Source organism: Tursiops truncatus, chromosome 5, assembly GCF_011762595.2.
Source record: "Tursiops truncatus isolate mTurTru1 chromosome 5, mTurTru1.mat.Y, whole genome shotgun sequence".
Taxonomy (NCBI): Eukaryota; Metazoa; Chordata; class Mammalia; order Artiodactyla; family Delphinidae; genus Tursiops; species Tursiops truncatus.
This window is the reverse complement of record NC_047038.1, coordinates 51,895,232-52,039,410: the sequence shown is the minus strand read 5'-3', so window position 1 is coordinate 52,039,410 and position 144,179 is coordinate 51,895,232. Positions and strand designations below refer to the sequence as shown.

At 44.8% G+C, this 144,179-nt stretch overlaps 1 protein-coding gene across 9 annotated transcripts; it reads left to right on the top strand.

Annotated features, from left to right (window-relative positions):
* Nucleotides 1-42,320: 42,320 nt before the first annotated feature.
* On the top strand, nucleotides 42,321-139,621 carry SEL1L3 (SEL1L family member 3). Of its 9 annotated transcripts, none has more exons than XM_073805132.1 (24): nucleotides 42,323-42,641; nucleotides 54,237-54,807; nucleotides 64,996-65,122; nucleotides 66,761-66,882; nucleotides 67,236-67,351; nucleotides 70,487-70,545; nucleotides 77,505-77,637; nucleotides 79,547-79,679; nucleotides 81,181-81,321; nucleotides 91,338-91,549; nucleotides 93,236-93,415; nucleotides 101,734-101,853; nucleotides 103,955-104,095; nucleotides 107,769-107,831; nucleotides 111,073-111,249; nucleotides 113,626-113,753; nucleotides 115,288-115,371; nucleotides 123,042-123,132; nucleotides 123,265-123,349; nucleotides 124,464-124,573; nucleotides 129,044-129,171; nucleotides 130,009-130,111; nucleotides 130,194-130,266; nucleotides 130,358-138,448. In XM_073805132.1, the coding sequence occupies exons 1-24, from the start codon at nucleotides 42,474-42,476 to the stop codon at nucleotides 130,411-130,413; spliced, it is 3,321 nt and encodes a 1,106-aa protein (XP_073661233.1). In that variant the 5' UTR covers nucleotides 42,323-42,473; the 3' UTR covers nucleotides 130,414-138,448. The 9 variants fall into 9 exon arrangements, 6 of the variants coding, with proteins under 6 accessions (XP_019783942.2, XP_073661234.1, XP_073661233.1 ...); XM_073805131.1 differs by having other exon boundaries at nucleotides 130,339-138,448; XM_019928378.3 differs by lacking the exon at nucleotides 130,358-138,448 and adding an exon at nucleotides 138,470-139,621 and having other exon boundaries at nucleotides 42,325-42,641.
* Nucleotides 139,622-144,179: the final 4,558 nt, after the last annotated feature.

Below are 144,179 nucleotides of genomic sequence, written 5' to 3'. Positions count from 1 at the left end.
AGAGAGCTCAAGGGACGTAGGGAGACAGGACGCAAACCAAATATGTCAGGAGTCCTAGGGTGCACATTTTCATCTCAGTCACTGAGAGAAAAGTTGCTTTGGGCTCCTATCCGGCACTTCCTCCCTCTTGCCTTGGATGTGAAGATTGAATGCTTGCGGGAAGCAGACCACCAGCGGTGTCTTGCAGAGTTCAGACAGACCTCAAAGTTAATCCGCTCTCTGATCTAAGCAAAATGTGATGAGGGTTTCCTGGGACAGCAGCTCCACTAATTGTGGCACTGCAGCCCAGCTGCTGTATTTTTAGACTATTGTAGATTCCCAAGAAGTATCATTACCTTCTGCGGGAAAACAGACTAGAAACTTGGGGTTTGGAGTGGGGCGAGATCTAATACAGGACCCTCTGGACCTGTGCTTTTGAGAATATGAGAGTAAGCTGGGGAAATGCTTCCCTATTTTTCTTGGGCTCTGTGACTCTCTGAGTCCCTACCCATCTGTATAAATATTTCCAATTTAGATTACTTGTCAAGTTTTTCTTCTTTGATCTGTTTTTTACAGCTAAGAGATCTCCCCACATGTCCATGTTGGCTTATCTCTTGCCACACCATCCAGCCTACAGTTTTAAGTGGTATCTTTATGATTTCCAGGTGTCCAGACGCAGCCTTTCTGCTAAACTCCAGCCTCATGGGCCTGACGGCCATCTTCAGGTCCAAGACCCACATGTTTCTGCTCCCTCCTTCTCATTTTCAAGGTCACTGGCTTGGTTTGAGGCTTCATCTGCTCACTTGGCCATGGCGGCCCAACCTGCATGCGTCATCTTCTTCAGTCACTAACTGTCGCCGAAGTTATTTTCTGAAACCATAGATCTGGCCAATCACTGCTCTTCTCAGAAGCCTTCAGTATCTCTCTAAAGGATGAATTATTCATCCTGGACCCCAGGCTCTGGTCAACAGGCCATTAAAGGCCACTGCTGCATCCATGGGCTTCTGCTGCATGAAAGTAGTGCTCTATGTCCTGGTTGCCATGCTCTGTGCCCATGGCCATGACTGATTGAATCAGCAGGTATGTAAGACCCAGAACATAGTCAGAGGCCCCAAATCTCTGCCTAAATGGGGAATGGGCTGACCCAGTCAGACTCTCTGCCTCTGGAATTTCAGCTGGAAGGTCAGAGAGAGTTGGAAGGTCGGCAGAGAGAGCAGAGGTTGGACAGATGCACAGGGGGAGGCGGTAGCAACACGAGAGGATCTGTGAGTAAGCCATGGTGATGAGTTAGCAGAAGCTGTGAGAGAAAAGCTGAGTAGATGGGGAAGGAATTGCCTGGGAATAACAAGAAGTGGAGCACAGTGGAGGAGAGTGAAAACCAAGATTCACAAATCCCTGCTGCTGAGAAGTAACGAGGTACCTTAAGCCCGCGGACTGCCTGGGATTCATTTATTCATTCATTGATTTCTACCAGTTTTATGGAGCACCTGTTATATGCCAGACACTATTCTAAGCTTTAGACAAAGTCCTTGCCTTCATGGTGCTTGTATTCTAGCTGGGGAGGTAAGTAATAAATAGATTTAAAAAAATAAATGGGGGATTCCCTGGTGGCGCAGTGGTTGAGAGTCCGCCTGCCGATGCAGGGGACACAGGTCCATGCCCTGGTCTGGGAAGATCCCACATGCCGCGGAGCGGCTGGGCCTGTGAGCCATGGCCGCTGAGCCTGTGCGTCCGGAGCCTGTGCTCTGCAATGGGAGAGGCCACAACCGTGAGAGGCCCGTGAACAGCCCCCCAACAAAAAAATAAATAAATGGGGACAGTTTGACAATTTCTTACAAAACTAAACATACTCTTCCCATAAAATCCCAAAGGAGTCTCCTCTTAAAAACCTGCACATGGATGTTTGTAGCAGCTTTGTTCAAAATTGCTAAAACTTGGAAGCAACCGATATGCCCTTCGGTAGGTGAATGGATAAATAAACTGTGGAACATCCAGACAATGGAAGGTTATTCAGCACCAAAACGAAGGAGCTATCAGGACATGAAAAGACATGGAGGAGCCTAAGTGAAAGAGGCCAATCTGAGGTCTACAAGCTATATGATTCCCACTACATGACTTTCTGGAAAAGGCAAAACTATGGAGACAGTGAAAAGATCAGTGTTTGCCAGGGGCTAGGGCACAGAGAGGGATGAACAGGCAGAACCCAGAGGATTTTAAGGGCAGGGAAAATACTTTGTATAATACCATAATAATGGACTCCTGTCATTATACATTTGTCCCATCCCACAGAGTATGCAACACCAAGAGTGAATCATAACTCTGGACTTATGGACTTTGGATGATAACAATGTGTCAATGTACGTTTATGGTTTGTAACACATGTTCCACTCTGGGGGAGGGTGTTGATAGTGGGGGAGGGTATGTGTATATGGGGGCAGAGGGTATATGGGAACTCCCTGTACTCTCGGCTCAGTTTTGCTGGGAACCTAAAACTGCTCTACCAAATAAAGTCTATGCAAAAACAAAGTCCTCTTCCCCCACCCCCAAAAGTAGAAGAGGTTTTAGTAAGCTCTGGCATCATGGAGCCACAGGAGGAAGGAATGGATTCTGAGGAGGGAAAAAATCTATTTCGTAACAAAACACTGTGGGAAGGGGCTACTCCAGATGAAAAGAAACTAAAGGGATGAGCATAACTAACTACCTAGAAAGATAGATAAATAAATAAACAAATAAATAGAGTAGTAAGTGCTGGAAAGAAAAGCAGAGCCAGCAAGAGGACTGGGGGCCAGGTGGGGGACAACTGTTTTTATTTAGGTGTCAAGGAAGCTGTCTCCGAGAAGACAGCAGACCCCTGAATGAACAGAAGGAGGGGCCCATGTGAATATCTGGGGGATGAGCCGTCCATGCGGAGGGACCTACCAGTGCAAAAGTGCTGAGCCCACGATGTGCTTGCTCTTCCAAGAGCAGCAAGGAGGTGGTGTGGCTGGAGCTGAGGGAGTGGAGGGGACATGGATGCGGCTGGGGCAAGAGCACCGTGCCCGGGACCTTGGAGGCTGTGCAGCGCTCGGGATGTCACTGTGCGTGCGATTGGGGTCGGGGGTGGGGCAGTGGAGAGCCACTGGGGGATCCGGAGCAACCTTCCAGTGCCAGGGTCTCTGGGGGAAGTCCACCTGCTCTGCAGTTTGCATTCTTCCCGCAGACGCCTGTCTCCCTGACCCATGGGGCCCCGTTGTTTCCCACAAAGCCCCTTTACTCAGAAGAGCAGGGACAAGTTTTCCTTCCTGGAGAAGAGTGACAAAGTGAGCACATTCCCATGATATGACCCTGAACGACGCTCTGGATTTCTCTTTCTCCGTCTCACCCGTCTGTCCCAGGGCCTCACTCCAGTGGCGGATCTGTTTGCCAGGTGCTAAATACAGCCCGCCTTTGCCTGCCTCCAAGCTTTGCTTTAACTCTTCCCTGTCTCTGGATGACTTTCTCTCCAGAGCCTCTTGTCGCAGTCCTTCTCTCCTAGGACGTTCTCCAATCCCACGTCTTCTAGGAAACCTTCTAGACCACTTGACTGGAAATGGACTCTTCTCTCCTAAACTCCCATGGGTATTATTTTTGGCTGCATAACTAATGACCCAAAACTTAGTGCTTAAGAATTAAAAGAACAATTTACTATCTCTTGAAATGCTGTGACTCTACTAGGTGTTCTTGCGCATCACAGGTGTGGCTGGGCGCTGGTACAGCTGAAGTCGCCTGGGAGCCTAGCTAGACTGGACCATCTAAGGTGACTCATGCCCATGGCTGACAGCTGATGCTTAGCCGGGGCCGATGGGAGCACCCATAGGTGACATTTCTCAGATGGAGACTCCGTTGCAAGAGGGAGCATCCCAAGGAAATCCGGAGGGGGCCACAAGACTTCTGATGGTTTAGACTTGGAAGGCATCTGGAGTCATTTCAGCTACGTTTTATTGGTCAAAGGTCATGGCTGGACCAGTTTTAAGGGGTTGGGGGGTGGGGCATGGGATGGGGGCTAGCCCCTAGCTCTGCAGTTATTTTTAATCCACCATAGCTCGCATGGTGATTTTCCCACATACTGATGAGAATGTTCATCTCCTTTTGCCTATATTTAAATTATTTAAGTGTCTTTTACCTCACATACTAGATTTTAAGTCGCTGCTGAGAGATTACATCTTATTTAACCCAATTCTTTCAATGTAATAACCACAATAGCAACAACAGATGTTAAGTGCCTGCTACGTACTTGATCTCATCTAAATAAAGATATAATCTCATCTAATCTCTACTCAGATATGGTAGACGTTACCTCCATTTTACAGATGGGGAAACTGAGGCACAGAGAAATTCAGCCTTGCTCAAAGCCACCTAGTTGGTAAGTGGCAGAGCCACGATTTGAACCCACTGAAGAATCTGTGTTCTCATTCTCTGTTCTATTGTCACCTTACAGTTTTGGCACCAAGGAAACGTGCTCGAGTCAATCATCTGTGTTGGCATTACAGAAGTGTCGCTGGGCAGAAGAACAAAAGGAACGAAGAAAGGAAGCAATACAGAAAGTGAATGGTGGCATGGAATTGTCATCAAGTGCTCCAGGTGGCTCCAGTCCATACACGGTCCAGGAGTCCAGTGCTGAGAGTCCTTTGCAGCCTGGTAGACGGAGTGCAGAGCGTTTGGGATCTCAGCAAGAAGTGGGAGTATTTATTTGGTCTGAGCACCTGATGCAAAACTTTCCTACCAAATCCCAATTTTCTATCTGCCAAGATAAGTGATGGAGGTTTGTGGTTCCCATTCTAGCACATCCACCCAGCCCAGGGACCTACAATTCTGAATTTCTGGCCTGCTTCCTTCTAGCTAGAAGTGAATCTAGATTTACTTCCCATCAGGAACAAGACAACCTCCGTGCTCCATGAGATCCTAGTTTTCTGTGGGTTTTTTTTGGGGGGGGTACACGGGCCTCTCACTGTTGTGGCCTCTCCCGTTGCGGAGCAACAGGCTCCGGACGCGCAGGCTCAGTGGCCACGGCTCACGGGCCCAGCCGCTCCGCGGCATGTGGGATCTTCCCGGACCAGGGCACGAACCCGTGTCCCCTGCATCGGCAGGCAGGTGCCACCAGGGAAGCCCAGATCCTAGTTTTAGAAGACTCCACTTTTATCCTGGGGACATCAATCTATGTGTAGAAGGCCCCTCTCTGTGGAAGAAGAGACACTGAAACAAAAAATAAGTGGAAACTTCATATCCAGGGAGATGACAAATAAAATTTCAATATTTCTTACATTAAACCACCTCTTACACCTCTGTTCTTTATGAACATAAGGGCATCGATGGGCCAAAAGTCCAGAAAACAGCCTTAGTTCCTGTCTTGGTGCATTCAGGCTACTGTAACAAAATACCATAGACTGGGTAGTTTATAAACAACAAGCATTTATTTCTCACAGGTCTGGAGACTGAAAGGCCAAGATCATGGTGCCAGCATGGTTGGTATGGGCCCTAATTCTGTATAAGTTGGGTCCTTCTTGCTGTGTCCTCATGTGGTGGAAGCGGGGAGGGATCTCTCTGAACCCTCTTTTTTTTAAGGCACTAATCCCATTCATGAAGGCTCCACTCTCATGACTTAAACACCTCCCAAAGCCCCCACCTCCTAATACCATCACCTTTGAGGGTTAGGATTTCAAAAAATGAATGTTAGGGGACACAAACATTCAGACAATAGCAGTTCCTCAATGAGAATGTGAACAGTCAGTGCAGAGAACAGAGACAGATTTTTTTAGCCTCTCTCTCCTGTCAATCCCACATTCATAGGGGCTGATGGTCCCCTGCCCACAGGCTCACCATGCCGGAAGAACATTGCATTGAAAAGTTCTTGGACATCACAATGCAGGTGTGTCCGTACTACTTCAAGGACACAGTCATGCAGCCTCTATGTACCTTGGAAATGAAAAAAGAATTTCACTGGTTGGCCCGGTCAGCCGACATTCTTAATCCTTTACAGTCAATTCTCCTTGTTCCAGGTCCACCCCGGAGCCCCGAGAAGGATAAAAGGGTAGGTCAGCTTATAAAAATAATACCTTAAGACCCTAGAAAGTCTGAAATGATGGAACTCTGCCAAACAACAGAGGAAATTCGTCCTGAAAATACCAACTAGTTGTGTAGGAAAGTCAATAGAAAATTGGGCTCTATCAGAGGCAATATGATCTAACATGGACTGTTGGTCCCATTGAATATTTTTGTCCCCTTTATCCCTGCCAGTCACCCGCATAACCATTCTTCACCTATAAGCCAGAGCTAACTTTGACAAAGTGAAATCAGATTGTATGACCTCTTGCGAAAATACCCACAAGTCTTCCCAATCACTTAGAATAGTATCCAAACATCTTACCATGTCCTTAGAATGTTCTAGATCATTTGCCCCTGCCTACCTCTTCCAATCTCATCTCCCTCCATTCACCCTCCATTCATCTCCTTGCTCTGTTTTCTACAGCACCCTCAACCTACCTGTTTACACATTCACCATCGCCCCTTACTCTAGAATGTAAGCATCATGAGTGCAGAAATGTTGTCTACTTCCCCACTGCATCTCTAGCACCTTCCAGAATACTTGGCACATAGTAGATGCTCAATAAATATTTGTCGAATGACTGAAGATATCTGTTTTCTTTGTTCTCCAGGCATTTTAGAAAAACTCTTGTACAGGGAAGATAGTTGGAAATTTAACCTCTCTTGGGAAGGCAGGGAAAGCTTTGCTTCTCATTAATTATTTAATTACCTTCAAAGCTTGGGATTTCAGGAAGATTAAAAATCCTCCCTATTCCACTTATCACAGCTACATGCTCTCAGGCCTAATCATAGCACCTGTGACTCTTATACTGCTTGGTGGTGTCTGGTCTCCTGAAAGGATTAGTACATCAAGAAAGCGTCTGCAGACTGTTACCATTGGCACCTTTTGAGATTTTAATTAATGGAGTATTTTTTTTTCTTTCTCATTCATGGTCAGGATTTTGATTATACTGTGACTCTATACTGCTTGGTGGTGTCCGGTTTCCTGAAAGGATTAGTACAGCAAGAAAGCGTCTGCAGACTGTTACCATTGGCATCTTTTGAGATTTTAATTAATGGAATATTTTTTTTTCTTTCTCATTCATGGTCAGGATTTTGATTACCTTGTAAGTGGGAGCTTTTCATTTAGAGGTGTCTGGAGGTGGGTGCTTAGGGCTGATGAGAGATGCCAGGGCTGCCCTTAGCTGCTGGTGAAGGAATTGGCATGTTCTAGCTGCTTCCACCCCGTATCCACGTGGTCCACACCCCATGTGGGAGGATGGACACGCACACGATTGTTGGCTGCAGTGGGTGGTTGGACTTGCCGGGACCTCTCTGCTGATCAGACATTTCTTTCTGTCTACAGCATCTTTGTGGACGTGGGGGTCCCCAAGTTTTCGGCCAGTGAGACCAGCAGGAAGCAGCTCACTCTGACGCTTTGTCATTTGGGCACCTTCGTCTCAGTGTTTGGACCTCCATCTAGGCTGCCTCAGCACTTCTGAATGAGCAATGTCTGGAAATAGTTCATCCACAGACCCGGCTCTGCAGGTGAAGGCTTCTCAGTGGAGCATGGGGTAAATCTGACCACTCCCGACTCTGGCCTGTTCTGTATCTGGATGAGCTTTGCAGTGAGATAGATCTGGGTTTGCAACTTACCAATTTTATTTAAACTCCTAAGCTTCAATTTCTTCATCTGTCAAATGAGGATGATAACTATAACGTACCACACGATTTTTTAAAGAGGGTTAAATGAGACACTGCATGCAATTGTTTAGAATAGTAAAGGTCAGCTGATATTATTTGGGTTCAAGTCTGTGTATGGCACCTTAACAAGCTAATTCACGTCTCTGGACCTCAGTTTCCTCATCTATAAAATGGGGATAATGTGATTGTGTGAGGATGAAATAAGAATGCAGGATAAATAGTCAAAAGCACTGTACAAATCCTAGCTAATTTCGTCAATGAGTCATCTGCATCTACCCCTGGCCATTAAGTTAAGTTGACTTTCTCATGAAACCCTAAACATGGACATGCTGTCTCTCTTACTCAGTTTTTTAAAATGTAGAAATATAAAATGGGGAGGGCTGTATGCAAACACTGCTGAAAAATTAAAAAAAAAAAAAAGAAAAAGAAAAAAGAAAATAGCATTTAAATGATTATTGCATGAGTGACCAGACTATCGTCCCTCAGGGGGAAATATTTCCCAGTTTGCTTAGAGCAGCAAAAAGAGGAGAAAAAAAACGATTTGATTGTTATTTCAAAATCTGTCTCCCCCAGGGAAATTAAACCTGAGTTATGGGGTATTTTGCATAAAGCAAAGTCTAGTATAAAACTAACAAGTTAAAAAAACACTGTGAGGTAAACCTAAGTGGATTCAGACAGGGCTTTCCCAAGCACACAGGCACTCCTGCCACAGAACCTCCTCTTATTCTCACCCCACCCCACGTCCTCAGCCTGGGAAGACGTCGGTGTATCCATAAGGAGTTGCCTCACCTGGCTGTGGTCCAGTCTCCCTAGCAGGGACATCCTAATGTTAACAGCTGATACGTTGATAGGCCCTCTCACCCTATGTCACTCCCAGCAGCCCTCCTTACCCCAGCAGTAACTGATGTGCTATGAGGACCACAAAGGCAGTAGTTTTATATTGAAGCAGCAAGTTATTATATCTAAGCTATGGTTTCTGTTTTTATTTTTTTCAAAAACTACACCGGATACTTTTCCAGAAGCCTGATGGTTTTTAGCCTCATTTAAAATTTTCTGTTCTATGGGCAATTTTAAGGATCAGGAGCATTTCATATTCAAATCTTTTCAGCATCTCTTTCTGTAACAGAACCATTGTTTCTGTAGGGACTCCATTTCAAAGGAGTCTGGAACTGCCCAGTTCACATATCCTATGCTCTTGGCTAACTAACCAGTCATTAGACTGGTTCCGACAGGCACATGATCTAAATCAAGCAAATTGGGATCTTTTCTGGATCTTTTCTGATGCTGCAATCAGGAAAGGCCATGTCTTTCCCCTGGGGTTGTTAGGCTGGGAGGATTTCAGTCTGAGGTTCCGCTAGCCACAGAACGAGGGCCTCTTGGAGAAACAGGAGATCCCTGATTGCATTGTTTGCTCTCTGGATCAAGCCTTGCCTGAAGCCAAACAGTAGGGCATTATGTGAGCTAATAAATACCTTCCGTGCTGCTTTTTGAATGGAGTTTGAATGAGTTTCTGCCAGTTCCCACTGAAAGCATCCTGAAAAATACAGTTAGATTAGCCTGTATAGTAGGCTTTTTGAAAATCTTGAAGAATTGATACAATGGAATGAATGTAGTGGAAAGAAATGTGAACTAGAGGGTAGGCTGTAGGGTTAAGTTTGGAATTTCCTTTAAAAATAGTGTCTCCCATTTACTGAACACTTACTACGTGCCAGCTCTTTTATATACTCTCTCTTTTGGCTTCTCACCACCATCCTGCATGCTATACTCATTCTAGAAAGGAGAAAATCGAGGCTCCGGGGAGCTAAGAGACTTGCCAAAGACCATTCAGGTAGAAGGTAATGGAGCCAGGATTTTACACTCAGAATCGGGGCCAGATACGCCATATCACACAGATCCGTCTAAGATTATCGCTAATTCATTCATTTAGCACTAATCAGATATTAGGTATTTGCTGGGTGGTCCTAGGCACTGGGGATATGAAATAAATAAAATAGTGCACATCCTCCAGCTGCTTACAGTCCGTTGGGGGCCCTTCATTAGGGTCTTCATTGGTTTGAACTGTCTCCCCACAAAAGATGATCTTGAAGCCCTAACCCCCAGTGTCTGTGAATGTGACCTTCTTTGGGAATAGGGTCTGTGCAGATGTAATCAAGTTAAAATGAGCTCACTAGTAGGGCAGGCCCTCATCCGGTATGGCTGGTGTCCTTGAGAGAGGGAAATTTAGACTCAGAGCCACACAGGGAGAAGACCCTGTGAAGATGGAGGCCTTCTTCAAGGCCTCCATCTTGGAGTGATGCATCTCCAAGCGGAGGAACAATAAAGGTTGCCTGCTGTCACCGGAAGTTGCGAGAGAGGCGTGGAACAGATTGTCCCTATGAGCTCTCAGAGGGAACCAACCTTGCCAACACCTCGATTTAGGACTTCTAGCCTCCAGAACTGTGAGACAAGAATTTTCCATCATTTCGAGCCACTCAGTTTTTAAGTTTTTGGTACTTTGTTACAGCGGCCCCAGGAAACACATACAGTCACCCAGGGTCCTGTCTCCAGCAACCTACATTTATTTGAATCTCACCTAAGATTGCTCTGCCTGTGGCCCCCCCAGATCCCACCACCACCAGGGACAGGTCTCTGCAGCCAGGGAGTCCCACCTTGTCCTTCCATCACACCTTGCAGGTGGGCTCCTCTTAGCCACAGCTCCCTGCCCTCTCTACCACAGGTGTGTGAAGCCACCAGGTCGTGGAGTGCCCATCTCCAGGACCCAACCTGTGTGGCAGCTCTTCCCTCCCCTGTCCTCTGAACACACTCTCTCCCCAGTGGCTGCCTGGGACCCCACTGTTTGCTCTGGATGGGCAAGTGCCTGGAGGCAGCAGACAGCTAATACCAGGGTGTTGCCCTTCCTTTATATTCCAAGACTGTTCCGTTTCCAGGATACGGTCTCGTGATTCCTCCTTCGTGATGAATGTTGAAGCCATGTCTTGATGTACTGTCTTAATAACTTGGTGAAGGCACACAGCCTTTGGTTGGCAAATGTGGCAGCGCTTTTATCTGACCAGCCCTCACCCCCGCCCATTCCTGCAAGGCAGGTAAGCAGCACAGATGTGGAAGAAGATGCAAGATGAGGGGAAATGAAGTCTGAATTAATCAACGATTTGCCTAGGGTAGTGATGAGCAACAATTTGGACCTTCTGCCTAGCATTTTAAGCAATGGCCAACTTCCTCGAGTTGCCAAATGTCTCGCAGTGCCCACAGAACTCTTCTAATAAAAAGCATTCAACTGCTGATATGTTTGGAGGGCAAAATGCCAACTCATTAAAAATAGTGATGCTTCTAGTAACTAAAGCTTTCCCTGTGGGTGAACTTAAACTTTCCATACTCCAGAAGAAGGGGGCGATGGCAGTCATAATTACTCCCAAATAGGTGTTCTGTCACTAGATCATCAATACCTCAAGGCCAAGGCCCCATCTTGCTTTTTTTCTGGTATCTTTAAGAACATCTAACAGAGTGGGTGCTTCTGGCCTGCTGGTAGGCCTGATTAAGTACAGAGATTTAATTTGGGCCATGGTATCCCCAGTATGCTTTTTTCGGGTATGGTGGTTAAGAATTTGGGATTTGGGGCTTGGCAGTCAGACTGCCTGTATTAGAATGCTAGCTGGCTGTGCAACTTTGGGAAAGTTTGTTAACCTCTCTGAGCTTCAGCCTCTCATCTGTTAAATAAACTGTTAGAATGAGTCAATGAGATATGTACCTGAAGTGCTTAGCATTCAAGAAAATGACAGCCATTATTACTATTATTAACTAGTGACTGACAGAGCTGGGACTTACCCAGGCTTGTCTGGCTCCAGAGTCCCTGCCATTGCCCATTTTGGGGACTCAGTGTGACTTCTACTGGATTGCTCTCCACCACAGGTTGGCAGTCATAACGACGGAGGACCAGCAGCCTCTTGCTGTAAGAGCCACGCTGGTCGCTGGTCATTGCTAGATCCCTTCCACAGATGGCTGGGCACTTATGTCCCCCACCAACTCATGACCGAGAACCCGCATCCTCCCACCCCATTTGGTGATCCAGAAATCTAGGGAATGTCCTTGCCTCTTTGGGGGGAAATAGTAGCTTTCCAGGCTCCTTTAGGTCTCTCTCTCTCCCAGGGCTTGTCAAAGGCCCATGGTGTAAGGACAGGAGCTCAAGGAGAGAAGACCACTTTAAGGTCCTGCTTAGCTCCCTGCCTCCCCAGATGGGCAGGTGCCCATGGTCTCTCGGATGCGGAAACAAGGTTGACAGTTATCCATCAGTATTAATCCCCTAGGACTGCTGTAATGTGGTACCCAAAGCTAGATGGCTTAAAGGAGAAATTTACTGTCTCACAGTTCTGGAGGCTAGAGTCCAGCACTGAGGTGCTGGCAGAGCCATGGTGATGACTCCAGCGGAGAACCCTTTCCTGCCTCTTCGAGCTCCTGCCGTTTGCCAACACTCCCTGGCCTCCTTTGCCTTGTAAATGCACCACTTCAGTCACATGATGTCTCCTCCCTGGGTGTCCTCATGTGGTCTTTCCTCTGTGCATATCTGGCCATGTGTCCAAATTTCCCATTTTTACAAGGACATCAGTGCTATTGGATCAGGGCCCACCCCAAAGATCCATTTTAACTGAATTACCTCTGTAAAGCCCCTGTTTCCAAATAAGGTCACATCCTGTGATACTGGAGGTTAGGACTTCAGCATATCTTTTTTTTTGGGCGATTCAATTCAACTCATAACACCATCTGTGATGGTTAATTGTGTGTGTCAACTTGGTTAGGCCACGGTACCCAGATATCTGATCCAACATTATTCTAGATGTTTCTGTGAAGTTATTTTTCCAGATGAGATGAACACTTAAATCAGGAGATTTTGAGTAAAGCAGATTACCATCCATCTGATCAGCTGAAGCCTTAATAGAAACAGACTGATCTCCCTGGAAGAAGAGGATATTCTGCCAGCAGACCACCTCTGGACTCCAGCTGAAATCTTTCCCTGGATCTCCAGCCTTCCAGCCTACCCTGCAGATTTTGGACTAGCTGAGCCTCCACAATCACGTGAGTGAATTTCTTAAAACAAATTCTCTCTCTCTCTCTCTTGCACACCCAGTCCATATAGATATAGACATAGATAGAAACATATTTATACATGGTCTCTTTCTTCAAAGAGTCCTGACTAATGTACCGTCCAAGGGTCCTCGTCCCCAGACCCCTTCCTCCTTTGGCCTCAGGATCTTGGCAGGGCTGGCAATGCCTCACCTAGACCGAGCTGAACACCTGAGGCTGCCTTTCAACCCACTTCACCGTAAACAAACTATCGGTCACCCACTGAACAAGCATTTCTGAGCCTTTAATTTTTATTATTCCCTTGACAAAGGAAGGTTGAACAGTTCAGTCTCAGTGTGAATTGCTGTAAGAGATGATGGGGAAGAAGCGAGAAGAAATTCCTTCGCTTCACAAGTTGATACAGTTCTAGAAGCTGCTGTTCTGTACAAGGAGTTAGAGCAGAATCACTCTTTTAAAACAATGCATGGAATTTTAAAGTCTGTTACATGGTTCATGGTCTGGTGACCTATTGCTGTATAACAAACCATTGAGAGGCTTAAAATTGTGCCTCTTTTATTTGTTCAGGACTCTGAGGGTCAGCAGTTTGTGCTGGGCTCAATGAGGAGGTCTTCTGGAGTCCCTGAGGCAGCTTCCGTCACCCGGCAGCATGACTGCGTTCAGGCTGCTGTAACAAAAATGTCATAGACTTTGTGGCTTAAACAACAGAAATCTGTTCCTCACCATTCTGAAGTCTAGGAAGTCCAATATTAAGGTACCAGATGATTCAGTTCCTGGTGAGGACTCTCTGACTGGTTTGCAGGGGATGTCATCTCCCTGTGTCCTCTCATGATAGAGACAGAGACCATCCCTCTCATGTCTCTTCTTATACGGTTATTAATCCCATTCATGAGGGCTCCACCCTCATGACCTAAATACCTTCCAAAGGTCACACCTTCAAATACCATCGCATTGGGGATTATGGCTTCAACATGTGAATTTGGAGGGACACAACTCCATAGCACTGGGAATAGATGGTCCAAGATGACCTCATTCACACATCTGACAATTGGTATTGGCTGTTGGCTATACAATCGAAGTTCTCATCTTCAAGATGGCTAGCTGGGTCTTCCTTACATGGTGGTCCTGGGTTCTAAGAAGGTGAGAGCAGAAGCTGCAAAGCCCTTTAAGGCCTAGGCTCAGGAGTCAACAAAACATCATTTCCATTGTATTCCTTTGGTCAAAGCAAGTTACAAAGCCTTCCTACGTTCAGGGCAAGGAGGAATAGACCCCACCATTCAACAGGAGATGGTTCAAAGTGACATTGCAAAGGGATGTGCATGCACTGATGTGAGGATTTATTGCAACCAATTTTGCAAACAATCTACAATGTTCACTGAGCAAATTAAGCTAGTGAATGTAAAGGGCAAGTTCTTTCTGGAGGTAACAGCATGATACCGATCAGAGCCAGGGATCAGAGGGCCATCTCGGACATGCGAGGGCACGGCTGTTTATTATGCCATTTGATTGAGAATGCGGCACGGAAGGTTTCTGGACTCTGCCTGATTCAAAGTCTAGTCTATAAATTTTTTTCCTGTGAAATTAGATATTGGCCTCATCTCTGTTACAGCACAGCCAGAGGCATCTGGTTGGGTCAGCTAACGTATGTTCTTAGATTTTCCTTTGCAGAAATTAATTTTTTTTCTTAAGAATTTTTTTTTCTTTCTCCAAGGCTGAGTCTTCGGGTTAATACCAGGGATCCACAATTCATAAATTTGTTCCTCGTGGTTCATTGTTTCAAAATGAGACTTTTAATAGATTCCAAAGACTTAATAAGACTGCTGCCTAGTCACATAATGAAGTTACGGTGCACATGGCTGACAGGTAGTAATTTATTATTATCCTTGTCCCTGATAAGAGTCGTGCCATGCACAGTGAGTACCTAATAAATATTAGCTATAACAACGTAAGTAATGGAAAAAGTTTGTCCCTTTGTGTTTCAACCAACCATTCACAATGCATTCTTCCATTACCATGGTGTGTATTTTCTGTTAATTTTATCAGTTCTATGTAGAGGGGAACCAGAGCTGTGTGTCTTTATTACTGTTAGCTTAAATGTCCTAATTTATCCTGTCGCCGTGTTTTCACTTAGCATAGCAAGTCACAATATTTTTCTGTCCCTGCAGTGAAAGACTGCAGTAAGTTGATCTTGCTAACAGGAGGTAATTATTAGCTTCCTCAGGAATGTTAGTGTATATGCATTGCTAAGCATTCCAGGAGGATTAATATTTCTGTGAATTTTGGACAAGACGAGGCAGCAGCACAGAGCAGTAGGGCTGTTTGAATAGTCTTACTTTCTCCATTTGCCTCTCCATCACTGGTAATTTGTTAATGCTGCTTGTGTTTCGTCTGAGGTCATGCTGAGAATTAATGCACCTCTACTGACTAATACACCCAGTGCCAAAGAGAGAATGAGGCAAGTCAGAACCTTGGACGATCCCAGCAGTCACAAGGTTTGCATTCAAGAGCAACTTCTTCGCAGGGTGATGCTTTTCTGAAAAGTCGGCCGTGAAATGGCAGTTTAAAATCATGGTTCATTGATGTTCAAGGGTTTCTTCCTCAGATGAGCAGAGCTATTCTGGCGCTTGGAATTGTGCACTTTTTTGGCTTTTTTTTCTTATTTGTTTGTTTTTGTTGTTGTTGGGAGCAGACAGGAAGGCAAGGGGGTTTAAAATTCAGCAGAGGACCACTGAGAGTTAGAGACTGGTGGGACTGGGAAATCTTTGATTGTCAAGCTCAGGGTCCAAAAGAAATGGAAACCTTCTGAAATATCTGGGCCTAGTCATCCCTTGATTATATTAGATACCCTAACCAGACTGCATATGTGTGTGTGTATTGAAGACATTGCATCCTTTTAATACATTTCCAGTGAATTCTTCTATCTAGGAAAACTTTAGATAAACCACAAGTAGGCAATGTTGACATATCAACTTGAAATGGGAGTTTGGCTCTCACTAGTAAACTTTTATGAACTATCTAGTTCAATCATGCATTGGTTCATTTAGTCAATCAACAAACAGTTATTGAAAGTCTCATGTGGGCCAGATGCATGGTGGGCTTTGGGAATACTGGAGGGGTTTGCGTTCTAGAGGAGGAGAAAGACAGCAGGCAGGCAGTTCCAATATGAGGGGATTTATGGGAGGCGTCAGCCCAGAGGGCTGTGTAGACACACACAGAGATGTCTCAGGCCCAATAGAGGCGGGTCTGGGTGGGCCCATCTGGAGGAAGTGACCTCTCCGGTGAGGCAGAAGGTGTGATGAGAAGTGAGGCAGGAGAGATAAACAGCACCACGTCTGTGGGATTTAGACCCATGCGACGGAGTTTGGCCAATGGGAGGCATGGACAGTTTTAAGAAAAGAAGTGACAAGATCAAGCTGAGGTTCTGAATACTATTCTGCTTGCAGTGGGGAGGGTGGCATAGAGAGGCGTCCTAGGTTGGGATGCCAAAGAGCTGAGCCTGAGACTGGCTTTCTGGGCCAGCAGTTTCTTGGGGGTTTGCTTTCAGGTGAAACCCGACAAGATGTGCGGGAAGCACGAATAGGGCAGGCGGAGACGTGGTCTAGCCCCAGCCTGATCCCATGGGGAGCTCTGGGACGTGAGGGCCTTGTGCCCCGTTATCAGGCCATCCTGGCCGTGGGCTGTCCCCAGAGGGGACACAAAACCTCCCAGGCATTTCCAGCGGAAAATGCCTGGTGCTTTTCTCCCAGGGCAAGTCTCAGGAGAAGGGAGCAGCTGTGAGCTATTAGCAGCTCCCGGTCAGGGGGACATGGGTCGGGTACCAAGAGCATCTACTCCCAGAGGGAAGGAAGAGCCCGAGAGGGGGTCTTGACTTCTTCCAAGGGGGTAGATTTCGGCTTGTTGTTGCTGGAAAGGAAAGGGCAAATTGGTTCCACTAATGGAAAATGCATTAGGCTTTCTAGAAGGAGCTGCTAAGCGAGGGGTGAGAACAGTGAGAGATTACCAGTGGTTTGTCTAAGAGCAAGACCAAAGAAGTGTACCATCAACCAGGAAGAAAAGAGACCCACAGTCCAGAATTAATCAGAGGTAAGGGGAGTGGGGTTTGAGTAGCATTGTGGTACGTGTCAGGCAAGGCAGTGACGGGGCTATGCCAACATTCTAAAAACAAATAATTCTCTCCTGTTTCTATCCGAGGTGCTCAAGGTAATTTGCAAACATTTACAGGCAAGTTTTCACCAGGCTGAACTGAAGGCAAAGCTCCCGTTGACGTCACAGGGAGCTCCCAGGGGGACAGGCAGCAAGGTGAGGCTTCAGTTCTGGGTAATTAAGACTTATAGCACCCTTGTTAGTGATGAAATCCCTGTGCGCGTCATTGAAATGCAGTAGGCTCTGAAGCCCTATGACCCCTCGCCGGCTGTGGCCATCAGAAGCCCACTGGAACCATCATTAATTTTGCTCTCCTTCACTTCCTGAAATCAAAGGAGGACATCACTTTGATTAAGAGGAACAGTCACGTTACAGACAATCAGTGGAGTCAGCCTGCGTTGGTCAGTGTCCTTAGAGCCACTTACTGATGGTGGGGTTGGTGCTCCCAAGGGGAATATGAGTTCTGCGAGATAAGCTGAGAGCCCACCGTCACCTTCTGAGCAGGCAAAATTCTCCCCAGACCCCATCTGCACTCCTTCCTTAGTTTATTATTTTCTGTTTCCCTTCCTATCGCCATCTCTGAGACACAAAGGTCCTCATTGGTGGTCAAGCCTGGATAAGAGGAAATGTCTCTAGAACACTCCTCTGGATCAGGGTGGAGGAGGGATGGGTAAATGAATGAGCAAGTGTCTACGGAGCTTCACTTCATGCAGGGTGCTGTGCTGGTAGCTAGGAAAGATACAAAGAATTCTGGAACACGATCCTGACCCTCGAAGAGCCTACAGTCTTGCAGAAGGGGTACATCTCTACCAGCCAGGGTTAGCAGCACAGCTTGGGAGGCAGACAACTTGGTTTTGAATCCTGGCTCTGCCACATGGGCTGTGTGACCTTAGGCAAGTTATACAACCTCTAAAGCCTCAGTTTTCTCATCTGTAAGATGGGGATAACAATAGTACCTACCTTGTAGGGTCATTGTGAGGAATAAACATATTAACAAAAGGACTTAAACCATGAACATTACTCAATAAATGTGAACAAAGCAACAGACATTTGTAGAGTATTCAGTGTGCTGAGCTTTATATGCTCTATCTATCTCATCTAATCTGCAAACAGCATGTGAGATGAGTACCACTGTCATCCCCGTTTTACCAACAAGGAAGTGGAGGCTCAGAGAAGTTAAGTGACTTGTACAAAGCTACAAAGCGAGGAAGTGATGGAGGTGGAATTTGTACCCAGAGCCAAGGGTCCCTATAAGAAAATCCATGAGGGCTTTAGGTATGCAGAGAAGGAAGAGCTCCCTGGGAACTGGGGCAGTCAAGGAAGGTTTCTGCTGAGTCTCGCATTTGCATGGAGGAGGTTCATTTATTTATTCAGCCAATATTTGTTGAACACATAATATGACTGGGCCCAGAGCTGGGGATCTCTTGAGTAACGCATGGTTTCTATTCACAGTTTAAAGGGGAGGAAGTACACCATTAAATGCTACAACGGCAAGGAGGGGGATCTGTAAAGGGTGCCTCTGAGCAGGACCTTGACGGGGGGAGAGGGATGGAAAGACATGGAAGAAGGGAGAGGAACAGGAAAGGATTCCTAAGGAGGTGAAGGCTTATGAGCAAAGGCTCAGAGGGATGAAACAGCTCAAGGAACCCCAAGTATTTACATGACTAAAGCCAAGGGTGAATGTGAATAGGAAGATAAGAAATAATTACAGTAACCGACATCCTTTGAATACTTGTAGTGTGTTAAGTACTTTGCACTATCTCTTATTCTTTCCCTGAAGTATTTAGAAGAACTATGGGCCAAATCTTGTCCACCACCTGTTTTTTGTTTAGCCCACGAGCTAAGCATGAGTTTTCACAGATGAATATTTGCAAAGATTTTGATGATAGGGAACCCTAACTCTGAACCTAATTAAGCAAAATGCTATCTTTCCCCCCCAATAGAATTCCATTGTTCTCCGTATTATTAAAATAGCAGATCTATATTATTTTTAAAAAGTCCTCAATTATTATTATATTTTGAATTTTGCCAGTAGAATATGTTGTGGAAATTTATTCTCTCTCTAGTTATATAAGTACCTATATGGTAGCCTTAATTTTGCATCTTCACCAACAAAACCGGAAATACTACCTGAGCCCTTTATGGGAAAAGCCTGCCAACCCCTGTCTTTCCAAATGCCCACGGGGCATCACTCTAATTTAAGGAGGCCTAGGGAAGAAGCAAAGGACCTGAGCCAGAGCCAGGGGAGAAGGAATGGAGAGGCTAAAACTGCCTGGATGTGGAGACAAGCAGGAAGGAGGAGACTCCCCTGGCTATCCTGATGCGTGTGGACCTGGGCTCAGGGCTGGGACACAGTAGGAATAAGGCTTGTTTACCAGAAAAGAATTCCTGGCCAGAGGCATGGCATTTCCTGCTTGGATGACTGGGCATACTCCCAGCGCTGCAGGAAATGCCAGAGGAAGTGCATGTCTGGTGGGCTGATGGTGGGACACACAGGTGGAGCTGGAGATGCCTGGGGATAAATATGTGGGGATGTCCAGGAGAAGAGTGGGTCTCAGGAGCCAAAGGTAGAGTTGGGAGTCACTAGCAATGGAGGATGAAGCCTCAGAGAGTCAGAATCCATGCATTAAGGGAAGAAATTATTTCTTCTGTCAAAAGGAGTTAAAAGGTTCTCAGAATGGGAGCGGGGACAGAGCACTTATGCATCTTGAAGCTCTGGGCTGGAGGGGAGTGTGGCCAAGTTCCTGGGTTCAGTGGATCTGGGAAAAGGAATCAAGGCTATTTTTGAAATGGGTTATCCATGTCGGTATATGATATCTCTTCTCTCTCTCTCTCTCTCTCTCTCTCTCTCTCTCTCTCTCTCACACACACACACACACACACACACTCCAAAGGATCATAAAGGATATATTTTTAAAACTCCAGTGTGTGCATTAATTTACCCAGAATTATCTGATTAGCTTCAGAGGCTGTTGACTTGAAGATGTCCAAGTAAAAGCAGAGGAGAAATGCTCAGTGTGATCGAGAACGCAAGGGGAATTTCCTTCCAGTGAAGTTTCAGGAAAACAAAAGGAGTAGCAGCCTCTGATTACATAATTCCAACTTGGGAAAGTAAAAATCTTTGATCATCTATTTATGCTCTGCCAAACTCAGAGCCCAGAGGAAATCAGGCAAGCCGAAAAGAAGCTGATTTCCACCACTTTTCCTTTTCCTCTCTCTCGTTTCGTGGCCTCTGTAACCTTGCAGAGCTGGGCTGCGCGGGCTTCAGGCTGCCGTGGGGCTCCGGGCAGGGTGGATTCTTCACTGCAGCCAGAGCGGCCGGTGAGGGAGAGACTGGGATGAAGGGAGAGAGGTGAGGATGCCACCGCCTAACCGGGGGCAGGACCAAGTCAACCTTGTCAGCTGCGGGGATTCTCATAGACCTACTGTTTCCCTAAGAATTCTTGGGGCAGATAAGGGGAAAAATGTGAGGCTGTCTGAAGTTTTATGGGAAGTGAGGGTTTATTGAAGTTTGGGGTATGCTCAGTCTTTGGAATTTTTGCCTTGGGTTTCCTTGGGGCCAGTCCTGGTCCATAAGGTGCCTGTGTGTAAGTTATGAAAAGATGACCCCCTGCCCCTGGCCCCCCAACCCTGGGCAGCCCAAAGCTGGGACTAACGTCAGGGCAGCGTGAATAGCCACCCACTTGCCCTCTTGGATGAGCCTGGGGGCAGAACACACCTGTACAACTGCCCTACCTCCACCCCCAGTCCTGTGTGCCCTATTCATTAATTTGCAGAAAAAGCAGCATCTGGAAAGTGGGTGCTGCAGAAAACCTGATGACGTGGCAGGGTTCAACTAAGTACTTAATGCGTGTCCATCTCAAATACCGATTTGTCTTTCCCTTGGACAAATAATGTAACAGTAGGCCTGGGGACACCTGGCATTTTATGGTCTCTCTTCTCCCCTGGATTTAACCCTATGAGGGATCATCCAGGAGGCACTTTGAGAAATTGCAGCCACACTTTGAGCTGCTAGGATTCCCCTGAATAAATGATCATTTTAGTGTTCTAAATGGAACTGGAGAGCAAATCAACAAGATCTAGGAAATCCATTAAAAGAAGAAAAAAATGCAACATGGTCCCATATCTAATACGAGAATGAGATTTTCATGAGATGTCTTGCAAAGAGAAAAATGCATGTGCAGAAACACACAACAGCTGTATAAACTCAAATAATCATCTTTCCTGATTTGAAGGGAGCGTATAATGTAGGTGGAGGAGAGATTCATATATTTACCTCCGAACCTGACTTGATTTTCATGTCATTCTGTCATTTATGAACAGTTCCCAAGTGCCTTGTCAAAAAGAGTTGCTTATTAAGCCACTGAAAGTATAAAAATACAGACAATCTAAACTGTGAATCATTTCACAAACAGCTGGTGGCCCAGACTGGATTCCGCACTGAGTTAAACAGTTGTGCAAACACGAACTCACCTTCCTTTGCATGGCAGATCCACTCCTAACTCCAGGTGAAGGAAGTTTCACAAGGCAACACCGTGTCTGAAAGTGTTCACAACTTAGTGGGGAAGAAGCGAACAGATTTTAAAAATACTATACAAGACAAGGTTAAGCCATTAGAAATCAATTAGAAGGGATCACTCTGAAGTTGCACTGAAGAATAGATTATGTATAGAGTGTGCCGGGAACATAAAAGAGGTGGAAATTAACCCAACCTAGTGGGGCTGGGGAAATGTCAAGACAGAGACATTTGAACTGTGTCTTGAAGGATGAATAAGAGTTTGCAAATGGCACGGGAAGTCTTCTCCACAGAGTAACAGCATGGGCAAAGGTTGGGGGATGTGACTCTGCCCAGCTAATGAGGGATCAGGAAAGAGGTCTCCATGGCTGGACGGCGTGGTGTATGTGAAAATGATGAAGGATGAAGCTGGAAAAGAAGGCGGAAGCTGGAAAAGGGCGGCTGGGCCAGGCTCTGTGTGAATATGAGCCCTGAAGATTTTCAGGCTGAGAAAGGCACAAACAGATTGGTGTTTTTTTGTTTTGTTTTGTTTTTTTGCGGTACGCGTGCCTCTCACCGCTGCGGCCTCTCCCGTCGCGGAGCACAGCCTCTGGACGCGCAGGCTCAGCGGCCATGGCTCACGGGCCCAGCCGCTCCACGGCATGTGGGATCTTCACGGACCGGGGCACGAACCCGCGTCCCCTGCATCGGCAGGTGAACTCTCAACCACTGCGCCACTAGGGAAGCCCCAGATTGGTGTTTTAGATGGTTTCTTCTGATGGCCTTTGATCTGCAGAGCCTCTCAATGAGATCTGCCTTAAGGTGATGCACAGTGTTGTTTTTTTCACTGATTCAGAAAATTAACCCACTTCCTAAAGTCCTTTTTTATTTCCAGGGGGGTGTTTATACCCTAGAACAGGGGTCTACAAACTATGGCCCACCAGCCATATCTGGCCCACCACCTGTTTTTGTAAATAAAGTTTTATTAGAACACAGCCTCGTCATTTCATTCAGTGCTCTCTATGGCTGTTTTCCCACTATGGTTGATTTCAAAGCAGAGTTGAGTAGTTGCAACAGAGACTGTATGATTTGCAAGGTCTAAAATATTCATGATTTGGTGCTTTACAGAAAAAGTGTGCTGACCCCTGCCTTTGGTTCTCCAAAGACTTTGCCAAATTTCCCATCAGACCAGGAACTTCAGAGATCACCATGAAGGTTTGCCTCATTACCTTGTGTACTGCTTACCTCCGCCTTTATCAAGTGGCCAAGTTTGACTGTGCTCTTCAAGTCAGTAGCGGGAAACAGAGTGGAGAGTCACATACAAAAGAGGCAGCCAAACACTGAGCACCAGGAAGCAGGCAAGTCTGGTCAAACCACTCCATGTCTTCTCATCAGGAGTCCCCGAGTATGAGATCAGCAGCCTGCTAAGTATATTGATTGAATCAGAGTTCAAAAACCTCCCACCGTGTCCTTATAGATAGGGCAGAACTGATTAGGTGGCTATGTTGATGGTCAAACAATGGCCCCCAAAACACACAGATGAAAAGGCTGACGTCAGTCGTGGAGATCTCTAACAGGTACACGCAAGACTTCGGACCCAACTCCTGTCCTGCTCAGCATTTTTACTGGCACGAATAAATCAGAAGCCGTGTTATCAATGTGAAGCTTGCCCACAGCTGGGGGATGGGGAACAGCTAATAACTGGCATTGATATGTTGGCATCACTGTTCCAAACAATTCTTGATAAGCTAGAGCAGTGACCAAAATGTGCTTTCCTAAGGGAGAAATGTGAAGCTCCTAAGGGTCCACCCCTAGCATTCCAGGGCCCTGGGGTGAGAGTACAAATGAAGACCAGCTTACCATATATCCAAATATTTAGAAGTTAGAAATCAGTCTAACAAGCTTCTAGACAAAATATGTTCCATCTTCCTACCTTAACACCACCTAGAAGCCTAGATTCAAATTCAGATTCTCTGAGTCCTCAGAGTCTTAATGCTGGAACATGGCAGCATGGGAGAGCCAGCCCTAGTCCCCCAGGTCCCAGCTGTTAACCCACCTTTCTATTTTCTGATCTCACCTAAACTCCTCAGCAACTTCTCTCCAGTTGTTTCCTCTTTACTGTCTCATTTGTTATATCTGTCATTTGGTGCCATTTATCTGGCTCTACCCTCTGACTTCTATACTTAAACCCAATTCTTCTTGCATTGTGGATTAATCTGTTTCCACTCTTTTCAGGTAACCCTGGTCTAGGGCTTACATTTGGCAGTCCCCAGGTGACAGTGTCCCTGATGGACTTCCCCCTAAGGCTAGGAAACAGAATCTGGCCAACTCCCACCTACCTTCCAGCTCCCAGGTCTTCTACGATAACCCCTCTCCCTTGCCAATACCTCTTGAACTTAATCACAAAGGATGAACACATACTTCAGCAAATTGGAGGCCCTGGGGGTGGGAGGTAGTCCCACCCACAAGCAATATATTTCTCTGAAAGCTAGTGTTTTTATTTTCAAAGGGTCACATGCTTTAAGAAAAAAGTTTTAATCATTGGAGTATGATTAAATTAAATATGTATAACATGCATTCCAGAAAGTACACAAAACATAAATAGACAGCTTAATGAGGTATCACAAGGTGTATGACCACCAGGTAAACAAATGCCCCCAGAAGCCCCCCTACCCCTTTGTGCCTCACTATCTTCACCCCAAAGGAAACCAACTACTGTTGTTGGTTTTGCCTATTTGGGAATTTTATGTAAATGGAATGGAACGCTCTTTATTCCTTTGTATGTGGCTTTTTCACTCAACGTGAGATTCATCTACGATGCTCTGTGTGGTTCTAGTTCACGCACTTTCATTGCCATGTGTGCGTTATGTGAATATTCCACAATGTATCTATATATGTCATCGTTGATACGTTGGTTATTATGACTAATACTTCCGTGAACATTCTTGTAAATATCTGTCGGTGCACCTGAGCACGAATTTGGGATTGTATATATCTGGAAATGGACTTCTGGTTGGTGAGTTTTGCATATTTCAACTTAGTCAATACTCCCAAACAGTTTTCCAGAGTGACTGAACCCATCTGTACGCCCACCTTCAGTCTGTGAGAGTTCTTGTGACTCCACATTTTCATAGGTTTTTTAAAAAAAATTATTCCTCATGATATAGCCATGTTTGTTTCCATGTTGAAAAATGGTATACCTTTTTTGCCAAAAAGGGAAAATGACCCTTCCGGAAGATGTACCAAGTTAATTCTGTGGCTTCACCTGTCCCAAAGTGGAGGAGCTCAACCAAGCTGACCTCCTGGAGATTCTTTACCCAGAGTCATGACCTTCTAGCCTTTCACCAAACTGTTTCATATTCAGGGACCAGCTTCCCTCCTCTGTCAGTGAAGAGGATCCACTGCTGACCTTTAGTTTATTTTTCCAAGACAGTACTTATCTGAATAATCTTATTTCGATCACATGTTCATCCGTTTGTCACTTCGATTCGCCTCTAAGTCCTTTCAAGGAAACGGACCATATACTTCCTTAATATATACCTCTGTTACCTGCAAGAATTCTTGGGACCCCATGGGGAGCAGTCAGGATCTGCTAATGGACTGCCTGGCTCAATGTAGCTTAAATTCCATCTTTATTTTTATATGATAGTTTAAGTGATTTAATGAGTGGCTGTCACTGACAAGGCATTTGGGGACTGTGCATAAAATGACACAATAATTTAAAAATAAAGCTTTGCTCAGAGACTAATACACAGAACTGCCTTCCATGTACACCTCACTCTTTATCCCAGAGGAAACAATTCTTTCTTTGGTCAAGTGCCGTCTCTTTTCATTGATAAAAATAAGTAAATCCACATTCCCTTCTCCTGCCTTGTTTGAATGCTTACAAAATCAGGAATCATATATAATATTCATTTCAGCAATGAATATGCAGAAAGTTCTGCATCTCTTTATTTAGGGATTTTAAACATTGCAGTCATATTCATCATGGTGACTGTAGGCTTTTATATCTAAGACAGACTCATTTCTCAAAGTTGTATTTAAATATCTCACATGGTACTGTTGGCCTCTTGGGTATTGAACAACATACAGCTGAAGAAGGAAGGTTAACAAAGCAAAAAAGAAAAAAGAAAAAAGTAAAGTAATGGTGCAGCTACGGATATTTCACTTTTAGGAAGCAGCAGGATCAGGGAAGAGAAGAGGAGAATTCTAGGGGAGCCAACTTTGCAATGAGAATCTGGATGTTGGCTTCATTTTAAAGCACAGTGTGGGAGTTGTTCTCTAACTCAATGACGCTCTAAGTGAGGTATACAATTTTTTCTCAGTTGTTTTGTAGGCAAGTTTTCTCTTCTGCTTCTTGCAATAACCTAAATACCAAATACTGACAATCCAGATGGTTACCTGGACCTAAGTACACACACAGTTTCACACCTGTGGCTTTGCTGCTGATTGTACATTTTAGGATAGTCTCATTCATTCATTCATTTGTTGTTTCATTCATTTGTCCATTTGTTTAATTAAATAGTCAGGCAACAAATACTTCCCCAGCATCTATGATATGCCAAGTGTTGTGCTTGGTGCTCAGAGTACAATGATATGTCCTAGCCAGACATTATTCCAATAATTACACAAAGAGTTGTAAAACTGCAACAGTGAGAAATCTGAAGGAAGAGCAAGGTACGGTGGAAATGTGTGTTAGAGGGATTTGACTTACGGAGGTCTGGGAAGAGTTCTTACAGAGTGATAGGCTGAGCTGATGTCGGTTAAAGGAGCAAGTAAATTAACTAAGTAAAGGGGGGGAGCGGAGGGGAGCTTGAGGAAATGAGAACACCTTGTGCAAAGGCCCTGTGGTGGGACAGTACGCCTTATATGAGGATTAGAATGAAGGCCAGTGTGGCAGGAGTGGAGAGAGCAAAGGGTGTGGGTAGGACCTTGTGGGCTCTAAAGGAGTTTTGTCCTTATCTTTTTTAAAAAATTAATTAATTAATTTTTGTCTGCGTTGGGTCTTCGTTGCTGCGTGTGGGCTTTCTCTAGTTGCGGCAAGCAGGGTCTACTCTTTGTTGCGGTGCACAGACTTCTCATGGCGGTGGTTTCTCTTGTTGCAGAGCAGCGGCTCTAGGCGCGCGGGCTTCAGTAGTTGTGGCACGCAGACTTCAGTAGTTGTGGCTCGTGGGCTCTAGAGCGCAGGCTCAGTAGTTGTGGCTCACGGGCTTTGTTGCTCTGCAGCATGTGGGATCTTCCCGGACCAGGGCTCGAACCCATGTCCCCTGCATTGGCAGGCGGATTCTTAACCACTGCGCCACCAGGGAAGTCCCCTTTGTCCTTATCTTAAGAGCAAAGTTGACACATGGAGAAGAATAGGCGGAGGACAGGAAGAGATTCGATTTCACAGTGTGAGTTGTGGGACTCAGAGGCGTGCGAGGAAGAGGGTTTTTGAACTTCTTGTTCTTGCCTTACACAGTCCCTGGGCATCAACCTGACTCAATTGCAGGTGTCCCCTGACAGCTGTTAGCTGTCGGGCAGGCTGGTCTCCCAGGTCTGAGCGGATAATAGGGAGGATGCTCAGTCGTGGTGGAGGGCCATGCTCCAGTGGTCCGGATCTGCTCCCTCTACGCACAAGGAGCCATTTGGGCAGGAAGCCTGTGCTTACTGCTGGAAGATCGGAACCTGTTGAGCTGTAACAGTCTGACAGGGAAGCCCAGTTTCAACTTGAATAGAACACGAGGCACCCAACCAACTGATATAATCTCTCCCCTGAAAGGTAATGTGTGGCCTTTGTGTGCTGAAGCTTCCATTTACAACTGAGATTAAATGCAGACAAATTCAAAATATAAACGTTCTTGACCCCATTTATAATGCTAATCATAATTTACACCATAAATGGCATTTTCAGACTCCAGTATTCGACATTTGGAGAAGCAAAAGATCTGGAAAAGTATTCTAAAGCACAGCACGCTAAGACACAATAATAACAATAAGAATTCAGGCAGAATTCTGGGCGGGGGAGGAAAGGGGAGGGGCACCTACTTCCTGAATGTTGAATGTGATTGTCAAAAAGTAGAGTTTCTCAACCACGGCGCTGTTGACATTTGGGGCTGGATCACACTTTGCTGTGGGGCTGTCCTGTGCACTGTCACATGTTTGCTAGCACCCCTGGCCTCCACCCACTAGATGCCAACAGCAAAACATCCCCCTGTCCCGGGTTGTGATAAGCTAAGTTGTCTCCAGACACTGCCGTATGTCCCCTGGGAGGTAAAGTCCACCCACCGTCCCCACTTTTGAACCACTCTACTAGAGGACCCATAATTAATACACTGGTATAGAGGCTTTTGTGAGATAAGAATATTCATTGCCAATAATCTGAAGATTTTTTCATATAACAATGTTTACACTTTTCTGTAGACTGTGGCCAGAAGATTTTCAACGTGAAATCAGTTTTACTTCTCAAACAATTTAGACACATAGCACGTATATGAAAATGACTGTACTTGAAACTCCCAGCTAAGGGGCAAACGCCTTTCCATTCATTGAGGGAAGTCGAGCTTTTGATTCTGCAAGTCCACTTTTTAATTTTAAGTCGGGAGTACAAAAACACCTGTGCCATTTCTTCCTTTGTAGAGGAACAACAACAACAAAGAAGAACCAGTTGTTCACTTTCTGTGCTCTTGAAACTTTAAATATTTCTCCCCATCTCAGTTTTGGTGGGAGATGGGAGAATATTAAACGCTGTGATACCATCATTTGGATGTTTACCCATAGTCTGGAGGAACTGGAAAAGCTTTGTAAAATTTCCCAAGAGAGTGAAGTGCCCTGACAGGGGTGCAGCGCTCCCCGTCCTTTGCTGGAACAGACATCACGGTCCAGCTGGGACTGCTGCAACCAGGAAGACTGAAGATGTTTGGTTTTCAGCCTCTTTACCGCGCTGTACGTGAGTGACCTTGAAAATTGGCTAAATCTCCTTGGATCTCCACTGTCCTTTTTCCGAGAATAAAAATAAAAGCAGTGACTGAATTCCTCATCCCAGTGTTGTGAGCTGTAATGAGATCACAGTTGGGGGATCTGGCATTATCATTTAAGGAATGTTACTTCCCACCTTGATGCTGCCCGGGCTTTCCCCTTGTTTTGCCAATTTTTTTAAATCGGTTATGTAGGCAGATGTTTCTTTTATATAACTGGAGATGCAGGATTTAGAAATGTCATGGAAGTACCTGTCAACCACCCGAAATTTAAATCTGGTGAGTTGAGATTAGATATAGACAAATATAAACTTATTTCATGTATTTATAAAATACATAGATTATATAAACATATATACGAAAGAAGTTTAAATTTGTCTCTAATATATAGTGGTTTGTTTTCTATATGTAATATACAAAATAGATTCAAACTGTATTATGTATATAGCAAATATCCTTGAATAGATTCCTAGTGTAAATGATAATAAAATATTACCTAAAATATTAATAATGCCTTAATAATACATCTTAATTATACCTTAATGGCTTACATGATTTGAAAAGGCTTTGGTGCTTTAGATTAGAAGTTATAAGGTATATCTACGGAAAATGTGACTAGAGTTAGTAAAACTTAGTTGGTCTGAATATCAGAAAGCCCTAGACAAAAGTCACCCCAGGCGGGCTTCGCGTTTATCTTGGGGAAGAAGAATTTATCTACAGCCCCTGAAAGAATACGGAGACAGGGCTTGTTTGGTTTGGTTCTGTGGTCTGTGCTGCTGGAAGGAGGAGGGTTAGGCAGGAAGATGTTGGTCCATTTATGTAAAGGCTGAAGACTGCTCCCTGAGGTTGAAATTCACCACATAAACTAGGGTGAGTCCAGGGGGAAAGCAAGTCATAAAAATGAGACCAACATTGGGACTTCTCTGGTGGCACAGTGGTTATGAATCCGCCTGCCAATGCAGGGCACACGGGTTCGAGCCCTGGTCGGGGAAGATCCCACATGCCGCGGAGCAACTAAGCCCGTGCTCCACAGCTACTGAGCCTGCGCTCTAAAGCCCGCGAGCCACAACTATTGAGCCCGTGTGCCACAACTACTGAAGCCCGTGTGCCTAGAGCTGGTGCTCCGCAACAAGAGAAGCCACCGCAGTGAGAAGGCCGCGCACCGCAACAATGAGTAGCCCCTGCTCGCCGGAACTAGAGAAAGCCCGTGCGCAGCAACGAAGACCCAACGCAGCCGTAAATAAATAATAAAATAAAATTCTTAAAAACGAAAAAAGTGAGACCAACATCTTTGAAACCGGACCATGATGTTGGAACATGCCAGGGGCAGCAGCACGGGATGTTGGTCTAAGGAAGAGGGTGGGAGGGAGAGACCTGGGAGGTTTTTATTCCTGACGCTCAGAAGTGTGTGCCCTGAACAGTAGACTTCATCTCTGTCCAAAATGATACAAATAACCCCATATTTGTGTAGTTTGCAAAGCACTTCTCAGCCACCATTTCATTTACCCCTCAGAACAATCCTGAGAGTGCCTGGCATCATTTTCAATGAATAAAGCCTGTTCAGAAGGGTGAAGGGACTTGCTCAAAGGTCCTTGAGTGGGAATTGGGGGAGAACAAATTCTATCCCACACACCAAGGAAAATAAATCCCCTTTTTAAAAAAGGTAAAATAAAATAAAAATTGAAAGCAGTCAGGATTCCAGGTGGAGTTGGGGATCAAGAGGATGGTTGTCTTTGTTTTTTAAAACGTTTCTTCCCTTCCAACTCACCACGCTACTCTTTTTTATTTTAAATTCCTGCTAGTGGGCTTGGGGTAAGGTCATCTTTCATTTTAAGAAGGTATGAAGGGACTTCCCTGGTGGCACAGGGGTTAAGAATCCGCCTGCCAATGCAGGGGACACAGGTTCGAGCCCTGGTCCAGGAAGATCCCACATGCAGCGGAGAAACTAAGCCCATGCGCCACAACTACTGAGTCTGTGCTCTAGAGCCCGTGAGCCACAACTACTGAGCCCGCGCACCTAGAGCCCGTGCTCTGCAACAAGAGAAGCCACCACAATGAGAAACCTGCGCACCGCAACAAAGAGTAGCCCCCGCTCGCCGCAACTAGAGAAAGCCCACATGCAGCAACGAAGACCCAACGCAGCCAAAAATAAACAAATAAATTAAAAAAAAAAAAAAAAAAGAAGGTATGAAAACCTGTCTTGTTCATCACTATCTATCTCCTCCACACTGAAACTTCTGGTAGGTTAGCCGGCCAAATCTCAACATTAGCTGTTAGGCACTGTGTTGCCCAGCGGTAGTTACGTGAATGATTACATGTTGTGATTTTAATCACCATGATCTCTCTAAAGACCATGCCTGTCCTCCTATGTGTGTGGATTCCAATTTACCAGTTTTAAGATGCCGTGAACAGAATCTGTTCCTGTAATTGACCAAGAGGTGTTAGCCCACGAAGGCATGTGTCTGCCCTATTCACTCTGCAGTCATGCTCATTGCATCCACCCAGCTGCCACTTTCACTTCTCAGTTTTGTTTGTTTTTTTTAATTTCCTAAGTTTTTTGTTTGTTTTTGCCCTCCACTGATTTGGCGAATACATTTTTACTTCTCTGGACACGCAGGCTCAGCGGCCATGGCTCACAGTCCCAGCCGCTCCGCGGCATGTGGGATCTTCCCGGCCCAGGGCACGAACCCGTGTCCCCTGCAACGGCAGGCGGACTCTAAACCACTGCGCCACCAGGGAAGCCCTAGAGGTATATTTTTTAGTGTGTGTCCTGTCAACAGTACAGTGAGGATGCAATTTTAGGAACTCAAAATATGTTTAAACACAACCTAGTAAATGTTATGGCTCATCATTTGGTGTTTGGCCTTTGCAGTTTCATTTTATTTAATGCCATATTCGATGTTCTTGATTTGAAATACTTCCTTTTATTTTCGTTTTGAAAGCAGTATTTTTTTAATGTTCTCCATTTAACTTTCTTCTAGTAACAGCCTCTCCCAAAATATACTGGATTTCTATAGTAATTTATGTCTATTTATGTGTCTGCCTGTCTGTCTGTCCTTCTAGCATCATTTATCTACATAAACAAAAGCTGCTTAATCTGGAAGGTGCTAGGACAGACCACCAGAGTAACAGCCCCCAGAAGAAGTCTTGTGTCCTGTGGCCTCTGCTGAGTACCACGTGGATTTGCCTTTTCAAAGCGAGACATCTGGCCATCACTCACCAACCCGCTTGGCCTTTCCTGGAGTAATTTTGCTGTCTCTCCACTTCACTCAGATTTGAGAGAGTTAATTATTTAATGTGTTTGCAAAGCACATTGGGTTCCCTAGAGAAAGTGTGCCACATAAATATATATAAATGAATAATTAAAGTTTAAGCAGATTACTCGGTGAGTTCTTCCTTAACTGCCCCATTTTTCTAATGAGGTATTTTGAATTTCCAGTCTGGGTTTGGTTTCTTGACCCTCCTCCTTCCCGGCACCTTCTCTTTCTCCTCTTCTTAATTTCCTTCTGTTTAATTCTTTTTCCCTTCTGCCAGTTCTATCAGTGCCTACCAGATTTTGCGGGCACTCAAGTCAATCACAATGATTTAGCGCCTGATCTATAGGTAAAAGCCTTCGTTAACTTCAGCGGGAGTCATAAGCTCCTCAGAACTCTAGGGTGAGATTAATAATTAGGTAATGATTCTAAGGCACTGTGAAAATGAGAAACCAGCCTCCTGAAGTGCTGTGCACGGCGCGGCGATCAGTACTCGAGAAAACCTTGTTTACTGACCCCCTTTCCCTGATCCGTTTCAAGTAAAACAAGAGATCCCTGATACTCTAAAAATTAATATAAATCAAATCAAATCCTTCCTACAGCCTCTGCTCCTCTCAGGGACTAGAACAAAACGAGGAGATTGCAATTTAAGAGCACAGTTTGGCGGTTCGCTGGATTCTCTTTGAGGGAACAATGGACTAATTTAGATGGGGTCTGAAGGGGCGACATAATTGCTTATTGAATGTTGATGTCCAAATCCTAGTTATTCTTTTACCAGAGATTAAAAGGAATTAGGGAACAGTTCACATCCATCCTGCTAAACCTGACCCAGTTTATTTACAGTGTAATCTTACTTCAGAGCACGAGAGGTAAAATGAGCTCTCTTATCAATTAATAGATGAAGAAAAATTTAGATTTCAAGTTCAATGTAAGAGCTATTTATTCCAAAGCACTACAGAAATGAAGAGGTGCTCTTTGTTATGCTGCGGGGTGGTGGGAGAGGAAGTGCTGAAGAGAGTTTTTTTCTATCCCTCTCGACAGTATGAATTACTGTGCAATCTTGGATTTTCTAGTGACCTGTGTTAAAGCCCTGGGGCTAAAACAGACCTATAATGGATCTATTTCTGAATTGTTCAGCAGTATTGGAGTTTAAAACAGCAGTCATGGTACATGCGTGTAATGAGGCCGGTGCTTCCTTCTGCATCCAGGAGGGCACTGGTCACAGCACTGCACGGCCTCTCAAAGTACGGAGGAGACCCAGCTGTTCCTCAGCCCACTTCCAGAACTCTCCAAGGCAGCCAGCCTTATCCTGAGCAGACACAGAAGTTGCTTTAGGGATATAAGATAAAGGATCGCAAAAGACTCTGTCCTTGGACTCTGCCCTTGCCCTCAAATCTCCCCGCCCTACTTGGCCTACACCGCCCCCATCCCACATCTCACGCTCAGAAATTCCCTTCTCTGGGTGAAGGCATTGTTCCACATTCAAATACCTCTGGGAAGTATAACGCATTCTCTTTACCAGTCATTAATAATTTAGTGTTCATTCGACAAACATTAGTTGTTTGTTGAAGTTACTCACAACATGATTTAATCAGAGTCGGGGAATGCAAAGATGTGGTGGAGTCCAAGGCTGCCTTTCTGCCGGTGGCAAGACCCCTCTGAACCTTAGCGGGCACACCTGGAAAACCAGGAAGATGGATCAGGAGATCTCCCAAGTCACTTCCAGTGCCAGCACTGTCTACCTCTCAGCCAGCTGTGGGAACAGGCACACACCCTGTGGGTGGGGGGTGGCTGAGAGAGCCTGAGACACACGGGAATGCGCGTGGGGATTCATCAGACGTCTCGAGGGCTCTGATTTGCTCTGTATTAACCTATAGCTTTGTGTCTGGGTTCCAGAGCTCAGCACAGAGCCTGGTTCACAGTAGGGACCCCATGACATTGGATTAAAAAAATAAGAAAAATGATAACACCTGTATGTTAGTTTTCTAGGGCTGCCGGAACATGTCACAAACTGGGTGGCTTGAAACAACAGACATTTATTGTCTTACTGTTCCGGAAGGTAGAAGTCCAAAATCGGGGTACTGGCAAAGCCCTGCTCCCTCTGAAGCCTCTAGACAAGGGTCTTTCCTTGCCTCTTCCAGTTTCTGGTAGTCCCAGCCCTTCCTTTGCTCATGGCAGAAAAACTCCAGTCTCTGCCTCTGTCTTCACATGGCCATCTTCCCTCTGTGTCTTCACGTTGTCATCCCTCTGTGCATGGCTATGTCCAAATTTCCATCTTCTTGTAAAGACAGCTGTCATGTTGGATTAGGGCCCATCCTATGATCTCACCTTAACTTGATTATATCTGCAAAGACCTTCTTTTCAAATAAACTCATATCGGCAAGTACCAGGGATTAGGATTCCAGCCTATGTTTTCAGAGGACACAGTTCAACCCATAACCACTTACTCCACAGGATTGTTGACGCAATGAACTGAAACACATGTATGAAATGTCTTAATGATTAGAAAGTGCATATGCAAATGTAGGATAAGGACCTCAGCTGTGATTTGAGTCTGGCCCCTTCTCCCAACCATTAGGCTATCCACAAAGAGTTTCAACATAAGGACGCTGAAATCCAACTGTGAAGACAAATGAAGGGGAAGAGTATAGAAAACGAGGTCAAGGGCCCAAAAGCCAAGATTCACTACCTTACAGGGCTGCCTGGGCCTAGTTCAGGTCCCAAGTGAGTGAGGTCACTTCAAATACCCCACCTGCTAACCCAGACTTCCCAGAATGTTCCGGGCATTGATTGCCTGCTGGTCCCATTTGTCAAGTCCACACTGGAGAGAATGGAAATCACTGATTCACACTCATCTCAGGTCTTTTATTATCATAGACTTGGAAGGTCACTCAATGAAGAAAAGCTTTAATAAGCACCAGTAAGGCATTAAACACCGCACTATTCAGAGCACAGGTTCTAAAGGACACAAGGCGCAAGCACATGTATATATTTTATTTTATTTTTTTCCTTCCCTTTTTGGAGGGTTAGCACCAGGGAAGCACTGCATTCTAGCTGATTAGGAACCACAAATCTAAATTTCAATTCTGGGCTGAATAGTAATTTTTCCTGAAGGTTTGAATAAATCATAGAATCTTCTTCGGTTTCAACTATTTTCAGCATTTCTATTTTCATCATTAATTGTGGCTGCTTAGGACCCCCGGAGTCACCGATCCCGTTTGTGACTTAATTTGGGATGGGAATGAGGCAGGAGGCAGAAGATGCACTGAGAATCAACCGGGAGAAAATGGGCTTGAGTTCCATCCGGAAAGATTGGGGCCAGATGCAAGGGACAGTTTTTCGTTAATGACAATTGCAATTCTTCTGTCTGCTCTAGCAAGGCAGATCATAGAATTTGCACAACTGTAATTTTGGTACAGGTAGGAGAGATTCTCGTGTAAGGAAGACAGTTTAATTTTCATTATGATTTGACTGCAAGGAGATGGGTCAGATGAACTATCCATTCAAGTAAATCATAGTACCTCAAGACAATTAGAAGTGCGTATAATCCACCCTGCTCCCTTTTTGCTTTGAATGCCAGGAAGCTCAAAGCCAACTCTACTGTTCAGTTAAAACATTAGAATTAGCCTAGGACACTGCTTTAGTTATCTATTGCTGTGAACAAACAACCCCCAAACTTAGTGACTCAAAACTATTTTTATCTTTCATGGTTCAGTGAGTTGACAGGACTCAGCTGGGCAGCTCTTGCTTGGAGATGCTTATGCAGTTTCAGCCTGATGGTGGCTGGAGTTGGAGTAATCTAAAAGCTCAACTGGGGTAAGCATGCAAGATGGTTTGCTCATTCACAGGTGTGTCACTTGGGCTGAGAGGGCTGAAATGGCTGGAGGCTGGCTGTCTCCCTCCAGATGGCTAGCTTGGGCTTTCTCACATCATGCCAGTGGTCATAGTTCACACGTGGCCACTGGCTTCCTCCAGAGGTCATACTGGGGGGATTTATTCCTCCCCTGCAAGGTTATAGCGGGAGATGTGGTCCCTGGGTAGGGTCATCTTTGGAGGCATGTTACCACAGCTATTTATTAACCTTTTATTATTTTTCATGGTCTTATCAGGGATGTATCTTTCTTTGCGAGCCTTTTTTTTTTTTTTTTGAAGTAGGCGAGCATGAATAATATCTATATGATGCTTTACTCTGGTCTAGGGCTTGGTAATTGACAATGCACCCACCTGTGCTATATTACCTGGCCTTCACGAAACCATGTAAATGGGCAGATCCAGTGACTGTATCCTTATTTTTACAGATGTGGAGGTGGTTTCAAAAAGGATTAGTGATTTGCCCAACATCACACAGCTGGAAGTGGTGGGACAGCACCGCTGGACAGTGGTGTCTGAGATGTCAATCTATGTCCTCAAGCACTGGGTGAAGCCCAGACAGAGCCCTAAGCCTAAAACTCAGGTGTGACTCCCCAACACCTGCTTGCCTCTCCGTCACCCATTCCCAGCAGGAATTTAGTGCAGTGGTGCGAGCATGAGTCCTTGAGCAAAACTGAATCCAAACTGGCTCTGCTGCTTCCTAGCTGTGGAGCTGGGATCTTCCAGACGACTCAGCTTCTTCATCTGTAAAATGAGGTTGTTGATGACACTGGTGCTAATTCCCTCTCAGGGTTGTCATGAGGATTAAATGAATTAATGCATCAAAGTCATACTTGATAAGAACTTTGAAAAGAAATCTCTCAGTGAAAAGCTGTAGAGATAAGTAGCTATTAAGAGGACTCTGGTCTAGTTTTCTCTTCTTTATGTTTTTCTTGATTTTATATGGACCATACTAAGCGCCCCAGCTGATACTGACATTTTACTTTGCTGGATATTGCATATTATCGGATAGACTAAAAGCCCTAAGTCAATGTTATTGCCTGACTATCACGATTTCAGCTGCAAGATGTAGTTATAAAATATTGTCAGGACTTGTCGACACAAGCTGTTTTCCCCAAGCTTTAGTGTGCACTCACTCTCCCTCTGCAGTTATTTACACTGACATTCTCTCCTTTGGTGCCCAGTGGCTCTCTCCTTTCACTCTCCATCCCAAGCAGATCTGCACATGCACATCCAGCTTCTCTCCACTCCGCTGCTTTCAACACGCACGTTCTTCTCAACACACTCAGCCGAAGACATCCTTGTACCTATGGACCTTCTGCATCCCAGGGCGCCTTCCTTCCTCAGACCCCCAGTGTACAAATACTTCTGTGCTCACTGAGCCTGAAATGTCCCCTCCGTCCCAGGTTCCCCCAGGGATATGCTGGAGAAGATTTGCAGCCATACCACACAGGGCGGGATGCAGAGTGTATGAGTGAGGAGGCTCTGGACACTTGGCTGCACCTGCCCAGGGATGTTGGGCTCACACAGCTCTTCATCAGTGGCCAGAGAGTGGATTTCCCTACTGCCCACCTGGACACTGCACAGACATACTGGGCGCAGTCCAGAGAGTAGACGACAGCTGCTGCTTAAGGGGACAAGTGTTCCCGACCCAGGAGGGAGGAGGCTTGGCTAAGGGAAGCTGCCTGTTTTTCCTAGCTCAGGGTTGGGGGAATATTGAGCTGAATATGCACCTATTCAGAAGGGCAAAGAGCCAAAAATAACTAGGAGCAACAGCATTTCATCTGACAGGCCCAGAAATAGAGCTCATTTCAGAGCTACAGACCGAGCGATTCCAAGACCTTCACCATCCCCATAGAAATACACCTTCAAATTCCCACAGAAAAATTCTGAGGTGACACACGAACTACCATCCCCTCTTCACTACAGCTTCTCAGAGTGAGGGCTCTGGGGCCCATAGGAAGAGAGTCTGCAGAGTCAAAGACCTGAGGTTCGAAAGACAAGGTCTGGGGACCAGGACATGAGGATGTTATCTGGTGGAATGTTCTAAGGAAGGAAGAAGTAGGAAGTAATTGATCAATATGGAGATTGCAGAACAGGAAGAACATGGGCTTCCCTGGTGGCGCAGTGGTTGAGAGTCCACCTGCCGATGCTGGGGACACGGGTTCGTGCCCCGGTCCGGGAAGATCCCACATGCCGCGGAGCGGCTGGGCCCGTGAGCCATGGCCGCTGAGCCTGCGCTTCTGGAGCCTGTGCTCCGCAACGGGAGAGGCCACAGCAGTAAGAGGCCCACATACCACACACACACACACACACACACACACACACAAAAACAACAACAGGAAGAACAGAGATAGAAAAGGGATGTAGGGAAGGTAAAGAATAGGTGTTATGAGAAAAACAGAAGTACTGAACATTAAGAACAGTGTGCAGTGGACTTCCCCGGCAGTCCAGTGGTTAAGACTCCACCTTCCAATGCAGGGGGCGCGGGTTCAACCCCTGGTTGAGGAATTAAGATCCCACGTGTCTCGCGGTGTGGCCATAAATTTAAAAAACAGCAACAACAACAGCAACAACAAAACAAAACAAAAACCCAAAACGGTGTGCAGGATTTAGCTGAATCTTGAAGGTCACCCTTGGCAGAAAAAAAAGCCATGGTCTTCCAATCAGAATGGGAGTATGTTGCCTTCTATTTTTGTTTTCTTCTCTTCTATTTTGATGTAAAAGGCAAATGTTGCAGTTCAGTCTATATTCTGAATATCAGAAATTGCAGGAAGGAAGTTGGGGATGGAAGAGAGGAGAGGCTGCAGGGTTCCAGAGACCCCTGATTGTGGGGAAAAACTGTGTTCTTTTGGAAGAAGATGGGGGAAGAGTAATGAATAAGAAAGGAAAAGGAGGAAGGAAGATAAAAAGGGACAGGAAAGGGAGGATGGAAGAAAAATTGAAAGAGGAAGATGAGGGGTTCAATTTTATTTAGTGAATTTGTCAAGGAACTTTCTATACAAGGCATGAAGGCATTACACAGAGCTGATTAAGACACAACCCATTTGCAAGGAGCTTATAGTCTATCTGAGGAGGAGAACTGGCCAGCAAACCAGCTACAAAATAAATAAAGCAGGATTAAATGGCTACAGGCAATGCTTGGTGGGACAGAGAGAAACGACCAATTGAGTTTTTCTTTTTCATATGTATATAGTTCTATTTAGTGGCTTTTTAAAATTGAAGTATAGTTGATTTACAGTATTGTGTTCGTTTCAGGTATACAGCAAAGTGATTCAGTTATATATATATATATATTTTTCAGATTATTTTCCATTAAAGATTATCACAAGATATTGAAGTTTGTAATTGAGGTCATGAGGGGAGCTCCCTGGAGCTGGGGGCCCTAGGTTTGTGCAGGGCCTCCTGCAGGGCCTCTCCGCCACCTCTGTAACCCCTAGGTCAGCTCTCTCTGTAAGAGCAGATCTCTTGACCCTACACATCCTTAATATTTAGAAATGTGGTCTCCAAGCGCCCAGCAAAGGGCCGCACTGGTCTGAAGGTAAGTTGCTACTCGTCCACAGCAAAATAAGACCAAGACAAGTTAGGAGTTTTTCACAAGCAAATGATATTCAATTTAAAGGACTGTCTTTTATTATGATATTAGGTCTTTCCCAACTTTTTGCTGGTAAAAATGCCCTGTCTTTTTAATGAAATAATGCTGATAGAAGATCGTGTATTGGGGGGTTGTTTTTCGTTGGTTGGTTTGGCTTCAATATTTTTACTTGGCAAGTTAATAGTTGGCCAACTGCATTGGTCCCTGAAATTTTTCTGATCTCTAACCATTGCAGAGTCTGAGAACTACTGGATGTTATTCAGCGCCCAGCCAGGCAAGCAGACTCTCCCCAGCCCCTTTCCCTCCAGGTCCTGGATGCTCATCCACGGAGCTCGGATAAGCGAGGCTGCCATCCTCCTTCCAGACTCCGTTGCCTTTGTCCTTTCCCGTGTTCAGGTGTGGCGTCATTTACCTTCCACTGTCTCTGTAGAGGGCACGTGATGAACTGACATACTTCAGCAGTAATGAGCAATACCAGATTAAGACACTCTCCCCAGGGGCCTTCACATTTCAGTGAAGTATTAAAACTTAATTCAAACCAATGAATTGTAATAGTGGAATTTTAAGCCCTTCCACAGGACAATGGAAAAGGGGGCTGTTTTGAAATTAAAAAGGTCCTCTGAAATCAGACCACACCCTTCAAATTACCGACACAAACATCTAGAGAGAAGGCAAGGGCAATAACGGATTCTGTCTTCTGGATAAAAATTTCACACTCCACTGTGAGTAGAAATTCTGACCTTCTCTTCCTCTACCCCTCTGCAATACAGAATTAGTCAATCCCATCAGTCCCTGCCCTGGGCCACAGAGCAAGGTGAAAGTCACTTTTAAAGGATGGAATTGTGTTTTGGTGAGTTTTCTGCATGACCGATGCTCCTTAGGATTCCCAGGGCCTGGGGTGGTGTCAGACACACAGTAGGAACACAGTAGAAGATGAGTAAGTGAGACGTTGGCTATACCAGGTTAAAAACAGCCCAGGCCCCTAGTGGTACCTCCACATTGACTATAGTTAGGTAAATTCAAACTCTTAAAGCTCACAGGCTTGAAAACTCCAATTCCATAAATCCTGAATACCAACAACCTGAGGGACTCAGTTCTCTGAAGACCAGCCCAAACCAGGTGCAGTGAAGGAGGAGAGAAAATCCAGAGGAAGGCCCAGGAAGACAGGTGGAAACCCCAGAAACACTGTGAAGTCCTGTTCTCCTGAACTGGAACAGTTTTCCTTTCACACACGTTAAAAAGTATAGTCTACCATACTGATAGAAAAAATATGGACACGATCTAGGACAAAGCCACCCGATCTTTTATCCCCTTGGACACTCAGTAGAATAAATGGAATGGTTTTCTATACCACACAGGAGAATTTTAAGAGCGTCGGGTCTGTGGAAGTGGGACAAGGCATTGTCAAAGAAACCCTCAGACTCTTTAATGTGGTGGCCTGTGGATGAGAGAGGAGCAGAGTGACCCTTTCTTATCAGCCAGTGGCTCTGGAAATGGGGTCTCTGGGTTGGCAGCAGCATCACCTCCCAGCTTGTTAGCAAGGCAGCTTCTCTAGCCCCACCCAGGACCAACTGAAGCTGCAATTCCAGCCCAGCAACGTGTGTTTTAACACGCCCTCCTGGTGACGGGGATGCACGCTGAAGTTTGAGAACAGTTGACATAAGTCATGACTTTGCAATAAGTGACTTGGAGCCAGGAGCCTGACCCAGGGCCACAGGCCTTAGGTGACCTAGAAAAAGTAAGGGATGACTCAGCTGAGGTGCTGAGTGTGGCCAGGGCTGTACTGAGATGGCTGAGGGCATATCCAGGCACGGGCGATTCCAAAGCTGTTCTAACCCCACCCTGGGCATCCTATCTTCACCACCAGCCTCTCCTGACGCCTGTCGGGACTTGACCTGCTATGGTGACACCTCCACTGGGAAAGGGTTGTATCCTCTCAGACTCCCAATCTTTTATTAGTCCCAATCCGCACAAATCCACCATTGCCAAAGGGAAGCTTCTGAGAACTTTCGAAGGTGGGTTAACTGGTTCAGAGCAGCCGCGGGCCCAAGCAATTACCAGAGTCGCTAGACACAGCCACTCTCTTTCTAGAGCACCAGGGCTGGCGCGAGCTGGGGATCCCTCTGTCCAGCCGGGCCCCTCGGCCTGGCAGCAGAATTTGGGTCGCCGAGCAGCCAGTTCCAACCTGTGTCCCCAAGGCCGAGGATGTGCCTGAGTTTTTTTTTTTTTTTAAAGCTGTTTGTACACTTCAAGAGCCTCACCCCTTTCACTTGGGGCTTGAGCACAACTGAATTGGCCTAATTAATTCATTTTCTTTTCGGTCCAAAGTGGAAGCCGGGGCACAGGGATGCAAATCAAATACAAACGCGATTTGGGCGCCGATACTCTGGACAATTAAAACAAAGAGCTCGGCGGCAGTGGCGCCGGCCCGGCACAAAACCCTCGGGAAGCATCCAGAACATGCCGCGAACCAGCCGGCAGGGTGCGGCGCACCTCGGGCTAAAACGGTGCCCGCAGGGAGGAGGCCCCGCGCCTGCAGGTGGACAGGTGGAGGTCGGTAGGGGTCAAAATCCACCCTTAAAGACTGGAAGCTGGGCCACTGCGTGGCGCGACTCCACGGGGGCACACTCGCACTGTGCCCGACGGGAATGGCGCCCTTGCCAAAAAAGCAACCAAACAAAAACCCATTGCACGGGCGGGAACTAGGCTGCAGGACCCGCCAAAGGAGTGGGTGGGAGAGAGAGGATGCGCAAGAGAGGAATAGAATGAGAAAAGGAGGGAGTGGAGAGAGGAAACGGATTGAGAGTGAAGGAAGCAAGTGAAAAAAGAAAAAAGAGGGGGTTAGGAAGAGAGGTGAGAGAGAATTGTAGAGAAGGAAAAAAGGGAAGCGGAGGGCGGGGAGAGGGATCGCGGAGAGAAAGAGCGCGGAAGGGGGGTGGGGAAGGAGAAGGAAAGGAAAGAAAGGGAAAGGGGGTCTGGCCGGGAGCGGGGGGGGGCGGCGGCCAGGGGGCGGGGCCCGGGTCAGTCCCCACCTGCGTGGGCGCCTGCTGCCGGCCGGGGTGGAAGCCTGGGGGCCGGAGGGAGCGGCCGGGAGGCGGGCTGGGCCGGGAGCGGAGGGGAGGGAGGGGAGGGGGACTGGGAGGCTGGGAGGAGCTGGCGCTCGGCTGGGGCTGCGGGGGCGGCGACGGCGGGAGCGGCAGTGGAGGCGGCGGCGGGTCCGGCGGCGGCGGCGGCGGCGGCGGCGGCAGGTGGCCCCGCGCGCAGCGGCCGGCCCGGCCGGGGGCGGGCGGAAAGGTGGCGCCTCGGGCGGGGGCCGGTCCCTGCACCAGGTGACCTGTTCCGGCCCGGATCCGGGCGGCCTCGCCATGCAGCGGCGCGGCGCGGGGCTCGAGTGGCCACGGCGGCAGCAGCAGCAACAACCCCTGCCGCTCGCGGCCGGCCCCCGGGCCGCAGCCATGGCCCCCCCGACTGGCGGCGTCCCCCCGGGCCTCGGCGGGCGCCCTGCCTGCGCGCTGCTTCTGCTCTGCTACCTGGTGAGCGCCGGACCCTGCCCGGGTCCTCCCCTCCGCGCGGGGCCCCGGGGACGCGGGTGGGGGCGGCCGGGGACCTCTACCTCGCGGGCGGGTGCGGCACGGCTAGTTTTGTCTCTTCCTCGCCGCCGCACCCTTGGCGCTCCCGGCACCTGGGACGGGTACCCGGGGCGCGGAGAGCGGTGCGTGGACCCGGGGCGCGGAGAGCGGTGCGTGGACCGGGTCTCCCTCCGAGACCCGTTCCAGACCCGGGTCAGGTTCCCCTCGACACCCAGTCCTGTTCCCCACTCCACCTGGGAGCCTCGCCACCCCGCGTTTCCTCCCTCCCCGCTGCGCACGGCTCTCCAGCTCCCTCCCTGCCGGTCCTGGGCGTCCCTCACAATCTTCTCGAGGTTCCTTTCCTTCCCTTGCCCAACTTCGCCTCTTTCTCTCTGCGAATGCCACCCGCCTCGCCCCTCCTCTTAGTTTCCACCCGGTCCTCATGGCCCGGACCGTTTTGTGAGGACGCACCCGGCGATGAACCTCGTATTTCCAGCGCTCTTCAACTCCTCCATGGTCACTCCAGCCAAGTTGCGGCTGCCAGCAAGAAATCTAGTTCTTTGTAACACGCTTACCGCCAGAGTGGGGACTTTAGCTGCGTCTTGAACATTGTCATTTCAGAGAACACGTTTGGCTCATGCGTGTCCGTTTACAATTTGCACACTTCCTGGCTTTTGTTTTAGTCATCAACTAAATGGCAGTAATCTGTTTTTCAAAACCAACTCATTTAAAATACCAGAGTAATTTAGACCCTCGGAACAAGGTGGGGGAATATTCCCCAATTCCTTTGCCGGCTTGCTCTCTTCTGCTTTGAATTCTCCTAAACAACAGTAAATTTACAGGAGGTGACACCATTTCTGTCCAGCCTACCTTATGTTCCAGGATCCTGCAGAAACCTTGGGTTATTTCGCCATATATTACTGTAAATAAATGAAATGGAAAATGCTGAATCATGAAACTGATGTAATAGGAAATTCACAGAATGCTGAAAAAGAAAAGAAAAGAAAAAAAATTGAGTAGTGTCATTGTCCAGAATTCTTTTCATTTATGTGGCATTGCCATTATTTGGAGACTTTCTTCTTGGAGGCAAAAAACTGCTTAGGAGACATTGGCAGGATTTAGAATTTGATTCCAAAGAAAGTTGCCGCTCAGCCCAAGTTTCTTTTGATACCCTTTACTTGTTGAATGTTTCATTTCTTGAAGCAAGAGGATGTAAAAATGCAAATTGTAATTCTGCCTCTTCATCTACCTGTTGAGCAATCCATGCTTTTCCTCATATTGTAAAATAAGCCAGTACCATATTTTGTGGTTGGCTTTAGTTCATATTTTTATAAGAAGTTGTCAGTTAACATGAATGGTTTTTTTCACCCAGGAGATATTATTATTTAACATTTATGCCACAGGGTTACAGCACACAGGCTCATAAATAAAACTGCCATAACAGATGACAGGGTTGCAGTTTAAACAGATGATTCCCATCCACAATGCACTGGTTACCCACAGAGGCAGAAATGAGGTAGTAGAGCAGTGTTTGAAACAATGTACAAGTGGTCAGGAAAGTTCCATGTGGAAATACCAAGACCTGGCAAGCAGAGCCTGCTTCTTGACTGTTACAAGAAATCAGAGAAACAAGAGCAATAAAGGCCGAAGTCGTCCACAGGAGCAAAGACAGATGATGGAGCAAGTATAAAAGTGCTGTATGGGGTTTCCCTGGTGGCGCAGTGGTTAAAAATCCGCCTGCCAAGGCAGGGAACGCGGATTTGAGCCCTAGTCCGGGAGGATCCCACATGCCGCGGAGCAACTGGGCCGGTGAGCCACAGCTGCTGAGCCTGCGCTCTAGAGCCCACGTGCCACAACTACTGAAGCCCGCGCGCCTAGAGCCCATGCTCCGCAACAAGAGAAGCCACCGCAATGAGAAGCCCGCACACCGCAGCGAAAAGTAGCTCCCGCTCACTGCAACTGGAGAGAGCCTGCGCGCAGCAATGAGGACCCAACGCAGTCAAAAGTAAACTAAATAAAATTAAAAAAAATTTATAACATTTCTGTATGGACCAAGGGGGATTTGAGACAACAGATCACAGAGAGGAGAAAAATGATGCTATGGACAGACTGTGGTGAGTTAGTGAAGTGGTGAGGTAGGGCTCCAAAAAGAGAGATTATAGAAAATACTGTAATGTGGAAAATAACTAGAGCATGGATGAATGTCTTGGCAGACAAGGAAGGGATGGATTTTAGAACTACCATGGAGAGGGAAATGTCAGTGCTTCCTGAGTATGTGTGTTTCCTTCAGTTGGGCTTCAGATATGCCACTGTTAAAAAAAAAAAAACTTGAATAAACAAGAAAACCATTTTTCAACTGAATGAGAAAGTTTTGCAAAACCCAGGGAAGCAAAAGTGTGACTTGGAAGGTGGGCTTCACCCTTTGTTCTAAAGGTCTAGCCATTGGTAGGGATTTTGCTCGAGAGGTATGTGCTACCAGAGAAACTGCTGAAAGGTAAGCCTTCTTGACCTTGGAGAAATTCAGCTGCAAATTGGGGAAGATGTAAAACAGCTGCATGAACACATGAAAAACATAAACTACTGAGAAAAATGCATGAGTGTGTGTCTTGTACATCAAGGAATACTTCCTAGATAAAGTGCTTGGTCAGGGCAGGGGGGTGGACAGATGGAGGGTGGAAGTTGAGCAGAATAGCTAAGCAGGACCTCAGGAATAGGTAGACACTAGAGGAAGAAAGCTATCCCATAATTTGGAAACCTAAATAATAATAGTAGTAGTAGTAATAATAGTTTGCATTGCGCTAGGTTATTTATATGCATTATCCAATATTAATCTTAACAATAACCTTGTGAGGTAGGAGCTAGTATGATCCCCATTCAGATGAGTTAACTGAGGCTCAGAGAGGTTAAGTTAGTTGTACTAGGCCACACAGGTAGTCCAGGTTTGAAACCCAAGTCTATCTCCTTCCAGAGCCCCAGTTCTAGCCATTCATTGCCTTCTGGATTTTGCTGCTTGTAACCCGTTCCCCTTATGCATAGATGTATGGGCCATTAGCAAAGTTCTCAAAATTAGCAGCTTCTGTGAAATTGACCAGGATGTGAGGTCATGTCTAAAGTAGCCTAAAATATACAAAGCAGGAAGCCCAGGCCACAGAGTAGAAGCAGGATGTTAAAGAGGGGGAAAAAGAAACCAAAAGTAAAGCCAGAAGATATTTGCCATCACAATGGAGAGGCAAAGGATGGGGCCCTTGTATAATCCAGAGGCAGCTGGCAGAGTTTAGTACTTGAGTTTGTATGAACATGTGTCCAAGAGTATAGCCAAGTGTGCCTTGGAATGTATTACAAAGACAAATTGTCTGTGATTTGGGGACTGACTCCTGTTTTGTGTCATCCCTACCTATTTGCTGGTTCGCAAGGGCTGGAGGTTGAGAGAGGCCTTCTAGACAGATGCCTTCAAGCCCCTGCCACCCTGATGGAGAACAGGGTCCTGAGGTGATGAGCACATTCCTCCTCCATTGGCTGGGACAGAATAACCTTCAGTAGCAGCCCAAGAACAGTACTGTGACTGTAGCTAGGATACTGCCAAAGCATGAATAATTGTGATGAGGCCTGAAAGATAAGTCACGGAACGATGCCAAGCAGATTTCTGAAAAGATGATCCCTGGTTCCGGCAGCTGCCCCCCAAATTCTGAGGTCACCAAAGGTCAAGATGCAGAGAGCCTCCTCAGAGAGGATGGCGCCTTGAAAGCAAAAGGTCACGGAAACCGCTTCCACTGAGGTTACGGGTGCTGACTGGTGCGGTCCATGATGGTCTTTCTTTGCCTCAGAGACCCCCTAGCCATTCTCGTCCATCATTAACTCTTACCTTCCACCAGACTTGGCTAGAACAGCCTGAGACTGCCCAGCCCCATTTGTGACAATGGCACTTGGAGAAGGCAATTCTGTCTCTTTGGAACTCTGGTCTCGAAGTATAGTTTTTTCCTAAAATGAGAAAACAAATCTCACAATGGCTGGTATTGGTGTCAGCTGTAGAGCTGAAATATTCCGAGTGGACATTTGCACTTGTGAGACAACCAGAAGACAAAGAAACGAGAGGGCGTTAGCGGCACAGATGTATGTGGGGCTCATTGGCAGGCAGTGGCTGTGACAGAGTCTTGTACAGAATTCTCTGTAAGCGACCACAGACCATCAGTTATCCCTCCAGAAGTGTTTATTAACTCCTTGCTTTGTGTAACACAGGACCTAGGAACTTCAAAACGAGGTATAGAGACCTTCAATTATCCACTTTGTGCAAGAATGATTATGGAGACCCATCCTCTAACTTCACATCAGCCAATAGCTTCCACATTCATTCCAACCAGAGTCCCTAAAATCTCCCAACTGGCGGTGTTTGCCTCTTGCCTTCTCTTCTTTCCAGCTGCCTGTTGGCAAAAGTGTGGGAGCCACCAATTGGCTGAACGGAGCAGCTGGAGGGCAGGTAGAAGAGAAGGCGTAAAGAGGCCAGGCAATTCACGGAGAAGTCGGGTAGCCTGGAGTAGACCATAAATAGCCTGAAGGGAATTCAGTGACCCTGTCTATTGGCTCATCCCATTCCCTGGAGGAAGGAGCGGAGGGGGCACGAGGGCGTGCGGCATGTGAGGAACTGCTGAGGAGCTTCTGCTCTGGTGGCTTGTCGTTTGCCTCCCAGCCTCACCCGAAGAAGGGCTGAACCAAGCTGGGGAGTCGGTTCAGTGCAGCGTGTGTGTTTGTAAGATAACATCTACCCTCCCCAGACGTAATGCATGGTGATCTGTTGTGATTTTAGCCCCTCACCCCACACTTTCAAGACGGGAGTGAGCAAAATCCCAAGATTCCCCCACCTGTAACCAGAAGGTGGTGACGGGTGTAGAAGTGGATGAGTTGAGGGCATCATTTTGGGTGTTTCTGGAAGGCAGCAGGCACACCATCGCCAGCTTTGGAGTCAGCAGCTATGGGTTTGAATTTTGGTTCTGCTTTTTAGTAGCTGGGTGATCTTGCGCAAGTTACTCACCCTCTCTGAATCCATTTCATTTCCTCAGCCGTTAACTGGAATGCTGTGTCCCTCAGAGAGCTGTTGTGAGGTTAGAGGGGAGAAGTTCTATGAAATTCATTGTGAGAGGATGAGGTTAGAAGTGAATGAGAAGACTTACTGCGTTTGTCCCCGTGCCTAGCACATAGTAGGTACTCAATGAAATTAAACGGCACCAAACTTGGTTACCCTCTCATAATTTGTGTCAGCAAGAAATAGCATATCAAACAGTATTAAAAGGGAGAGAGGATCCAACACAGCAGGGAGTGTTGATCATTATTGCAATGGCGTTTCTCTAGCCAGCTCTCAGGTTTGGGAAGGCACACGGGTTGGCTGGGAAATGTTTCCCAAGGCTCATCTTGACCTCGAAGTCCATATTGATGTCATCGCTCATTCTGCTTAATTGCATGCTTTGTTGACATAAACAGAATTTTTGCTTATTTCTAGTTGGCAGAAATCGGAAACGTAGGCGTCTTAAGCCAAGACAATTACCTTTTGACCTGTGGAAAGTTTGATCCGGTTCGGAGAGAGGGTGCTCAAAAGGCAAGGTTTTCTTAGGTGACTGTGGGGCAGAATGGACAAGGATGAGAAAAATAGCCAATTATTGTTTGCAATCAGACATACCCACACGCACATGTAAGTGTAAATGGACCTCCCGTAGAGAGACAAGTGACATGAGTTAAGATTTTCTAATGTCTCTGTTTCCTTAAATAATAAGTGGATCATATAGAGAAAAGAGCCAAGTTTTCTCATGTCTTTGGAACAAGGGAAGGTTATTTGAAGAGCGTTTCCTCTTACTGATTTTTAAAGGAATGAGATGGACTCATCCTAAAAAAAAGTTCAGGTGGTTTTGATAGATTATTTTTTCCATCCAGAAGATACATTAAGTTCATCTGTTTCTTGATTCCCAGGCTGAACGGAATGCATTTAGAGTTCCAATTTGGGGTCTTGTATCAGGAACACACATGAAATGACCCATCTCTGTCTTTTTTTTAAAAAAATGACAAAATATACACAATTACACAAAGACGAAGGACTCTATGTTTTGTGACTGTGTGGGATGTTGTCAAATTTGACTTTGATTAGGGCTTCATTCGGGTATAAACAGATGTTTGAGGGCTCAGGCATCTTTCAGAGCCCAGCTCCATTGTGTGCGGAGCAGATCAGCAGCTTCCGAGGTGAAACATCTATGTGGTTGCCTAAATGGCATAATTGGAGGGGCACAGAGGTGCCCTTTACACCGCAACTAGCTCGCTTACAGCTGCAGTACATCTGGCCTTTGTTTTTAAGGCATTATCTCCACCAGGCTGGCCTGGAAACGCACATATGTGACATTACCACCGTGTTTTTCATTATCACATTAACACGGGTGAACTCGCCAGATGAGCACGAGTCCAACAGGGGGTGGAGGGGCAGGAAATTTAAAAGTTTTAATTTATATTTTTTGGTGTGGGGAAATGGAAAAGTTCTAGAATGTAGGGCAGTTGCCTGAAAGGGAGAAGTCCACCCTAAAGGGACAAGGTGGGTGCGAGTGCCACCTTCTCTGACCTCACAGTCCCCCCGGGTCGACTCTGACCCCCAGGGGCCCAGTAAAATGTTCTTTGGAAGGAGATTAATGAGGCTGGATGAAAAACAGAGGAGTGCCAACCCCCATCCCCCCACCCGCCCCAAAGGACTTGTGAATGTCAGGAAAGTTTGGTGGCGACTCAAGATTGGATCGAGTGCTTTGGTTTATATGCAGGTGCCCCCAGCGCTGTGGGACAGTTGATCTGAGTTGGGCCACCGAGGCACCTGGCAGAAATGCCCACGCCTGGTACTTATTTCAGCAAAAAACCCTTAGCCAAACTCTACGATGTGCCGAGCTCTATCTTACAAGCCGGGGACGTAACAATGAACAAGACATGGACTCTGACTTTATAATTTCTAAACAAAGGAACGTTTGGGTGATGTTTAGCTTATGTTAATGCAACCTGGCATGTGAAAATACCTATGAAGGTTGGACACGTGTCATGCCCGTAGCTGAAACTCTTCAAGTTAATTGCCTTATTTTCCTGACAGGAAATAGCTCATAACACACACATAACTTGAGCCAGGAAATCAGCTTCAGCTTAATCAATATTTAGAATGTGATGTGTCTCTAATCGGTGTTGGTTTTGTACATAACAGAGGTAGCCACGACTCATGGCGTAGCAGCTGCCCGCTGGGTCTGCTCCAACCCACGAGATGCCAGCTTCCTATGTTACATAGGTGCCCACGAGAAGGAAGATTGCAAAACCTTCCTGAGGGATTTAGACCATGCTCCTCAAATCACATACAGTAACTCTGAGGTCCTCTTTGGGGCTGGCATACCCCCATCATATTAAGAACATCGCCCTATCCCTGAAGTTGCTCTTCTCTTGTTCCCCAGCTGTCACTAATGTTTCTCTCACTTCTTTAAACATCTATTTCAGTCCATGAAATTCTCGTTGTTGTTGTTGTTTTTTGGCTGCACCAAGTGGCTTGCAGGATCTTAGTTCCCCCACCAGGGATGGAATCTGTGCTCCCTGCAGTGGAAGCGTGGAGTCTTAACCACTGGACCGCCAGGGAAGACCCGTCAGACCATGAAATTCGACCTCTTTTCCTAGCCTAGCTCCAACTTCTCATCCTACTTAGATCTTTATTGAAAGAAACATTAGCAAGGTGTCAACATACCCATGAGGGACCCTTGGCAAAATAGCAAATCAAGCCCCATCAACCACATGTATAGGAAATGATGCCTGATTGGGTTATTCATCTTATTTCTTCTATGTGATCATTCCTTTAAAAAGTATATCTTTTGTCACTCCGTGTTCTTTAAAACTGTAGCACTTTAAGTGGTCTTCTAATTCAGCTGATTATTATATGATCTCGTCATCTTTCCAAATGGCTATAATTCAAAATAATGACGAGAACACATCTTCATAAAAATGACAAAATAACTAATATCTAATGATACAAAAACTCTATCTAGAATAAAAGCTCGATAGTCTATAACAGTGATCTGCAAACCATGGCCCCCGGGCCAATCCGGCCAGCTACATTTTTCTGTAAACAAGGTTGCACTGGACCACAGCCATGCTCACTGGCTTGTGTGTTGTCAATGTCTGCTTTCTTGATACCACACTAGATGGACATCAGCAGCTGAAAAACCCCAAATAATTACCATCTGGCCCTTTTTTACAGGAAAAGTCTCTGACCTCAGATCTAGAATAGCACCATTGGATAGAAATATGTGAGCCACGAATTCGAGCCACATATGTAATTTCACATTTTCTAGTAGCCTCCCTAAACAAGTAAACAGAAACAGGTAAAATTAATTTTAGTAATGCATTTTATTGAACTCACTGTATCTTAATCTTATCATTTCAACATGTAATCAGTATAAAAATTATTAATGAGATTTTTTTATCCTTTTTTGTGTTCAGTCTTTGAAATCCATTGTATCTTTTACACTTACAGCACATCTCGGGTTAAGTGCTTAGTATGACCTGTGGCCACCATATCGGATAGCATACATCTAGGACCCGTCAACCTGGAATTCACTTTTACTTGAGACTCTGAAGCCAGTGAAAACAAAATGATCTTCATATGAGTATATGGAGATTTCCTTAAAAACAGAATTTCAAGAGAAGGTGCTAGAGAGACTACACTGTCAGGTGTCCCATACCTTCTTCATTCTCGTCTGTCACCACCCATCTCCACAATGATGAGCCTGGGGTCTGGAAATCTGTGGGTCACCAAGCAAAAGTGAAACTATATTTAGCATGATGCTGTGCTTATTAACGTGGAAAAGTGGGCTGGGGCATTTTTAGCAATAAGATGTAAATGAATTAACTGCACTTTCCAATGAAATTTAAGGAAACCAGACAGCTCTGTTTGAAAGAGGTTTTCACTGGAGTTCCTAGCATCAGCAATAAAAATGTGATTAAAAAAAATTGAAGTGGGAGAACGGGACCTGGGTGGGGTATTAAGGTATACATGAAAAGAACAAGGAAGAGGTTTTAAGTCATTCTTTGAGAAGGGACACAATGTGATATTTAATATACCACAGCATATCCTGGACCCTGTTCCCTATTGTCTCACTAAATAAGCAAATGTCTCCTTCCGGGGAGCTGAGAAAGGGAAGCCTTGGGGGCTTTTGGACTGAGGCGCGCAGGTCACCCATGGGCACCACTCTGGTCCAGCTCCCATCAGCACCAGCAGTCTCTGGCTTCGGCCAAACGCTGCTATGGGCTTAATAGCTCGATTTGAATCTTAAGGAGGCGGCCACGTCTCGGCACATCTGGCCAAATGAGTAAACCATCGCTTGTGGACAAATGCTGGCTGTATCTCTCTTCATATGAAAGCAGAATCAGCCTGGAGTTCCCAGGCAGCCATGGAACGGCAAATCTTTGGTTTCATGGTGTGTGCTGTGGGGTGGAGAATGTCGGAGTGGGCATGAGGAAAAGGAGCCAGGCTTCTGGGCCGGCCTCTGCTAAGCCCGCAGCTGCGGGATGTCGGAGAACATCCCCTTGGGGTTGCCATGTCCTTGTCTGAAAACCGGGGTGGGCTGGCTTATCACCAAGGGCTTGTGACCCTCATATTCCCATGTCCTTTTGTGTCTTTATTTACAAACCTTCTGTCCTCTGGCCAAACCTGGCTGCTTGCTAGACCCCCAGGACAGCCGCCTGTCCCTCCTTTCATGTCTCTACTTAAGCTGTTCACACCACTTGCAGTGTCCTCCCTTTGCCTCTCTACCTAAAGAACTTCTCTTCATCCATCGAAGCCCAATTGAAATGCCATTTCCTCCATAAAGCCTTTCCCAGAGCCCCCGTCAGAATTACTGTCATTTGGTGCTGTGTTCCCTTAGGGTTTGCATTTAGTTTGACTGGAGTGCAGGCCATGTTCTGCCAAGTGTCTGCTCTTTGTAAACATGATTCTCTGATTCCAGACTTCGCATTTTACTCACCTTTGCCCCTCCTACAGCCCTAAGCCAGAATTGAAGAAAGAGGTCCCTATTTCTTCCTTCTTTGGAGAAGACCACAGTGACCTTTTTCTTTAAACTTGTGGTTAAAAAATTCATAGCATAACATTTACCACTTTAGCCATTTTTTTTGGGGGGGGGGTACGCGGGCCTCTCACTGTTGTGGCCTCTCCCGTTGCGGAGCACAGGCTCCGGACGCGCAGGCTCAGCGGCCATGGCTCACGGGCCCAGCCGCTCCGCGGCATGTGGGATCTTCCCGGACCGGGGCACGAACCCGTGTCCCCTGCATTGGCAGGCGGACTCTCGACCACTGCGCCACCAGGGAAGCCCTCCACCTTTTAACTATAATGAATAATGCTGCTGTGAACCTGGTGTAAGTCTATGAACATATCTCTTCCAAGCCCTGCTTTCAACTTAGATATAGACCCAGAAGTGGAATTGCTGGGTCATATGACAATTCTGTGCTTAATTTTTTAGGAACTGCAGTACTGCCTTCCACAGTGGCTGCACCATTTTACATTCCCAGCAGCGATACACAAGGGTTCCAAATTTCTCTGCATCCTCTCTAACACTTGTGGTTTTCTTTTTTTAAAAAAATAGTAGCCATTCTAATGGGTGTAAATTGGTCCAAAGTAACCTTTTTACTATTGTGTTATGGATGTCTAAATCTCAAAGTCACATTTAGAACAGCTCTTAGCATCCATCCATCCGTGCCTCATGATCAAAACATTGCCTTAATTTCAGGACCAAACTTTCCAGATTTCTTCTGGAAGGGAAGTCCACACTGAGAGGGCTTCATCATCTAAAGAGCTAGATAACTAACACAACATTGTAAATCAACTATACTTCAATATAAAATAAAAATTAAAAAATGAAGAACTACATAAATAAACCTGCAGCTGAAATCTCTCTTGGCACCTGTGGCGCCATCCATGGTGAAAGAATCAGACAACACAGTTTGTGGTCCAAGCCTGCCTGTGTGTGATTTGGAGCAATAGAAACCTCTTGCTGGCCCATTCATCATGCATGCTTGTCCTAGCTCAGAACTTATGGAGAAAAAGCGCCCCAGCTGGCATCCCTGATATGTGTTCTCTCCGGTGCACTTTGAACTCTTCTCCCCTCCTTTGATTTGGGTGCATTTGACCACCATTTGAAGTCAGGACAATAGTTTGGAAATGTCTGGAGCTGGATTGCCTCTTTTTCACTTTAAGGCACGTTCACTGCTCCTGGATTTGTCGTGAACTAGCTCCATCATTTGGAAACCAACTCTGGAATGTTTGCCACGTAGATTTGAAAGTCCCATCTTGATGAGCAGATGCTACTGAGTCTGGAGAGAGAGTTTAATGTGGCCTAATCTTCATTTGTGTGTGTGTTGGTTTTTCTCCCATTATTCGGTAGTGCTTTCGACATCTTTTATCTTCCACTTTCATTGCATTATGTAAATGGATATTTTTTTCTTCCAGGAAAACAATGATTCACGTATCTGTTAATATGATCATTTTTAAGCTTTCTGTATCTTTTTTTTTCTTTTCAGAATTTTGTACCATCTTTGGGTAGGCAGACTTCCCTGACGACGTCGGTGATACCCAGAGCTGAGCAGAGCGTGGCTTACGAAGACTTTATTTATTTCACTGTCTTTGAAGGAAATGTTCGCAACGTTTCTGAAGTCTCGGTGGAGTATTTATGCTCTCAGCCTTGCGTTGTCAATTTGGAAGCAGTGGTTTCATCTGAGTTCAGAAGTAGCATTCCCGTGTACAAAAAACGGTGGAAGAATGAGAAACATCTTCACACCAGCAGGACACAAATAGTACATGTGAAATTTCCAAGCATCATGGTTTATAGAGATGATTATTTCATCAGACACTCCATTTCGGTATCTGTGGTGATACTACGCGCCTGGATTACTCACCGATATAGCGGTGGAGACTTGAATGTTAAATGGGAGGAAAACTTGCTACATGCTGTAGCGAAGAATTATACCCTGCTGAAGACCATCCCACCTTTTGAACGCCCTTTCAAAGATCATCAGGTGTGCCTTGAGTGGAACATGGGTTATATTTGGAACCTTCGAGCAAACAAGATTCCCCAGTGTCCTCTCGAGAATGGTAGGTCGTTTGCCTTGCTAGGAACCTAATTCTCATTTTTTTTCCAGACAGCTTGGCTCATAAGAGGAGGGCAGGGGAAAATTCTTGTATTAGTGGTGGGGGACAAAGCAAATGGAATCTGTAATTTTGGACTTTGGGGACAAAAGAGGAAAAGTGAAAAGGTGTTGAGAAGAGACAGAGGAGCAGAGAATAGGATTGAACAGGGAGTTGAGAGAGGGACAAAGAGCCATGGAAGGGGTGCCTTGAGAGGCTTGTATCTGCTTTACGTTGGAGAGGAGCTTTAGTGCCACTGAAATGAGGATGAGGAGAATCTTCCTCCCCGTCTCCCTCAAAAATCCCACATGTGTCAGTTTTTGTGCAGCGTTGGCTTTTCAGCCAAGCCTACCCAGGTTCAACTCCTGGCTCTGCCGCTTTCTGCCAGTGTAACTTGCAAAGTCTCAGTTTTCTCATCTGTAAAATGGGGGTAATAAATAACAATTCCCTCAGGGCAGTATTGTGAGAATTCAATGAAATGTGCTCAGCACAGTAATCAGCACTCAGTAAAAATTAGTAGCCATAGTGATGCTAGAATGCAAACTCTGTATTTTATCCTAAATGTCACAGGGTCACAGCCACTGAAGGATCAATAGAGGAGGCCTCTTTGAAGCACTGGGGTTTGAGCTCTCAGGCTGCTTGCATTTAGAAGAAGGGGCTGAAGTTCTCTCCATTGTTGCACGGGCACCTTGCTCTATGGAAGCTGAGCGCCTGCCAGCTCCTCTCCATATCCTGCAATGGGAAGCTTATGCAGCCATGCTCCCAGGCACCCGCCTGGAGTCGGGCAGTGTTTCCTAAAGTGGGAGCCTAAGACCGCCTGCAACACAATCACCAGGGCTCTTGTTGCAAATGCAGATTTCTGGTCCTCATCTATTTCCTGCTAAGCCAGGATCTGTGAGGCGAAGGGCCCTAGAATCCACATTTTAAATACATTCCCGTGACTCTGATGCACCTTAAAGCTTGAGAACCTCTAGAGCAGGGATAGAGCTGGTGGGACTTTGAGTTGCAGAGGCTGGACCCCCAGGCAGGCTTGGTGGGTGGAGGAGATCCACAGGCCTGTGACAGCAGACCCAGGGACGTGCCTGACACCTCTTAGTCTCCAAGAGGAATGGTTTGGAGCAAGGTGACTTCAGGACACAGTGAGAACACTGGCAGTGAGTATTTCCTGGGGCTACCCCCAAACACCCCTGCATATAATGAAAACCGAAAGGGCCAGAGCCCACTTGCTGTAGAGCCAACACAGTTGGCATTAAAAACAAAGCAAAACAGAACAAAACCTCTTTATTTTGAAATAATTAGAGATTTGTAAGAAGTTGTAAAAATGGGAGAGAGTCCCCTGTATCCTTCCCCCAGCTCCCCCTAATTGTGACATCTTCCATAACTACAGTACAATGTCAAAACCAGGAAACTGACGTTGATCTAATACTCTTAACTAGACTGCAGACCTTATTCAGCTTACCCTGGTTTTTACGTGCATTTTTGTGTGTGCGTAGTTCCAGACAATTTCATCCTACATTTTATCTTAGTAGCCCTCTTCTGTGTCTGGCTTATGTTTGTGCAGTGCTTTAAATACAGAAATATCTAGAAGAAGAAGACAAATTCCCTTTCTGTGTGTGTGTCTGCACATTGGGGGTAGGGTGGGGTGGGCAGTTAAGCCTCTGAAATCGTCGAGCTGCGTGCGTTTTGATGATCCGTGTGCCTCCCTCTTCCAGGCAGAACCCTATGCTAGTATTCGTCTGGAATCCCTTCCACAGGGGTATCTGATTCGTTAAGGAGAAGGAAGCATGGGGCACACGCAGCCACAGTTTTGCTTTGCCTCCGATTGATTTTGTCAGGGCTTAATGATTCCATTTCATGTTTGGCAAATCACATATTTCTCATTGAAGAATGACGGAATCGCAAGCTGGAAGTTTTCAAATGAAGTCATTTACGAACCGGTTGAGTACTTAGGGCTCCTGAACGTACCCTTAAACTGTGAAACGGCTTTTCTTTTCTTTTGTTGTTCCTTCCCCTAGTCACAGGGCTCAGGAACAGCACAGAGGGATTTTTTTCTCCCAGCCTCCTTCAGACCATTACTTTTGGGGTGAGAACCAGTCTCATAACGCAGAGGAAAACCTTTTCTAAGAGTCAAAGTCACTGGAAATAGGTGTGGGGAGCTTCCTCCACCCTCAAAACCAACTGTTTGTATGGCTAAGAAAAGGCGAGCACTTCCTCTCCCTCTCTTAAAAAGACAAATCAAAAGAGTGTCTGCAGCAGCCCTGTCAAAGTGTCCACGACCTTTGTTCTTGTTATTGTCTGCGCGATGGAAGGGGGCCAGGCCTCTGGCTTGTTCCCAGCAGGGGCTTCTTTTTTCGGCTCTTGAAGAACAAGAGTCTAGTGGGAACAACAAGGTGGCATCAGGGCACCACGGGGGAGCTTTCAGGCCTGGCCTTGTCACAGTCTGCAGCCAGCCCTGGTGTGGGGTGGAGGGAGACGTTTTCTGTGTCAGGTGCCTGATGTCATACAGGAGGTCTGCGTCTGAACTAAGTACCCCCCGACTCGCTTGCCTTTTCTTTTTTTCTTTATAAAGAGAGAGCCCAGTCCCCACGCACCGATGTTCCGTGAGTGTGGTTGCAGTGCCCCTCCATCAAAGCCTTAGCTTCGGCTCCCAGGGCCTGAGCTGTGCGCGCCCAGACACTCTGCAGCTTACCTCCTGGGCTGGGACTGTGCCAGGCCGGGCCGGTGGGCTGATTGTCGGTGGAGGTGCAGCCGGCTTCTGTCCCGCCCCGCTGAGTAAACCTACCCCAGATCAGAAGCCGGCAGCCTTTCAGGACACGTGTGTGCCAAGGCTCGGCCACGTGCCCTTCTGATGCACCTGTTCCTGCTGCATCCTGGGCGTGTGGGCCATTGGCGGCTAGGTCCACCCTGCCTGAGGCCACTTATTGTCCATTCCCTTGGGGGAGGGCACCGGCCATCAGCTGCTGCCCCTCACCAGCCACACGTGTGCCTGACTCACCCAGAGAAAGAAATCAACCACACAGGCCGGTAGCTCTAGGGGCGCACCTGGACTTGACGTCCTATTTTGACAGGTCAGCTAGCCCTGCTGCCTCTATCTTCGGCCCGTCACTGCATATTCAGTTGCTTCTCACCAGTGTTTGCTGTCATCCTAGTCTAAGCCACCATTGTCCCTGTCTGGACTCCGTCCGTAGGCTGCAAATGGCCTCCCCACTTGCCCTGGTTCCTCACACGGCAGCCGGTGGAAGCAGCTCACCGCACCCCCTGCAGGCGGCTCCTCCCATCACACCAGGAAAAGTCAGCCATGTCCCCTAGCGTGGCCTGTGGAATCTGTCCCTGTCCCCTTGCTGGCCTCATCTCCTGCCACGCTCACCCTTGCCCACCTGTCCCAGCCACGCAGACCTGCTTGCTTCTCCCTTGATGTACCAAGTTCGCTCCCATTTTCGGACATCTGCATTACTGTCCCCTCCGCCTAAGATGCTGCTCCCCCGGATCACTACATGGCTTGCTTTCTTATCTCATTCCTACCTCTACACAAATGTCATCTCATCCGGGACAGCTTCCTTGACCACCTTATCTAAGGCGGCAGCCCCACCCCTGCTACTCCCGTCCCATCGATATCCACCTTTTATTTCCTTCACAGCCTTGGCACCGCTGGACCTTGTAATTAAATATATGTAATGGCTTATTTGCCTGTTGAGTGTCTCCATACTAGAACACAGGCTCCATAAGTCCCGCTTTGTCTGGTTCCAGTGCGACGCCCTGCACACAGCAGGCTCGCGGTGACTGTTGATTGAGTGATGAATGCTGTCAGCCAAGGGGCAAGGACCCTTTCTCTCTTAGCTGATGTGTGACCATCACACTGTGACAGCACCCTCACACGGCTACGTAGGGAGCATGTGGGGCTGGGCGGCAGCCCCGAGCCTCCCCTAGGGCCAGCACACTCTGAGGCTTCCCCGGTGGAGCCCATTTGGGCTGAGCTGGTTAAAGCTGCAGTGAAAAAAAAAAAAAAAAAAAAAGCTGCAGTGATTCTCCTTTGCAACCACACATGAGCTCACCTGCACCCTGCACGTGCCCTCTAGTTTGAGTCTGTCCTCTCCCACCCCTATACCTCGGCTAAAGAAGCTTCTTTTACAGGCAGCTGCCTTCCCTGGCTGCCCCCCAACACTCCCCCACCCCCAGTGCCGTCTTTCATGTCTTCCTGGCAAAATCATACTCATATTTCAGTAGCCAGCTCAAATTTTCCCTCCTTCCCCCAAAGCACTTTTCTTTTCTATTGATTCCCACATCAGAAATTAACTTTCTACCCTCCAGCCTCCCCTTGTTCTCTGTTGGTGCCCATCACCCCCTTAGGATGTGTATCATGTTCAATTCAATAAAGATTGATGGAACACCTATCACGTACCAATTTCTTTACTAAGTCTGGAGGCTCAAAGATGCAGACACGGTCCCTCTCTTTAAGGTGGTTTTACAGGAAGTAAACACAGCTACCAATCGTAACAGCTACTTTCCCTTACTGAGCACTCGCTATGTGCCAGGAACTGCGCTAAGTGCTTTGTGCGAGTATCTAATTTAATCCGCCCAGTGCTCTACTGTCGTTACTTACAGAGGAGGAAACTGACTCAGAGAGGTAGAGTAATTTGTCTAAGGTCACACAGCTAATAATGGAGCTAGGACTTGAACCCAGGTCGTTTGGTTCCCAAACACCATGCTTAACCATTAAGCTATACTGCCAGATGACATCATGCAGCTATTCACTTATTTAAGTCCCTTATTCACTGAAAAAAGTTACCGAGCAGTCTACGTGTTAGGCCCTTTGCTAGGGTTCTTCACAGAGGAAGTGCCGTTTGAACAGAAACTTGAAGGATGAGTAGAGTTTTCACTGTCAGAAAAGGAATAAAAGAAAGGCATCCAGGCAGAAGGGAAAAAAAGAGGAGGCAACGCAGACTGATGGGGGAGTGGGGACGAGCCTACATGCCTTGGTGTGAGGGATGGCAAATGAGTTTCATCTTGCACGCCAGCTCAGAGCGATGGGAGTGGCTACCTAGAGCACAGTGCTGAGAGGGATTCTGAGGCCGAGCCTGTGCTTAGTGAGAAAGGGTGTCATGTGGATTGATTACCAATGTCTGCCACAGGTGAAGCGTGGAGTAGCAGCCCTGGAGCTATTATTTGTTCAGGTAGAGTCTCAAGTGTGAGATAGGCAATTCAGGAAATAAGACTGGGAAGGCAGGTTGGGCCCGCACTTTGGAGGTTCTTAAATGCCGGGGTCAGGTGCAGTAAGCATTCTGTCCTAATTCTACCTATATGAACATTTTTCTGACCTTCCCTCTTAAGTCAGAAACTGGGGAACCTGGAAGTTTCCTTCTTCTCCACTCTCTTTTCACTAACAATTCATTCTCATTTTCAGGTCCAATAGATTGGAAGTGGAATTTCTTATAACAAAATTCCTTTACAACAAAATCATAGACTGAGTCACATTTTGGAGACAGACTTTACATGTCTCTGTGAAAATATCAGCTTATTCAGTGAGACAATTCAAGTTAATGACATGATAATACTTTCTGTAACTATAAGAACTACATATTTGATACTTCTGGAAAAAAAAGACACAGTTCTTTCTTTCCCCCAGTTAATCACTGTAGACTGGATTTTTCAGTAATAGTGCTAATGAGTACCTAGCATCTGCATTGCCCTTCATGATTTCTGAACCACTTTTCCGATGCTGAATGTCTCATTTAACCCTTAGTAGCCCCAGGGAAGGACAGTATTCTCATTCTCTCCTTACAGAGGGGAACGCTGAGGCTCAGGGAATTTGTTAATGGAGTCCCAGTTCTCTATTCTTTCACCTTTGTTAAGCCACCTCTCTGAAATATGCTAATACAGTCCTAACCCAGGTTCTAAATTAGAAGGAATACACTTTTTTATAAGTCGAATTTTCACTGACATGGGTCACCCTGTTTTCCTCACCCACTGGACTTTGCCTCTTTGAAGTGGATTGAACCACCACAGCGCCCAGCGCGGGGAGACCTCTGCATGAGGCTGGCTCCTCCCACTTGCATGGAAATGCTCAGAGATGTTGTTCTCTTCCCTTGTAGCCAAAAAAGTAATACAGGTACCTGGTGGAAAGTTCAGAGAGCATAAAAGGGTTTGGGGGAAGAGTAAATTCCCACCCACCCTATTCTTTTGGTCCTATTTCTAGAAGCAAACTCAGTAACACTAGTTTCTGTGTCTGCTTCCAGAAATGTTCTCTGCCCATATAAGCATTAGATTGATAACCCCTTCTCTTCATACACACGTTGGAGGATACTATAGACTCGGCCCTGCGCTCATTAACAATACGGCAGAAATTTTTCTATGTCAGTACTTGCTACACGACCCCATTCTTTTCAATAGCTCCTTAGCGTTGCGTTGCCTGACACTCCATAATTGATTTACCCTGTCCCCTGCTGATGGTCGTGCAGGTCATTTCTAGTCTTTTACCATTAACAAGGTTTCTCCAAGCATCCTTGTACATGTATCTTTGTACACACAAATAAATATTTTTGGAGGATAAATTACTGGGAGTGGAATTTATTTACTCTTAAGACTCCTAGTATTGAGTATGTTACAGACTTCCTTAGGCACTCACTTCACTGCCTAGTATCCTTTGGGGTGGTAGTTCTGACCTAAATCATACTTGCTAGAAGGTAGAGTTTTTGCTCTCAGGCTTTGGCTTTGAGGAAAATAAAACTCCTGATCGCTGCTGCCTGTTTAGTATCCTGCATTTGGAAAGCAGATTGAGTTATCGACATTCTAACTTTACTTCTCTGGGTGGGAATATCTTAGCTTCTTTTCCTCCAGGTTCCCCTTACAAACTTTTAGCCACAGTTATTCCTTGCCTCAAGACTATCTCTAACTTCCCCACTAAGGGACTGAGGGTCTCAGCTGCATCATTGTGATGTATTTGAAGCTCATCCTGAATAGGGCTTTGTTATGTAGAAACGGGCCCTTCCCCAGAGCAGGTGTCCTGTCGGGGCTCTGATCACTATGCTGAACTGGAGAATGGGCTGTGTAAGCCCCCCAGCCACTCCACTTAGGATGATACTCAAAATACTTAACAAACAGTATGGGCTGGGGGCCCCAGTCAAGCTCCCCCGGGCGCTGGCCCTGGTGCTGAAACAGGGTGGTGCTGGAGATCCTTGCTGAGCCAGGTTCTACTCTGAAGGAGAAGCCAGGGTGGGTGGGTAGTGGGTGGGGGCTTTGGAGGTTCAAGGCAACACCAGTCATCTAACCAATACACTGACGTGTTTCAGTACTTTAACAACTAGTACAGCCGCTCAGGGGCATGCCAGCTGAACACCAGTCCTAGCTCTCTCTGTGAGGACTTGTGAGACGTGATGTGGTCTAATAAAAAGCTCATTGTTTTGCAGTGGCAGACCAGGTTTGAGTCATACAACCTTCAACAAGACACTAACCCCTTTCTTGTCGCCAAATGAAGGAGTTTGCACCACGTTATATCTAATGTCTCTTTTTGCTCTAGAATCTGAGGAAATAAAACAAGCAAAATGACCAAGGGGGTAGGTTCCAAACCTGAACTGTTTTCCTGGCATTTTGTGTTTACGTCATAATGATGCCTTTTCCCTACCTAACTTCCTCATTCAAGATTAGCCAAAGAAATGGATCTGGGGGAAGGACCTGAAAAAAGAGAGACTTAATTTTTGGCTTGGGCAGCATGGGGCACATTATAAAATTATGGAACGTGTTGGGTGAAAGACAGGTTCAAATTCTGACTTGGCCACAACTATGTTCATTTGATCATTCATCCATTCATTCATTCACTCCCTAAATATTTATGGAGTCTCTATCAAGTGTTGGCCACTATTCTGGCTCTGAGGATGGAATAATGAATGAAGTAAAGTGCATGCTCTCTTGGAGCTTACATTCTATGTAAGTGAGCCATTTAACCTGTTTGGGCCCAAGTTCTGGACTTAAGTGTTCCTACCTGTAAATTCTTTAATGGGGCATGGCACTGGTACTGTTACTCCCCATTCTTGTGCCTATGACAGCCATCACTAATCAGTTATAGCACTCCAAGCAGCCAATCAGTTACTAGAAAATGTTATCCCGGGCTAGATGAATTCTAAAGTCCTTCCCTGCACCAAAATTTCATTCATATTAGTTATTTCTAATGAAATGGAAAGACAATATTATACTGAGGGAAAATTGTAATAGAACTCCAAATCAAAGAACTAGTAAAGCTACTGATTTTACAAGAGAACCACCATCACTTTGGTTTAGTTGAATACAAAAGATATGTGTTTATAAAAATTATTTTAGATCTTTGCGTCTTAGATTTTCCCTCCATAGTCTTTTGCTGCAAGTTCTCCTATTCAGCCAGCTTTTCTTTGATCACTGGTTAAAGGAATGGCTCATCAACATTCACTTTTAACTCCCTTCACTTTAGAAACCTCCATTATGAAGCCTCCTTTTACTGGAGTCAGGTTGGGCAGAATCAAATCCTGTTCATTTTGATAAATGTTTCTACTATACACTAGATAACTCAACAGCAATCACTAGCAGAAGGCTTCCCAGGGGGCTAACATGACCGTCTGGTCTCTTACGTTCCACTCAACACGGTGGAAGCCAACCAAGGTCGGCTGATATCAACCTCTTGGTGAATTTTTTCCTTGGATTCTGAAGACACCCTTGCAGTATTTCCATTTCTAATCCCCTCTCTCCACTCCCATAACTAACCAGCAAGTCCGGTGTGCGCAAATTGAGCTCAAGTTGCAAAGAAATAAGCTTTGAAGTATTTTTGTTGGAATTGATAACTCCACCCTTTTGGATTTCCAAATGCATCTCTGAGACTTTGAAAACATTGCTCTTATGATTTCCAAGTTGTAATGAACCAGAGGTACCTCTTTATGTAATAAAACATTTTTCCCCGTTGAGGAATGAGAGCTGGGGTGCCCAATATCCCAGGCTGAGGCTCCCGTAATTTCTTCCAATATTGGCATTCGGTAACTTGCGCAGAAGTCAACTCTAGGAAGCCCAGGAAAATAGATTATTTCCACCATTTAATTATGGATATTTAAACCAAGGAACATTTTAAGAAAGAAAAAAGTGATCTTTATTTCTAGGTTGTATTGGTGAATTTTTTTCTTTGAAGGGGGGTGGGGTATTGGAAATTAAAAACTCCGTATTAGCGTTGTAGGTATTAAATATAGATGAAGTAACTCAGTTTTCCCTTTCAGATTTGTTACGGATGCTCCTCTTCTCTAGACCACAGAATTCTCACACATTTGCAAAATAAAGTGGAAGCCTTCCTAGTTTTAAGGTGTATGGTTAGTAATATTTGCATAGGGTAACATGTTGAGGTTATGTGGAAAGTCTGCACGGATGAAAAAAAAAAAAACTGTGCAATTTTAAGTGCATAGATTCTGAAACCAGACTGCTCGAGTTTGAATCCCAGCTCCACCTCTTATTATTCAACCTTCTCTAAGGCTCAGTTTAAAGAGGGACAATAAAAGAATCCATCTCATAAATTGTGAAATTAAGCAAGATTATTCCTGAAATGTGCTTAGCATGTTGCCTGGCATATTCTAAGTGTTAAATAAATGTTAGTATTTTAGCAGCTGTGCATCTATTTCCTCATCTGTAGACGGGGGATAATAATGAGGATTAAATGAATTTATATATAAATATATATGCATATATTTTTATACAGTAGTGTGGACCATAGTGAATGCTACTGAAGTGTTAACTGTTGTTATTATTACATAAATTCAAAACACTTTTCTTAGCATTAGAAGTGCAGGATGTAAGATGGTTAAGCACACAGACCCTGAGCTGGAAACTTGAAATTTCGCTCTACTACTTATTAGCTCTGTTACCTTAGGCAAGTAATTTTACCTCTCTATACCTCGGGCTTTTCATCTGTAGAATGGGACTAAGAAAGAATCTCCTTTATAGGGTTGCTATGAACACAAATTGAGATAGCTCTGTAAAGTGCTTCTCAGGTGGCTGGCGTATATTCAGTGTGCAATAAATGTTTGCTAATATTTTCAGACTCTTCATTTAAATGTTTGATGGGAGCTAGGCAGTGGGTTCCAGGAAGAATGTGATGTTGGAAGCAGTGTTTTTCTGGAAATAATTAAAAGGTAGCCATCTTGCTGTTTACAGATGTGGTCACCCTCCTGGGCTTTCTCTTTGCCTCCAGTGGAGAAAACACAGGCATTGTGAAGAAGTTCCCGAGATTTCGGAATCGAGAGCTAGAGGCCACCCGACGCCAGCGGATAGATTACCCAGTGTAAGAAGAGGCCGGTGATGGGGGCCGGTGGGGCGGTAGTACTCTTTTTATCTGAGGACCAGAGCAGGCTAGCGGAGCCAGTTAGGAAGATCTACCTTTGTAATATGCTTTGGAAAAATGATGAGATCTACATAGCTTAGGTAGAATTTGTGGACCTGAGAACCTCAAAGCATTCTGAAATTATTCTTGCACTTGGCAATCAATCCTCGCTTGACCTTGTACGTTGGCCCTGGGAATGACCCAAGTAGGTGAGTCAGGTGTTGGAGCCTGAGGCTTTGCAAGGTGTCAGGTGCAGCCAGCCACAGCCCTGGCAGATTGCAGCCTTCACGTTGCCTTTTCTGTCTTGGAAGATTGGATGAGCTGCTTGAAATCTCACAACTTCTGATCTCCTCCACTGATTTCAGCAAAACCCAGATATATTTTTTTCCTTCTGCTGAATTGAAGATGCTGAAAATTGTTCGTGGTTTACCTCAGACTGGATGGATTCAGCAGAGTGATTTAATTCTTCCCATGCTGCTGGCTGTAGAAAGATCTTGAGTCACTTTACTAAGCGTATGTTCTTGCTACGCTTCCTTGTAATAACTTATCTTCATGAGCTTTTGCTCAGCTGGGTGGGTCAGGAGGGAGCTGTGTGGTACCATCTGTTTGTATATCTTACCACCGATTTGAAGGCCCGTTTATAAAGCCCAGAATATTCTAAAGGTCTTGTTGGGATGAGTCCCCAAAGAACCTGGGGCCGCTGCCACTTTAACCCGAACTGTGAATTGGTTACTGGGGTAATGGAGAGCATTCTCTGTACAGGTTTTGACCTTGATTCATGTTTCACATGCAAAATGCATTACTCCCAGCTTATCTTTGAACTGCTGGTCACTAGCACAATGTGTGGCATCTAGCAAATGTTCTGACAGCAAATATTTGCTGAATGATTGGTGGATCACATAGCTTGGCTAAATGTGTCCTAGTTAAGTTGACCACTGTTATTTTATCCTCACTCCACAAATCACAGATGGACAATATTTTTTCAACTAAAATAGCCCTAGTCCAGAAATGGAACAATGAGAGTAGTTGTTCCACATTGGTCAGCCAGAACTGTGATACTGAATAACCTAATATGGGCATTAAAATTGTATCTGTGTGTCCTGATTAGCATATAGTGATGCCATTTGCAAATTATGGCATTTTTCTGCCTTAGAGCTTTTATCTTTGAAAGAAACAAAATTGCTCAAAAGGCCCTAATTATGTTTTTTTTTAAATCATTGAAATTAGAACAGCTTCTTATCAAGTCACCTCTTATTAAAATCCAGATTTTTATTCTGTGTCTGGCTTTATAAGCCTTAATCAAGGATTCAAATGGTGGGCCTGTGCGAAGCTCAGAAAGACACAGGAAGGGTTTTTGGCGCAAGGTACAATGTCTGCTAGTTTTACGCAACGACGCTTAACTCCTGTCTTTTGCAGTTACTGTAACTACCTCCTTTGTCTCAAAAATCAAGCTTTGCAAGCTGATCTCCCATGATGAACACGAAGGCAAATTCATCCCTTCATTGGAAAGAAAGCAATTTACTCCGTCATTGTTAACTGTAATTACCTGCTCTTGGATGATATCAATCTGCAGAATTTTTTTTCTCCTCACTCTTATAGGTTTACTGTTTCACTGTGGCTTTATTTACTCCATTATTGCAAGGCCAATCTCTGTGGGATTCTGTATTTTGTTGATTCTAACGAGATGTACGGCACGCCTTCTGTATTTCTTACTGAAGAGGGTAAGTATGAAACCGAACCTTTAGAACGATAGTGTAGCTTTCTTATGCTCTGTCTACTGGCAGATACGTCTGTCTAGAATAAGGAATGTTGTCAACGTGGCAATTCAATGAGAATGATGGTTTCCAAATATGGGATTCAAGTTAAACTTGTTTTCTGGAAGATTAAAACAAACATATACAGATGAATGCACATATGTGTTTTGTTTGTTTTGCTTTGCTCTGCTTTTATTTAAAGGAAGAAGGAATGTGATCTAGTCTTATAGCTTTTTAGGACAGTCGTCGAAAAGATATAGCCACTTCATTCACTCCTAAGTATTTTCTGTCGTTTTCACAAGCTTTCATTTTCCTTTTAGGCCACTTGCATATTCAAATGCATCTTGTCAAAGGAGAAGACCTTGCTGTAAAAACGAAATTCACCATACCCTTGAAGGAGTGGTTTCGCCTGGATATCTCTTTCAATGGTGGCCAGGTACTGAAAGCTCGCTCCACCGTGATTCATATCAACATCATCACTTAACTTTAAGCACTGCTGTAAAGTCAGAGAGCTAGGAAACCTGCAAAAACAAATTTGTGGTATCTGATAAACTTTTACAACCATAACATTTTTTAAATCAAATTTTTATCGTTGGAAATTTAAATCATAAGAATTCTATCCCATTTAATTAACTTTTAAAGTGCTTCTTTCGACTCTATTGTGAATGAGTAAAGAATATAGCCAGCTACATAACCACGATTATCTGAGCAATTGAAGGCTTTTCTCCTAGTGAGATAGGCTTTGGGGAGATAAATGTTAAGACAGCCTTGGCCATATTTATATAGTGTTAGCAAATCTACAACTTTTTTACAGGAAATGGATTGGTTAGTTCAGCCAAGAAATGGTTTGACTGTTTTGGGCAGTTAAAACAATTGCTTATGCTTGGCATTAAACCGACAAATGAGAACCAACAAACCTAAGTGTTGATTCCGGTGAGATGGAGGTCCTTTAACTACTTTGTACTATAAGACACTGCACATAATAGCTTCAAGCTTTCATAACGCAGATTCTATGGATTATGGCACCAGCAGTGTGGATGTTTGAGAGCTTGGCTTCTGACGGTAACTCTTGGAGGAAGATTCCTGCAGCCACAAATGCATTGTGTATGATAGAAAAACTCTCTGGCATGACACATGTTCTGTGATCATTGTTAATTAGTGACATAGTGACATTGCTATAATTGAAGATGATTCCATTTCTTCATATATACGATGTCAGGATGCTACTTTCTTCTGGTTACTTTATTTTCTCATCAGCTTTTCTTATTGATGTGTAACTTTCCGATAACAAAACTGGAAAAGACTTTTTGCTTGTCTTGTGTATTAGATAATACGCAGACTTCCCTTGGCGGTTAGGTCTATCACATTTCCTTTTTCTGAAGAGAAAAGAAATCAAGTCCGTCCTTGTAGCTTTCCTGAGGAGAGGCTGTAAGATGTTAGCTGGAAGTTTTTGTATGTTTGTTTCCTTAATGCTGTTAGGTGACATCGCTGTGGTCCATGTTTTAGCTTCTCATTTGCATGAGGGTTATGGTGGCATAGCTTTCTCTTAAGGTCAGGTCAGTACCACGTGTCACTTAGGTATCAAATCATGAGAGCAAATCACAGATCTTATTTTGCACCAGCTGTATACAAGGCACTGTGCTCAAGGAGCTTACAGACTATTTATGGAAGTCGTATTAAGCAGGTGAGGGGTGTCATAAGGCGAGCTTAATTGCCAAATGGTTCGTATTGATTCACGGAAGAGAGACCGCACTTCACCCTGGGGTGCTCAGGGGAGGTTTCATAAAGAAGGTTCCTACGAATGGGCAGAGTTTAAATGGAGAAGCAGGGAGGGGGTACTTTAGCACATCACTGGAGGTTGGCAGATAAACCAGTTTGGAGTAGAAATTCGCTGCCTATAGAACTCTAATAGAAGAAAAACATGTCTTTAGGGTGAGAATGTGGAGAATCTTGAATATCATGGAATTTAAATTTCTAGTTGCAAGGCAGCACAGCGTCATCGAAGCTTTCGGAGCAGAAGAGTAAATCAAAGTAGTTCTTTAATTAAAGAGATGAATTTAATGGCAGAGTACATGATCGGGTAAAACAGGAGAGAAGAATTAGGAAGACCAGATGCAGTGGAAAGAAAAAAGAAGTAGATTTTTTTTAGTAAACTTTTGCCATTTGCCCTTTCGTCTTTCCATCCCATCTGGTCTCTCTGATCACATAGGTTCCAGAATAGTACTTATTGTTTTTCTACACAAAATCCAGCTCTGTGGTGAGACTACTATATTCATTGCTTTGACTAAATGGACACATTGGCTTAAAGTAAATGGTTGGTTTACAGAAACAACTGGTCTGAGTCATTTTCTTCGCTGAACCAACATGCTCTATATGGCTGAATTGGGTTGGATTTTATGGGTTACCTTTTCTTTCATAGACATGGTGTTAGAGCCACATCTTTGACAATCTAATTAAGTCAGAATGTGTTTTCTGAACACTTGCTCTGCGCTAGCACTGGGGAGAATAAAGGGAGCCCCTTAACCCCAGGGGCTTATGTTGTAGTCCCAGACACGAGAAGAATACACGGCAGCTAACAACATTTGCGACGAAAACATTGTCACCATTGAAATGACAGTGACAGTTCTCAGTGCTGAGGGAGAGAGGTTGGAAAGCCACAGTGCATGAAGAACATTCATCTCCTGTCTTGTTTTTCCCCCTAAGGCTCTCCTGGAATCAGAGACAAATTCCAAGAACTCCTTGTAGTATCTTACGCATTTCCTTGTCTTTTTATGCAACAAGCTTTCAAGCACGAATACACCAAATGAACCTTTGGCTGGTAGTGTGGAAGTGTCTACAGCCCACTGGGGAAAACTGCATTATAGATATTTTTATCACATTAAGTCATTTGGAGGGACTTTCCTGGTGGACCAGTGGTTAAGACTCGGAGCTTCCACTGCAGGGGGCATGGGTTCGATCCCTGGTCGGGAACTAAGATTCTGCATGCCGTACAGTGTGGCCAAAAATATTCTTTTAAATAAATAAATAAAAATAAAATGACCGAAATACTTCTTTAAAAAAAAGTCAGGACTTCCCTTGTGATGCAGTGGTTAAGAATCCTCCTGCCAATGCCAGGGACACGGGTTCGAGCCCTGGTCCAGGAAGATCCCACATGCCACGGAGCAACTAAGCCCGTGCTCCACAACTACTGAGCCTGCACTCTAGAGCCCACGTGCTACAACTACTGAGCCCCCGTGCCACAACTACTGAAGCCCGCACGCCTAGAGCCCATGCTCCACAACAAGAGAAACCACTGTTCGCCGCAACTAGATAAAGCCCACTCAGCAATGAAGACCCAACTCAGCCCAAAATAAATAAATAAATTTATTTTTTAAAAAGTCATTTGGAGAAATTAAGTGTCTTAAGTCTCGAAATATACACAGGGCTAGTAAACTGCTCCTTTTATTTTTTGCAGAAACTGATCAGGTGAAAGACTATGAAGCCTATTTTACGAGTAACTCATATCCAGGACTGTATTTATGATGTGGGGTCTTGAGGCATAACTGATCCTTGTGTATCTCTCCCAACATAGATAGTAGTAACCACCAGCACTGGACAGGATTTGAAAGACTACCATAATCAGACCATTAGGTAAGTGTGATTTTTCTTTTGATTCAAAATTTGCTGGATGAGGGTTAAGGAACCTTCATATGTTAGCCCTCAACCCTGAAGTTATTCCCACCCTGTCTGATTCAGTTTTTTCAAGCATGGACTGTGGCTAATCTTTGTACTATTTTTTTCCTTTTTAAGTGTACAAAAACTCTCCATGTGTTCCCCACAACCTTTTTTTTTTTTTCCAAGCAAGAGAAACTAGTTCTCTCTCCAGATCTCACTGTAAATTCTTCCTTTCATGACACTTTATAATTTGTTTTCTTTGAAAATTATCTTCTACAAAGGATTTGGAAAAACAAAAGTATTAATGTTGCTTATTGAGAGGGTTTGGTAAGTTTGGCCTAGTATAAAACATAAAAGGAGACAGCCTTCATATTTATGTGTATAACGTAAATTTGAAATGTATGCAACTATTGATATTGGTATAACTTTTCAATCTTATATAACGATTCCCTACAAGAGTTACAGAAACTGAGAATTGGGTCTTTTTCCTCATTTGTCCTATATTTTTAATTTGCTTCTACATCCCTGTTTAAGAGTGGGTCACATAGTGTCAGAAACATGGGGCATGAGCTCTCCTTTAGGAACTCGGGATATCTCACCATAGCTAGATTTTATATATATCTCAATATATATAATGTCTATGTCTATGTGCAAATTCAAATGCTTAAGAATAAGTAAAGAACAGAAACAAAAATTAGCAGCTTCCTATGTATAATTTAAAAAAATATATCAGGGGACTTCCCTGGCAGTCCAGTGGTTAGGACTCCACACATCCAGTGCGGGGGGCACGGGATCAATTCCTGGTCGGGGAACTAAGACCCCGCATGCTGCACGGTGCGGCCCCAAACAAAAAAGTATAAAAAAAAATGTATCAGGACTGTTGGGCACTTTGGCTGGGGGATGGGGGGGAGGTTCATTCCTTCATCCTTTAGTCATTTCACTACGCTTAGCCAAACACCGTCTCTCCAAGCAGGCTCCGTTCACTCAGTCTCCACACAGTCCCGATTTTCTTGGAAACCAATTATTAAAGAAAGGAAAGCAAAGAGGGGTGATGACAGCAGAGTAGGGGACATACGCCCTACTTTTTTTTTTCCCCACCATTTCTGTTTACATTGAAGTCAAACAATTTCTTTTAGGCTCTGGGCACATAGAACAATTCTTATTTTCATGACTGGATTAAAGGATTAGAGTTATAGCGAAAGGCGAAAGCAGTGTTGTTCCTTAGCCTGCAAAGAGAAAGTCAGGGGGTGACTTGATAGCTATATTGAAGCACAGAGGCTGAGGCCTTAGAAGTCTTAAGCGCACCAGGTGGATTTAGACCAGTGAGGAAGAATTCAACAGATACGCGTTTTGTTATATAACCAGCGGCCATGGGATCTTCTATGAGGAGTTTGAGGATAGGAAAGGCCTGGGAGTTTGCTTTGGAGAAACAGCGGATGTGTGGCCCCTTTAGAAATCTCTTCGAGTGCCCTGTTCTGCCCCAGAAATTAAGGGTTTGCATTTCAGGATGTGAGGTCTAAAATAATACCTGCCCTTTCTCCCCTGACACCCACATGCAACCTCAGACACTTTGGACAACCAATTGAATTTCATAAGCTTTTTTTTCATTTTCTATGTAAGGGCTTCCTTTCCTCTTAGATCCCAGAAGTGTAGATGCTGACATGAGCGGAGCAAATCACAGTAAGATCCAGGGCTGGGAATGGGTGAGGCAAGGGAGGCACCTTCCGCATAAAATGTAAGGAGACACCAACAAAACTTAGTCATTCTATTAGTTTGCCAAGGCTGCTGGAACACAGTACCGCAAACTGAGTGACTTAAACAACAGAAATGTATTGCCTCGCCGTTCTAGAGGCTAGAGGTCCGAGAGCAAGGTGTCAGCAGAGCTATGCTCCCTCTGGAGGCTCTAGGGAAAGATCTGTTCTAAGCTTCTCTCCAGCTTCTAATAGTTCCTTGGCTTGTGGCAGCATAATGCCAAACTTCACGTGGCATTTTCCCTGTGTGAGTGTCTGTCTTTGTCCAAATGTCCCCTTTTTATAAGGATACCAGTCATATTGGATTAAGGGCCCACCCTATTCCAGTATGATCTCATCGTAACTAATTATATCAGCAATGACCCTATATCCAAATAAGGTCACATTCTGAGGTACTGGGGGTTCAGACTTACACATATGAATTTGGGGGGGGACACAGTTCAGCTCATAACGATAGTCATGATAAATAACATTTAATACAGTATTTTTAAAAATCAAGATTAATGTAAAGAATCCATGATGAACAAAATTGCAAAATTTTAAGTAAAGATGGAGTCAGTATGATCCTTAAGATTCCAGAATCCAGGACTGATTTTCAGGCACGTATCAATTCAACAACCTGGTGAAGGCTTTGAAATGATTCCTTACCTGGTAATACGAGCAGTCCCCAGGCGCAAGACTTCCCCTTACCACCGTCTCAGCTGCCCTTCCTGGGACCCCCTCCATCGATAGAACAACTAAAGAATTAATGTTGGGCCCACCTGGGATTCCAGTGGTTAGCTATTAGGAATCTCAATCACCAGAGAGATTTCAGAATGGGCCAAGGTAGTAAACTAAACATCAAATATTGTAGATGGTTATAGGTGTTCCAAGGAAAGCCTCTTAATCCTCCTTTTTATTTGTTCTTGTAAAATAAACATAATGATAGCTGTTATCCCGCAAAAGTGGTGTACGAAGATCAGTAATTAAGCGCTCAGAAGTTCAGTGCTGCACCGCATGAAAGGCTGCAGTAACAACTGCAGACTTGTCTAGTGTCGAATTCATTCATCTGTCCATCTGTCCATCCATCCAGTATATATTCATTCACCCAACACATTTACCACATGCCTGACACAGTGCTGGACTCTGGGAATAAAACAATGAAAAACAAGAACATCCCTGCCTTCATGGGACTAAAAAATCTAGTGGGGGGAAGAAAGATCTTAAACAAATACATTCACAAATAAATTTAAAATTACAGATTGTGATGAATGCAGGGAAGGAAATAAATAGGTTGGCTTGAGAGGATCCCAAAGGAGCCAGCATTTAGACCAGGCCCTGAGGAAGTGACACGTAAGATGAGATTACTTTAAGGGGTGGGAGGGACAGCTGTTTTGAGGCTTTAAATTCCCCTGCTGAAGAACCCATGAGCAGGGACTTTCCTGGCGGTCCAGGGGTTAAGACTCCGCGCTTCCACTGCAGGGGGCCCGGGTTTGGTTCCTGGTCAGGGAACTAAGATCCCACATGTCCCTGCCATGTGGTGTGGCCAAAAAAAAAAGAACCCATGAGCCAAAACTGTTCCCTAATTCTGAGTGAGGCCTAGTTAAAGACGGAGGCAGGCAATCCTTCCCCGCTGCTGGGTCCTCCACAGTAATAAACCGGGGCACTCTCCCACATCCAGATAAGAGTAAAGATAGTTTGCCAGCTTGTCTGAGGCTTGCGGAAGGGACCGGCTTGGGCTTTTGAACTGTCTAGCTCAGCTCTTACGTCAGCAAAATTGATGACCATCAAACAATGCACAGTGCAAGGAATCCCTTGCAGTCTTGGTGCAGCCACTGAGAATTTTAGAGGAGAAAAATGTGGAGGCACTGATGTGGAGGGAGACCGAGCTGGAGAGATGTTAGTTGTATTATAATGATGATAAACAATTGCAATCTAGTACCATAGGGACCAAGTAATTTATTGATTAGTTGAGAATTCAGTTAAAGCAAAGATCTATAAAAAAAAGTGTGTAAATATTTTATTTTAATTTAAAATATGGAAATGTACATTAATTTGCCAATCTAGCTAGAGCCTTGCCTTTGAGTATGGGTCTACTGATTGGAGTTCCCTGTGATCTTTCTTGCATAAACGGTACCCAATTTCTATTTCTCCCAAATGAAAAGAAAACAAAGACACCGGTGAAACTATCAGAGCCCCAAATCCATCTAGATTTCTTCAGTTTCTTTTTCCAGCTGTCCTAATTCCACAATAATTTTTTTAGTAACCATTCTTTACTGAGTCTACCGAAAATATTCAACTTAATTTTTAAAGAATGAACATCTCTTCTCCATCCCTATTTTATTGGATCACATAAGATTGAATTACATTGTATGGTTACAATGACCATACAGTTGGCAATTGACAGGTTTGGGAGCAAACACATCTTCCGTAAGCATGCAACTCAAAAAATGGCAGCAGGGACTTCTCTGGTGGCACAGTGGTTAAGAATCCGCCTGCCAATACAGGGGACACAGGTTCGATCCCTGGTCCAGGAAGATCCCACATGCCACACAGCAACTAAGCCCATGCGCCACAACTACTGAAGCCCACGTGCCTAGAGCCCATGCTCAGCAACAAGAGAAGCCACCACGATGAGAAGCCCGCATGCTACAACGAATACCCAATGCAGCCAAAAATAAATAAATAAATTTAATTTAAAAAAATGGCAGCAGAAGTCCAAGTTGGACTAGGTTAATAATAATAACTGTAGTTAACAGCTATGGCACCTGCTATGTGCCAGGCACTGTTCTAAATGCTTTGTTTAAATATTAAATAAATTTTCCCAACAACCCTGTAGATAGGTACTATTTTTATCTCCATTTAAAAATGAGAAGACAGGGAATTCCCTGTCGGTCCAGTGGTTAAGACTCCGTGCTGCCACTGCAAGGGGCCCAGGTTCGATCCCTGGTCGAGGAACTAAGATCCCACAAGCCAGACGGTGCAGCCAAAAATTAAAAAAACATTTTTTTCAAATAAAAAAAAAAAAAATGAGAAGAAGCCTCCAGAGAGGAACCTCCAGCTGGCAAGCATCCAGTGTGTTGTAGGGATGAGCCGTGAGGTGAGCTGGTGAGTTGATTGAGCAGAGTTCTATTATGAGAGCTTCTACTGCAGAAGCATTGCTTTGTGTCCCCTGAGTGCTGGGTAATACTTCATGAGGGTAGTTGGAATGTTCAAATCTTTCGAAGGTCTTGAAAAATTTAATCAATTCACAGCTCTCAGAGATAATTACTTTGTGGTCCCACGTAAAAAAAAAAAAGAGAAGAGACCGTCACCTTAGTGCCCTTCAAGCCTGAGATTCCAGAAAAAGAAATAGCAGGAAATAAAGCATTTCTTTTCCATGTTAGTTGCCTTTGTAGAAAGCTGATTTCTAAGTGTTCCCTCTTGCCGCCATCGGTTGTTGTTGTCAGAGTGTCCATTTCTTCACCTTTTTGTCTTCCTTCCAGCCGGGAGCACCTGCCCAGGGTTGGGTTTCTGCCTAACAGCCCATCCTCTCTCCTGGGATGACCCCCGGTTGCCTGGTTTCTCCGACCCAACCACTGGCTGCTCTGTCCCATCCGTGTCACCCTCGTCCATCGCTCTTGAGGCTGCCGGGCTCCTGGCGGCCTGCCTGACATGCTGTGTTCTTCCCTTCTGCTGCCCTCTGCCCTTCCTGGCTCTTTTTGTCTTTGCCTGGCTTCTCACTTGATGCCTATCTTGATCTGCCCTTGCTGTTCACATATGCTCTGATGGCACCTTGTCCACGCATTCCTATTTTACTTTCTGAATAGGTAATAAATGCATTGTATAAAAAACCAAAACAATGTGAAAAGGTCTACAGTTAGATGTCTTGCTTCCAGCTCTGCCTCCATCCACTCCATCCCCTAACCCCCATGCCATGTGGAAAGACTTTTATTCGTTTCTTATATATACCTCCAGAGTTTTTTTTAATGCAAATACAAAAAAAAAAAAATCCATTCTCCTCTTTCTTGGATAAAAATATATTTATTGTTCTGCTCTTTCATTTTTATTTTTTCACTGAACAATGTATTTTAGAGATTATTCCAGGTCAGTACACAGAGCCCTTTGTCCTTTTTTAAGCTGTATAGATGTCCAGGGCCCATTGGATGGATGTGGGTACCAGTCCTCACTGACAGACACCTAAACTTTTCAGTCTTTGGTGGATGTAAATAATGCTGCCAGGAACAACTTGTGCATTTTATTCATGCTGACCCATTTTTTCCCTCCATTTTCCTTCCTGATCCTTTAAGTCTTTCAGGACAAAGTGGACTTCCAACAAATCACCTGTGCTGACCGCTTATCTTTGGCCAAGCCCTTTGACCTTGCTGTGGCCTCCTTCTCCTAACTCTGAATTTGACCTCAGTTCTTATCTAATAGGGTATGTTTTTATTTTCCTCCGCATCCACCTTCTATCTATGCAACAAGTTTTCTTTTTTTCCTTTTAGAGCAAAATACTTCCAATTAAAATCAGCAATTCCAAATAATTCCAATGATGCTAAACAATTTCACCAATATCAATAGGTGGCGCATATTAAGTACTTATGGTGGAATTTAGGATTACCAGAGGGGAAGGGTAGGGAGGTAGCTAGGGAGTTTGAGATTGACGTGTACACACTGCTATCTTTAAAATGGATAACAACAAGGACCTACTATATAACACAGGGACCTCTGCTCAATATTCTGTAACAACCGGGAGAAGAATTTGAAAAAGAATAGATACATGTATATGTATAACTGAATCACTTTGTTGTACACCTGAAACTAACACCACATTGTTAGTCAACTATACTCCAATGTAAAATAAAAAGTCAAATAAAAAATAAATGAAAAGGAAAAAAAGGTACTTATGGTGGGCCAGGTGCTGCTAGGTGCTGTACGTCTTTACTTAAACCTCTTATCAATCCAGTAAGCAAGGAATTATCATTTTACTAATGAGAAGACTCAGTCTCAGAGAGGTTAAGCAACTGGTCCAAAGTCACACAGCTGGTAAATAGCAGGGTTGGGATCCAAGCCCAAGTCTGCCTGACCCCACCATGGTCTCATCTTCTAGAACTAGAGTGAAGGGTTTGCAGAAATTTGGAGTTTTAAGTCAAGGAGAAAGAGTCTTTAAAAAAAAAAAAAATCTGTTCAAACCCAGAACTCTTTTAACCCTTTGTTCTTCTCTAGCTTCCGAGAGGATTTCCATTATAATGACACTGCTGGGTACTTCATTATTGGAGGGAGCAGGTATGTGGCCGGCATTGAAGGGTTTTTTGGACCCCTGAAGTACTATCGCCTCCATGCTCTGCACCCTGCACAGGTGAGCCCAGGGGACCAAGGAGTTTTCGAATGCTTATGGGTAATGGGCGTGTGGCTCAGGGCTGTGGAACCAGTCCAGTGTAAACAAAAGATTTATCTAAGCCGGGCCTCGCATCGGCTCTGTCACCAAACATCATTAATATTGAGGCTTCCCCCTCCACCCTGCAAACGTGATAATAGATTTTTGTTAACGTTTGGTTCATTTAGTACTCATAAAATGGAAACCATTTACTTCCTCTGTTTTAATAACTAGTAGCTTAATTATAGAGTCGATTTTTATCCGGCTGTTGCCTATCCAGCGATTAAGCTAATGAAAGGAGAGAGTCTTAGCTATTTGGTAAAGCTTCTTTTATATGCTATTATTTAAAGTATCAAAGAGGAGACAGTCCAGCAAATAGGACTCTCGGTTCTGCTTACTGGTCTCTCCAGAAACGTGGGCCTTTGGCTCACACTGGGTGGGTGGGCTGCGGTGGTGGAGACCATAGAGGGCTCTGTAGTCAGCACTGAATTCTCAAGTCCAAAACCCACCCACAAATGGAATGGAATTGTCGGAGTCTTCAGGCCAGCTCCAGCAGGGCTGGCGGCTATTAGAGGGGGGCTGCCCCATGAGGGAAGCTTCACCCTGGTTGCTTTTTGTGCCTTGGTAAGGAGATCACCGGATACCTAAAAAAGGAACGTTCTTTCGTTCCTGTGACCTTGTGGGATTTGTTCTGGGAAAAGCAGGAGTCACTAGGCAAAGTCAATTCGGAAAAATGGGGCACCTTATCACCCGTAGGTCATCTTAGAGCCCCTGTTGAGATACCGTTATAAGAGGAAAAACATGAAATTCTTTTATTCATACGTGCAGCCAATACTTATTAAGCACCTACTATGTGCAGCCAATACTTATTAAGTACCTACTATGTGCCAGGCTGTGTGCAAGATGCTGAGGCATCCAAGATGAATTAAGGTGGTGGCTTTCAAACTTTTTTTTGAAGGTGGTCCACAATAAGAACTCTATTTAATAGCATGAGCAGTACATACGTAAGCATATATAATGCACATATACATACATACACACATAATATATACATATATATATTATATATATATATATATATATATAACACAAAACTGAAATAAGAATTTTACTAACAATACAGATTCTTGCTATGTTCAGTGTACTCTGGTATTTTGTGTTCTGCTCTGTAAAAAACAAAATCACTGCTGGTTACAAACCACTGAACTAATTTCACAACCCTCCAATGGGTCATAACCCGTATTTTGAAAACCACTGAGTTGAGATAAGGTCTCTGACCTTGAGGAGCTCCTTGCCTGGGCCTTAACCAGATAAGTCATGAAAGAATGGGGTACATGCTTTAATAAAGATGTGAGCACTGTGTTTGGCAGTGCCGAGGTGCGGTCCTCTGCATCGGTACATGTATGAGGGTGGGGTAGGCTGTGAGGGAGGCTGCCCTGAAGGGATGACCTTAGATCTGGCTCTTGGAGGTTGAGTAGGAACCTTCTAAACAGAAGACAAGGAGAGGAGGCTTCCAGGCAGCAGGTGCAGTACTGGTAGACTTGAGGTCCTTTGGGAACTCATGGGAGATGAATGTCATTTTCTGGGGATAGCACATAGCGGCGGGGAAGGGAAGAGGATGAAGGCCTGGTCTCTGGGAAATCCTAACACTTAAGAAGCTCTGCAGAGAAGATGCCACAAAAAGAAGCTAGAGGGAAGCAGTCAGAGCTGGCGTGTCCTTGAATTACTAGTAACACCCTTCCTTTGAGAATCCAAAGCAGATGATCTGTGTACAAACAAGCCACCTGGTGCTATCAATGGGAGAAGGAAATCCACCTGAACGTAGCCTCATGGGTACCCATGGGTGTTTGATGACAATTGTTGTTCATTCTGTTTTCTTGCCTTCTTGTAGATATTCAATCCCCTACTTGAGAAGCAACTTGCTGAACATATCAAGTTATATTATGAAAGGTGTGCAGAGGTTCAAGAAATAGTATCTGTGTACACATCCACAGTACAGCAGGGGGACAGGAGACAAGAAGCATGTAAGTATTGACTTCAGGAGAGCGATTTTTAGCTCCAGGCATTTGTAGCAACACACTTGGCTTCTTTCATAAGGGGGTTGAAATAGAACATATGTGACTTGACCAATGGGGGCAAGTATGACCTCCCCAGATGGATGCAAATGATACTGTGCCTTCCACCTAGATCCCACCAAGACCAACAGCCAGCAAGAACCCAAACCTGCCTCGTGGCTTCAACTAGCTGTAATTTAGTTTAAGAATATAAATGAGAGTGTTTTGAGCCTCAAATTGCATTATTCCCATCCATAATGGGATCTTAGGCCAGTCTAAGAAAATAAAAATGAATTGGAAAATAAATTAATCATTAGAAATGTTTCCCCATCGGTGCACTTTTGTCTTGGACCATTAATATCTGAATATAAGCCTTCAGAAATGTTGAACAATGGCTTTGTTGTTTGGGGCTGGGTTTTAGTTTTTAAATCTTTGAAATTGACTCATTCTGGGAGACATTGGTAACTTTTCAACAGAAGGAATGAATTTCAAATAGACTGCTTCCGTGCCTGCCCGTATTTGCAGACATCCTTTCTTTCATACGGAGTTTGTATCTGTTATAAAACTCATCCCGTCTTGTCTTCCAATGTTCCAGCACTTATAAATTTCTCTGGCTATAGATCTTCTTGCATGATATGGTGGCACTAGAGTTAGTCACATATGTTCTTTCTGGAAGAGAAATTCCTGTGGGGCCTTTGCCATCAGCAAAAGTAAATTGAGTATTTCAGTCCTGCCTAAATAATCTCAACATCTCCAGAGCCGAGCTTCCCATTTCAGACCATGGAGGAATGGATACATGTTGAACATACCCCATTCTGATAGGGTTCACATAAAATGGTCATAGGAAGTGATTAGAGATGGTGATAGGTAAGTGTAGAAAGGCAGCACTTCTGCAATTTAATTTAAGAATAGGCTATACTAGTCTCCCAGCTGCTGCTCTCACCGCTGAATCATCCAGAAAATATGATGCAGTCAGAAGAGGGGAAGATATATAGGAATAGTAATATCCCAAACAGGAAAGAAACTGATTTTGATAGCTGATGTAATTTCAGGAGAGATACCCAGAGTCAGAAGGCCGGTCTTACATGCTGATCTGTTTGGTGGCATTGGGAAGATTCTCCTAACATCTTCTACTGCCTTTCCTCCCTGGGGGGTCCCTGTGCTTTGTTGACTCACACTGCCAACAAAATGGCCTAGATATTGCCTTCCTGGGGACCAGTCCGAGGCCATCTGCTCATTCTGTAGAATTATTCAACAGCCATCAGCAACTTTGGCACATTTCCCTTGGACTTGGCTTTGAATCTGTGACCTCGAGGCAGAGGCATCGTAGCCAATTTCAAATCCCTGATGCACCCAAACCAACACCCAGTAATGCTAAGTCTGACCTCTTATTTCTAGTTCCCCATAGAAGAAGGGAGTTAGAGAGGCAAGACTTCCCTCTAATGGTATCCTGTGCTTCCCTCTCCTGTAGGCGACCTCCGGAATTCCTACCTGGACCTGAAGCTCAGGTACGGGCGGCCCTCGACATGCAGAGCCCTCCTCTGGGAGAAGGAGCTGAAAGCCAAGCACCGAAGCTTGTTCCAGACCTTGCTGGAGATGGGTTTGGTGACAGGTAATTGAGTCTGTGCCTCGCTCGCCTTTGGACGCTGGTTAGGAGGGTCCCTGTTTTTCTGCTTTCCCTCACCCTCTTTAGTGATTTATGCCTTGAAGTTATTTTTAACCCTAGTGTTCTAGCTTAATTTCAAACTTAAATTCTGCCCTTAATGTGTCCACCACTCAATGTATCTGTGCACCTTTTCAACCCTAAATACAAAAACTTAAATTTAGGAATCACTTGAGCAATTCTTTATTTAAAACCGAGGCCACAAACAGGCAGCTGACAGCCAGAGCTGGCCCCCAAATGTGGCTACTTTGGCATACACACTGTTTTCAATTTTAAAAAAAATTAGTTACAGGGATCTAAAAACTTCTATGAAAATGCAAATTTCTAGCGTTTCTCAGAAGATCCAAAGATCTGGCGACGCCGGGCCTCCGTTCCTGAGTGGCAGCAATCCCAGAGGTGTGTGGTTGGGACAGGCAGGCTCTGTCCATCCACAACCCTTCCTGCCTCTGGTTGAGCACCTCCTGCCAACTTCAGTCATGGATCTTACCTTCCCCGGGCCCTCAGGCCCTTGAACTTGAGACCTTTGATTTGAAGTACATTTTAAGCAGCGTCTCAGGAATCTGTGTATATTTTGCAAATGTGTCCAGCTTAAGTCCATTGTGATTTAGGTTTGCATAATAATTAAGTACATACTGTAAGACTACAAGGAATCTTGAAACAGTGTCTGTTAGGAAGAGAAGAGAAGCTGGAGGTGATCAGCCTGGGGAAGGGAATGAGAAGGAGGGTAATGAGAACTATCTCAACGGTCAGCAGCAGCCCACGGTATTCCTGGGCATATGACCAAACACTTGGACCAAGGCAATGCAGAAACTGACTGCTGCTGCATATAAGAACTTCCTAAAAATGGCAGTGTCCAGTGGAATAGACTCTCTTTGCAGATAGTGATTCACCCTCACCCCATCTTGAAAGAATTCAAACCATACAAGATATTTCATCTTTGGTTCATTTGATATTTGCTGAGTGACTGCTCAGTTACTTGGCTGGACTTCAGAGGTAAGTAAAATAGTACAGGGTCTCTGCCCTTGAGGGACCGACTTGAAAGCAAAGAAAAATGGTAATGCATTTTTAAAAATAAAAGCTATGGGAGTAACTGGCAAAGGCACAAAGAAGGGAGTGGTCAGTTCTACTTGGAAGTCTAGGGGGCTCCAGGAAGGCTTCCTGGAGGAGGTGACACTGGGATTGATTCTTGAAGGGTCAATTGATGTTTGCCAGATAAGCAAGGTGGGAGTAGGTATTGCAGGCAGAGTAGAGGCAGAGAGATGTGAACAGCATGTCATTTTTAATGACGTGCAAGGAATTTGGGAAGCTGGAGAAGGCCTGGAGAGTGATTATTCTTTTTTTTAAATTATTTGTTTATTGAAGTAAAATTGATCTACAATGTTGTGTTAGTTTCAGGTATACAGCACAGTGATTCAGTTATATATATATATATATATATTTTTTTTTTCAGATTCTTTTCTGTTATAGTTCATTATAAGATATTGAATACAGTTCCCTGTGCTATATAGTAGATCCTTGTTGGTTATCTATTTTACTTATAGTAGTGTGTATATGTTAATCCCAAACTCCTAATTTATCCCACCCCCTTCCTTTCCCCTTTGGTAACCCTAGGTTTATTTTCTATGTCTGTGGGTCTATTTCTGTTTTGTAAATAAGTTCATTTGTATCTTTTTTTTAAGATTCCACATATAAGCGATACCATATATTTGTCTTTCTCTGTCTGGCTTACTTCACTTAGTATGATAATCTCTAGGTCCATCCATGTTGCTGCAAACGGCATTATTTTGTTCTCTTTTTATGGCTGAGTAGTATTCCAGCGTGTATAGATACCACATCTTCTTTATCCATTCATCTGTCGATGGACATTTAGGTTGCTTCCATGTCTTGGCTATTGTAAGTAGTGCTGCAGTGAACATTGGTGTGCATGTATCTTTTTGAATTATGGTTTGCTCCAGATATATGTCCAGGAGTGGGGTTGCAGGACCATATGGTAGTTCTATTTTTAGTTTTTAAGGACCCTCCATACTGTTCTCATAGTGGCTGCACCAATTTACATTCCCACCAACAACATGAGAGGGCTCCTTACTAGAGCTCAGACTCCATCCTGACAAGTTTGAGCTTTACCTTGTAGGTGACAGGGACCTGTTGAAGGGTTTCAAGCAGGGGCTAGAGGCGTGATCAGATCTGGGTTTTTGAGGTCACTCTTGTCAGCAGTGGGAGACTGAGGGAGGTAGACTAGAGTGCTGTGGAGCTGGAAGCAGGGGGGCCACTGCATGGCCCAGGGAGGAGAGGATGGAGGCCTGAATGGGACAGAGTGATGTAGATGGAGCCAAAGGATATAAGGGGTTGGCTCTGAGGGACTTCATCACTGCCTGGATCCGGGAGAGGGAGGCCATGTGGAGTCAGGTGTCAGCATAGCCTCTGCAGCCAAGTGACCTGATTCTGATATTAACTTAGCACTTACTAGCTGTGTGATCTTGGGCAAGCCACTTCATTTCACTGAGCCTCAGTTTCCTCATCTGCAAAACGGGGATGACAATAGTCCCTCTCTTGTAGTGTTGGGTTAAGGAATTGACACTTAGAAGAGTATGGGCACTTAGTAAACTCTATGTAAACAGCATTTCTCAATCTTGGCACTACTGACATTTTGGATAATTCGTTGTTGTGAAGGATCTGTCCTGTGTATTGTAGGATGTTTAGCTGCATTTCTGCTCTCTACCAACTAGATACCAGCAGCACTCTCTCCCCTCCCATAAACCTCCACCCAAGGGTGACAACTAAAAATGTCTCCAGGGCTTCCCTGGTGGTGCAGTGGTTGAGAGTCCGCCTGCCGATGCAGGGGACATGGGTTCGTGCCCCGGTCCAGGAAGATCCCACATGCTGCAGAGTGGCTGGGCCCGTGAGCCATGGCCACTGAGCCTTGCGCGTCCGGAGCCTGTGCTCCGCAACGGGAGCGGCCACAACAGTGAGAGGCCCACGTACCGCAAAAAAAAAAAAAAAAAAAATTGTCTCCAGATATTCCCAAGTGTCGCCAGGGAGGTCAAATCGCCCCCGGTGGAGAATCACTGCTGTGTAAGTGTTGCACTATTACTACCAGGCAAGAGACAATTGCTGGGTTTTCGTGGGTCTTCTGGGAGGTGGTGGAACTGCCCCCTGAGACAGGTGAACAGAAGAGGGCGACGCATGTTGGAAAGTGTAGGCTAAACGGGCGAAGACCACGTCACCCCAAAACTGGCTTTATGAGATTTCAGATGTATTCAAATATAGTTTTACTGATTAGGAAAAGGAGTGAATCATTTTCACAAAACATTCTTTTTCAAGCAAATACTCTCAATAAAGAATGTTTGTGTGTTATTTTTACTGCTCAGAAGTTTCTTTTAAAGAATGCAGAATGATTTTATTATCTGTGGAGGCCTAGAAAGGGAGCTAATTAACCCAGATCATGAGCCCCCAAACCTTGACGCTTGATGGGCCGCAGTGCTGGGGAGTCGTCACACTGCAGCACAGACACGCGTCCAGCTGCCCTTGGTCAGGCTTCCGGGGCCCATGCCTGGGGGGAGAGGGGGCACAGAGCCGGATTTGCCACTTTAGGGCCCACTGCTGGTGCCCAAGCAGCCGGTCAGGTCCTTCTGGTGCCAAGTCGGCTTAGATCAGCGCCAGGGAGCATACCCGGAGGGGCCCCTATCTCCCTGGGCATGCAGCCACCTGCATTCCGCCTCTCCCTGCCATTTCCTGGGGCCCAGAAGCAGGTGGGGAGGGCGGGTAGGCAAATCTCCAGTACCAACCTCAGGCTCCCATTCTACCTTCACCCCCTATTTTTCTAGTTCACGTTGTCCCATCCATAGGGACTGGGGGCCCCCTGCAGGGGTAGGGCTTATACCCATTAAAATTCATCTCTACCTGGCACACTGCCCTTGCTTGGGGCCATCATAGTTAACTAGATAATCTCTGTGGTTAACCCTAGAGAGAGATTGGTGTCAGACATTGGGCCCAGTTTCTAACAATCCTGAGAGAAGTGCAGAAAATTTGATTTTGTAAATTGAGGGACAAAAAAAAATTACATTATTTACATATCTTTACTCTGGTCTCCTATAAAAAGAAGAGTAGTCAGACTGGTGTGACTATATATCTATTCCTGGTTCCTCACATAACTTTTGATCCAAGTTTATCCTGCTGTGAGTGTCTAGCTGGCTTTGGAGTGCTTTGGACAACTCTAGTCAATAGGAACTATGTTTGCATCATGTTTTCTGCTGCTGGCCTGAGCTGTTTGGTCCTGTTGACCAGTAGACTTTACTAGAACATCCTCATCATGTTACATTTCTTGTATCTGAGATAAGCTACAAGAACAGACTCAAGGATCAGATGTTGGCTGCTTAGAATTCTTGCTGTAGGAACCGAGTAGGTGCAGTAACAGAGATAAGGAATGAAACCGTGTGAGTAACTTAAGTCACTCGTATCACAACCTTCCATTCATTCATTCACTAGACAAGTGTTGACCAAGTGGCCCAGGATAGGACAAAGATGGGGCCATGTTTTGAATGAGAGTGACTTAGGTTAAATGCAAAGAAAAACGTCAGCTCCCATAGCTCCCACAAAGGGTATTAATTGGTGGAATTATTTTTTTCCTGGCATTAAAAAATATATATATGACAGCATGAGACAATGGCCTGTAATTTCTGGTTCTTTGCGACAGACTCACCCCTTTCTTGGCAGCCTCTCCTCACATGTACAGCCAACTCTACTGCCAGGCTGCTGCACGTGCACGCTTCAGACGGCAGCGTTTTCCCCTGACACTGTGTGATTTTAGATGGATCATCTGCTCTCCCTCTGAGCCAACGACGTACTTCAAAGGAGCCATGAGAATGGTGCAGGGAGTGCAGAGTCGGAAGCTTACAACCAGTAGGAGTGTCCTCTGCATTCTGCCCAGTGAGTTCAGGAGTGGTCACCACCTTCTAGTTGTTCCCAAAAGATTGAGCTCTATTTTTCTACTGCAATAGAGAATCCCCAGATATTTACACCCTCCCTCTTTAAGGACTGTAATTTTAAAAAAAATTTGTGGTAAAATGCATATAATTTAAAATTCTCCATCATCACCATTTTTAGGTGTACCCTTCAGTAGTATTAAGTACGTTCACATTGTTGCACAACAGATTCTAGAACTTTCTTATCTTGCAAAACTGAAACTCTGTACTCATTAAACCACAACTCCCCACCCTGCCCCCACCCCCAGTCCCTAGTGACCACCATTCTACTTTCTGTGTCTATGAACTTGACTCTTCTAGATACCTGATATGAGTGCAATCATACAGTATTTGTCTTTGCACGACTGGCTTATCTCACTTAGTGTAAGGTCTTCAAGGTTCATCCATGTTATAGCATCTGTCAGAATCTCCTTCCTCTTTAAGGTTGAATAATATTCCATTGTGTGTCTATACCACATTTCTAACTCTTCTTATTTTTGCCAACAATTGCCATGTTTATTTGGAGACTAAAACGCAGAGCATGGAAATGGTAGAAACACAGTGGGGTTATTTAGTAACGCCAGGATCCTGTGTCCTTTAAGAGCTATGCCCACTGTTGTTCATTAAAGGACCTTTATCTTATCTTTTTTAATTCAAGAAAGCATCTTTATAGTTTTTAAAAAAAATCCACGGAGAGAGAGAAAGAGGGAGAGGGAAGGAGGGAGGGGGCGAGGGGGAGGGAGGGAGAGAAGTTACATATATAAAACCAGACAATGTGCACAGGACAGAAAAGTACAAGTAGTTTACTTTTGAGAGAGAAATAAGCCACTTCTTTGAGTCTCGGGAACCCAGTGGAGCTCATCAAATGAGAATGCAAATGAAGGATGTGCTATGTTTTTTTAAATCAGTAAACTTGGTGAAGATCTTTCCTTTTCTGGGTAAATGATATTTTCTCCTTTCACATTTTTTTCCCTTTTCAAACTTCTTCCCTGGATGCATTACACCTTTTGGAAGCTTGAAACTAAAAATAACTTTCCTGTTGTTGTCTCATTCCCCTCATAAGGAATAAGTCTGCCTTTCTTCTCCCAAATTCTCCATCAGAGGCAGCTCTGGTTCCTTCAGTAGGTGACTACCTTCTCATTTTCTGCTTTTTGCCTCTTTTAATGATGAGTGTGGGCTTCCCTTGTGGCGCAGTGGTTAAGAATCTGCCTGCCAATGCAGGGCACACGGGTTCGAGCCCTGGTCCGGGAAGATCCCACATGCGGTGGAGCAACTAAGCCTGTGCACCACAACTACTGAGCCTGCGTGCCACAACTACTGAAGCCTGTGCGCCTAGAGCCCGTGCTCCACAACAAAAGAAGCCACCACAATGAGAAGCTCGCACACCACAGCGAAGAGTAGCCACCGCTCGCCACAACTAGAGAAAGCCCGCTCTCAGCAACGAAAACCCAATGCAGCCAAAAATTAAAAAAAACAAAACAAACAAACAGAAACCAATGATGAGCGCACAAATGGTGACCTTGTGGTATTGCTGGAAAAAGGAAAAAAGAGCAAAATAAACAACGCTGTGCTACTCGGGGAGATTAAGAGTTAATGGTGGTGGTGCCTTTGTTTCCTTAGCTTCTGGTGTAGGAAGAAAGAAAAATGGGAAAATGACTCCTACTTCTATTTTGTTTGTTTGGTTTTCATTACTCCATTAATCTCCATAAATAAGGCATGTTTTTTAGTTATAGATCTACTAGAAAAAATGCATATGCTAAACCAGTTGGGTGAAATTAACAGTTTCATTAAATGGATTTTTAAATCGCCAGTTTTACAATACCACCAGTGACATCAGAGCTTTGATGTTGTTCCACATTTGGAATTCAGACTTTAAAGAATGTGCAAAACGAGTGGTTTTCCTTTAGAAGCATTATTATTTTATTATTATACTCACTAGTGCAGAAAATTGTCTAGATTCTCTTGCAGAGAAAATACTGATTGGTAATGTCTGGGGGGAGTTAAGAATTTTAATAGGTAAAAAAAATAATGAAGGTTTTTCAACCTGCCTCTGTTTCAGTCTGCAAAGTGTTTTTGTGTGTTTGCTAAGGATTTGAACTTTGTAAAGGATCGCCCTCCTACCTGGGCGATCACAGTAATGATTGCTGGGATTCTGTGCCAGAGGTCAGCAGGGCAAGTGTTTCATTTGGACCTCCATTTGGCTTGGAGGCTCTTTTCTCCTCTGAGCCCCCAAAACCCATGTCTGTGGGTACTCAGGCAAAACTCATCATATTAGATATTTTTTTAATGCCTATTTTATTTTATTTTTTGTGTGAAATGGCTCTTTTTTTAAAATTATTTTTTATTGTAGTGTAGTTGCTTTACAATGTTGTGTTAGCTTCTACTGCACAGCAAGATGAATGTGGCAGAGCAGGTAATGCTGGAATGAATCGTTAACAAATTGTTAATGTTCCTTTGCTCAGAGTGTGCACAGAGGGGTATCGGAGATGAGTATGTATTTAAAAGTAAATATATGAATAAGTAGGAGTAGGATTTACTTTGCGACTCCGTCTGAGTACTGCAGTACACATCAAATCTAGCGGAGAAGGTTCTTATCCTGTCTCATGGTTGGGTAGGATGGAATTTTTCTCTCAGCTATGCAAAGGGAGAATCCAAAAGGAGATCCCCGGCCTCCTGGTGGAAAAGAGGGTGATTATTCAGATACATCCCAACAGATGAGCAGAGGGAAGTGCTCGAGGATGTTCATTGCTGTGTTGCTGGTTATAGCAAAAGCAGTGGAAGCAACCCAAGTCTAAAAATAGAGAACCGGTTGGAAGAACGGCACTGCTATAGAATGCAATGCTATTGAAACTTTAGGAAGAATGAGCTTCTGACTGCTGCGGACAGGTATTCGTGGTATGTGGTTAATTTAAAAAAGAAAGTTGACAAACAACAACGATTTACTGTCTAGCATAGGGAACTATACTCAATATCTTGTAATAACCTATAAAGGAAAAGAATCTGAAAAAGAATATGTATATATGAGTCATTTTGCTCTACACCTGAAACTAACACAATATTGTAAATCAAATATAGTTTGATAAAAAATTACACTCATAAGGGAAAAAAAGTTGAGAGTCCAAACCTATAGCGGCTTTTTGGAAAGAAAATGTATATGTATATAGGCAGATAGAGGTGTAATGAATTATTGTCTATGCCAAGGAAAAGTCTGGAAGTATATACACCAAGCTTTCAACAGTTTATCTTCACTATTAAAGAAGGTTTGGGAGAGAGAGGACTTCTGTTTTTGTTTTATACAAATCTATATTATTTGTTTGTTTGTTTGTTTTACAACAAGCAGGTATATCTTTAGGGCTTAAAAACAAAACAGAGGAGCAAACTCCATGTGTTTAGTTAAGGTGTTGTTTTTAGCACCTACCTCTTGGGATGGAGAGTAAGTAACAGCAGATCCAAGCTGCTGCCTCTCAGAAGCCTGGAGAGGGCAGAGGTGTGGGCTTCCAGGAGCCAGGAGATGGGACTGCCTTAGCTCTGGGTGAGGGGGTAGGTGGGCTCCTTTGCCACAGCTCAGCAAGTGAAGGCATGTGCCCCCCTACCAGGGGCAGCCAGCCTGCCTGTGTGCCCAAAGGGATAGGCATTAGCTCATAACCAATTGTCTGGGTTTCACAATTGCATCCGTGGATCCCACTGGCTTCTGTGTTGATGCCTCGGAAGAGGCATCAACCTCTGCTGAGGAACTGCCCTTAAATTCAATCTCAAATCCTCTCACTGAGAGTTTTCCCGCATTGGAAACTCATCTCTGTTCATTCCTTGATGGAGTGCTGATAGAGTGAGTCTCTTGTTGCCTCCTGGAAGTTGTTAGTAACATTTTAATTTGGGATGGAATGAAGAAAATCAAAGAAAAATGTTGAGCATAATTCTTAGGGGGGAGAAAATTTTAGTTTTAAATAAATTGACCACATCTTTTAAATGCAAATTGTACCTATGCAATCCTATATAGCTGTTTGTAACGTAGACCTAGTAGATGCACAGAATAGAATTGAAAACGTTCATTGGCTGAATTAATAAAACGAGAGATGAATAATGTAGACGGACTTTAAAAGACTGTAACAGATTATAGGACCATATAACTTGCCCATTTGGACTTAAGAGTTTAACAATTTATGGGAGAATTAGGTAAAAGGAAGTATCATAGCTTAAGGCAGTTGCGTAAAAGAGGTCTCTACCCATGGTGGCAAGGTACCTATTAAGACAACTGGCTGCCGGTTAATCAGGAGGTAGGTGGAGCAGAGTGAGTAGGGATCTTGCTTTTGTGACCTACCAAGCTGGATTCTAAGCTTGGCTCAGCCGTTTGCCAGCTTTGGTAACTTCAGACAAGTTAGTCGACTTCTCCAGGCTTCAGTCTCCTCATCTGAAAAATGAGGACGCCAATAATAGTACTTACCTCTTAAACTATGTTTGGATTACATGACATAATTTGCATAAGACGCTCAACCCAGTATTTGGCATTTTATAGGCCCTCAATAAAAGTTGACTCATTCTCTTTATTGTATTTAGAAACCCACCAGGAAAACCAGAAGCAAAAGATGATAAGAAAGGTTCTTGTGCTCAACTTTTTACAGCAGCACCTAGGAACTATTTCTGAGATAAAACACACCCTCCTTCAGAGTCTTAGAGGGAAAAAAAAAAAATCTCTCTGGCAGTTATGGTGGTCCTGACTTGGTGGTGAGTTACGCTGGGTAAATTACTCTCTTGAGGCGCTCTCTCAGCTATAGAAGGCACATCCTTTCCTCCAGGATACTAGGCTGTCATTTAGTGCCAAAGGAAAAGCTGTTTACAGAATGACACCCGCAACGGGTTTGATTTACCTCCCCAGAAGCTGGTATATATCAAGTCACTGCAGGACCAACCATATTAATAACTCAGGTGATTTAGTTGGCTGTTCCCACTTATTCTGTCGACCCCATGGTAGTTAATTGTGTGTTCTGTGAATTGTGTTATTTACAGTGCTGAGGAACCAAAGTGAATCCGTATTAGAAATTGGTGGGCGGATATTCGAGAAGGCTGTAAAGAGACTTTCCATTGTTGATGGTCTTCACCAAATTAGCTCTGTCGTCCCCTTTCTGATGGATGCCAGCTGCTGTGGATACCATAAAGCATCCTACTACCTCGCAGTCTTTTATGAAACTGGATTAAATGTACCTCGGGATCAGCTGCAGGTAGAGTATTTCACAGTCTCCAGGAACATCAGTTACCTGCCTTATATTTGCAGAGTAAGGCTCTCATGCCCCGGGTGGAATTGGGCATGTTCATTTTCCCTGGAGTCCTTTAAAAACTTTATGCTCTGGGCTTCCCTGGTGGCGCAGTGGTTGAGAGTCCGCCTGCCGATGCAGGGGACACAGGTTCGTGCCCCAGTCCGGGAAGATCCCACATGCTGCGGAGCGGCTGGGCCCGTGAGCCATGGCCGCTGAGCCTGCGCGTCCGGAGCCTGTGCTCCGCGATGGGAGAGGCCACAACCGTGAGAAGCCCGTGTACCGCAAAACAAACAAACAAACAAACAAAAAACTTTACACTCAAGAAAAACAGCCTAAGGCTGTGGTAATTACAGGATCTCCCAACGTCAGTGAGTGAAAAAGGGCAACTTTATCCATTTCTAGACACAGCAGGGGATATGATTGGTATACTGTCTAAGGAATAGTTTGGGCAAGGCTTACCAGAATCCCAGTCATTCAAGAACAGGTGCCTCTTACCCAATTCTTGTAACTCTCCTGGCTGTGGGTCCAGCATCCCGTACGACGTTTTAGCTAAGTGAAATCATTTGGACCTCTAAGCAAAGTATTGTCACATCCAGCCTCCTGTCATTAAAATAAATGTCATACTAGACGGTTTTGTGGTATTGAATCCAAATTTATCATGCAACTTGCCTAACATTTGGAATCGCATTTTTAGAAGTGCTGCTAAATGGTCCCTGGTCACTTTTAGTGTTTTGTTTGTGCTCATGGGATTGTTCATCCTGGATCTGAAGAGACTCAGACTGTTCAGACCTTCCCAGGTGGCTGTGGTCCTTTCACTTGACTTCTTTGTGTGTGTCTCTGGCTGTAGAAGCTCATGGTTGAGGGCATGCTTTCCCAAGTCCCTGAGGCAGTCCCCACCGAGGTGGAAGAGGGTAGAAGATTCTAGCCCCGTCTCTGGCACAAAATAGCTGGTTGACCAAGGACATATGACTTCAACTTGCTGAGCCTCTGTTTCCTCAACTCTGAAATGAGATGGTTGGACCAGTCGATCTCTAAAGACCCTTCCCAACACTAGCGTTCTGGGAGTGTGAGGTTGGGACGTGGCCCACTATTCAGATCATCTGACCGAAGGTGACATAGCTGAAGTGGACCAAGGTCCTTAGAACAGTTGTCAGATACACAAAGAGATGCTGTGAGATAAGTCAGGGGAGGACTCCCAATCTTTACTGAGAAAAGGACAAAGGAATTTTCAGCTGTTAGACATTGAGAAGGACAGATAGCCATTAGAAAGCTCTTGGGTCTTCTTTTCTAACGTTTTTAAAAAAGGCATGTTAGGGGCTTCCCTGGTGGCACAGTGGTTAAGAGTCCGCCTGCCGATGCAGGGGACACAGGTTCGTGCCCTGGTCCGGGAAGATCCCACATGCTGCGGAGCGGCTGGGCCCATGAGCCATGGCCGCTGGGCCTGCGCGTCCGGAGCCTGTGCTCCGCAACGGGAGAGACCACAACAGCGAGAGGGCCGTGTACTGCAAAAAAAAAAAAAAAAGGCATGTTAACTGGTTTCTGGAATGACTAGGCTCATATGTAGAGGTGAGGCCAGATGACCTTTCTATGTTGAGGATTTTATGACCCTTTTCTATAATCTTGTGAACACTGTCCATTTCTTCTTAACAGGGCATGTTGTATAGTTTGGTTGGAGGCCAGGGCAGTGAGAGGCTGTCTTCGATGAACCTTGGGTACAAACACTACCAGGGTATTGATCACTACCCCCTGGACTGGGAGTTGTCCTACGCCTACTACAGCAACATTGCCACCAAGACACCCCTTGACCAGCACACGCTACAAGGAGATCAGGTACGAGGCAGAAGTGGGTGGAAACGGTTATGGCCCTGCTTACTAGAGCTTCCTGAACAGTTTTATTAAGCGTCTGCACCTGTGGCTGGTTTATTCGCTGGCCTGTAGAGTACAGGCATAATCCAATGGAGAGAAAAGCTTTCTTGCATTCTCCAATTCATATTTCCTCAGTGTGTTCTCAGGCTGAATGCAAGGACCATCCTACATCTAGGCGTGAAAAGCGTGAAATCTTTTCATGAGTGAGAGGACCGGTATGGGGAGGGTAGATAACGGCCCTGGACAGATTTTGATTTTGAAAAAAATGTGTACCAGAAACATAGGCATTTTGTCTTTGTTCCAAAACCACGTGAAAGTGGTGGGGTCTGGAGATGTTAGTCAAATTAAGCGAGGGCAGTAAGCCAAGGGCTCCTCAATATGTCACCAGCAAGCGAGGTCTCCATAACGAAGACGCTCCATCCCTAGCTGCGTTCCCGCTGATGGACACCTTGAGAAGCGTCTGCCCATCACATGAGCCTCAGTGCTCACAGGTGATGGACAGCAGGCGATGTTTGAAGATCCTGCCCCATCCTGGATTAAGGACTGGAAGAAGGGCACTAACTCCAGCCCCTAATTTTGCAGGTTCCCACGTCTTATTGACTCATTAGGCAAAGAAATCAGTGGTTCACATCTGCCCAGAAAACACTGTGTTACATTGGACCAACTGATGGTTTGTTTGGGGGACCATGAATAAAAGGGTGTATAAAGGTGACAGCGTAAGAATAAAAAAAAAGCTGCCTTTAGATGATGTAATTTGCATCCAGCAGGAGTAGACTATGACGTGGTTGGCTTCTTGGCATGTATTTTTCTGTATCTCTTTCTTCAGAATGGCTTTAAGATGTTTTGATGGTCACAGCAGTTGAGTTAGTTGAGTTAAGTGTAAGTAGTCTGTACCAGGAGGTGGCGATGTTTTTCTGCAAAAGACCAGACAGTAAATATCTTAGGCTCTGCTTTCACAGTCACTATTGCAACTACTCAACTCTGCCGAAGACAATATATAAACCGATGGGGTGCCTGGGTTTGTGCCACCATAGACAGGAGGTTACTGCATGGTCAGATTTGGCCCTGGTTTAGGCCATAAACCCTTAATTTTCTCCCTTATGCTTGGTGAGTCTGGATGGATAGCAGGATTGTGGAATTTTAGGCAGAGCAGCTAACTGGGAAGCAGACCGTTCACTCTTCCCTGTGCTGCTCCTGTATTGCAGTCAGAAACCCCCAGTGGAGGAAACTTGTGCTTTGATCATTGGAAATGAATGGTTTCTGGGAAAGAAATCTACAGTGGCCACTGTACAGTTATGAAATAAATGACTCAAAGATACATGTTGTCAGTGAACATTAAACACGAATCAAGCTATAAAATGCCCAAAGGCTGTCTGTGTAGACATTCTAATTCTTTTAGAAAATAATGATTTCTTCTGAATAAACTTACACACTCTTAGCATTGTCATCTGTATTCTCTCAGCATATATAGGCTGTGTGCAAAATCTGACCTCAGTTTGACAGGAATTTATTTATTAATTGATAAAGGCTTTTTTTAAAGAATTCTTCTGAAAACACATTCAAACAAAATCAAGCCACAAAATAATATTGCCATTGTTCTGCTAAGCCTGAATGTGTTCATAAAGCCCCGTATGTATATATTATACTTTTAGGAATTCTAATTCAGCATAACTTAGCAAGGGGAGATGGTATGTTGCTAACAAGCGCCTTTTCTTTTGAAGATTTGGCCCATGAAGTGTTATGATTATGAAAGAAAATGTTTAATTGGTCAGAACCAGAGAAGATGAATAGAGAAGATCCATCCTGCAGCTGGAAAGTCGTGTGATCAAGAATCATAGATAGGAATTATACAGTTAGAAGAGTTGTGTCATAGCTCATTTTCTTAAGAATGTGTAATTAATGGTTTCTTGAGAATTTAAGCAGGTGTCATACATTGATTGAAATGTCCTTTTGTTGAGAGATCTATTAATTCACCAGCAGCACATAACAAATGAGGAGATGTGGAAAGCCAGACCCCTAATTAAAAAACCAAGGATCCGTCAGTAACTTCTTTCTTGATTCTTGTTTCATTTTCTCTTTTATGTAACTCGTGGTTCCCATCAACTTTATCTTCTTTATTCATAATCTTGCTTCATGTCACTTCTTTATGATTTAGGGGGACTCTGCTTCAGGTTCAAGAGAAAGAAGATGATAGGGTTTTTTTTTATTTTTGGTTTGTTTTTGTGGCTTAATCACAAATGGATTCCTTTAATTCTCTTCGCATCTCAGTTTGCTCTTCTGAAAGGTTTGGTCCTCAGCCTTCTCTGTCTACACCTTCTAGAGGGCAGGGGGTCTCATCAACATCCCTGGTTTCAACTGCCCTCCACATACGGATGACATGCACATCTTATTCTCAGGCTGAGGTCTTTCTTAAAACCCCCATCTGCAATCGTAACATACCACAAAGGGAACACACCACCTCCTCCTCTCTATTCCCCACAGACACCTCAACCAATGGCACCGTTGTCCATGCCAGCAACGGGGGAGTCACCTTTGATCTGCCTATCATCCTACCAGCTCTAATCCCCAACAGCGTTACATGCAGCTCTCCATCATTTCTCCCCTGAGTGACTCTGACAGCCTCCTGTTCTACTCTGAGTTATGGAATGAATTGACCCCTACATTCATATGTTGAAGCCCTCACCCCCAGTACCTCAGAATGGGACACTGCATTTGGAGCTAGGACCTTTGAAGAGAGGATTAAGTTAAATGCGGTCATTAGTGGCCCTACTCCAGTATGACTGGTGTTCTTACAAGAAGAGGAGATTGGGACGTAGATGAAACAGGGGGACAGCCACGTGAGGACACAAGCTAAGGAGAGGGGCCTCAGAAGAAACTAAACCTGCCAGCGTCTTGATCTTGGACTTCCAGCCTCCAGAAGTGTGAGAAAATTAATTTCTATGGTTTAAACCCTGCAGTCCGTGGTGTTTTGTTACGGCAGTCCTGGCAAATGAATTCACCTCTTAACTGGCCTTTCTGTGGCCAGACTTGTCCCTTCCCATTTTCTTCCCACGGAGGCTAAAGACGGCTGTCAGCAGTGGAGGTTCTCAACCTGACTGCACATCAGAATCACGTGGGCACTCAGAAAATACCTCTGCACAGGCTCCACCCACAGTCTTATTGAAGTGACAGAGGGAGGGTCCAGGCATGTAATAGGCATATGTATGTCTATGTGCATGTGTATATTTAAATAGCTCCTCAGACGGGCGTAACGTGTAGTCAGCGTTGAGAAGTACTGACCCGGAAGCACTAAGTCCAGCTCATCACTTGGCATGGGAGATGTTCCTTGATCTGGTTTCTCTCTGCTTCCCCAACCTCAGCTCTCAGCGATTCCATGTTTGGCCTGCCCACCCTGGCAATGCCAAGCTTTTGGTCACACCATGCTGTCCACAATTCCTGGCCCTGCTCAATCTCCTCTGCCTGGTTTGCTTTCTCCACTCCCACCCCGCTTTTCCTGCCTCCTGACCCCCCACTCCTACTAGGATGCTGGGCTCAGACACCACCACCTGCTTGGATCTTCCCTTTGCTATGCCGCCACGGCACCCGGGCACATCCCCGCCATTGCTCTAGGACGGGTGCTGTGAACAGGTCTCAGAGCCAGCTCTCCCAGTAGACTGTGAGCTCCCCGAGACAGGCACCTTGTCTGTTCACGTCGGTGACCCCAGTGCCCAGCCCTGTGCTTGACATGTAGTTGGCACTCACTGTTTACTGATGGGATGGTGGACAGCACGAGAGGGCCGTGTATCCAGTGATGAAGACAAAGCGATCACGTCCCGTTGATTCTCTGTTGCTGTTTGATGCAACCAGTGCTTTCAACTCTGCACCTCTTGCATTCAGCACCACCTTTGTATGAGGAGCACCCCGTTTGGGGAATCTTGGGTACTTGCTTCCCTGTCCCTCCATCATTACACCTGATATTCCTCCATTCTTACTTTAAAATCCCTAAAATGTTAAATTTCAACAAAGAAAACTTACACTCCCGCACTGGGAGCCAAACATTATAGCTGATTTTTTTTTTTTTTTTTTTTTTTTGCGGTACACGGGCCTCTCACTGCTGTGGTCTCTCCCATTGCTGAGCACAGGCTCCGGACGCGCAGGCTCAGCGGCCATGGCTCACGGGCCCAGCCGCTCCGCGGCATGTGGGATCCTCCCAGACCGGGGCACGAACCCGCGTCCCCTGCATCGGCAGGTGGACTCTCAACCACTGCGCCACCAGGGAAGCCCTATAGCTGATTTTAAACACCCTAAGAGGCAGGTTCCTCATGGTGGTGTCTACAGGCCCTGAAGGAAGGAGTGGTTTAAGTGTAGGCTCTGAAACTGCCCTGCTCCTGAGTTCCCAGGAACACTGGCTGGAGTGTTGTAGTTCACGACTTCAGAGAATGCAGGCGCTCCAGAAAATGGGGGGTTGCTGACAGCCTTTTCTCTCCACGTCCAAATTCCACCACATCCTTCGCCCTCCCTACTCCCTCCCTGCTCTGCGCTCCATCCTGCCTTTCCTGTGATTGATTGCAGACAGCTGATATGATGTGAACACTGCCCTTGCAGCCTATAGGCTGAGCGGAGAGAAAGGAAGTAAAGCGTATGAAGGGTCAGTGTCTGTAGGACAGTGTGATACCTTCTCTGACACTGGGTCCAGGGGCATCTGAGGACTGTAGAGTCTCTGGACATTGGACCTCCTCTAACCTGGTCAGCCGGTTTTAACCCTACCGTATAGGCTATGAACTGCTCATTCTAGAGACGTTGATTTTACAACACAGCAACAGAAACAATCCAGCTCCCCGGGAAGGCACAGAAGATTCCAGAACTGGTCAGTCTGGGACTCTGAGTCCCTGTCAGCTTCTCCCCAGCTCTGCCCCCCACCGTGGTCCCCACCGTCCCTTCTCCACACCAAAGCTTCTTCTGGGATTGGTCACTTTCCCATGAGACGCATCATTCCCTGGTCTCAAAATGTTTGATGATGAACAACCCAACACCGCTCCCTTTTAGGGGTTGTTCCTTCATCAGATGTCTTTGTAGATGGTTGGCTTTCATGGAAGGCCTGGGATGTGTGGCTCTGACATGCTGGATGCCACTCAGGGGACCCCAGAGCTGTGAAGACACAACCACCGGCCCAGGTGTGGCAGGCAGCTGTGGTGTGGCTCCAGGGCCAGTTGGCCTGGTTCAGGTCCCAGGTCTGCATTCACCGGGTATAAAATCTTGGATAATCCCACTCACTTGTCTGTCTCTGCACAGCTTTTTCACCTGTAAACACTGCCATGACTGTCTGCACCTCACATAGTTTATAGCATGTATAAATTAATCATATGATGTGTGTTGAGTGGACCTCAGCACACAATGTGGACGCTCTCATATGTTTCCAGCCCCAGCACTCCCTCCTCAAATCTGTCCCTTCCATCTTCAAAAGCACCGAATTCTCTTAGATAGATCTTCATCCCCCCAATGTAAGGCTTTGTGCTGTATAAAACTGCAAATACCAATAGGAGGGCTAACATTCTAAACTGCTATCAGCTCTTTACATGATAGAATGAACTAAAGACCTAAAAAATGACGAGTTACCATTCCTGAGGGCTTCCCATATGCCAGATGCTCTGCTAAGATCTTCACAAACAATCTCATTTAACTCTCATGCAACTCTATGAGGTCAGTACAAGTATTGTTCCCATTATACAGATGGGGCAACTGAGACTCAGGGAAGCCAAAGAACTTGCCCAAAGTCACACAGCAAATGAGTAGTGGAGCCTAGATTTGAACCTGGATGTTACTAACTCTTCACACTATAAAAAATAATGGCTAATAGGTGAAGTGCTTTTGATGTAGCAGATACCACTCTAAGCTTCATTTTTATGGATATAGAAACTAAGGCTCAAATAAATAAAGTCAGTGGCCCAAGGCCCACAGGTAGTTAGTGGTGAGTTAGAATTCATGTCCACTGGGTCTGATGTGAAAAGTTGTGCTCTTAATGGCCCTGCTCTACTGCAAAGCTCAATGGTGCCACCCAGGGAAGCAGGAAGGGGCTAGATCAGGAGACAGTGATATAAAAGACAAAAGATGGGCTTCCCTGGTGGCGCAGTGGTTGAGAGTCCGCCTGCCAATGCAGGGGACACGGGTTTGCGCCCCGGTCCGGGAAGATCCCACGTGCAGCGGAGTGGCTGGGCCCGTGAGCCATGGCCCCTGAGCCTGCGCATCCGGAGCCTGTGCTCTACAACGGGAGAGGCCACAGTAGTGAGAGGCCCGCGTACAGGGAAAAAACAAAAACAAAAACAAAAGAGCTCCTTCTTCAGAGTGATGCATGGTTGCCCAGGTCCCCTGCAGACATGGCCTTTGCCAAGACCCCTCTCACGACACTGTTAGATGGAGTTCATTATGTATAAGGGGAGACAATGAAACAGCCCCCCTCTGCTTCTCCCAGATGCATGAGTCATTCACAGGGTGGTTCAGCTAGGTGAGGACTATGGGCCCCAGAGCCAGCCAGTCTGGGTTGGATTCCAAAGTTTGAAGAACGTAGGTAAGTTACTTAACCTTTCTGGGCCTCAGTTTCCACATCTGTGAAATGGGGATATTGATGGTGACTGTCTTGTAAGGTTGCAAAGATTCAGTGAGTCATTCTGGGCCAAGCAATTGGTCACCGCACACAGTTCTTGCTGGTGATTATGATATTACCACGGCCAGAGAGTAGCAGAAATACCTAAGAGTATAAATCCTTGCAGGATAGAAACTCTGGCTTCATGTGTTCTGTGTTTCATTCAAGTCCCATGACAAAGTTAAGGAGGAAGGAACAAAATAAGGAAAAGAAGGAAATTAACCCCAAATCAAAACACCCAAACTCTCCAGGTGAACGAAAAACTTCTAGCTGAGAATTCTATTGTTCTAGCAGCCTGAGCTTCAGCCCAGGATTCCAGGGCCTTCCCGCTAGAGGGCGACATCATGGGGGAGCCCATCAGAGCCTGTCTTTGGAGTCAGACCAACCTGGCTTCCAGGGCTAGCTCTACAGTGTGACCTTGAGTTCATGGTCTCACCTTCTGAGCTTCAGTTTCTTTACAAATAATTTGAAGACACCGATATTTGGGCCACAGCCCTGCTGTGAGGATTAAGTGAGAAAAACATTTGTTAAACACCCCGCACATACTTGGTTTCAGTCAAAGGTGGTGGGCATCCTTATTCCAATTGTTGCTGTTTGCTGGGAGGCGTCTCAAGGTTAGACATCCAGCAGGAATTGATACCACTGGGTTCCTAGCTCTGTCCCCAAGCCTGCCCGCTATTGCCCCTGAGAGGGACCTTTGGCTCCACATGGGCTGGGTGACCCTTTCAGGAATGGGCTACAGGCTAGTACTTGTGAATCTAAGTCATTTTCTTCACTGACAAACAGAAAGGGTCAGAAGGGAAATCAGGCCTGGTTCCTTGTTCTCTAAGTCTTCTTCCCCAACTCATCCAGATCCATTTTTTTCACCGTCTGCTTGTGGCCTTGAAGCCCTTCCCAGGCGCTCCTGGTACCGTTAGATAGCGTTCATCATATAGAAGGGGAGACTGTCAAACAACAAGGCCAGTTTTTGGATAAACAGCCACAATTTAGACATAAAAATGAGTCTTATTTTCTTCAAAGGAGGCAGATACCTGGGAGGCTGTGTGCACATTCAAAGCGTTTTGTGGACTTTCCCTTGGGTTCCTCTTTAGAGCCTCTGGCACGTTCCTGTTCACATCCTCGGAGTTAATATACCCTCTTCTTTTCAGTGTAGATTTCATTTTGAAATAGCCGAAAGATATCGGAGGCTGAGCCTGCGAAATGAAAAGGGTTGAGTCATGCAGGATAATGACGCTTTCGAATAAAAAAATAATAAGGTTATACTTAGAAAATACTGATTTACTTTTTGGGATGCCGTGTACTCTGGCTCTGCAATCAGCAGCGCAGAGGTGGACTTCCGAACTAGCTTGAGCGATGGAAGAGGAAGTGGAATAAATTTTGTCCTCCCAAGGAAAACACTTTGATAGGAACAAAAATACCCATCTAGATATAGGACGTGTGATCCGTTCATTTAAAAAAGAATTTGATCTCAGGGCTCTGTGGACACACCTCATATTTCAATTAGTCATACAGTTTTTACTTGAGCAGTTGCTGCGTTAGGAATAATGTCATGTCTTTTGCATGCCCATACCATCTGGATATTTTCATTCTCCCTTCTTCTCCCCACCTTTCCTCCCTCCCTCCCTTCCTTCCCTCCTTCTTTTCTTCCTTCCTTCCCTTTTAGGCATACGTTGAGACAATTCGACTAAAAGATGATGAAATTCTCAAGGTACAAACCAAAGAAGACGGAGACATCTTCATGTGGCTGAAGCATGAAGCTACTCGAGGCAATGCGGCAGCTCAGGTAAAAATGCGTTCCACAGTTTTGGAAAGTCTCTTAGCCACGACAGACCAGGTTACACCACGATAATGAAGTATCCCAAACCTAGTGGCTTAACACAACACCAGTGTACTGTTGTTCTCTGTTGTTCTCACTACATGTCCAATGGGGGTGGCGTGGGCTCTGCTCTTATAGTCCCCTAGGAGCCCAAGCTAACAGAGGCTTCACCAAAACATGCTTCCAAAGCCATTGACTCAGGATGACGCCGCGACACATCACAGGCCGAGTCTTATCGCTTCTGCTCAGAAGGGGCACGCGTCATTTCTCACATTTCATCGGCCAAAGGAAGTCAGCTGGTCACTCTTGACCTGAGTGAGCCGGAAATGTACTCCAACCAGACCCAGAGGAGAGAGAGCCACAATATTTATGATCAGTTACCATCAGACATTTTAGTGCATCAGATAGAAAGAAAAAGAAGCATCTTGGAGTGCAGGAGAGATGAGGTGGGCATCGAGAAGAAGGCCACAAAATCAGCTAGGAGAATAATAGAAAATCTGTGTTGTGTGTAAGACCAAAAGGATCGACCTTGTCTCTTGAACATGTTTTGCCTTTTGGATAGACCTGTAAGAGGTACCAGAAAGGGCAGAGGGCTGGGAGGACCCCCCCCCCCTCCACCCCATCTACTTCTTGCCCTGATTTCACTATGAAGGAAAGTCCTTATGGGAGCCAGCTAAGGCTGATTGCACTGGAGGAAGGAAACCTCCTTCCCTAAGGATGGATTTAGCTTTTGCTTTGTGTTCCCAGTGAGCACAGTGTCAGGAAGAGCCTCTGCTCTGGGTCTGCTAAGCAGGCAGAAGACCAGAGATGGGAAAGAGAAAGAAAACCAAAGAACGCATTGACAAACAAACACTTCAGAGACCCTGTAGTAACGGGTCTCCCACCCCTCCTTAGAGGTCTTCCTAGCATCTCAGAAGATGCGCTCCTGGAAGTTGTGAGGTTTTCTTTTGGGGGGTGGAGGATGGAAGAGAAGGAGATGAGAGGAGAAGTAGAAAGAAGGAAAGAAAATCAAGGCCCCCAAGGGACCAGAATGATAACAGTGTTGCCTGTGGCTCTGTCTTGGGCTCTGTCCCACCCTGCAGTCTTTCTAGTCCAAGAAGGAATTCCAGTGCATAGTTCAGGAAATGCGGCTGCCAGATTTCATGGGTGCTCCAGAGCTTGCGTGAACATTCCTAACAAAGACCCTTCTTCCCTCCTTCATTCAGCAAATCTTTGTTGCGTTGCTTCTATGAGTTTCTGTTGAGTTCTGCTGGGTGGGAGCTGGGGGCACAAGGGCAGACAAATAACGTCTTGAGATCCCTACCCCCAAAGACCCCCAGCCTCGATTGAGTCTAATGGTGGAGCCAGCCATGTAGACAGATGCTGGGATAGTGCTGTAGGGAGATGCCCTGCTATGGATGTGCACAGGCCTCCATGCTGGTCACTGGGCCGAGAGGATGCACAGTACCTCCCAAGGAGAGGGCATTTCACGAGAGGAAACAGTGTGGTTGATCCATCAGCTCTGGCCTGGGCCCAATAGAGTCCTTCACAGACAAACACACACACACACACACACCACCCACATACACACACACACACCCCACACACATACACACACACACACACACACCACCCACATATACACGCACACACACACGTACACCCCACACACATATACACACACACAATACACACACACATCCCACCCACATAAACACACACACCCCACACACACATACATACACACCCCACACACCCCCACCGCCACCCCCCCACACACACCCCACCCCACCCCACCCACATACACACACACACACCACTCACGTACACCACACACACACACACCCCACACACACACACCCTGTCCACACACACACGCACAATTTCCAACTTGTGTTAATGACTTGTATTTACACCAGTTCATCTTCAGGGCTCTTGTCCCCAGGAGGAAGATAACATGTGTCTACTTAAATCTTGTTTCTCAATATAAAAACCTTTTAAACTAGGTTTGCCTTCCCCCCCTTTTAAAGTCTTGTTTGTTAAGCATAACACAGGAAAGTCATTATTCTAAATTGCTATTGTCTTGAAGCAACGGTTGGCCCAGATGCTGTTCTGGGGCCAGCAAGGCGTGGCCAAGAACCCGGAAGCGGCTGTTGAGTGGTACGCCAAGGGCGCCCTGGAGACTGAGGACCCTGCGTTAATATACGACTATGCCATCGTGTTATTTAAGGTAAGAATCACTCAATTTGTGCTGCAATTGCACAATTTCTATAGACTTCCCAAGTGGTTTCCTGTAGGCATGCAATCAGGGAGCCTGTAACTGAAGAACCTTAGGACATGCTTCTGTCCGTCTGGATGGAAAGGGGTATTTGCTGAAAAGGCAAAGTCACACGCAGTTCCCTGGTCTCGTTTTTAATCATTTGTCTTAGGTTTGACGCCTGGATTCTCTCTGCTTTTGCAAGAACTGGCATTCTGGAGGAGGCACCCATATTTTACAGATTGGTACACGGCCAGCAGCACCAAAGGTGCTGCAAGTTCTCTATCAGGCAGAGTTATCATTGAATTATAGCTAAGACCAAGTGCGTGTTTGGGCTGGATCCCAACAGTCCCGTTGATCGATACAAAGATCTTGGTTTTAAGCCAACAGGAGAGCAGTGGGACGGATGGGAAGAGCATTAGCCCAGGAGATAGAGGATGGAGTTCAAATCTCTCCTCTGCAACGATTAGCTGCCTCCTTGGACTTATCCGATCTCATGAGACACTGGTAATGACCACAGATGGAGTGAAATAACCTAAGGAAGGGGCTCCAAGAACTGTAAAATGCTTTACGGAATAATAATATTTCACATTGATTGATGCAGTGCTTATTACCTGATGTACATGTATTAACACATTCAATCCTCGAGACAACTTTGCGAGGTAGGTATCACGGTGTATTATGATAGCTGTTTATATGTGTGGTGACAGAGGCTCAGAAAGGGTTTGTAACTTGCCCAAGGTTGAACAACTGGTGTGTTTCAGACCTGGGACTGGGATGCTCTTCACCCCTGAATGCAGAGACATCAATTCACCCATCTTGGAAGAGCTGTTGACTCTAGTAAGGAAACCCTTGGTCCCTATGTCCAGACCCAAAGGAGGCAGCTGCCCACAAAGAGCGAGTGTCTTCAAACAAGGACGTGGATGCACGTGGCTGGGCTCATCTCCAGAACCACAGCTGTGGCCGCTCGCCGATTCACAGCGATGACTCTTGCTACCTTTCTGGCCCTGCAAGTCTTAAAACCTATTGGTTGTTACGGTTTCCAAGTTTAGAGCCCAGACTTTTTCTTTGTAGTCGTTAAATCAACATAGAAATGGTTTGACTCTTAGCTATATGCCAATGCATTCGTATATTTATATAATAAACACCCACTCTGGGCTGACAAAATACCAGACTCTGTGCTAGATGGAGGGACATATGGTTGCATGAACCTCATCCCTGACCTCAGGGGTCTCAGATACTCGTGGGCAAGACAGAAGACTGAGACAGGCACAGAGGAGAGGCACCAGTCCACCATAATTGGGGCTGGCCACTGCCCAAAGTACAGACAAGAAAAGGCACGACTCAGACATTACTTCTGCCCATCAGGAGCTTGAAATCTAGAGGGAAAGCGAAAGACATAAATAAATGATACGGGAGGTGACGGGATGTTTCTTCAGGGTCTGATTTCCCAAACCTTAAAGCTTTTTTGGTTTTCCTGCATTCTAAGTTATCTCTGAGTGGGAGGAAGGAAGCCCTTTATCTACATCTCAAGGCAGATTTTTACCTCTGGCCAAAGGTGTCTTTAAGTACTTTCAATGTAAAAAAACCCATACAAAAAAAATGAACTTTCCAAACATGAAGAACGGCACTGTGCTCTCGGCTTGTTGTCTCGTGTGGACATCCGGCTCATTGTATTCAAAGATGGCGCCACAATGACAGCTATAGCTTGTCCAAGACGGTCAGTTACATCCCATTTCACATCCACATGAGGCTGGAGCTTGGGCTTTCACTGCAGCATCTGTCCTCCATGGATTCATTCAGTGGATGAAGTTATCGAGCACTTGCTGTGCATCACGACTTTACACTTCTCTCACTTTACAACTTCCAGTACTACTCAGACTTGTGCATAGTATATAGTCTTTGTGCAAGAACTCACCCCACTTCTCATTATATAATTACACTGGAAAATCCCTGGCCTAGAACTCAGAGTATCTGAGTTCTGGTTGCAGATCTAACTGTGAGGTTTGGGGTAAGTCAACCCCTCTGGGCCCCAGTTTTACTCCTTGAAAACAAAGAAGTTGGAGAAAAACTTTGAGTGCAACCAGGTTCTGACATTTCGTCATCCTGGTCGTTCTGTTGCTTTCCCCGAGATCCAAAAAGCTTGTCTCATTGCTTCCATCCAGTTACTACAAACAGCCTTCATGTCCTTTTGTCTTTCCTCTCCCTCTCTAATTAAACGAAGTAATGGTGCACTTCTGAAAAATATTTTCATCTTCCACTTTGCTTCAGCTCATCGGTTTTATGAAATAGGTACGTTAAAATCGAGTAGAAACTCATTGTATGTAATTTAACCTTTATTTGGGTTCACAGTTTTATTTTGGGTCCTGGAAAACTACAAAGACAGATTCTGCAGCATGTTTTCTGTATCCTGTAAGGAGGTTACGGATCATTATACTTTCTCAGCATGGGAATTAAAATATATAGGAGAAAATACAGCATGGCAGTTATAAACTTGGACTCTGGAGCCTGGATTCAAATCCTGCCTCTACTCCTTGCTCACTGTGTGATTCTGGGCAAGTTTCTCTGGTGAGAATGATAGCAGCACCCCGGCTGGGGTTGGGAGGATTTGATATGGCAGGAGAGTTCTTGGCCCACGTTAATTAACACAGGAACATTTGCTAGCGCTCTCTTCATTTACTGTAGAGCTAAGAATTTAAATAGAGTTAATAGCTGTATTCATTGCAAAGCCCTCTAACATTATATCACATGTGACCCTGTCAAGCGCTGAGTCTGAGACCAGGAGGACTCCATGGGCTGTGTAGGTCAATAACAGACTCTAAGTGAGCTTGGAAGCATCAGGGTTTTCATCCGGCTCCTCTCACCTGCCATGTGCATGGTCAGGGCTATGTTGAGAGAGCCCTCAGGGACCCCCCCCCCTGCCCCCGCTCCACCCTCAGACCCACCATTTTCCCACGTGGTCCTGCAGACACACCCCAGCATGGTCCCACGGAGTTCTGCTCTTGTAACAAGGACTCCAAAGCCCCATCTCTCTCTCTCTGTGATGCACAAACCACCTCTGCTGGAAAAACTTGATTTTGCTGGAGGAAGCTTGTCAGTTTGGCAGCGTCTGAGGGAACAGATTCTAAGGGGTCCTGTCTCCCTCACCACTGGCTCTCGAGCTGTTTCTGAAGCCACAGTGCTTCACCTTGGGGACTCCCACGAGGACGCTGGAAGGTTGCAAATGACAGCCTAATAACTCTTGACTGTCCGACATAGACAAAGTGCTCTGTCTGCTCGCATATTAGGCAATCCCCAGAGAAACACAACCAGGATGACCAGACTCATTTAACCTTATTCATGGCTTCTCCCAACAGCACCTGCGGATTGACGGGAATGTGATTCACTGGACCACCAGTGGGGAATTTTTATGGATGCTAAGCTGGGAGGGTGAGGTTTATTGCCTCTCTTCTACACATATATGCAGAATAATGATGATGATGATGATGTAACAGCTCTGTATATAGAAATCTTCAAGATTAGATTTTTAACTGAGAAGGCTTGGCCTTTAGTATCTTCTATTGAACGCTGACAGATTGGTGTGATGGCTTCGCATGCAACTCTGCGTTTATTTTCTTCGTGATCATTGCTGTTTATCACTGTTTAGGGTCAAGGAGTAAAAAAGAACAGACGGCTTGCCTTAGAGCTGATGAAGAAAGCAGCTTCCAAGGTAACACTTGTGCCTATTGTCAGAGGGAAACATTTCCGCCACACACACCCATGCTCTTACAAGTCGAGGAGAGTGAATGGCCAGCCTTCTGAAGAAGGTAGAAATGCAGTGGGGAGGGAGGGGTCACTGACATTGCAGTGATTAGTCATTTTTGAGCTACAACATATACAGAAACCTGCACAATGAGGACGGCACAATTCGAAAGCTGAACTCACTTTCCAGTCGTAGAATTCAGACTGAGTTTGTTTGAAGGCTAAAATTATAATCAAGGGCTGCCCTAATAACAGGCAGCAGCAGGGGGGCTCTTTGAAATTGAATGGGTATAAATGCCATTGAATTAGGAAAACCTAAAGCCTGAATCCTCTAAGGTTAACCCTGTTGTGTCCAATGCTCATTGGCTTCTCTGTGCTTTAACAAAGGGGCTATTTATCAAGTTTATTGCCGAGTTTAGGAATCATTTTCCTTTTGTCACTATTTACTCTTCGAAGTTATCTTCAAGCCAACTAGTTTAAATATTGCACTACAGAATGGAGGTTATGATATCACCTGTGAGGGGGACACACACACGCACGCACACACACGCATGCACACACGCATGCATGCATGCACATCCACACGTGCACACTCACATGTGCTTGCATGCAGATTTGCAAATAAACGGATTGGTAGAAACCGTTGTAATTTTACAACCTTGTAATTTTACAACCTTGACAGGGCCCTTTATAGCCCTTCAGGTTCCTGAGTATGCCTCCCTCCCCGAGGCTGATAATATTTGCCCTATCAACAAAGACTCCTGAAGTAACCATGCCGATGTTTCTTCCTCAATTCCCTTTCTTTAGGGAGCTCAGAGTATCTTTTCTTCTGTAGAACAGGAAGTTGGAGCATGGAGTTAAGAATGCCAAGAGGCTTCTTCTCCACCTGTGTGGTTTCTAGAGGACACATGATCCAGGAGAAGGGAACCATTGAAGCGCACGCCAGCTCCTGACCCTGACACAGACTATAGGGCAGAAATAGAAAAGCAGCTTAATGGTGGTCATTGAGGGCACGGTCCCAGAGCATCCTAAAATGGGGAAGTAATGGGGCTTCCTGGCAGGTGTGAAATTTGCATCTCTTTAGCATGCTAGTGGTGAATTGTTGTCTAAGGTGCTGCATTCTGAATGTAGTTTTGGCAGAGCTGAGATGAATATTGGAGGAAATGCAGTTTTACGGCCTGGAGTACTCGCATTCTTAAAAGCGTTACATGATTCTCAGCCATTCATTCTGCAGGGAGTTACTAAGCCCTTCCTCTTTGTCAGGCACTGTGGTGAAGCAGAGAGTTTGATTTTTGGAATTAGCTAAAAGTCACTTGGATACAGCTGGAAATGTCCGGAATAAGGTGTGAGCATTAAGAAATAAAACAAGATTTCTGTGGGACTCCTGATCTGGGTCCAAATACAATGTCTAAAGGACATTCTGGGAATGTTTTGAGTGATGACAGGTACCTTTGAATAAACCTGTGTGTCTGGAGGTGAGCATTGCACAAGCCATTTTGATATGTATTCCATAAGCTTATCCCAAAGCTGGTTCTTGCCACTATACATGACGTGGTCTATTACTTCATGGAAATGCACTCATCCTGCAAATTCTCAGGAGGCTGCCTTGCATCTGGTACCGTGCAAAGCTCAAGAAGAATGCCTCTATAACTGATCCGTGGCACTGACACCATCCCAAGTGTTGACTGTCTTGAGGGTCTACGAATCTGAACCCTACTCTTTTTTTTTTTTTTTTGCGGTACGCGGGCCTCTCACTGTTGTGGCCTCTCCCGCTGCAGAGCACAGGCTCCGGACGCGCAGGCCCAGCGGCCATGGCTCACGGGCCCAGCCGCTCCACGGCATGTGGGATCCTCCGGGACCGGGGCATGAACCCGCATCCCCTGCATCGGCAGGCGGACTCCCAACCCCTGCGCCACCAGGGAAGCCCTGAACCCTACTCTTGATCCTCAGGGTGTAGGATTTGGATTCTGTTTTGTGTGTCATCAGCGTTCAAAGGATGGCTTTCATTCGTTTGTCAAGTATTTATTGAGCACTTACTCTACGCCAAGTACTAACATAGGTGCTTGGAATACAAAACAAAGATCCCTGCCCTCATGGAGCATCTGTTCTAATGGGCCTTGTCAGTTTCTTTCTCCTGGTCTTCCTGGCACCTGGAGTCCAACGTGAAAAGTAGGAGGTAGAGCATTTCAGGAGTCGTTGCAGACTGAAAAGGCTGCAGGCTGGTATCTTGGCATCCATTACTGAGGGATACCTGTCCTTCACTTCTGAAAGGGCAGGCAAAAGAGATTTGGTTCCACACTTGGACCCTAACTTAACCTGTCTCACAGATGCAAGGGCACTCACTGTGTGCTTCTCCAGTCCTTTTCTCCCCTGCTTGTCCATGGTCTTGTGGATCTGGTAGGAAAGGAGGAATGGGAGCACCGAATGCCCAGGTTTGCACACTTACACCCCTGCAGGGCTCCTGAGCCTTCAACAACCAGGCTGGAGCAGGTGGGAGCATCTGGGAAGAGCAGAGGCAGGCCCCTGAGAGCATGAATCAGCAAGAACAAGGAGGCCTAAGACTAGACTCACATGAACCAGGCCTTCTGTGGTACCGTCCCAATTTAGACACAGTTCTGAGACCACCCCCCTCCCCTCTGCCTCAGCCCCAACCAGACCCTACCTGTCGGAGCTGGGATGCCAAGCAGTCCCACAGCACCTGTGCTTTACAAGTAGGCCATTGCGGCTGCTTCCCACAGAGGGTTTGTTGGTGTTCAGGGCAGAGTAATCAAAAGATAGGCAGGCAGGTCACCTAGAAATCATCCCAGCCAGGGCGGGTTTCCGGCCTCCTGTCACAGTTGAGTGGTCATGAATTTCAAGGGCGTTGTTGATACTGCAGGACAGTAAGAGGCCTTCTGTAGACGAGGGCATTGCGTAAGAGCCCATAGGGGCTGCGAGATGATTTGGGGGCCAGCATCACTGCTGAGCTGGAAGGCAGAAAGCCCAGCAGCAGCCGGGTGAAATCCTCCTGGGAAGACGCTGAGGCAGCCTCATGTTTTCCAACACTTAGCTTTTCTTTAATGCCATCTGCCCCCAGAAAAGAGGCAGGAAAGGTTTTTCTCAGACTCAGGCAGAATGCTTTCATAACAGTTGATTCTCTCTGGGTTTGGGGTTTTTTTGTTTTTGTTTTAAAAAAAAAGGAATTCCTTTCTTGTTGTTCTAAAATCCAGGGATTGCATCAGGCAGTCAATGGCCTGGGATGGTATTACCACAAATTCAAGAAAAATTATGCCAAAGCGGCTAAGTACTGGTTAAAAGCAGAAGAAATGGGGAACCCAGATGCATCATACAATCTTGGAGTCCTGTACTTGGATGGCATTTTCCCAGGAGTTCCTGGAAGGAATCAAGTGAGTAAGACTTGAGACCAGCTGTGCAGCTGGTCAGTCACTTAGTCAGGAAGCAGGTGTACTGTATGCCCAGCCCAGACAAGGCCCCATGGGTGGTGCAGACACCACCCAAGATGCAGACCGTGATCTTGAGGAACTCAAGTGCCCAGTTAGGAAGACAAGATGGTGAAGAGCAAAGGCTGGCATTAGCCCAACGCCAAGTGTGTGCCAATTGCTGTGACCCAAACAGTTCTGGAAAGGGGAAATAGTGAAGGCCAAAGCAGTCAGGAAGGCTTCATGGAGGAGGAAGCCTAAGCTGGGGAGAGGAGAGGCAGATGATGCAAGGTGACCATGAGAGAGAGATGGTGCGGAGATTGATGACTGATCTTACTGGAAGCAAAGAAAGCTGGGTCCAAATAGGGTTGCCTGGTATGAGACCAGATTTAATAATAATGTAAATAACAGTAACAATCTTAAATGTTTGCCGAACACTTCCTCTAGGTCAGACACTCACAGACACTTTCTGTGTGCCATCCCATGTCATCCTAACTACCCTCTGGGATAGTTACTGTTATTACATCCATTTAACAGAGTAAGCAACCGAGGCTCTGAAAGGTTTCATAACTTAGAGTCATACACTTAAGTGGCGTCAAGACCTGGTCCCCATGTGAAATGGAAACCCCTTGTTATTAATAATAATATTGATGATGGTAATAATAATCTGAGTACCAGTACATTCAACAAATTAATTGAATGCCCACCCTATGCCAGGCACTCTTCCAGGCAGTGGGGATACAGCAGCAGACAAAACAGTCCCTGCTTTGGGGAAGTTTACATTGCAGTGGAGCAGAAAGATAATAAACAAACAAATATATAGTATGAGGGCAGGTGGGATAAGTGAGTGTTACAGGGAGAAATAAAGGAGGATAAGGAGGACCGAGAGACTAGAGATTGGGGGATGCTATTTTATAAGGGAGATCAGAGAAGGTCTCTCTGATAATGTGACAGTGTACAAACTCCTAAAGGAGTCTTGTGAATGTCTGGGAGAACATCCCAGAAAGAGGGAACAGCCAGGGCAAAAGCCCAGAGAAGAAAGCAGGTTTGGTGTGCTTGAGGAATAGCAGGGAGGCTGAACTGGCAGGACCAGAGAGCAAGGAAGGTGCGAGGAGGTGGAAAATCATGTCAAGGAGGCAGCTACGCTGAGCAAGATGGGACAGCTCTGAACAGGGCGGGGAGACGCTGTGTTTTAACAGGTTCCTCCTGGATCCTGGTGGAGACTGGGCTTGGAGGAGACAAGAGCAAGAGCAAGGGGGTTAATGCATTGAATCCAAGTGAGAAAGGATGGGCAGTATCAGAAGAGGCGCTGAGATGTGACTAGATTCTGGGTATATTTTGAAGGTCAAGGCATTAGGACTTGACGATGATTGGACGTGAGGTGTGAGGCAGGGAGAGGAGTCAGGATGACCCCTCAGTGTTTGGCATTTATTGAGATTGGAAGAAAAGGTAGCATTTAATGGGATGGGCAAGCTCTAGCATCAGAGTTGGGGGTCGGGCATCAGAAAAAAATTATTTTTGTGACGCGCCATGCCAAGCCTCGAACACACGTTATCTCATTTAATCCTCACACCATACTTTCATGCTAGCTACTGTCAGAAGCCACATTTTTCAGTTGCAGAAATTGAGTTATTCTCTTAGTTGGAGAGATTAACTAACATGCCCAAGGTCACGCAGCTAGTAAGGAGCAGAGCTGGGATTTGAACCCAGGCCTGTCTGACTCCAAAGCCCATACTTAAAAATGGCAGTTAACTGCCTGGGAAAAATAATAGTAATCAGTGGAATGTATACCCGTCTAAGTGTTTGTTTTCTTTTCTCCCTCCGCCTCTGTCTGACTCCTAGGAAGCTGTATATTTTATGCATTGCAAATGTCTTTTAGTCCTCCCACACATCTGCCAGAATGGACTTTTTATTGTCATATTCTAATTCTCACCTTCTACTGGAAATGATGTTTTTGTGTCTGAGTTTGAAAAAAGGTATTAAGCAAGGTTAGGGAAGCAAATGCCTGAAGTTTCACCTGATGCGACTTTTGATGCTGTCTTCTGTCTGGCTGGCAGGGGTTATGTGAGGAGCTGATAAGGTGATAATGATATTCGTAGTGTCTTGTTATCTTATTTATTGGGTAAACTTAACAGAATAGCTACAGTCAAGGTTATCATGTAGAGAGGCCAGCTTCTGTGATTGGCTGTCTTCCTGGAACTTGACTTGGTTTTCTTAAAGATGTTAGAAGTTATAAACCTGTGATGGTATCAGGCGTTAAGTGCCTCAGGACCTTAGTTCTGATGAAACCAGCCCAGGAGGACTTCTCACTAATGAGACTGACGTTTGCTCATCTCTTTACAGACGTTAGCTGGTGAATATTTCCATAAGGCTGCACAAGGCGGACACATAGAAGGAACCTTGTGGTGTTCTCTCTACTATATCACAGGCAACCTGGAGACATTCCCTCGAGATCCCGAGAAGGCTGTTGTGTAAGAACCTGCCAGATATTGCGTATGAAGGGAAAGCCATATATTCAATACTATATTCACCATGCCTGAGAAAATAGAGTTTTCTTTTATTCTTTTTTTCCACATTAAAAAATTTTTTTTTTTTTATTTTAGGCTGCGCTGTGTTTTCATTGCTGCGCACGGGCTTTCTCTATTTGCGGCAAGCGGGGGCTACTCTTCGTTGCGGTGCGCGGGCTTCTCATTGCGGTGGCTTCTCTTGTTGCAGAGCACGGGCTCTAGGTGTGCGGGCTTTAGTAGTTGTGGCACGTGGGCTCAGTAGTTGTGGCATGCGGGCTCAGTAGTTGCAGCATGCAGGCCCTAGAGCGGGTGAGCTTCAGTAGTTGTGGCACGTGGGCTCAGCAGTTGTGGCACACGGGCTTAGTTGCTCTGCGGCATGTGGGATCTTCCTTGACCAGCTCTCGAACCTGTGTCCCCTGCATTGGCAGGCGGATTCTTAACCACTGCGCCAGCAGGGAAGCCCTTTCTTGCATTTTAAAAAATTCATCTTTATTTTTATCAGTTACACATGCACATAAAAAGCCAAGTCGTTTGAAAAGACAAAAATTAAAAACAAAAATTTAATTAAAAAAGGTAATAATTTGACAAGAAAAAACAGGAAATCTCTGCCTCCCTTCCACATACTCCATTTCCTGCTCCCTGGAATAAATCACTTTTCATCTTTTAATTATTTCTTTTTTATTTGCCTCTATGTCTAAATAACATGCTTTAACCACTATTTCTTGTTATACCCTTTATAGGCATTGTCTAATGATGTCTCACTGGGAAAGATAAAGAGATATAGTTTTTTCACTCTGCCACCTATTGCTACCCTGCATGCTCATGCTTCCTGCCCTCTCCCATCTTCCCCATAAATATATCACTGGTTTGGTTGGATTGGTATCAGTGTTTACATTATTATGACAATTTAACACTATTCATAGCTGAGCCATGTAGTATACTATGACTACTCTTTCTTTCTTGCATAACTTTTTGTTTTCTATGGAATAATAATTATTTTTTATTGTTATTTATCTGCTTAGCTCTCTCTGTGTATTTATCATTTCTATGTACTCGATCTCCACATTCTCCTTCCATGTCTAAATCTCCTCTCGGTATGTCTACACCCATCAGGTACTCTATTGATTTAATCTTTTTGGCAATGTCTCTCTTTGGAGTCTTTGTTTAGGAAGAGCTGTCCTTCTGAAATCAACTTGCTAGAACTCTTAATAAAGATTATCTTTTTCCATGTTAGTAGACATTTTTCATTAGGTACTTTTCACATCTTTTTTTCCCCAAAATGACAACTCCTAAGCATTCATTAGAAACGGCACTGAATGCAAGGCTCTCAAAATGTATCTTTCTTTATCTTCTTAACATTCAGTTCTGGCTTGTTGCTCCATAAAAATTCTAAGAAGCAAAATATTCCCCAAGTGGGATTTATTGAAATCATACGAAGTCAAAAGCAATTATTTAATTTGCCATAGTTTGGATATGTTCTCTTCTGTTTCCTTTTCAGATGGACAAAGCATGTAGCCGAGAAAAATGGCTACTTGGGCCACGTCATTCGCAAAGGCCTCAACGCCTACCTGGAGGGCTCGTGGTAAGTTAGATTGAACTTTCTCAGTCCTTACCTTTCAATCTGTCAGTGTAGTCTTATGAGATGGAGTCTTAAAATGAAACCGAAAAAGCAATTTGCAGGGAAATCACAGCCTCCCGGTAATGATATTCAGAGTATCACCGATTGATTGGCTGTTGATTAGAAAACACAGCATTTCCATGTTTAATTATACACAAAAATTAGTCCTCTAGAGGGAGCATCCGTATTCATCAAATTGAGAGACACATGGATACGTTGACTTCTCTTCCCTTCAAGCTTGCTCTTCTTGCTTTCAGAGTCTGGAGACAGCACAGGGGATCCTAGCTGACCCTCTGCCTCTCACTGGCAGGCCACAGAAAGTCCAGGATTTCCACCTTGTTTGTGGGAAGGAGCGAAAGCAGTGTGTTTAGGGCTCAGGCTACATCTTCCGGTAGATATTTTATCGCATCTTCCCTAGGATTTCTGGAAGTCACTCACCAGACCTCCAGTGTCACAGCCAAACAGACTCACTCTTTCTAAGCTTCTTCTGATGGAGTTAGCAAATTTCATCCTGTGCTGAATGGGATGAGACCCTGCACATGAGGACTTGTAAATGCCCCCTATTTGCAGTTACTTGATTTTACAAATAAGCGCACACTTCTCCAAGTTCTACCTGAGTCCGTCTTTCTGTTTTCTTCTGTAAGCCCTCGAATTCTGTCTTACTTTTCCTTGGGCCATATTTTCTTGGCTCGTTTATTGCCTAAATGATCTGGGTATTTCCATAATAACTAAAAAGGATATGCAAATCAGCACATATCCCATCGGTCCACTGCTTCAAAGACATTAGAGCACACCTATCACTGATCCTACTCGGATCCGAACCTCAATCAAAAATTAAAATATAAGTCCAAGAGAGTGCCATTTTCTTCTCTGGTCCATGGGTGCCCACGTAACTAGCAGATAGCACCTCAGTGAATGAGAATCTCAAATTAGGAAATTCAGGGAAAATGAGCCCAGGGAAAACAGCACTGAATAACAATGTTTATTATTATCATCTTTTAAAAGTTTATCATCTGTGGCCTTACTTTGCATAATCAGAAAGAAATTTTTTTTTAACATCTTTATTGGAGTATAATTGCTTTACAATGGTATGTTAGTTTCAGCTTCACAACAAAATGAATCACTTATATATATACATATATTCCCATATCTCTTCCCGCTTGCGTCTCCCTCCCTCCCACCCTCCCTATCCCACCCCTCCAGACGGTCACAAAGCACCGAGCTGATCTCCCTGTGCTATGCGGCTGCTTCCCACTAGCTATCTACCTTACGTTTGTTAGTGTGTATATGTCCCTGACTCTCTCTCGCCCTGTCACAGCTCACCCTTCCCCCTCCCCATATCCTCAAGTCCGTTCTCCAGTAGGTCTGTGTCTTTATTCCTGTCTTACCCCTAGGTTCTTCATGACATTTTTTTTTCTTCTTAAATTCCATATATATGTGTTAGCATACAGTATTTGTCTTTTTCTTTCTGACTTACTTCACTCTGTATGACAGACTCTAGGTCTATCCACCTCATTACAAATAGCTCAATTTCGTTTCTTTTTATGGCTGAGTAATATTCCATTGTATATATGTGCCACATCTTCTTTATCCATTCATCCGATGATGGGCACTTAGGTTGTTTCCATCTCCGTGCTATTGTAAATAGAGCTGCAATGAACATTTTGGTACATGACTCTTTTTGAATTTTGGTTTTCTCAGGGTATATGCCCAGTAGTGGGATTGCTGGGTCATATGGTAGTTCTATTTTTTAATGAAATGATCATTTTCCAATTGATACACCTTACAGTTTGTGGGCTGTTTTATTTGTTTCCCAAGTAAGCTTCAGTTCATGAAATTTGAACGTTTCCCAAATTTGACTTTTGCCCATTTCTACTTCTCATCCTCCAAATTTCCCACCCTTTACTCCCCACAACTTCTTAGGGGAAACTAAGCATTCAGATATCAAAATGTTTATATGTGGGGTTTTCCCAAAGGGAGAGCATATCTGTAAACACCCCCCAACACACACACACACACACACACACACACACACACACACACACACACCCCAAGATGTCTGACACTTTCCCACAAAGAGAGTATCTGCTAATAGCTTATCCTTCTTGCCGACTTTTGAATTTAAAATCACAAAGCACTTCAGGGAGTGCATTTAAAAATTTGCTGTGAAAGTCAAGCGGAATTAAGATTTCATGGCCTGCTGTCTTTCTTAGAACATTCAGCCACATCACATGATTGATTTGGAGGGAGGGGGAGCTAAGGATTATACGTGGTCTACACTGTTGGTGAGTTTGGGTTGAGTTCAGCAGATTTTAGTGGGTATATTTAAAGGCAGGGTGCCTTGCCGTAGCTGCAGGGGATGCCACAAGTAGGGCTGGGGAAGCCTGCTGCCTCATCTCTTCCTGGTACTAAACTACCTGCAGTTTCTCAGATGCCTCATATTCTCTCTGACCTCTGGGCCTTTGCACTTGCTGTTCCCTCTGCCCAGAAATCCTGCTTAACTCCTTACTCCCTTTTGTCCTTGGATGGGTCATGATGGCTGTTTCCTTGTGGATTGCCCTGTGATGTGTATCCCAGTGCCCAGCGCTTAATGGCAACTGGAAAGTACTCAAAAACTACTGAGAGAATGAATTAAGGCAAATAAACAGAACAACTGTAACTCCAGAGCCATGAGCAGTATATAAAGAGCATCGGGGATTTGGAGGAAGGAAAGATGCTACCTGGTTTGGGGGACTTAGGTCAGCCTTTATAACGGAGGTAACAGATGATATGGCCTTGGGGGATGGGTGGAATTTCCACTTAGTCATGCAGAGAACAACACTTCTAGTGAAGGGAATCACAGGAACAAAAACAAAGAAATAGGAAAATTCAGGGTATGTCTAGAAATTTTTAAGCCACCAGTTTACCTTGAGGGTAAAATTTGTAAAAGGGAGTGCGATATGACAAGACCAAAGAGGTGCTGCATTATGGGACTTTAAATAGCAGGTAATATACTTTTTACTCAGCTTCTGGAGCAGTGGGGAGCCCTTGATGGCTTTGGGAGAGGGTAGTGACATGACAGAGCTGGGTTCCGAGATTCCTAACCAAACCTCTGTGAATGATGGTGAAGAGAAGGGAGAACATGAAAGGGGGAGCTAGTTCAGAATCCAGGTTAAAGGAGCTGAGCTTTTGAGCTGGAGCTGTGACCTGAGCCAGGTAAGTTGTTTTCCCTTCTTTTATCACACGGTAATTGATACATACCAAATAGTAGGTGATATGTATGTAAGTTCCAGAGCATAAACGAACAATAAAATGAACACCTATAGCCCTACCACCCTATTTAAGAAAATGAACTGTCGAAGCCCCCTGCATGTTCCTCCCATATTAAACCCACCTGTGGCGCCAATATCCAGAACTAACCATTGTCCTGAATCTTATGGTTGCTCCGCCCCTTGCTTTCTTTATAGTTTTGCTATATATGGATATAGCAAATCTAAGCAATAGATTATAGCAATCTAAGCAATAGATTGGACTTGTTTCTGAGCTTCATATCATTAGAATCCTATTACATATAATTCTTCACTGCTTTTCTTTGTTATTGTTTACTTCACCTGATGTTTCTGAGATTCATATCTTTTGATACATGTACCTGTAGGTCATTCCTTTTCACTGCTGTCATATACCACAATTTATTTACCAATTCTCATAATAACTTGCATTTGGGTTGTTTCCCATCTTTTTTTAAGGACAGTGTGGCCGTGAACATTTTTTATGCATATCCTGCCACAAATAGGAAAAGTTTCTCTAAAATATGAACTTAGGAGTGGGGTCACAGGCTAACCATATGTTCAACTTTACAAGATAATGCCAACTGTTTTCCAAAATATTTGACCAATGTATGGTCCTATCAACCGCATATAAATATCTGTTTTTTCATATCCTTGCCAATTTTGATGCTGATGCTAAGTATTGTTAAAGATATGTCTTAATCTGGACTTGAGACCATTTTCTATCAACAGGAAGAAACACTTAGTATCCATTATAGTGGGACTATCTTTGTCAAAATATATTTGAGAAAAAGTGCTTTTCTCTCTCCTTCTCTCGGGGCCTCCAGATGCCTCAGGGGTTAAATTGGAAATATATGAGCGTTGGCTTCCCCACACCACAACGTGGAATTTTTTGGGTCCCATCTATTTTGTTATAATAGAACTAAGTCATCCATCAATGTCCCAAGTCCATCCCCTTTTTTCATTTTCTGTGAGTGAATTTATTCTGGACGTTATTTTCAAATTACATGTGTCAGTTTGATGAGCTTGTGTTTTTCTGTGTTGTTCCAAGATTTATGTGGGATAGTTTGAAAGAGGAGTGTGAATGAAAAAAAAAGGGCATTTTGCTGTTTAGGCAAAATACCGAAGATAATGTTATCATGCCCGAGGCTATCCTCGGACACCAGGAGAAGTCCGATAAGGAGAGGTCGCCTGTCGTGTTTCATTTCTCTCTGTCTTACCCCTCTTTGTGTTTCATCTGTGAGCTAAGTGTTTTACTGTCCTTGGTCTTAAATATACCCCGAATACTTAATTAACCCAGGAGGTTAGCCAGATTCTAGTAAGCTTGAGGCAAGACAAGCAGGCATGCAAGATTCCACTTGAAAGAGATTCATCTTTTTGCCTTAGAGCAGGGTCCTAAATTCCACTGAGACCCCAGGATTCTTTTTTTATCCTTCCAGTTTGGGCTGCTTTAGACATTGGCAGAAAAGAACCCAGAGAAAACAATAGAATTGTTTGAGAAACTGCTCAGAGTTACTCAAATTCACAATTCACAGAAAGCAGCCAAAGGATTGATTATTAAGAAGTATCGTTATAAAAGTTCTATAAATGGATGTGCCGAGTCTGAAGTGGGAGGGTAGCAAGTGTGCCCCTACACACATCCTTTACTCTAAATCCCCTCCTCTCTGCATCCCTGCCCAGCCCCCCACCCCCCATCAGAATGACTGACTGGGGACTATTTCACTTCAGTGCATCGGAAATAAAGCTGACCTCTGGTAGCTTCCTAAACCTTGAGGAAATTCACAGAAGCACAGTACAGTTTTGTGGCTTTGGTCTTCCTGCACAGAGCCCATACTGAGCAAATGTTTATTCCATGAATATAAGGATAGAAATATCTGTAATTAATATTTTCAGGCAGACTCAGTTGAGACACAAGTAAGAGCAAAGTGCTAGGAGGCTAAGTGCAGATAGGGTTTCTGCAGAAGTGTCATGTCTCCGAAGTCTTAAGGTGAGAAAGTCTGTTCTTCAGTGTTCTGACCCTTGCCTAGAGTTCACACTTAAATATATGAAAACAGATGGTGGTGGTTTTGGAATCTATGGCCTCTGCTGATGGCTTCTGCAAGATGGAAGACAGAGGTGGATTTCTGTTCAGTGTTTCTATTGACATCAGTATTTTTAGACATCTCTTTGGTGATTTCAGTGCTTCCTCAAAGGAAATACTTGAGAATTCTGTGAGATTTCCTCCCGGCTTATACAATAACTGGTCAATTGAAGTCTTCCTATAAAATGTGTTCCTCCCTTCTCTCCCCCATCTTCCAAGTAACTTTAGGGGCAAGGTATTGTCTTTATAAAATTTATCCTAGTGACTGTTCTTACAGGAAGTGTCAACCTTGTGTCCTCCACTCCAAAATTCTAACAGTCTGCCCAACTGCTATCTAAGAAAACCTCATTTTATTACATTGCAGTTATATGAACCCCATTTCATCCAGTTATGGCAACAGAGAGAGCCGACCTGACATCTGACCTTGGGCCGGCAAGTCTACACCACCTCCTTCCCTCATCCATCCAGTGGGGGAAACTGAGGCACTGGGGCAAACCTGAGTGTTTGAGATTATAAGACCTTTGGAACGGGACCTAATTGTAGAATGATGGAGTCTTTCTGCCGAACTTCCCTCAAATTTAGTTCCCCCATTTGGGGTCTGCTCCGAGGTTTCTTGTCACCAAACGCGATACTTGCAAGCTATGTCAGAAAATGTCTGGGGGTCTTTTGTGTTGTTGCCGTTGCAGTTGTGGTTCTCTGATGTGACTTGTCCTCGCAGGGGAAGCTGCTTAGCCAGCCTTGTCTCTTTAGCATGAGTCATGCCTAATTGGTCGGCTGCCTTGGGTATCTCGGAGGCCAGGAAACAGCGCACTCAGCAGCCACATGGCCGTGACCTGCAGTATGTCTGATTGAAGGTCTGCCTGTCCTGATTTGACCCCCCAGTCACCTCCCTCTGTCCCCACGGGATGGCCTGCCAGGAGATGCTTTAGCCTTGTAGAAAAGATGACGTTTGGCTCCGCTTACGTATTCCCCCAACCCAACCTCCCCCCCGCTTTCTTAAACCATCTCCTAAATGGAGCTAACATTAAGAAATAGCGCTTAATATTAGCTACAGAAAATGAAAATAAGCTTTAGAAACAACAATGTATGGTTAAAATGGAGGAAATCAGAGAAGTAAAAAGAAAATAAAAATCACTTGCCTTCTCACCACCTAGAGATAAGTACCGTTAGCATTTTGGTAGCTTCTTTTTTTCCTGCATATATGTATTCGCGTGTGTGTGTACATGTGTGGATTCAGTTTTATTTTTGTTTTACAAAAATGAAATTGCACTGTTTTTTATCCAGTTTTTTTTTGTTGTTTTTTTTTACACAGTGGAAACTTTGGCATAGACATTTTTCTACGTCTTTGAATACTTCTCTTCAACATCATTTTTAAGGGCCTCGTCTGAAAGTGGCTGAGCCATGGGTTAATTGAACTAGTCACTGATTTTCAGATATTTGTTTCTTTTTTTCCCCCCAATTCATAGAAACAGCTCTGCCATGACCTCTGTTGCCACAGAATCTTTGCACATGTTTCTGATTCTTTCTTAGAATAAACCCTCATGAGGCAGAACTGTTGGGCCAGGTGGTATGTACATTCGTAAGAGTCCTCACCTCTAACTATCCCATTAATTGGCTTCCCACTAACAGTGGTTGTAGGAATAGGTCCATTTTTCCCCAAGCTCTTGCTGTTATCTGTATTATGAATCAGGTGCCAGTCTCAACAAATGAAAAGTGGTCTCATTGCCTCGCAATTATTCAATTGCCAGTGGTGTCGAATATTTACTTCTTTCAGATGTGTTTTTGGCCATTGGTATCAAGCCCCTTGCAAACTGCCTCTCCTTTGCCAAACTTCTAATGTACCACAGAAACTCAGCTTTAATTAAGCTTGTTCAGAGTCGTAAGCCCCATAAAGCCCTTCGCAAAACAGGACCCAAAAGTGCAGAGCTTTTTCTTAATACCACTTATCTCCTCTAAGCGAGGATGGAAGATGGAAGGATTTCAAGGACCCAAAGCTAATAGACAGCTCCCCAGCCAGCACGCGACGTACCATTCGGCCAGTAGAGGTAGCTGTTGTATCAACTAGCTCCCCAACCTTATCTGTGAGTTCAGCCTTTTAAGAGAGAAAATAAATCAGTGCATGCAGTATTTTTAACAACAGTATTTATTTAAAAAAAAAAAAAACCTCATGATTTTGTGGTTTTAAAAAAACTGCTTATTTTGTGCCCTCTTACGTGTGAATATAAAGCTCTCTGTGAGTATTAGTAAGAGCCACTCTATGAAATTTATTATTAATCATCTATTTTTAGGCACGAAGCTTTGCTGTATTATGTTTTAGCAGCAGAAACTGGAATTGAAGTGTCACAGACAAATTTAGCTCACATCTGTGAGGAGAGGCCAGTAAGTAAATGTATTCTCCTCAGACTAGAAGCTCTAAGGTTAAGGATAATGAATTGGGTTTTATGGAGGCAAAATTAATCACTTGGCAGAAATATTAATGAGTTAACTTTTTCTCCCCCTTCATCCCCTTAGGACCTGGCCAAGAGGTACTTGGATGTTAATTGTGTTTGGAGATACTATAATTTCTCTGTTTTTCAAATCGATGCTCCTTCATTTGGTATGTATAGAGAAATGGGTGCTAACTTGAAGCATTGGAGGCTTTTAATCTTTAGGAACAGGGAACATCTAACAGCTTTGTGTGGTGTAATATTTCTAAACAATTAAGAAACAGAGTGAAAAATCTCGGCTATTAAGATCTTCCCTAAACTCTGCTCTCAGTCTCAAGCAATACATTTCTCTTCATCCATTGTCTACCGAATGCTTGGACCCATCATTTCTAAGGAATCAGCGAGAATTCAAAAGAAAAAGCTATTCGGGAGAGATTCTCTGCGCCAGCCTTTTGCCTTTTTGCCCTCAGATGGATTCCCTGTCTTCCTGGCTCTGCCCTGTGTGATAGAGGGCTGACCTTCAGTAACTACAGTTCCCAGACTCCTTTGCCCAGTGACATCTGATTATTTTCAGCCAATGGGAGGCGCTGGCAGGAGATTGCAGGGTGGGAGGAGGTGAGAAGCCCAAGTATTTCTCCCCTTCTCTCTGCTTTGGGCTGTGTCTCTGGCAATGGCTGCATTTCCATGGTTCCAACTCCTGCCTGGCCGTCCATCCTCTGTGGTCTCAGCTGGCCCCCAGGCCTAGGAAGGTAGTGGCTTCCTGCATTGCTAATCTCTGGGTTGCCTACTGTTCCGCATTTGCCCTTTCAACTCTTCCAACACCCTGGTAACCAGTTCCCAGTGTTAAAATCCCTTTTTTGAACTACCTGAAGAAGATTCTATTCTGATTGGACGTTGAGTGATACATACACTCAAACAAAACTTTTTCCTCAGAGGAAAGATAACATATGTGGCTTAAACAGAGTAAAGAAATACACATCAGTCATCAAACCCAGGCAGCAAAATCTCCGTGCCCCAAACAACCTTGGCTGTTGGGGCTGTGATGTTGCAGACTGTGATTCTCACAAACAGACCCATTTAGGAGAGCTACCCAGCGAAGCAAGAAAATGTGTCTAGAAATGGGAGTGCTCAGTGCAATAATCTTTTTTTCCCTCCCCACGTCAAGGAAGCCTAAAGATGTACCTGTATCCAGATTTGGGTGGGAAAAACTCGCAGTCATGCAAATAGACCAATCATTTAAAAGGTCAGTCTGAAATAAAACTACTTGTCCTTTTTGTCCTGCAGCGTATTTGAAAATGGGAGACCTTTACTACTATGGTCACCAAAACCAATCACAAGACCTTGAGTTGTCCGTGCAGATGTATGCCCAAGCAGCGCTGGATGGAGACTCACAGGTAAACGGCAACAGAAATGAGCCCCTGGTGACGCTTCTTTGTGAGGTTGCAAAGTCACTTCTCATCCGTGTTCACGAGCCCCTCACAAAACCTCTCTGAGAGCACTAGCCAGAATGGCGAACCTTTATTGAGCACTTACTATGTTTCCCCTGCCATTCTCACAGCAACCTCGTGGGAGTGGGGATAATTAGACCTATTTTATAGTAAAGAACATCAAGATTGTGACAAGGTGATAAGTTGCTCAAGGCCAGACAAGCAGGTAGTAGGTGAAGCAGTCAGAGCCTAAACCCAGGTCTCCTGGCTCCAAACCCAGGAGTCTTTCTACCAGATTCCATCAAACTAGCTCACCAGGTAGGAAGGAACTCAAGCAATTGGAAGTGGTCAAAATGGGAAGTAGTTTGCTTGCATAGCTGAGCCAATAGTTTAGTGATAGGACTTTGCTCTCAGTGACCTTTTTTTTTGGGTGGGGGAGACTTCTTATTTTGGAATATTTGTAGAGTTATAGAAAAGTTGCATAGCCACAGTATCATTATCAAACTGAGAAATCAGTGTTGGTTCAGTACCATCAACTACATTTCAGACTTTATTTGTATTTCACTAGTTTTTCCACTAACATTATTTTTCTGTTCCAGGATCCCACATTGCATTTAGTTGTCATATTTCTTGAGTCCTCTTCAATCTGGGACGGTTTCTGTCTTTACTTGTCTTTCATGACGTTGATACCTTTGAAGAATACTGGTCAGATATTTTGTAGAATGGCCCTCGGTTTGGCCCTGTCTTCTGTTTTCTCGTGAATAGACTGAGATTATGCATTTGGGGCAAGGATAGCCCAGATGTTATATGTCCTTCTCAGCGTATCATATGTGGTGTACATAGTGTCACTATGTCTTTTTATTGGTGAGGCTGATCTCAATCACTCGGTGAAGGTGGTTTCTACTAGGTTTCTCCCATGTAAAGTTAATATTTTTCTCTTTCTAATTTGTAGATATCTTGGGGAGATAATTTGCAATGATGCAAATATTTGATTTCTCCTCCAACTTCTGCCCACTGATTTCAGTACCCTTCAGTAAATCTTGCCTGCAACAACTAACTGTAGTGTGCCAATGATGGTTTTCTGTTTCTCTCCTTCCTTCTACATTTGCTAATTGGACTTCTCTTGTGAGGATCTCAGGGCTGTTTCGTGATGGAAGCTGGAATAGCTGTTACCCTCTTATGCCACAGATCTCCTGTGTGATTTGTGATCTGATCACAAAGCAAAAGTTGGAAACTCATCCCTATCTTAGTCTTTTTTTTTTAAAGGAGGTACTACTTTTGCTTTTACCCCACATCTTTGTGCCTTCACAGCTATTTGTATATGGCAAGCCACTCAATCACTGACTCTTTGTTTTCTCATGTGTGAACTGGGGATAATAATAACATCCACCTCATAGGTTACAAGGATTAAATGAGATGTTGGACGTAAAGCACCAAGCCCAGCACTGAGTATGCTTAGTGGATATGATCTATCCTTTTATTATTTCTTCTGGAATGAAATAGGAGTTGGTACTAAAAGGATTTGCTGGTGAGCCAAACTCCGCTAGATGATTTATGTTGTTACTCAAAATTAGGCCTGGACCTAATTTTTTTTTTTCAGTTCTGATTTTTAATTTTTTCACAAGATGATGTTATAAAAACGTTAAAGAATAATTTTTTTTAAATAAACTTATTTATTTTATTTATTTATTTTTGACTGTGTTGGGTCTTTGTTGCTGTGCACGAGCTTTCTCTAACTGAGGCGAGCGGGGGCTACTCTTCGTTGTGGTGTGTGGGCTTCTCATTGTGGTGGCTTCTCTTGTTGCGGAGCACGGGCTCTAGGCACGCAGGCTTCAATAGTTGCAGCACGCGGGCTCAGTAGCTGTGGCTCGCGGGCTCTAGAGCACAGGCTCAGTAGTTGTGACGCACAGGCTTAGTTGCTCTGCGGCATGTGGGATCCTCCCGGACCAGGGCTCGAACCCATGTCCCCTGCATTGGCAGGCGGATTCTTAACCACTGCGCCACCAGGGAAGCCCAAGAATAATTTTTAAAGAGAAAACAAATCAAAGAATGCACCCACAGTTCCATGTCAGGGGCTTTCTTCCTTTGGATTTTCTTTCTTTTTTTTTAATTCCTTCAGTCTTCATGTCCCTTTCTAGTCCCAGCCACAGGCTAGTGGGTCTCTTTAATGGTAACTAGAGCACACGGGCCACTTGAAAAATCTGCTTCTTCTCACGTATTGTAGGAATGGGTGCATTCTATTGCATGGTCTCTGTAATTATTACTCTTAACTGCTGCCCCATATCCTGCTGAGCGGATAGACTGTCATTTATTGTTTTATCTTTTAATGGACATTTATTATCTTGTTTGCTAATTTATTGATGGATTTGACACATGTTTATGTAGTCCTGCCCTGTCTTAGACACCGCTTAGTGGTGGGGACGCAAGATTAAAAGATAGACAATATTTTTGCCTTCATGGGATTTATAGTCCGTTAAGGAAGACGTGAAGGTCATTTCCTATTGTGTTGCAATTATAGCAAGTGCTACCATGAACATTCTCATGTTTCCATCTTTTACCTCCGTTTGAATAATCTCTTTATAATCTGAGGGATGACGTTGCTAAGTCAAACAGTCTAAATGGTTTCATGGTTACATAATAATAGTATATTGCCGATTTACTTTCTGAAACTGTTTCCCAGTTAATGTATCACCAAGCAGTGCTTAGTATAAAAGGATCACTGAAATCTTGTCAGCACTGGATGTTTTCGTGACTTAATTTGGTAATTGAATGATTATAAGTTGCTCCTTGCTTATTGTTTCAAATTGTATGTATTTGACTACTACTGGGGATGGACACTTTTACATATACTCATCTATGATAATTTACCCTTTATATTTTCTTACGTGAATTCTCTATTCTTACTCTTTGTCTGCTTATCTATTGGAGTTTTGATATTTTTAATTTAAATTATAGTTAGTTCTTTATACATTTGCCCAGTAGATAATGAACCTTAAGCTATTACAATGCATACAAATATCCCCCTAGTCCATTTTCCAATTTATTTTAATCTTGTTATTTTTCCATTGTTCAGAGACTTTAAAATTTTATAAAGTCATTTTCTTCTTTTCTTCTAATACCTCGAGTTTTAAGAGAGCCTTTCTTTCAAAAAGTGGAGAAACAGTCTATTTTCTGCTTGTGTGTGTGTGAAATTTTAAGACACCTAATACTTGTATCTATTTAGAGGTTATTTAGCAGCAAGGTGGAACTTAAGATTTGAGGCTCTGAATCCCGTCTGCTTACATTTGAATCCCCTTTCCATCTGTATGACCTAGGGCAAATTCCTTAACTTCTCTGTGCCTCAGCTTCCTAGTAATAATAGTATAGAGGATAACAGAATCTATCTCAATTCGTTGTTGTGAGGATTAAGTGAATATATATATAAAACAGAACAAACCCTCATATATAGCATCACTCAGAAAATGCCAGCTGCTGTTATTTTTATCATGATCATCACATAGCTTGCTTGTGAGACTCCTGCAGTTTTACAACCTGGGGGATGGTGATTTTTATTTGGAATCAACTAAATGAAAGGAAAGGGAGGATATAAGTCATTAAAGCGTGACTATGCATTCTTTGAAGGGCAACAATTCAGTGGAATTTGTAAAGCCGTAATAATAAGTGACACATCATGTTTTGTTTATTTCTTGGTCTGGCCACGTGCTCAGCTCATGATGGACAGTGCATCTCCTCCAGGTCCTATAATAGTGTCCATCCTCTATGAAGCACTTCAACCATCAGGCTCTTAACTGTGTTATTTTACTGGACCTGCACAGCCCAGTAAGGCAGGTCCTACCTCTGTGGGTCAAGAACAAGATATATAATGAGAGGGAGGTGGGGAAGCGTACCAGAGTGGAGGGTCTGTACCAAGAGGAATCAGGTGAGGAGGTTTTCCTTGCTGCCCTAGGAAAGATCGGACAAACACTTGCACGTTACTGTGCGCATCAGAGGTCCTCTCCTCTTAGAATGTCAGCCCCGAGGACACACACAGCCACCTTTGTTAGAATTCTGACATACCGATGATGACCCAGGGTATAGTCTGTAAGTGACGGACACTGCCTTTGAGTCGATATTCTGGGTTTGTTAATGATACAAGGGCACGTTTTCCAGCGAGTTCTGTTTTGAGAGAATGAACAGGAAAGGACAGATTCCCCCCGTGGCTGGCTTCTGAGCAGATGGGACACAGCGTCCTCTGAAAGCCTCCTGGTTCTTCTGCAAATAAGTTCCTCAGATGCATATATTTAGGGAAACAATTCATCAGTGAAGATGACAAAACCATCTGGCTCTAGGGACTGAAAAAAAAAAATCTAGAAGTTGTAAAAGTTTACATTCTGATGAAGTGTCCGTCTAGGCTTTATTATAAGGAGTGAATGAGTTTGGTTTGTGGCTTCTTTTCAGGGATTTTTTAACCTGGCCCTGCTAATTGAGGAAGGTGCTATAATCCCACATCATATTTTGGATTTCTTGGAAATTGACCCGACTATCCATTCTAATAACATCTCCATCCTCCAAGAACTGTACGAAAGGTGAGTTCAGAGCCTCTTTAATACCGTAGCAGCTGGAGGAACACAAGTGGGTGGTGTTTGCTTCTTGGTTAAAGTTAGCCTTGGTCTTATTTTCTTCTTCTTCTTATTATTTTTCCCCGACACGCGGGCCTCTCACTGTTGTGGCCTCTCCCGTTGCGGAGCACAGGCTCCGGATGTGCAGGCTCAGCAGCCATGGCTCACGGGCCCAGCCGCTCCGCGGCACGTGGGATCCTCCTGGACCGGGGCACGAACCCATGTCCCCTGCATCGGCAGGCGGACTCTCAACCACTGCGCCACCAGGGAAGCTCCTTGGTCTTATTTTCTAATGTCAGTGGTTATAAAGGGCTCAGGATTTGTTCTGATTAGAGAACACTCAGCTGGACCCAAACTTAATTCCCTTTTCTAGTATCTGAGGATTAAGATATAGAATGTGCTAGATTTGAAGTTAAAATGCTGACTAAGTTTTTCCACGAGAGTGGAAAAAAGAAAGTGTCCAATAAGATGATGCTTTTCTGCAAGATAGGGAGGCATCCCAGTGTCTGGACTTTGGACACAGACACTCACATAAAAGTGTTCCTTGGCAGCTCCTGTGCTACAAGGGCCTCCTGGACCTGTCTTTTTATGAAGGACAAGACTGGCCTTTTTCTGAGATGTTTGCCAGGATCCTAGAATTTCAGCACAGGCTCACACCCCTCAGAACTGGTTTTATTTCTTTTTTCTCTCATTTTACATGTGCTCATTTGACCCAAAGCAGAAGGATGTGGGTTTGAGGATCTGCAAATGTCGGTCGTAAGTAACGCTACCAATGTTTGGCAACACTGTGCTTTTTGTCTGCAGGTGCTGGAGCCACAGCAGCGAGGAGTCCTTCAGCCCCTGCTCCCTGGCCTGGCTTTACCTTAACCTCCGGCTTATCTGGGGTGCCACCCTGCACTCTGCCCTGGTAGGAACTGTCTCCCCTCAGCCCTGTCCTCATGGTCCCCACCCTTTGTCAGTCATCTGACATGTGCTTTGGATGTTTGCAGATCTACTTTCTGGGAACCTTCCTGCTGTCTGCATTGATCGCCTGGACCGTGCAGTATTGCCAGTCTGTCTCAGGTAAAGATTTATAAAAAGCCAGGGCAATATAAAAAATGTAGGAGGGACTTCCCTGGTGACGTAGTGGTTAAGAATCCTCCTGCCAATGCAGGGGATACGGGTTCGAGCCCTGGTCCGGGAAGATCCTACGTGCTGCGGAGCAACTAAGCCTGTGCACCACAACTACTGAGCCCGCATGCTGCAACTGCTGAAGCCCATGCGCCTAGAGCCCGTGCTCTGTAGCAAGAGAAGCCACCACAATGAGAAGCCCACACACCGCAAAAAAGAGTAGCCCCTGCTCTTCATAACTACAGAAAGCCCGCACACAGCAACGAACACCCAATGCAGCCAAAACTAAATAAATTAATTAACTAATTCTAAAAATTCTTAAAAAAAATATATAGGAATTCTTTTTCCTTACTAGAAAAATGACACTCTCCCTCCTTAGCCATTCTGCTTCCTTTCGTTAGGAGGATCGTTCACATGTGGTTACCCCTAGGGCTGTCTCGTAATCTCTGGCTGATGGAAGGCTCCAATTATTGTTACATTTTTCAAAGTAAGCAAGGATTTTTTAAAATAAGGTGCTTAAGAAATTGAACAAAAATGTCTTCTCCAATTCAAAGTACACCTGCTATCAAAACGATACCTTGTGTGTCTTAAAACCCAGTTCTGAGGCCCCCTCTAGCACGAAGTCTTCCTGTTTATCCCAGTCGAGGAATCAAATGTGTAAGATAATAAACAAGCACTTGTGATGAGTAAAAATACCCGGCCACTGAGATTCAGAGGGAGGGGTCGAGGGGGACAGTAGAGCCAGCAGTTAGTCTAGTGTGGATTCTACTAGTCACTATTTCTTTTCTGAGCTAGTGTAGGGCAGTAGTTAAGGAGATAGGCACCCCAGTCCTTTCTAGCTAGGTTTAGAGTCCAGGCTTAGCTCTTCATTAGCTGTGTGACTTATGGCCAGTTATTTCACTTTCCTGATCCCCCAATTTCTCATCAATAAAATGAAGTTATAATAGTAGCTACTTCTCAGGGTTGTTAGGAGAGTTCAGTGAAAAAAATACACATGACACCAAAATGTTAGCTGTTGTATTTATTTGGCATATAAAACCCTCTCAATAATGTTAACTGTCATGTTTATCTTCCCTATGAGATCATAAGCTGAGTCAGAGGAAGGCCTTGGTCCCATCATTTATGATCTCACACTTAGTAGGTACTGAAATTTGCAAACATCTCTCAGGGGAGAATTCCAATTCCCAACCATCTTGGAAGCTACAGAAGGACAGAATCACTCACAAAGACCAACAGGGACATTTACAAATGGATACATTAGGGCCGGACATGGCATTTGAGCATCGGCACAGCCATTATTTGTGTAGCAGATAATGAAAAGCAAAAGAAGTGCATTTCAGCACAGATTTGATGGTGAGACAGAAGCCACTGTTCGGAGAGGCTAATACGGAGTCATTTTCCCCCATTTATCTGAGGAGGTTAACAAGGAACCACCAAAAGCCCTTCCAGGGCTTCCCTGGTGGCGCAGTGGTTGAGAGTCCGCCTGCCGATGCAGGGGACACGGGTTCGTGCCCTGGTCCGGGAAGATCCTACATGCCGCGGAGCGGCTGGGCCCGTGAGCCATGGCCGCTGAGCCTGCGCATCCGGAGCCTGTGCTCCGCAATGGGAGAGGCCACAACAGTGAGAGGCCCGCGTACCGCAAAATAAATAAATAAAATTTAAAAAGCCCTTCCAGGTTTGATGCCCTGTAGCACGCCAGCTGGTAAGTTTTCCTCATGCAAATTCTGTCCCATCCCTAAATTTGTTCCCAGGTATAGCGCATTTATTTTGCATCTTGTCAGTGTTTTCCATTTCAAATTATCTTTGTCTTTTTTACTCTGTAGAAATATTGTTATGATTATTACAAATGCAATTCCATTAGAGGAGCTGAAAATTGTCTTTCTCATTTTATGCCAGCTGGTAGCCATGAAAATTCATGGGCTGGTGGAATGGCTTTTATCAGAAGTCATCATTTTTTCCTTTTTCCATAGCTTCATTATCAGTCCTTCCACATTCCCATCTCCCTGTCCCTCCTGCCTTTTGATATACTTTCCCCTTCCTGTGTATCCTTTGCTCTTTCACTCATTTGTTTTTCATTTTTTTCAAACTCTTTCACTTGCTTCTTCCTGTACATACCTCTTCCCTTCGGTGAGCGTTGGAGAAGTCTGGATAGGATCTTAAAAATAATTTAATTCTATGCCCTTCATCTTACAGATGAAGAAATGGGGCTAAAGGAATGCCGTGGTCTGCCCAAAATCACAAAATAGAGTCCATGAAAGGATGTAGGGCAGCAGACTTCTGAACTTTTTCACACTTAAGATACTCTAAAACAGTGGCTACCATCTGCCTCTGACCCACTGTCCCCTTACATAAGATGTATTTTTTAACACATTTTTTTGGTGCCTTGAAATGAATGACAAGTAATCTGCCTACACACTTAGTTTTAAAAATAATGCCCTAAACAGCAATATAAAGGAGAAATAAAAAGAAAGTAATTATAATAAAATAATATGTATTTCAATATGTAAATTCTAGCCCCGCACTTCTTAATTTCAGTGTGCACAGGAATCACACGGGGATCTGGTTAAATGCAGATTCTAAGTCAGTCGGTCTGTGGGTGGCCTCTGAGAGCCTGCATTTCTCACAAGGTTTCAGGTTACATTCACGATGCTGTTCCACACACTTAGAGTCATAAGGGCATAGAAGTTAAAAAAAAAAAAGGAGTCTCCACATATTTCCAAAATGTGCCCCTACAGTGGTACATACCAGCCCTGTTAGGACTAGTGTTGAATTAAAATATGTAGTAAATTATTTTCCTATTTTTAAAGTCCTCCATATAAGTGCAAATTTGTCAATGACTTTGAAATAAGAGGGTACTCCATCAGTGACTGGACAATGGGGCAAGGGGGATGGAAGCATAGAAAAGCAGCAGAGAAGCACTGCAGGGGTCTCTCAGCGGGCAGAATTTCTACCGCGGGCGTCTCTCCGAGGAGCTGGTGCCCGAGGTCCATGAGCCACCCCGTGGGAAGGTGACGGATGTAGTAGATGTTGGTGGTAACCCTGGCCGTGGTTAAGCCGGCACAGGAATGCAGCCTAGAGCGGAGACTGCCAGAGCGGAGAGGGACAGGATTTGAGAGTTAAGAGCCTCCCTTAAGGTGCTGGGTAGGAGGAGTGTGCTCTAAGTTAGGGATCTCTGTCATTTTGTGATTTGCACTTTTTCCAGTCAGTTGTTTCTAAAAACTAATGATTTATGGCCAAACCTTTAAATTGAGCTGTCCATCCATTTTGCGTTCAGCTCCAACTACCTTCATTTTCCTCCTGAGTTTATACGCTTTGTGATATATAATCAACACGTTACCACACTTGCCACAGTAAACTGTCCTGTGTTCAGAAGGCTAGCGGTGTGGGACAGTAGCTAACAGCACAGAGCGCTAAGATGCTGGCCTGTCACTAGCTGTGTGACCTTGGGCAAGGGAGGGACCTTCTCTGTGCCTTAGTTTCCTGTTCTCTAAAACAGCAGAATTAGTAGTACACCTGTGTCGTATTGTAGTTGAGAGAACCCAATGAGGGAACACTGAGTAAAGTATTTAGAACTCAAGAAATGTTAGCCCAGTAGCTCCTAAGGAGTAATGCCCTCTAGGGCATTTTACTTGCAATTAAAGTACGCTGACACCAGGTAGCGCCTACACTTAAAGAGCTTGGTTTACCTCAGTAAGTGGCAGACACCACTACCAGAGACTAGCATGCTTTTCTATGCTATTAGACTCTTTCTAAAACATAAAGCTCTTTTTTAAAAAACAGCTGAACAAAAATACTGACTAGTCTAGCTAGCGTACCAAAACAAGTCCACAAAAAATATTACGTATGCAAAAAAATCTCTTTTATTTCCTTTGAGGGAACTTGATTTTGATTCCTAGCTTGCATACTACCAGGCAGCTCAGTCTTTCTTGAAGCTGATGCCTCCCAGGGACGTGCAAAGGTCCCTGGGTTTTTGGTAGCACTAACTACTCAGATGGTCACCAGTATGTTAGCAGAATACACATTGCCCTGGGCCTACGCCATCCTTCCAGGTCCGTCGGCTTCGCAGCTTCTGGGTCACCTACAAGTCCCATTGTCTTTGCCAAAGCTGAGCACCTTAGCCTTTTTTTTCCTGCCAGGTCTTCCTTTCTCAGGTTGCTGAAGGGCAAGGTGAGGGCTCTGCTGGGGTACACCCACAGCCAGACTTAGCCACTTTCCCACACTCCAGAAACCTCCTTTCCCTGCCTCATTTCATCTCTAAAGCACTTTCCCTCTCCCCCTCCCTGTCAAGGATGCCAAGCATAATTGCTTTAATGGACCCAGGCTTTGGGAAAAACAAAAAATCCCGAAGTAAAGTATGTCTAGAACCATATCTCCCCTGAGACTGAAAAGACATGGAGCATGGCTGGCTGCCTGGTGGAAGGTAAAGGGAAGAATAGAGGGAGAAAATGGAAAAGACCGCTTCAGAGAGAGTCCTGCCTTCCTCGTGTTATTGTCAACTTTGTGTCTAAATAGAATACACAGTATAGAGCGAGATCTGCAGAACTACCAGCTCTGGGCGTGACGTGCTCACCTTTTAAACCAATGTCAGCCTATTCAAAACATTCATAATTTAAGCCAACTCATCCTTTTTGCCTAAGTGGTTAGCCAAGTGGTCTTTTAAAAAGAGTAAGATGATATGAACAAGATCAATTAAACCTTTTCCTACTCTTTTCCTGTCCTCTACATTTCCAGTTAATGAGGTACTAAAATTACAGTAAAATGTCACAAAGTGGTACTCATGCAAAAAGCAGCAGCCTTAAAGTCAGAGCGATTTAATGGTGAGATGTTACTTTTCTCCTATCTCATTACCCTTGCTGCCCTCCCAGTATCTTTACTCACAAGAAATGTTTAAATGACATGGATCTTACACGTGGACTGGTCCCTGCTGGATCCAGAGGCCCAAATGAAGTAGATTAGATCTTATTCATAGTATATGATTTCCAGAGCTTCCCTCCCTCACCTCCTTACCCCCCCACCACCGCTTCATCTTTGTAAATAGTCTATTATCTCTGGATTCACCCAATATATTCTCTCCTATTCGTCTTTCTTTTATGCTCCCATCTGGTCAACTGGCAAGCAGATATTTCCCCTGCAGTGGTCCACAACAGAGGTTGGCCAATTTTTTTCTGTAAAGGGCCAGATAATAGACATTTGGGGCTTTGAGGGCCATCTCTGTCACAACTACTCAACTTTCATTAGAGTGCAAAATCAGGCATTGACAATACAGGAAAACAAATGATATGGCTGGTCTCCAATAAAACGTTATCGTGGACATGAAGATTTGAATCTCACGTGTTTCTCACGTGTCACAAAATAGTACTCTTCTCTTGATTTTTATTCAACCATTTCAAAATGCAAAAACCATGCTTAGATTGCAAGCCATACAGAAGCAGGCAGCGAGCCACCTGAGGCCCGTGGGCTGCAGTCTGCCAGCTCAGGGCCGGCTCTTTATCATTCTCACTAATGTACAGAAAATGGTCCCTCAAGCAGCAAATAATCCAAAAATCGCTTTTGACTCAGGAATAGACTGTAATTTTTGAAGCAGCACGCTGATTTTCCTCATTACCTTGATTCTAATCCGGTAATCACATTAGGACAGATTCCAGGTGATCAGAGACAAAGAGGCCACTTTAAAATTATGACGGGCTGTTGGGGGGTTTGTCCAGTGATTGCAAACTGCTGCTGGAAATGGGAGAGTTCTCACGTGGATAATAACAAACTTACTGCCGAAACATCGAGCATTTTTGTTATGCTCTGATAAGAAGATTTCAGTGGTGGAGATGCTAATTATGCATTCCTTCTACATTTACACAGTGGCACTTTTTTTGTTTTAATCAGAAAACTGATTGCTGATTTATCTTGTTACCATGGTGATTTAAACATTTCCCTGAGCTTGAAAAGGAAAAATACGTGCCTTAGTACTTCATTAACTTCCTCAGAGAATCATCAGAAAGATAACTGTTAGGACCCAAGAAGTCTTGGACACCATTTAATCCAAGCCCCTCAATTCACAGATGAGGAAACCAAAGCCTGTGAGATTCAAGCGTTTTAGGACTGAAATGTCTGCCATTCTGTATCTACCCCTAAGTCACCTATTAGTGGTAGATAAATGAGACTTGCCCAGAACGGGTCTCCTGACTCCAGCAAATGGTCTTTGTGCCGCATCACTGGGTCTCATGGTCCCTGCCGCGGTTAGATCACCTGCCAGAGTGATGGCTTTGACCTAGAAGCGTCACATCATTATGCAACACCTGGGCCCCCTCTGCACCGCCACCACTATCCTGTTCTTTCAGAACAGTCTCTGGATTCACAAGGTTTTCTGTAGCTATTGGAAGGGGTTCCTTGGAGAATTCCTTTACATATTCAAAAAGGTCAGAGGCTTTGGAGCCCGCTCCGGAATTTCCTAGTATAGCCTCTTGCAGGTGGAAATCTTGAAGAGCTTATCTAGAAGTCAGATGGTCAACAAGTGATGGCATCTTCTATAGGTCGATACATTTCAGGATGGACATTTGGGAACCTTTAAGAATAGTCCCACCTACTGAAAATGGTATGAGACTCAAGGACTGCTGAGCTTAAGAGCACTGCTTAAAGGCAATTGTTCGCACAAACCATGGCCACCGTGCTAGCTGTATGTCACACACCCCTGCAGGCTGGTACCGCCACTTTACAGATAGAGAAACTGAAGCTCAGAGAGGTTAAGTAACTTGCTCAATATCACTCAGCTGGTAACTGTAAGGACCATGTGACTCTGGACTTTCTGGCTTCAAAGTTTTGGCTATTTTCATAGGCTACTGGGGTCTAAAAGTGGACTATAAAGCATCCCAGAAACAAACACCCCAACTTTTTCATCAGTCCTGCAAGCGAGGCCCCAGAAATTGATACATCAACACATTGCCATGGTAAACCAGGTCACTAGTAGTAAGAGCTAACATCTGTTGAGTACCTAGGCAAGCCAGACACTGTTCTAAAAACCCTATATATGTGAACTCATCTAATCCTTATAAGAGCAAAATAAGGTACAGATATTCTTATTTTCTCCATTTGTTAGAGGCAGAAGGAGAGTAGGTAACTTGTCCAAGGTCACATAACTGATAAAGGGCAGAGCAGCCGGGTCCCAGAGCCCACAGTCTTATGGACAGGATACTTCACAGCCTTAGTACATAAAGCAGGTGTGTGGGCCTCAGCACTAGTGATATTTGGAGCTGGGTCATTCTTCGTTCGGGAGGGGGGCTGGCCCAGGCATTTTAGGACGCTTAGCAGCACCCCTGGCTTCTACCCACTAAATGCCAGCAGCACCCCATCCTCCAGCTGTGACAACCAAAAATGTCTACCGACATTGCCAACTGTCCCCGGGAGTCGAAATTACCCCCACTTGAAAGCTATTGCCATAAAGTATAAAACTTTATAAGCTTCCCTAACCTTTATTGTGGTTCAACCTCCTTACTGAAGGTAGGTTGAAAAACAATTAAACCTAGTAATTATGCTTTCCAAAATGTATACACATTTACTTAAAGAATTCAATTTAAATCAAATTTGGCATATCATCCAAATGGAATCAGAATGTGAATAAAACCAACACTCTTTCTGATTGATCGGTGTAATCCAGAGCTTGCATTGCATCAGTACTAGGTGAAAAAAAGAGATATGACCATAGGAAACATAGACCAAGGAGTTCCTTCTTTCCTTCCTTCCTTCCTCCCTCCCTCCCTCCCTCCCTTCCTCTCCCCGCCTTTCTTTTCTTTCTTTCTTTCTTTCTTTCTTCCTTTCTTCCTTCCTTCCTTCCTTCCTTCCTTTCTTTCTTTCTTTCTTTCTTCTTTCTTTCTTTCTTTTTCTCGCTCTCTTTCTTAATATTTACACACCCCTGTAAAGTCACAGAATAAATTCAGGACTTAGAATCCCAGAAATTTTTGCACATCTGTTTCAACCTACCATTTTATAGGAGGGGACACCAAAGTCCAAAGAACCTAGATAATGGGTCCAAAGTTGCTCATCCAGTTAGTGCCAGGACCACTAGTCTAGAAGCGTCTCTCCTGGCTTGCAAGGGTCTAGGTGTGGCTGTGTGTCCTGCATGTACTGTTTTGAATATTCAGCACTTGTTGTTCATGTGTCTCTGCAGCCAGTGGTTCCCATCCGACACCAGCCCGGGCTCCCCGAGACCCTACTGCCCCTGCTGCAAGTCCAGCTGTGACTCCAGCTGCAGGCGCCTCTGCTCAGGACCAGCCCACTGTCACCAGCAACCTGGAGCCACGTGGGTGAACTGTGCACTCCATGTCTCTCCAGATGAGAGAGAATCCTTTCAACAGCTGGTATTGGATAGCTGGGGCTGGGGCATTATACACCTTAAATGTCTTGTCAACTGGATGTGAATTTTGCACTTGGTGTCTTTTTTTTTTTAAATCAAAGAAATACCCAGAGCAGACAGTGGTTATACCAAAGGTTATCAAACAAATACAAGGAGCATCCTGATCACAGGGACATGTCGGGGAGGTTAAGCGGGTCACTGCGGATGTCCATTTCTAATGACTGTGTGTATGGGGGAGTCAGAGTGTGCCTTGTGGCGTATCCGAATCCTTATACACTGAGATGGACTTTAAGAATCTTAGCCCCTTGTTCATTCCCTATTATTAAAAAACAGAAGATTGTGACTTCTCTACCAGTTAGATAATATTTGGTGTGTGTGTTTGCCACTGCCCTACCCCTCGCAGTCCCATGGACAGATTTCCATGTGACATCCAAGACCCAGCAATTCTAAGGCACCTTGAAATAATGGGTTAAGGCTGGAAATACAGGGAAGGCGATGGCTTTGTAAATTGGGTTTACATTTTTCTTCTTGAATTTTTCTAGGGCTGTAGTGCTTCCGAATCATTTAATGACACTGTTGGATATCGTTTACCTTTCAATTGCAATCCATGAAATAACATTTAGAAAATTCTTAGTATTTAGGTCTAGTCTTTTCCATGAATTGCCCATTAGAATAGACTGGCAGCAGTGGAATACGCAGGAAACAAGCCTTTAGCTCATAGTCTCATTCCCCGCCCTTTATGCCTGCCTGCGTCTGCATAGGGGCATGTGTGTGTATGTGTGTGTGTGTGTGTGGGTGTGTGTGTGGGTGGGGGGGGGACGGATAGAGAGGGAGGAAGGGGAAGAGCAGACTGTCTACGCTGTATGCTGCTAAGGTAGTAAATAAATTGCAATACTGTGGGTCCAAACTACTCTTTGCACTACTTTAGTTACAGTAGCAAATAAAAATTATTTTTATAGCATTGTCTCCTGGGAAGTGTCTTTATTTCCTTTTTCATAATTACTGTTTCGTTTTGCATCGTTACTGTTGTCATCACACAAAGTCCTAAGGTCCATGCATTTTCTTCAAGGAGGCAAAAAATGTCCCCTCATCAGAGGGGTTAATTCTGGTAACCATTAACGTTTCTGGATAGAGAGGTGGCAGGAGGCCTCTCTCCCAGAAGCCCGAGCTCAGGGTCTGGCCCCTGAAATGTTTGCACAGTATCAGCCATTGTTTCAGGGTTCTGGCTGTTGTGAGGCTGGATTTCTATCAGTTCTAGGTTAAGTCTCTTTCTCTCCATCCTCTTTCTCCTCTGTATGCCATGTGTACTGCTCTTGTTTTAGGAAAGGTTGTCCTTCCTGCTTGCGAAAGAGCCAGACTTTGGAGTCGGACAGCCCCGGATTCAAATTCTGGTTCGGTAGCTTGCTAGCTCAGTAATCTTGGGTGAGTGATTAACCTCTCTGCGTCTTGGATTACTGTTTTACAAAACAGGGGCCATAAGATCCACCTCTTGGGCTTTTCGTGAGGCTTAAGAGGATAACATAGGTAAAACTCACAGGACAGTGCCCTGAACGTGGTTGGGTGTTACCGTTATTAGAGAGAGAAGTCTGAGGGGCCAGATCAAGTGCCCTTTGGTCTGCCTAGATCCTCTTCATGGCAAACACACCCATTCCCCAGCTGCTGGGAGCAGAGGCTGCTGAAAGTTCACAGCTGCACCCCTCACTGGGAACTGCCGTCAGCAGCAGGCGTCTGCCCGAGGTTCAATCCTGGCCAGAGCAGCTCAGCACTTGCTGACGTCAGGAGGCTTTTTCAATCTCAGCACTATTGACATTCAGGGCCAGGTGGCTCTTTGTTGCGGGGTGACGGGGGTGGGGGGTGGGCGCTGTCTTGGGCATTAGGCTGTATGGCAGCAACATCACTGGTCTCTACCCACTAGCTGCCAGTAGTGCACGCACCCGCTCCCCCAGTGTCCATGCACGCACCCAGTCCCCTGGTGTGATAGCCAAAACTGTCTCCAGACATTACCCAATGTTCTTTGGGGGGGCAAAATACCCACCCCTCCTTCACCTTGACAGTGACTGATGTAGGAGAACAAAGGCCCCTTTCCTCGATTTGGAACCGTCCTTGAAGGGCCGTCCCAGCTCCAGAGCACCACCTTGGTGGCACATTCATTATAGCTCAATTTCTCCCTCTGCCCAGTTCCGCCTTCCTTGTTCTCACACGGGATTTCCTGACATTGCTCCTGTAAACCTTCACACACAGCCCTGCCCTCAGAATCTGTTTACAAGAACACAACTATATTAGTCTCCTAGAGCTGCCATATCAAAATAGCACAGACTGGGTGGCTTAAACAACAGAATTCATTTCCCCGCAGTATGGAGAATGGAAGTCCAAGATCAAGGTGTCAGCAGGCTGGTTTCTTCTGAGGCCTCTCCCTTGGCTTGTAGATGGCTGTCTTCCTCCAGTATCTTTATACAGTCTTTCCTTGTGTGTGTGTCTGGGTCCTAATCTCCTCCTCTTATGACACCAGTCCTGTTGGATCAGGGCCCATCCTAGCGACCTCATTTTACCTTAATGATCTCTTTAAAGGCCCTGCCTCCAAATACAGTCACATTCTGCCTTCTGTGGTACTGGGGGTTAGGACTTAAGTATATGCATTTTGGGAGGACACAATTCAGCCCATAATACCAACCTAAAACACCAGGGAAGGTTGGTTCAGGTCCAGAATGTGGACTTGTGGGAGCCATTTCGATCTGAGACAATTGCCCAAACAAGCTCACCCCAGCTGATGCTGGAAAGAGCTGTGTGGTTCCAGTGCCAAACCACTTCAGGTGAAGCCGGTAGGTCACCTATCGAGTCCTGTCCCAGCTTAGGCTCCTGTTCTCTTGGGAGTTCTCAGGCAGTATGATGTGGGCCCAGCCTCAACCTCCATCTTCTCTCCTCAAGTTCTAAACTCAGTTCCCACAAGGCTGATGTCCAAGCTAGCTGGAATAGAACCCTGCACAGTGAAGACAATGGGGTAGGGGTGGGGGAGGGAAAAAGGAATGGGAGGATGGGGTCCAGAGATGATATTCAGTTACTTCCCTATTGTCCCCTCCCCTTGGGACATTCTTAGACCAGAGGGTGCAGCCCTGTAGATGTGAAACAGAGCTAGCCCACAGATGTGATCTCTTTGGTCCAGCCAAGATTTTTAAAAATTTGATTAAGTTGTTATCTTAAAGTCAATGATTTGAGGCTTTTCCTAGAAAAATCTACAGATGTGAAAAAACTGGGCTTTCATTGCTGCATGGTAAGAATTAGCTGAAGCTGAGTAGGTCGGCTCCTTTTAGACAGAACTTGTGCTTTCTGCTTTGTCCCAGTCTCCACTATTCCCTGCTGTTTAAACTTAGCCCACGTAGGTATTTGAATTTAGTATCCATGCTTTGGACTTGCTTCTCTTCATTCATAATGACTTTATTTTGGCAAGTTTGAGAGAGACCCCCAAATTCATCTACTGCTTAGTCACTGCAAAGCCCCTGGGAACTGGGGAAATGGTAGTCTTTCTTTCCACTCTCTGACAGAGGAAAATGCCAAGTTGTGAGTCATTTGAAGTCCCAATAAAGTGCCCCAAAATGTTGCAGGATAAAATGTCAATTAAACAATAGTATTTTCGGGAATTCCCTGGTGGTTTAGCGGTTAGGACTCCGTGCTTTCACTGCCAAGGGCGCGGGATTGATCCCTGTTCAGGGAACTAGGATCCTGCAAGCCACGTGGCACAGCCAAGAAAAAAAGGGAAAAAAATAGTATTTTCCTACACCAACAAGTAACTAAAAGATAAAATATTAAAGAATTATATTTGTTAAAAACAAATATTTAATAAAATAGTAAATATTGTAAATTAAATTATTTCATTTACAATAGTAATACAGTTATAAAAAGTCTAGTAATTAACCTAACAATGAATTCACTTGATTTTACCAAGAAAATTTTTTAATTTGAAGTATGTAGAGGACTTCCCTGGTGGCGCAATGGTTAAAAATCCGCCTGCCAATGCAGGGGACATGGGTTCGAGCCCTGGTCTTGGCAGATTCCACATGTCACGGAGCAACTAAGCCCGTGTGCCACAACTACTGAGCCTGCACTCTAGAGCCCGTGAGCCACAACTACTGAGCCTGCGTGCCACAACTACTAAAGCCCGTGCACTTAGAGCCCACGCTCCACAACCAGAGAAGCCACCACAATGAGAAGCCCAGGCACTGCAATGGGGACTAGCCCCCATTCTCCTCAACTAGAGAAAGCCCGTGTGCAGCAACAAAGACCCAATGCAGCCAAAAATAAATAAGTAAATTAAAAAAAATAAGTAGAATTAGGAAATTGGCCAATCATATGCAGAAAAATAAGACTGAAACTGTACCTCATGTCCTTTATTTTTAAAATCCCAAAGAAATTAAAGATTTAACTGTGAAAAGTAGAACTGCAAGGCTGGTAGGGGAAATAGTAGGAGAATATTTTACACATTTTGAATGAGAAAAGGTTTTTTAAAACAATATATAGATTTCCCCTCTTCAAAAATGAAGGATTTTTATTCAAAAAAATCTACCACAGTCAAATTTGGTGGATTGGTGACAGACTGGAAGAAGGCATTTGCAACATCCAACACCACAAAGGATCAATATCCAAAATGTACTAGGAATGCATGCTAATCAACCATGACAACAAACAGAAAACCCAGTAGAAAAAATATTCGAAACCTGTGATCAGGTAATTCATGAATGGAGAAAATTTAATGACTTACAAATAGATAAAGAGCTGCTCAACCTGGCTTGAAGTCAAAGAAATATGAATTAAAATCAAAAGTTATAACTTCATATCCATCATTTTTGCAAAAATGAGAAAGACACGTAATACCCTGAGGATATGGGGAAATAGTTACTCCCATGACTAGCCACTGGCAGGGCGAACTGGTGAGTAATATGGCAGTAATGGTGAAATTAAGTATCTATGACTCAGCAAGCCCTCCTGGGTATGGGCTCCACAAACTGCACAGGTCCAATATGAGGGAGGATATTTCTCACAGCGTTATTTGAGAGAGCAAGGAGATGGAGCAGCCTGAATGTCCATCAGTTGGAGAATGGATATGGTGGATGGATGGAGTGAAAAACAACACACAGTCTCAGATAATATAAAATACCCAGGGGTGAATTTAACAAAAAATGTATGAGATCTGTATTCTGAAAACTAAGAGCATTACCGAGAAAAATTAAGCAAAGCCTAAATAAAATGGAGATATATACCATGTTCATGGATCAAAAGACAATATTTTCAAAATGTTGATCCTCTTCAAATTGACTTACAGATTTAATGCAATAACAATCAAAATCTCAGCAGGATGTTTTGGTAGAAATTGCCAAGCTGATTCTAAAATTTATATGGAAATGCAAAGGACCTAGAATAGCTAAAGCAGTGTTTTAAAAAAAGGAACAAAACGGAAGGAATTACACTACTTGATTTTAAGGCTTATTATAAAGCTACAGTTATTAAGACAGTGAGTGTGGTATTGCCATAA

What these genes read in the sequence shown, in the direction of transcription:
- SEL1L3 (XM_019928378.3), top strand. Translation starts at nt 42,474, where the DNA reads ATGCAGCGGCGCGGCGCGGGGCTCGAGTGGCCACGGCGGCAGCAGCAG. An exon ending in GAGGCAATGCGGCAGCTCAG is followed by an intron (nt 101,854 to 103,954) that starts GTAAAAATGCGT and finishes ATTGTCTTGAAG; the next exon opens with CAACGGTTGGCCCAGATGCT. An exon ending in CGCTGGATGGAGACTCACAG is followed by an intron (nt 124,574 to 129,043) that starts GTAAACGGCAAC and finishes GCTTCTTTTCAG; the next exon opens with GGATTTTTTAACCTGGCCCT.